Genomic DNA, 143,071 nt, shown 5'->3' on the forward strand with positions numbered 1-143,071 from the left:
CATCCTTCCGTGATCTGTTGTAGTGGCTAATTACCCACAGTGTTAAAAATGTGTGGCTTCTTTGCAGTTCAAACATGTACTGTTTGGCCTTTGTTACCTGCTAGCCATTAGCTGGCTGGAGGTATCAGCCATCTCTGTCTTCGTTGGGAAGCACAGAGCAATTCAACAGCCTCTTAACCTTTGCCGTAACAATCTCCGTAGCCAGGACTTCTTCCATCTCTCGCATTAGCGTGTGCTTTCCCAGCTCCTGAATCATTCTTATAGCTCTTCCCTGCAGCCTTTCCCATTTATTACTCTGCCCTTTTAGAGCCTGCACACGGGAACAGATCCATCATTTCAAAACGACTTTTCGGAGAGCACAGCTACAGCAAACAGCACCTCCCAGCTCCTGCACAACTTTCTCCTCTTAGCACATCCCAGAGCTGGGTCACCCCAAAATACGTTGTCCTCAGCTTCTGGGCTGTTTGTAACAAACATAGTGTGAACCACTACGGCTGTTTGGGAAGTGTGAGAGCAGATTAGTAGAAAACAGAACTGGGAGGCACTGGAAGAGCTCAGCTAGACACTCTCTGTCCCAAAAAGAGGGTTGGTGCCATGAAAACCTTCCTGGTTAAAAACCTGCAGCAACAAAGCCTCCCTTCCTCCACAAGCACTCAGCCCTGAGCTGTACTCTCCTAGTTAGAAAGACTATCTTGGCATGGTTCTGCCTTGCTGTAATTTAGAATATTCCCTTCCCTTCCCTTCCCTTCCCTTCCCTTCCCTTCCCTTCCCTTCCCTTCCCTTCCCTTCCCTTCCCTTCCCTTCCCTTCCCTTCCCTTCCCTCTATAAAGACTGTCTCAGCCTGGTTCTCCCTTGCTGTAATTTAGAATATTCTCTTCTCTTCTCTTCTCTTCTCTTCTCTTCTCTTCTCTTCTCTTCTCTTCTCTTCTCTTCTCTTCTCTTCTCTTCTCTTCTCTTCTCTTCTCTTCTCTTCTCTTCTCTTCCCTTCCCTTCCCTCCCCTTCCCTCCCCTCTGTACAGACTGTCTCAGCCTGGTTCTCTCTTGCTGTAATTTCAGTCCATGACTTCTTGTCCTGTGCCTGGAAGAGCTCTTCATTCTCCCCCTCTTTGCAATGACCTTTTGCATAATTGAAGACTGCTATTGTGTCTCCTCGCAGCCGTCCTTCCTCCAGATTGAATGACACCAACTGCTTCCCAACAGCTCATGTTTTCCCAGCCTCTGATTATTCCTATTACTGTCACACGAACACGCTTCGGCTTGTCCTTGAAACTGGACCCAGCGGTCTAGCTGTGGTCTGTAAGTGGAGAAGAGGCGAAGTGCCACTTCTGCTGTCACCTCCTCACTGTGCCAGCCCCGGAGAGATCACCCAGAGGGCTGTGGATGCCTGAAAAGGGTAAATAAAGCCTGATGGATGCCAGAGGGTGGTATCACTCCTGCACTTCGGGAGCCGGCTTCCAAGAATCATGGAATCACACAATCACAGAATGGTTTAGTTTGGAAGGAACCTTCAAAGGTCATCTAGTCCAACCTCCCCCTGCCATGGGCAGGGACATCTTCAACCAGATCAGATTGCTCAGAGCCCCATCCAACCTGGCCTTGAATGTTTCCAAGGATGAGCATCTACTACCTCTCTGGGCAACCTGTTCCACTCGCTCACCACCCTCAGTGTAAAAAATTTCTTCCTCATCTCTAGTCTGAATCTCCCCTCTTTTAGTTTAAAACCATCACCCCTTGTCCTGTCACTACAGGCCCGATTAACAAGTCTGTCCCCATCTTTTTTATAAGCCCCCTCTAAGTATCGAAAGGCCGAGAGGACACTGCTTCTGGGAATTGCACCGTACAGGTTTCCCAGCAAGGCTTAATGCTGCGAGACCATGGAGATAAATGGGTTGTGGTTCTCCAGAACTAGTTTCACTCGGGGAGCCATGGTGACAGCCCTGAAATTACCGAGGACATTGCTGTCACAGAAAGGAAGACTGAGGATGTATGACAAGAGGAAGGCAATTAAGATGCTCCCCAAGCTATCTGTAAGTGTGATGTGCCATTCATCTGTGCCAGAAGCCCTCGCGTTTGTCAAAGCTTAAAGAGAACCAGACATAACTGACCTGGAGGAGAAAGCCATCAGTGAGAAGCGATTGACAGTTGTACAAACGAAGCGGGTCAGATTCAATTCTCTGTTCACCAAGGAAACCATTAGAGATCACTGAACCCGAGTTTCGTTGGTGATGATAGAAGGAACTAACGAGTCTGGAAGTTTTACGAGCAGCTGCCTGTGCTGCTGGCGCAGGGTAATTATTGAGGAGGGTACACTGTTTGTCATGATAACCATATCATTTATCTGAAGATTTCTAAAGGCAAAAAAAAAGCTATTTACAAACTGCACCAAATTTTATGGTCTTCAGTCTGTTTTCGCTCAAGACAGATTTCTAAGGGTCAAAATTTACATACAAGCTAAGCTCTCTGTGGTGCATTCACAATATATCAAAAGCCCCAGTATTATTCATCGTGAAGCAGCCATCTCAGGATCTCTTGAAGATTTTTGGCTCCAGCTGAAACTGTCTGTGCATTTATTTCTGGAAATCCCCAGTGTAACAGCTGACAAGCTGGCCCCAACATGGACCAGTGCCCAGACACAAAACCCCCTAAAACCTCTTCTGCACCAAGGTTTCTCCTTCTTCTCTCTTTCCACTAATCTATAATGGAAATATTATTTACATTGAGAGAACAGGCTTGCTCAGAGTTGGCTGGAGACATGACAGAGAGAAGCCAGGAAGGTAAGGAAAGCAGGTGGAGATACTGGCTAAGGAAACAGAGAGTATTTTTACTCTTGCAATATCACAAAGCCTCTAAATTCTACCTGGAAGCAACGAGGTTGTTCTTAAGGATTTCATACAAAGACAGGAAGGTCATCTGAGTCAGAAAAATCCGCACAAGATTGAGGATTTAGCTAGACTAGCCTTGACCTTGCAGCCTCTAGCATTATCGCCATTCCTATTCATGCTCATCCAACCGTGAGCACCATAGCCAGGCTCCTACTCTGTGTGATTCACTTGGAAATAGAGAAAACGATGAAAAAGAGGGAAGAAAAGTCTTGGGAGAGTGCATATATCCTGTGGCAACCTGGACACAAAAAATTCCCCCTTTCACATCAGCTGAGACAAACACCGTTCCAAATCATCAGGAAAACGAGCCGTACCTTCTCCCAGGTAACCCAACGCAGTGGAAAGGACATCCCTGTGACTGTAACACCACATGCATGTAGAGCTGGGGGGACCTCAGGAGATTGCCAGGCCCAAAATCTGCACCGAAGAGTGGTGGAAAATGGCTGGAACTCCCTCGCTTCATCCCTTGAGTCAGGAGTAGGAACCTTCATCCCTTGGGTCAGGAGAAGGAACGCTGCTTACTGTAGCATCTCGCGTTGCCCTGCACGCAGAGGCCACTGAGCACCTGCGTATTGGCAAAGAGTATCGTGCTTTGATATAAGTGAATAACATTCCAGGAAGGAAGGACACAGATTTCTTCCATACCCTCCAAAAAGGGAATCTTTCCCCCATTCCCCTTGTTCTTTTTTATTCTCTACGCTCATCATTGCCGTGGGGACCAATGGCTTGGATTTCCCCATGAATCCCTCTCAGATGTTAGGAATGTCCCTGGAAGATATCTTAGGGTAGGAGAAGCAGCTCCTGTCCCAAAAGGGTCTCATTCAGGCCTGGCCACCACCTGTGATGGCACTTGGGTGTCTCCTTGGCCTCGGATGGAGTCCTTCAGGCTGGAGCTGCAGGACCAGGAGACACACGTGGGACTCTCAGCAGGTGCCTTGGGCTGGAGGCTCATGGCTTTTTAGAGCACGAACCTCTTGGCAGTGCATCCTGGTAAGTTCTAATGAAAGGTTTTCCTATTTCTCTGGGGTTTTATTTCAACAACAACAAAAAAGCAATTTCCCAGTCGGTTTTAGTTCTTCTTGATATGCCACCTTCATCTTTGGTACTTTATGGTGTTAAATAGCTGCCATGTTTCACTCCAGGAGAGCACAAATCCCTGTATTTCTGCCCCAAAAGGGCAGAAATAAACATGGATTTGGTCATAAGTGAAACCACTCATTCTTTTTCTGTCTCCCTTATCTCCAGTACTTGAATAAGATTTCTCCTGTGTCTGTCTTCTCCTTGATCTTCTGTTTTTCTGTTCCCATCATCTTCTTATCCTTTTTGCTTCCTTCCCTGTGTTTCTGGAGCCTTTATCTTTTATGCACAAAACCAGCAGCTCTCTTTAACCAAACATAGCAATTAAGAAACTCTCAATTACAAGTGTCACCCATGTCATGATTTATTCCTGGCTTTGGGATTTTGAGTTCCCTTATTATTTCTGTGTCTGAAAAAGTCCGAGGGGAACTAGGATTGGATTGTGGAAAGAAAGCACCCCAAAAAGTAGCATCCCCTTGTCTCCAGCAGCCCCAAAATTGTTCTCTCTGGGGATTCACCAGATGAGAGCTTTATCCTGATGATTTTGCAAGCCGACAGACACCAGGTACTTCACAGCTTGCTGGGAATTCGTCCCTGCCCTCCCCATGGCACATGAGGAGACTCTAAGCAAAAAAGAGGGTGATTCTTTCCTGGGGGTTCTCATATCGGTATTTTAGCATGGAGAAAATAAGATGATTATTGAAGGCATGAAGAGAAGAGGTTGTTTCATACAGGGTTGGAACCCAGTTCAGGCAACTATGCCAAAGTTGTCTTGGCAGAGTCAGACTGTCTTCAGCATCACCTGTTCCCTCTGTGTGCACTCCAGCCCTCCTCTTCCTCCTCCTCCTCCTCTCTTGGCTGCAACGATGGGGCAGAAATAGATATGCCAGGAAACATTCCCTTCTCTGAATTCTTGGATGGCCAATGGATGGGGATATGGGAATGTTGCCCAGAGGGAGAAGGAGCCACGCACATGTCCTATGTGATGGGAAACTCCGTTAGGACAACAGGTCAACTTCTTGGCTGGGTCCTTGTGGTCAAGAGGGACGAGGGCTATCCGGGGTCTGAGCCATCATTTGAGACTCCTGCTTTGGGAGGGTGCTAATCCCAACCTAGAAATGCCCACGTTCTCTCCTGGACTGTAGGTTGGCACATGGATAATGGCTCTGACAGACATTTCCATGCTGTATTTGATCAGATGAATCTCCCTGCCACGCTGCGGCCATGCTGTCCAATCCCACCTGCAGCTGACGATTTTGTTTTGACCAAAAGACCTAATTTTGCTTGATTTGGAGGGAGACCATAGCTTACTTTTGGGAAGGAGGTGATTCCCAGAGGAACAGACACTGCATTCTAGAAGACTAAAAGACACAGAACTTTTTCAGGGCACAACAGAGGCATCTTTTTCCCCGCCCCCCTCAAAAATTAGATAACCTTGGTGTAGCTTCTTCCCTTTGTGGAATGCAAACATGGAAGCGAAATACACTATCTCAAAACTAAAACCCTGTAGCTCTTTCTGCACTAGAAACTAGCCAGGGTTGAGCCACGAGCTCCAAGCTTTGCTCATTATCTCCTAGATTGCTTCATTGTTAGCTGATTCCTGGAACGCTGTTGTGTTTTTTCCGGATCATGCCTGAGCGTGGTTTGGAGGAAAACAGGGGCCAGAGGTCTGATCCACATAAATAGCTTGGAGACAGCCCATCAGTCAGGGAAGGGAGCAAGTTCATCTCTGCGGACACGCGGAGGCTGTGCCTCTCCCTCTCCTCTTATCGACCAACAAATATGCAGCCGTTGCCAGCGAGTGAGTGCAGCTGCTCAGGAGTTTAGCGCAGATTCGGCAGCTTGGTGCACGACTTCGTTCAGACAGCAGTTCCTGAGCAGCCAAGAGGGCTGCAGTGAAAACGAGCTGCAGAAAGATCATAAATCTGTGGGTTGAGAGGCAAAAAGGGCTGTGGAGAATCACAGAATCATCGAATCACAGAACGGTTTGGGTTGGAAGGGACCTTCAAGATCACCTAGTTCCAACCCCCCTGCCAAGGGCAGAGGCACCTTCCACTACACCAGGTTGTTCAAAGCCTCATCCAACCTGGCCTTGAACACTTCCAGGGATGGGGCAGCCACAACTTCTCTGGGCAACCTGTGCCAGTGCCTCAGCACCCTCAGAGGGAAGAATTTCTTCCTTAGATCCCATCAAAATCTCCCCTCTTCTGGTTTAAAGCCATTGCCCCATGTCCTGTCACTACACACCCTTGTCCAAAGCCCCTCTCCAGCTTTCCTGTAGCCCCTTTAGGCACTGGAAGGTGCTGGAAGGTCTCCCCGGAGCCTTCTCTTCTCCAGTCTGAACAGCCCCAACTCTCCCAGCCTGTCTCCAGAGCAGAAGTGCTCCAGCCCTCGCATCATCTTCGTGACCCTCCTCTGGACCTGCTCCAATGGGTCTGAGTCCTTCTTCTGCTGAGGGCTCCAGAGGTGAAGGCAGAAGTTTCTGATGCTGCTGTTTGAGTAGTAACTACTAAACATGTGTTTTTATCCCTCGGGGCCTCAGATTCTCCTGCATAAATGCTCCCAGTCCAGTTGCCTATCAGAGGTGTCCAGAGCAGTTGATGATGCCCTTGGGCATCCCGGCAGGACCCCACCTGCCAGCCACCAAGGGCAGAGGCTTCTTGTAGGTCCCATATCCTGGCTGCTCAACCCGTTCAAGAGAATCCTCTCTTGATCCAAGGTCATCTGTGTTTACATAAAGCTTTTTGTGCCCACTTGTGTCCATGTAAGACTTTTCACGCACAACAGATGCACCAGCCACAGTACCGAGGAGGTCTGGGCAGCCACAGCACTTCAGGGCTTCCCTGTGCTCGGGGTGAGGGCTGGCCATGGCTGAATTTTGGGGAAGGGAGAAAAAAGAAGGCCACTGGACTGGACTACTGACTGTGTTACGTGATGGAAAAGGCTATTTCCACCTTCACAGGAAACGTGCACAAATTTATACTCTCCCTTACAAGTCTGCCCTTTCTTGGGGGCTGGACTCAGCACACTGACACTTTTATTTGTATTTTGTGCCTCTGGACAAGAATAAAATAGCCATTAAGAAATTCCAGCAGAGGAGAGAAAATAATCTCAAGGTAGAATGACATCTCTTTGGGTATGGACTTCCCCCAGCCAAGGTCAAGGATGGACATCTGCATCCCAGTCTATTCGTACCTGTTGCACCAAGGCAGCGATGGGATCTGTGGAGCAGGGAGACTGGGATCTGGGCTCCTTTCCTAGAAGATGAGCCTTGGGCACTTGCACAATTCCTGATAGAGCAGGGCTCCAGATCTTCTTCTCTTGGTGGTGAGTTCACAGGTGCCCAGTGCAGCAGCTGGAGTGATAGGTTAGTCAAGAGCGAGAGGGTCCAATTCCCCACTAGTTAAGCTCAATCAGTCTCATTAAAGTTTCCACAAAATATTTTTGTCCTTAAGGGCTCCTATGGAGTTTGTCATTTGCAAGGCAGCGTATGTGATACCCCTGGGAGATGGGGAAACCACCTGGCAGGTGCCCACCTTCACATCGACCAGGACACAGTGGGAAATAGGCAGGCAGGTGGGCTTGGGATACCCAAACCTGAGGAGATATTTTCACGAGGATGATCTAGTTTTCAAAAAGCCTGGATTGTCTAGCTCACCCAGAAGGTGCCGCAAGACCGAGGAAGAACCACTGTCTCCATCTCTACATAGGAGGCTCTGGAGCCTTATGGTGTGGGTTCAGAGGCACTACAGCAATCAGGCAGCTCAGGATGGCACAGAGGTCATCTGCTGAAGACTCTGAGGAAGTCCTCAAAAGCTTGGCTGAAGATCGTAGAGAAGGCACAGCAGCATCCCTTCTCCTCTTACCATCCTTCTCGGGCTCATGCGGTGCCTTTCTCCAAAGCTGGAGTGGTTCTGAAGACTAATGATGGGGGTCTGGGTGTTAAGGAGGGTGCCTTCAGCATGTTCAGGCACTTACACACAGACACACAACAGAGTTTGTGCTCCTCTGAGTTCTTACACACATCAGCTCCGTGCTCTTTTTTATCCCCCGGCACCTCTGCTGCTCCCTCCATCCACCTCCACTCAACAAAGGGCTCCGTGATACATCGGTGCCATATTGTGCTCCTTCCCAATCTCCTCTTAGTCTCTGCCTGGAACTTCCCTGAAGGTTCTTAGTTCTCCTTGGCTTGATTTATACAGCTGCATTAGATAAATGGCTCTTGCACCATCTATCCTCGTTATGACAGCCCCGCGACGTGCACCGTGCCTTCATTTCTCTCCCCACTGACCTCGGAGTCTTCGCCGGAGCGTGCTCGAATGAAAAGTGAAGGGGGAGAGCTGCAATTACTCTCTGCATTGATCAGGGGAACATCACGAAACAGCGTGGGATCATAAGCTCTGGAGGTGGGTATTCATTCCTGCAGCTAATAAAAAAAAGGTAAACAGTTCTATGCATTCTAAATATAGAAAGTAAATTATTCTATATATATTCTATATTCTACTAAAAGCAAACTATTCTGATTGTCCTTCCACTCCAGAAGTCCGGACTTTCAGAATCATAGAATCATAGAATCATAGAATCATAGAACAGTTTGGGTTGGAAGGGACCTTTAAAGTTCGTCTAGTTCCAAGCCCCGGCCATGGGCAGGGACATCTTCAACCAGATCAGGTTGCTCAGAGCCCCGTCCAACCTGACCTTGAATGTTTCCAGGGATGGAGTATCCACCATCTCTCTGGGCAACCTGTGTCAGTGTTTCACCACCACCATCATAAAAAATTTCTTCATCTGGTGTGAATCTCCCCTCTTTTAGTTTAAAACTATCACCTCTTGTCCTATCACTAAAGGCCCTACTAAAAAGTCTGTCCCATCCTTCTTACAAGTCTCCTTTAAGCATTGAAAGGCCACAGTAAGGTCTCCCTGGAGCCTTCTATTCTCCAGACCAAAGTACTTCAACAAGAAGAAGGAAGTGGAGCAGCGTTTCCTTCCACAACACAGACAAATAGTCACGTGGTTTCCTTTTTTCCCTGTTCTCTCTGGAATTATTGAAAGCAACAGAGAAGCTCCTCTTGCCCAGAAATGCAGCTTTGAATATTTGCATGTGCTTTGCCTCCTGCTCTGACTGATGCCGTGCTGCAGATGTGCTCTGGGTACCTTGTCAGTGGCTTTTCCAGAGTCCTAAGTCCCCCTTCCAAGGAAGTTGGACACGTTGGCTCACGGACATGCAGTCAGGACAATGGTTTCTCTTCCCAGACTTTTCCTTTCCAACCTTTCCCTGCTCCGTGTCCTCCTTCGCTCTGTACAGTACTGATTCCCTGGGTCCCGGGCTCATTTATACCTATAGATTGTCCCTTGATAGGGTTTATCACTCTGCTACCCCTCTAAACCATTGTTTTTAAATGCAGAAAGCGCCAAGCTTGTGGAATCTTGATCTTGAAGGTCTCTTCCTGATCTTGAAGGTCTCTTCCAACCAGACGATTCTATGATTCTATGAATGGGGAGGGATGCTTTGCCCTGTGTTTGCAGTGCATGTTTCAGCCATTCTTGGCCCTTCCCGATGCTTCGGTGCTGATGGAAGTGGATGCTGCGGGTGATGTGGTCATCCCAGGGCTGGTGATACTGCTGGTTCTGAGGTGCAGTGGCTGGTCCCAGGCATGCTGGGGCTCTGATGTCTTAAATTTCTGCGCTGCCGTCTAAGACAGAGAGCTCTGCTTTGCAGGGACGAGCACGCTTTGCTGCCCAGCAGTGTATGGACACTATTAATAGATGAAATTAAAACCACTTGTACACCGTGGAAAACTTCACCCTCATCCTCCATTGGATTTGAAAACCAGATGAGTCTTTCCCAGCTCTTATTCCCCAAGTTTCTCTGGCTCGTGTAAGGAGTCCCCATGGAATAACATGCTCGGTGCTTGCTGCACCTGACCCCAAATTGAACCACTCACTCTCCAGTTCATGACGGAGCTCCAGTAGATGAAGTCAAGAAAGACCTCAAGCGTTCTCTTCCACAGCCGTCTGTGGTGTCCTGGGTCTCTTTCCACTTCACGTTTCATCTGTTCGTTTCACTCGTGCCTTTGCTTTTGCTCAATTCTTTCTCCTTCCCTATTTATTATTAATATATACATTTGCTGCCGAATTTCTCCCTCCTTTTCTATTATTTAACTATATTCAGGGTCCTCTGGCTCAAAAGATGCTTTTAAATTAAAGCTGCAGCTGAGCGTGGACCAGAAGAGATTAGAGGTGTGTTTGAAAGCCTCCATCACCTTCCAGGGCTCGGATCACCAGGGTATGTGCTGTTTTCCAGCATCCCCAACACAATGGGATCTGAGGGCACCCAGGATCTGCCACGTTTTTCAGAACCGTGTCCTTTAAGACTTGGCTGTTGAGTCGGTGTGTGTCAAACTAAACCTTTAACAACTGCAGCGGGGCCGTTATCTTTGGAAGGGTTTAATCCTGCAGCCTGCAGGGATATTGTGTTCCTCTGAATAGTTGACATCCTGCACAATCCGCTGGAAAGAGGAGTGCAGTGGTCGGAGGGGTGGGGTGGGGACCCCGTGGTGGGATGTGCTCCTTATCCCAAAGGGATGTGCTGGGGAACAGCCCTTTCCCATGCATTTCCCAGCACCTGCACAGCCTTCTCTCTCCTCAGTCCAGAAGCAAGCAGAAGGAGCTGTTTCCCTCCGGGAACCTGAAAAACATTTATTATTTTACATTTCTGGAGAAAAATAAACATAAAATTTATTGGTGGAAGGAGGTAGGGCAAGCCCTACATTAACCCTTGTGCCACCTCCTCCCATTGTCTTCTCCCAAAGAGGCTTCGTAGGCTGAAACCATCCTGGTGCTACCTGTCCTTGTCCATCACATCCTCTTCTGTGACCTCTGCTTGGTGGCCTTGCAGCAGTGGCAAGTCATGTCCACCTGTTGTGACGTGCCAGCCCATGGGAGGCTCTTGCTGGGTGGCATGTGGAGGAACGCATTTTAAACATTTAGGACCCCAGCATCTTAAATAACACTCCACAGCTGTGTTTGTATAGCCAAATCCAGGCTGTGATGGGAGCTGAAGTCCTCATCGCTCATGGAAGCATGTGGATGTCTACATTTAGGGGATTTAAATGCAAGCTGAATCCCATCCCAGCATTTATATGCAGGGGGGTGAGGAAAGACTCTTGTGGCTTGAAAATTATCATGGACTTCGTCAATTATTGGCTCATTTCTCTGTTCTGTGCACAGCTTGCACTTCCAATGTCTCCCAGCCTCAGGAAAACGTGTATGTGAGACCAGCACCCTAAGGACAGGCCCAGGGGGGTGGGAATGGGATGGTGGAGACCACACAGGAGATCAGGCATCTCATTGTTGGGAAATGTTATTTCTTTGCAGAGTGCTCCCTGCAGCTGACAGCTTGCTTGAGCTGCTGTAGACTCTGGGCTTTGTTTTTGGATATCCCTCACACCTGCGTCCTCTGTTCCCAGAAGATCTTCTGCAATTGCTCCCTTGAGGTATGAGGAATCCAAGAGAATTTGAGGCTGAAATTTCAGAGAACGATGTTGGCACGCCAGGCTGTCACTTACAGCTTTTTTCCACTTTCCTGGAAGCAGTAAAGTCGTAATTTCCTCTGGGCTTGCCTGTCAATATGCTCTGGGGCCCCCAGCATCAGAAGGACATGGACATGTTGAAGTGGGTAGTGGAGAGGGAGTAGGTGAAATCTGGGAGTGAAAAACAGAAACTCATATAGATTCAAACAAGTATCATCTTCCCTTCCAGAAGGTCTCACACTGAGTCTTGTCACATTGATCTCCTACACCTGGAGCAGAAAGGGCCACAGCCCTTGCGACTGTCCCCTACAGCAGAGATGTGACACAATCGGGTGTCCCAGGTCTGATCCTGGGGCTCACCCTGGACTGAAGATGTTTGGGAACACAAGGCAACATGTTGCTCTTGGACTCTGGTGATAACCACAGAATCACAGAATGGTTTGGGTTGGAAGGGACCTCAAAGATCATCCAGTTCCAACCCCCCTGCCACGGGCAGGGACACCTTCCACTACACCAGGTTGCTCAAAGCCTCATCCAGCCTGGCCCAGGGATGGGGCAGCCACAGCTTCTCTGGGATACTTATCTTTATATACCTCTGTCTACTCCACCTCTGGAGGTGCAGATACTGTCTCTATGCTATCAAGGTCCTTCACGTCGTGTCCTTGCCCACCATGGCAGTCTCTCAGCCCGCAGGTCACTGTTTTATCCACGTTTCTCTGTTTTCTCCAAGATTGCCTAATGGAAAATCTATCTGCAAATATTTGCAGATATCTATCTGTATCTTGCTTGCCTCCCTCACATCCTACCTTGAAGGTCTCCCTTGAGAGCCATCTATGACCAGAGCTGAGACCAAAGCAGTGGGTGATGTCCAAACCCACTGTGTCTCAGCCTGGCCAGACCCGTGTTCTCCTGCTTGCAAAGGTTTCTGAATATCTCTGTATTTGTGCCCAGCGTCTGCTCCAGAGCATTCCTGAAGTCACAAGAAATCAGAAGCTGGGGGAAAAAAAAAAAAAATGACAAACACAGAGTCCCCAAAACTCTATGACCGCAATTTGGATGCATCCAGTCGCCAATGTGTGATTGGATCAGGGCACTGGGAGAAGCAGGAGATGGGGAGGGTGGAAAGGGAGACGTTTTTTAACAGCAGGTATAACAGCAAGAAGGTTTCAACAGCACGTTTAGCTGGGGAATGTTGGTTTTTTTTCACTGAAGTTTGCTCAGAAATTTCTAACAGTGTGCACAGCTTGGGAACCATCTCGGGTTCTGGTTTCTTTAGCAAATGACATTTTAACTAAAAAAGTGAGGTGAGAGGGATTAAAACGTTACGGCAGCTTTTATCAGCGCCGTCTGAAAGCACTTCTGTCCTTCGGCACCCTGAAAGCAACAGATTAGGATGAAGCTGGGAATATGCTCGATGATGCAGCATCAGCTCTTATCAGATCCGGAGGATAAAGGATGTTGTTCCCTCGCCACAATCATTTCAGAGCCTTCAACAACAAGCTCCCGCACAACCTCGTTCTAAGTACCTTAAGCCCCAAAGACGAATTTCATGTTTCATGAGCAATCATTAGTCAACCTGTCTCTAAACACAGAAGTGACTTCCTGATTTATTCTGCTCCGTTTGCCTTGGACCTTCAAGTAAGCACAACTGGAAGAGAGGAAGGGAGGGCACTCGGCAGTAAGTAGGAAAACGCATTCAGTTTAGCAACACGGGGAGATAATGTTATGCCTCAAAGTGGATATTCTCTGCACAGGACAGCAAGTGAATTGTGGCAAACGCCGACTTAATTTAAAGGGATGATAAGAGCTTAAAACTCTATTCCTCTGCTCTGCTCTCCTGAGACCCCCCTGCAGTGCTGCCTTCAGCTCTGGGGTCCCCAGCACAAGAAGGACATGGAGCTGTTGGAGCGGGGCCAGAGGAGGCCATGGATATGTTCTGAGGGCTGGAGCACCTCTGCTCTGGAGACAGGCTGGGAGAGTTGGGGCTGTTCAGCCTGGAGAAGAGAAGGCTCCGGGGAGACCTTCCAGCACCTTCCAGTGCCTAAAGGGGCTACAGGAAAGCTGGAGAGGGGCTTTGGACAAGGGCGTGTAGTGACAGGACATGGGGTGATGGCTTTAAACTGAAAGAGGGGAGATTTCGATGGGATCTAAGGAAGAAATTCTTCCCTCTGAGGGTGGTGAGGCACTGGCACAGGTTGCCCAGAGAAGTTGTGGCTGCCCCATCCCTGGAAGTGTTCCAGGCCAGGTTGGATGAGGCTTTGGGCAACGTGGTGTAGTGGAAGGTGTCCCTGCCCATGGCAGGGGGGTTGGAACTGGATGATCTAGAAGGTCCCTTCCAACCCAAACCATTCTATGAGTCTGTGATTCTATAACGAAGGCCCAACATCTTGGCCAAATCCCAGCAAATTCTGCCCCTTATGCTTTCAGGCAACTGCCGTCACCCCGTGTCCTGCCGTGCTCTTGGCCAAGGGACAGGCAGGTCACCCCAGAGAAGGTTTCATCCCATTGATTGGATGGTCGTTCTTCGATGCGCAGCTCGTTAATTCTTTTTTTTTTCTTTCTGAAATTATTTTGAGATTCAGCTGATCAAAGAAAGGTTTGCAAATGACAGGTCCTCTGTGACCTTCAGTGTCACAGCTTTGTAAAGAAATGTTGACCCAAGTAACTACAACTGCAATGCAAGAACCTCTTTAAAAAGGATAGTCGAATGCCACACAGCACTTCAGAGCAAGAAACGAACAAGGGAGTCACCAGATAAATGGCTAACAGGGATGATTTTCTTGGTCTTGGTCTGATGGTGTAGTTACTGCTTACAAGAAAAGCCCACCCAAGCAATCAGTTGCATTTCATGGGATCTGAGATACTTCTTTCTTGGTTCCTGTTGTCTGAAAAAAGCACTATTTTGGAAAGCACATCTGTATCCTACCTCTCCCTGCCATGCACCAGGCAGACTCCATACAGCGGTGGGTCATTGATCAAACCCAAGAGCAAAGCCAACCATTAGACACCAGCAACTCTCCTGCAGGACTCAGTCTTTTCTCAATGATCTCCTTGTCCATATAGTGGTGCTGCCCCTGCTCCACTTGTGAGCTCTGCCAGAGTCAGTGCATGGCTCCAGATGTTCTTAACACTGCAGTTTGCTTGAGAAACTGAAACTCTAAATTGAAAGTCTCTGTACAAAGTAAAAAATTTGGCGTGATACCTGTTATGTAGTGGAGAAGCATCTGTGCCACTTCTTTAAATGGTGCAAGGAGATACGGTCACAGCATGGAGAAGCAGAGGAGCAGCTCGGATCCCTCCTGAATCCACAAATCTCTGCACTTTCCCGTTCCTCCTTTCATTTGGCAAGATGGAAAAGGCAGGTGACCCCTTCTTTGCAATACTTCTGTTGGGCTGCAGCTGCTTTGGGTGTGAGACCTTCTGGAAAGCAGCATCAGATCTGGCCACTTAGGTGTGATTCAGTGGTTCTTTACTTGCTACAGGACCTACGAGCCCTCATATTGCCTTGTTCACGGATAGTCTCTGCCAATCAAGACACCGCAAGGTCCATGCCACTGCAGTGGCAGATCCCAGAATCTGCTCCCACGTCTCCCCTGGTGCTGGGGTGGGAAGCCTGGCTGAAACTCTGGAGTCCGTGGGCTGGCAGAGCCCCCGGGATCCTGGCTCTGTTCCTATCCCTGAATCCAGATGTGTGGTCAAAACCCACAAAGCAAGGCAGCGAACCGATGGATGGCTGTGCCAGAGGCTAGATGACCTTTGAGGGTCCCTTCCAGCCCTAACCATTCTATGATTCTATGATTCTATGATCTTTGATGTCTCTTCCAACCCAAACCATTCTGTGGTTCTATGATTGATTCTCCTAGAAACAACTGATCTTCCTTCCTCCTTACAGCTACTCTGTATGAGAGCTGGCTGCCACATCCCCTTTCTCGCAGGGCAGATTTGGCACCCAAGCCCTCCTTCCTCACCACCGCCGCTTTGCTCTCGATGTTCAATCCCAGCGTTATCGATTTCAGGCCGCTTCTCCAATCTGTCATGAATGATTTGAATTCTGATCCTGCCATCAGCAACACTCGCCACCCCAGGCAGAAATTTTATTAGCTCCTCTTTCTCTCATCATCCAAGTCATTAATTAAAATATTGATTAGTGCCAGAGACAGGACAGACCCTAGTGAGATTCTTCTACATAAATCCTCTTGGGTAGGCAGTAAACTACCCATAACCCCTGGAAGTGAAGCTTTCCAATTAAGTGCGCTCTTTCCTCTTCTTTTTTTCTCCCCTCTGCATGACAATTTCGTATGGCTGATAATTAGTTTACGAGAATATGGTGGAGTAGAGTCAAACTCCTTGCTTAAGTCACGAGGTAGCACCGCTTCCCCAGATGGGCCAGTTACCTGCACGAAGGAGGAATTAAATGTTTGATGTGATCTCTCTGGGACGATCCATGACATTATTATCCAAGCGATTATACACGGATTAGCAATTGCTTCAGCATCTTTCTGGTGCTCAGGGCTGAGCTGGGTCTGGATCTGCCCGATTTCTCCATTTTCCCTTTCTAAGATCCTCTAGAAACTCCCAAACTCCGCAGATTCTGGGGTTAATTGGTGGCAGTTTGGTCGTTCCTTGGGTCATGTTCCCAGTATCCCAGTGGGACCTTCCCAGACCTTCCTAAACTGAGTATTTCTACCTTTCCTATATACATATATGAATTATTTGCCTTCCTCTTCCCCACCCTGGGGACTGGATTTCTTTGGCAGCTCTGCCTCAGTCCTAAGCTATGGCCAAGCGCTGCCATTCTCTGCGTTTTTCCTACAAACTGGGTCTTTTCAACGAGCACTTTCTGGGAATAGATTTCCGGTCGCCAGAGGTAGTTTGAGCAAATTTTAACAGAAACATTTGGTGGCTTTTGATGCATGTTTCTTGTCGACATTCTCCAAGAATCACCAAGTCCACAGGGGACCATCCCTATCCCCTCTGCTGAAAAACCTGCCGCTTCAACAGCAGCAGACCAGGAGAAACCTTCTGGGCTTTGATTGCAGCAGAATGGTGGCCAAGAGCACCCTGGGGAGAGATCTAGCTGAGATAAATAGACCAAGGGGATGCTAGGTTATTTAAAAGCTTTAGATTTGCTCTTTTCCAGAAGAACGAGCATTGTGCTTAGCTATAAAGTCGCTCTCAGCTCCGTAAATGTCTTGGATCCGTCCCCACTTGGGTTTGCTGAACCTTTGGCAAACTCTCCTGATGTTTTTCTTCTCCAGCCTGCAGAGATTTGAACGAACAGTGAATATTCACAGGTTGAATACTGTTTAGTGGGAAGGGGTTAAAATGCCAGGAATGGCACCAGTGCAGTTGTCTACAGGGTGGAATCTGTGGGAGTTGGAACTAGATGATCTTTAAGGTCCCTTCCAACCCCAACCATTCTGTGATTCTATGATTCTAGAAGGTGCAACGTGTTGAAAACCCTCATGGAGATGGAGGTTTGGAGTCTGGGTTCCTCTGCCTCAACCAAGGACTCTTATCATAGAATCATAGAATCGCAGAATCACAGAATGGTTTGGGTTGGAAGGGACCTCACAGATCATCCCGTTCCAACCCCCCTTTCATGGGCAGGGACACCTTCCACTACACGAGGTTGCCCATCCCCATCTAATCATGGAATGATTAAATGAAAAAAGAGAGGTGCTATGGCTTTCTAGGCAGAGATGTCCCTCAGACCTCCCTGGTATTTATCTCTGCCGGGTTCAAGCAGCTCCCGGTGCTGCACCTCAGCTTTTGTGAACCCCATTTTGAGGTGGTGGTCTCCATCCCTGCCTTGCGTAATAGACTGGGGGGAGGGTTATCCCAGCCATGAGCGGGCCCTCGCCATGTCAAGCACTGGAAAAGCAGCTGTGCCCCTTTTTGAGCCTTCATCTGTGCTTGGTGGGACTGCAAGGCACCCAGCTCTCTTTCTGCTGCCGGATGGATGGAGTCCGGCTGTTGGCCGGGGACACCAGAAGAACTGCTGTGTTTAGCTGTCTCCATTTAATACAGTTGACAAGAGCAATTACTGAATTTGCTGCTCTCACCATTTGCACCACCGTCTGTCACTCCTCAGTAACGAGCTGGGCACCATCCCCAGCTGGGACGTTGGTGTCACATCTGCTGCCGGAGTAGTTGCTGACCTCTGGCAAGGGGCTGTTGGGATGGTCTGGCTTATCTCTCTCTCATCAGGGATGGATGAGGTGGCCGTGGCCATGCTTTAAGGAGATTGGACAGCCCTGGGAAACTTTTCGAATTCCTTCCTATCCTCTTTATTTCGAGTCTCTGTTGAGCTTTGTGCTGATCCCCACACCCTCTCTCATCCCACCGCTGCAGCTGAGCGGTGCCTTGGGCACACAGACCTTGTCCTGGACACAGCCATGCTCCAGTGCTGTGGGTTCTCCCAGTTGATGGGGGTTTTGAGGGGTGAAACTCCTCTAGAAGTCTTAGCACTGAGCATCATCACCTTCCTACTCTGGACAGCCCTGAGGAAGCCCCAGGTGTGCCCAGCTGAGTGCTTGTGATAGTTTGATGTGTGGGGGGGGTGTTCTGGTGGCAGGGGAGGGGATTTGCTCCCTGTGCCACCAGATCTGAGTCCCATCCCCCCCGGGGGAGGTTGAGCCAAGGCGGCGCCTCTGCGAATTGCCCTATTTAAGTTGGGACAAAGGGGCGGGAAAGGGCTTTTTGCTCAGGAGCGAGGAGAGAGCAGGAGGGCGCGGCCCTCGCTCCCGGCTCCCGGCCGAGCGGCCGCTCGGGCCCGGGCCGGCGCCATGTGCTCAAGATGGCGCCGGGGAGCCGCATGGGGGACTCGGTAAGCGCCCCGCTCCCGGGGTGCCCGCCTGGCTGAGCTTCCCCAGAGAGGATTAAGATCTAAGAGAAGACAACCACAACGACCGGGTCAGCAAAGATGGAGCAGGAGGAGGTGTGCTGGAGCTGAGGCTTCCCTTGCAAATCGGTGTGAGATGGCAGGCGGCCCCCCTGCAGCCAGGGTGTACTCGGCGGAGCAGCGACCCACTCGTGGCCTGTGGAGAAACCCACGTCGGGAAGGAGATGCCTGAGCCCAGGAGAGGTCGTGGAGCAGGGGATGCGCGACCAGGTACTGTTGATAATGGGGCATGGAATGCACGACGAGGTCGTGGAGGCATCTGGAGACCGTGGGACGACCCACGCCGACGCGAGTGGCAGCAGCTCCCTAAGAGGCCGAGACTGGTAAAGCCCGAACTGGTGCGATCCATGGGGAGGATTGCAATCCTGCGGGCAGGACTTACTTTGGAAAAGTTTGGGGACTTTTTCTTTGTGAGTAGGGGATCCACCGAAGCAAGGGAAAAAATGGTGTAAAGACTCCTCCTCCTTTAAGAAAGGAGCGGCAGTTAACAACATGGATGAACTGACCTGCACTCCCCCATTCCCTGTCTCCCTGCGCCGCTGGGGGGAAGGCAGAGCCAGGAACGAAAGGAAAATAGGGGGTGGGGAGGTTGTTGTTTTAAGATCGGGCCTTGTTTTCTCTTTTCTCCTCTCAAGTAACCGGTTTTCTTGTTCCCTTGTGTCTCTTGTAACTGTTAATAAATTATTTCGTTTTAAGAAGTAAGCCTGAGTCATGTTTTGCCCGAGACCATGTTTGGTGGGTGCTCCCTTTTCGGTTCTTGTCTCGACCCTCAGTCCAAAAAAAAAAACCTCGACAGTGCTGCACTTCCAGAGACGTATGAAGGAACTAGATAGAGACCAGAGGAGACAGCAATGGATTTATTAGGGATTTAGAAAACACGAGCTAGAGGGAGAGGTTGAATCTGTTGGATTTGTTTACTCCAGAACAGGGAAGGACAAAGGGTAAATGGTTGCTGTCAAAATGATAATAATCAGGTTTTCCCCCATGTCTCCCAAGGGAAGACAAGTGGAAATCTGTTAATTTTGCAAAGGAGAAGATCTGAGCTGGTTATTCTGAAGGGCTTCCCAGTGCTATGACTACTGGGCTGGGCAGCATGGGCAAAAGGAGAAGGCCAGCTCTGAGAGAAGTGGTTCAGCTTTGTTGTGGTGTCTCAACTCTTTCTGGTTTGAAGGTGACATACAGTAACTTGTTGAGGTACTTTGGGGTGGTGCCTCACTTTCCTGGGTACAACTGCTCTACCAACATCGCAATTTTCTGGCTATCAAGGGATGCTGTGCAGCTGTTGGCACAGAAAGCTTTCTAGGACTGGGCAGAAAATGCATGAGGCTGGGTGTTAGATCTTCCAAGAAAATGGGTTCAGGGCTGGTAACAGAGGAGGAGGAACTGAATCTATCAGGGGAAGGCTCTGGGCTGGAAACCTCAGGTGGTAGGAGGCACCAACCTGCTGACTAGAGCTGTCATTCAGGGAGGTTTGCTGCTTACCTGGAGCCCAGATCCATGATGTTATGGAAAAAGTTGCTAAGGCTCATACAAATTTCTCATCCAGGTTGCCCAGAGAAGCTGTGGCTGCCCCATCCCTGGAAGTGTTCAAGGTCAGGCTGGATGAGGCTTTGGGCAACCTGGTGTAGTGGAGGGTGTCCCTGCCCATGGCAGGGGGTTGAAACTGGATGATCTTGAAGGTCGCTTCCAACCCAAACCATTCTGTGATTCTGTGAAAATTCCAGCTTCCCATGGCTGTCATCCATGTGGGCATCAGTGTCTCAGCGAGGGGACACCATTAGCAGACCTAGGTGAATACAGCATTCAGGGCGTGAGGGAGTGGGGACCCACATAGTCATCTCCATCCTTCCAGCCAAGGGGAAAAGCCCAGACAGGTAATAATTTCCTGGTGCAGAGGATACAGGGTGTGAAAAATGTTCATTTGATTCGTGTCAATATGGGACAATGGATGTGCAAATAGGTGTTGAGGAGCAGGGTGTGCCTATTCAAGATAAGTGATGATCTTAGTTTAAGATCTCTGTAAAATGCAAAAACGTGAACCTGCAAAATGCCTCATGATGCTGCCAACCACCAGAGTGATACACAGAATGCTCTGTCACTGCAGAGCAGAGAGCTCTGGTGACAGTTCATCATGATGCAAAACGAAATAAAAGGAAATGGTGAAAAGCAGAAAAAGATGGAGAGCATAAATGCCGGGAACCACTCTTCAGATGGTCACCTTCACCTTCACCACCTTTCAGTCATTTAAAACATCCTGTTATAATACTGTTAGTAGCTACAACTGCTTTAATATTGTCACTGACACTGCTGTACATATGGGTTTGGTGCATGTTTAAGAGGGAATCTTCAATGCACAAAATGTTATATCGCAAGTAAAAGAATTTACTTGATTTAATAAAAAGGGGGAACTGATAAAGGAAATACAAGAAATCACATAAGAGGGTATATATTAGTTATTGTTTAAATATTGAATACTAACAAGTTATTGTTTAAATATTAAATACTAACTGCTACATTAACTGCTGTATGAATTATTGCTTGCCTTTATTATGTCGTGAAGTCCCAGTCCCTGCTGGCTGCCCAGGAAGGAAGCTGGTGAGAGAGATAAGACAAATGCCAGCAAAGTTGTAACTCATGACCCACACATCTGTAAGAAGGAAGGGAGACAAAAACTAGCCCATGTGGGCAAGATAAGGACTAACAAGAACTAACACTTGTCTTCAGACAGCGACAGGAAGGAGACCACCAGATGTCCACTCAAGGACAGGCCAGGCTGGGACCAGTTTGGCTCTGCAAACGCAGCCAAATCAGGAATTTTAGGAAAGAGGTGAAAAGCGCACAGTGAGGAAGACCTCTGGCCTTCATCCTGAAGACCCCTGCCCATGTGAGGAAGACCTCTGGCCTTCATCCTGAAGATCCCTGCCCACGACCACCAGAAAGCGTGTCAAGGCAGACCCTGAGGCGGGGACTATGGAAATGATCTCCTGGGAGAGACTGACTTTTTTGGGGGGGTTATGAGTGTGTTTGTATAAATACAAGAAAACTCCCACGGCGGGTGTGCGTCTTGGAGCGGAGACTCCCGGCGCACCCAGCGCTGTTTGCTTGCTTTTATTCGCCTAATAAATTGCAAACTTTAATTGGAGTTCTGTTTGGGACTCACTCATGTATCACAAGGGGATGAGGAAGGTGATGCTTCATCCCAGAGAAAAACTGACAGCAAATCTGTCCACAGAGGCAGCCAGGGCTGCGGCTTCTATGAGATGGGTGAGCTCAGGATCTGGAGGAAGGGTAGGAAGATGAGCGGCAGTTATGTCTCAGGGCTTCAGGAGAGCAGATTTTTTTTTTTTTTGGCTTGTTTGGAGATTTACTACGTAGAATCCCCCAGGAGCAGTCATGGAGGGTTGGGGTTCCCAGCAGAGTAGGGTTGTTTGTAAGAAAACTTTAAGAACCCAGGACAAGTCATCATCCTGGGCAGGAAGAACAGTAGTTTCAGGGGAAGGATGTTGATGAGGAGCTTATTGATGAGCTAAAACTCAAGAAGAGAACAGGAATGAGGCCAGGCAACAGAGGAGGAGTGCAAATGCGTCACCTGGGACACAATCCAGAGCATCAAAGCCCAGCTGGAGACCAAAGCCAAGGAGGAACAATGTGGTAAGAAAAAAGGGATCCTATGAGTATTCTACTTGTCAAAAAAAGATCAGCGAAAATGTGACTTCATTGATGGATGGGGAAAACAGCTGCTGTCGGGTGTTGTGGAAAAGACACTTCCAGGGATGGGGCAGCCACAGCTTCTCTGTGCTGGGTCACACAAAGGTCTAGGAGTTGGCTTCATCTGTAGAGACAGAGGCTAAAAGAATGTGTTGAGAACTTCAGTTCTTTGGGCACGTTAAAAACATGTGTATAAAGGGCCTCAGCACATGCTGAAAAGATGCTGTAGGCAGCATATGAATCTGCAAGGGATTGACAGGAGCAGAGTGATTCAAAAGTGATAACTCTACACAAAAACATGTCCCAGCCCTGGAGATGACATCCTGCAGAGCTGTCTGTCTCCGCTAACCAGCTTTCTGCCTTTGCTGGAGCTGGTGCCACCCGCCCAGTTTCCTTGCACCTTGCAAAGCCTCCTCATAGTTGGAGCCCCCTGTTCTAACTCATCCTCTTGACCTTTTGTGATTTTCACCCGCCCTAAAGGCACTGTTTTACCCTCAGATCTGTGATCCCCTGGTACTGCAAAGTGCTGCTCAGAAACATGCAGTGGGTTCAGCACCTGGTCTGGACATCTTTGCTTTATGTGCCCTGCTCTAGGTGATCTTCTTTAGCCCTCCTGGAACACGAAGGAGCAAGACAGGAGAAAGTCAATGGATTTACGACAAAGCTGGGTTGACTCATGTTAACCTTCCCTCTGCAATTTATGGCTGTTGCCTAAGGTATGTCCTTAAGTGCCTTGTAGGATCTATTTTAAACAATCTCCAGGGGATTATCTCCTCTGGGGAAAACCTGGCAAAGCATAACAGCATAGGGTGGATTTTGCTGATGCTACACTTTCTTTTGCTTTCCTTTTTTTTGGGTTTTTTTTTTTTTTTTGCAGTCCTCTACTTGTCTGCTTCTTGCTCTCCATCAAACACTCCTCCTCCTACCTTGGTGCTGACAACTGTTTCATATTTCCAGGTTTTTATCTCCCTCCCTGCTGACAACAGGAGCTCGCCTTTCCAAAATGCCTCTTTTTAACCTTCTCTTCAAGTCAGTCCCTTTCAAGAGTGTTCTGAAAGAGCACAGAGGAGGAGAAGGGGAAAATGAGATTTATTCCTCTTTATAGAAACTCCAGCCCAAATTAATGGAAATTATCACAGCAGATAGGTAATAGCAGGCCTATAGCTGACCACAAAGCTAAGACACACTGTTTCCAGTTGCCTTGGATGCTTAACAGCAGGGAACTCTCCTCTGCTGGAGGGGTAATAAGGAAAAGAAGAGTTTAGGCTGTACCAGCTTGTGCATCGCCTGAGAAAAATCTCTGTGTGCTGTGACAGGAGTTTTCCAAGTGGAAAACGGGTGTAGAGTCCCCAGTAGCTCAGGACTCCTCAGACCTGTGCAGTGGCCACTGGGCAGGCTGTGCTGCCCTGGTGCTCGAGCATGGTCTGGTCCTTGTCTGAAGTTGGTTCTCCTAATGTTAGGGAGGTGCAGCCTTTTTGACTTTATAAAGTCATTCTACAACCCCGTCCGGGCGTATTCCTGGCAAAGAACATTGCAGCTCTTGACTTTTCATGCCATACAAAACAAATTGTGTTGTTATTAGTTTGTTGTGGTTTGGAAAGTACCCTGGAGCGACTTGAGGTTGTGCTGAACGAGGCAGGAAACCGTCTGCGAGCCGAGGACTTGTACTTAGCCAGGAAAGAACCTTCTTCTCCGCCGGATGCAGTGAGGATGCCGCAGATCCATGGGCTGCCAAGAGCTGGAGTGACTGCTGTGAGCATCATGGCCCATCTCTTCCCTACTCCTATCCAAAGAACTTCATTCCTATTCCTGGTCTGTTTTAGAAACAGATGCTACCTACTGACGGCTTGAAAACTGAGAATAGTGCAGAACTCCCCCAGACTTGGCTTTCTGACGCTCATTGTGAGCATGTGCTACTGATCCTTCCTTGAATGGGTTCACCTACATCTCTCCAGCATCTCCTCCTACATCTGTCTTGTAACACCTTCTTTTAAGCCAGAAGTCACTTCTGTGTGTAGGTACCTGTGAACAGGGCTGTAGAGTCTCTTAACCATCTCCTCAATGAACAAAACACACTGCACAAAAATACACCAAAAAACTCCTAAAAATATAATAATTAGTCTGTTACTCTGAGTTGTGTTAATTGGGTCTCTCAAAACGGCTGGGCAGTCTGGTGAAATGTCTAAACCAGCCACTTAACCACTGGCCTTTCCACCCTCCACCACGGTACTTCTCTGCTCACCCCACACCTTACCATAGGACCAGCTGCCAGGGTGTGAGGAGTTAATGAGTTTTCTGCACTTTTTGTGTGGTTTTTGTGGGTTTTCTTTTCTTCTGCATATTTGAGCTGAACTTGGAAGTTTCGGGTTCTCTACTGAATTCCATTCCGGAGCCAAAAATTACGGGTTACCCAATGGCCTGTGGTTGCACGGTGATGGTAGAAGACCAGCAACACAATTTGCACTTGAGTGGAAAGGAGATCCTTGATGGGAAGAATGCAGAAAATAGAGGCAGCTGCACCAAAATAACACCAGGCTCGACTTCCACCCCGTAATTAAAGCTGCCTCTGACAGTAGCCCCTTCAAGGAGCACAGCAAGGGTGTCTGGCTCTGTGGTCAAATGGCTTAGCCATGAGCTCTGCCCAGTTTGCAAGAAGGCTGTGTTCAACCTCCCATTGTGGTCCTGCAGCCCTGGGAAAAGTTCTGCCGTTCTCAAATGGGAAAACGGGAAGGAACCTTAACACTCACATGCTTCCGTAAGCTCCTGTGACAAGTACTGATAATGCAAAAATAATAATAATTATTGTTGTTGCTGCAAAACGTGTCTGTGCTGCCAACGCGCAGCAAGTCTGAGGATACTGGAGTTGCTTTCCTGGGCTGGACCTGCGGTTCCTTTTGGTGTCCTCCCCTCCCCAGCACCCTCATCCCTGTCCCTCACCACCTAAACGGTATTTACGCAGCAGCTGGGTGAAGTGTGTGAGTTGGTCCTTGCAACGGTCCACAGCCTGGGACAAAACACCCATCGATGTCAGCTGAAGCCTTCAAGGAGGAGAGACCTTCTAACACCATGGGAGCAAAAGGAACAAGAATAACTCATGTTTTGGGGGCAAGGACAGACCATCATTCATGGAGACGTACTGGTTCAGTACAAAACCATTTCTTAAGAACGATTTATTAAAAAAAAAAAACAAAAAACAAACAAAAAAAAACCCTTCAGCTATACGGTTAATGCTCAGTGCTGGCATCACCAAGATGGTCAGCAGGAACAAACGCTTTGGAGGACATAAATCCAGAAGACTGCAGTGTCCAAAGGTTAATGTGTGTGGACTAACCCACGTGAAGGAGCAAGCTGCACCACTGAGGTGGAGGAGGCAGGGATAGAACAGCATATGGACAGACTCCCACGGCAGTACAGGAGTAGTACATCCCACCCAGAAGATTAGGAAGCAGCCCCATCGTCCATCGCTCCAAGCATCCATCCTTCACAGTTCAAGTGTGGGTTGATTCACATGGCTTCACCTCCCTGGACACATATGGCAATTCACATTTTTGGCATCACACTTTGGATTCTGGGCTCTTTATGGAGTTTCCAGCCAGTTTCTCCTTCTCTGGGTCTGCCTTTGTCTCTGCTGCATTGCTGGCTTCCCTCTCCTGCCGCCTGAGAATCACATACACGGTCACGAAGCACAGGAAAGCACCCACCTCGAAGAAAAACTGGAGACCAAGATACCTGTGGTGTGGAAACACAATAAATCAAGGTAGCAAGGCAGTTCCTATGTGCATCAAGCACCAACACCCAGTGTCCCCAGGCACCCAGCAGATACTGAGCATGAGGATGGGCTCCTTGGGCACGTTCAGCAGCGGGCAAGCAACAGCTGCGAGCCTAGGTCCCAAGAAGGGTGGCAGAAAGAAGAGGCATAGCTAGAAATAGCTGCTTCTCTTTTGGATCTTTGGATCCTGATACCAGGATCGTATCTCGTGGCAAAAAGAATGGAAATAAAAACATGTCGTGGGGTTGAGAGTAAAGAGGTCTTGCTGCAGCTACTGGGCAGGGAGTCGTTTAACGAAGAATTTGCAACAGGGATGGAAGACCACCTACAGCTCCCTTCCAGCTTCCCCACAGTTCATGGCGTGGATTTGGTGTCCTCTGTGTGTCACAGAATCACAGTATGTTTCGGGTTGGAAGGGACCTTCAAGATCACTCAGTTCCAACCCCCCTGCCATGGGCAGGGACACCTTCCACTACACCAGGTTGCCCAAAAGCCTCATCCAACCTGGCCTTGAACACTTCCAGGGATGGGGCAGCCACAGCTTCTCTGGGCAGCCTGTTCCAGTGCCTCATCACCCTCAGAGGGCTGCTCTGTTGGAAGATGAACCCCAGGGTGCAAGGCACCCTGCATGGATCCTGCACCACCTCACAGGCAGATTTGGGGCTGGGGTCACCCCTGCTGCTGCATTGCCTCCATGGAGAAAGCGTCAGGATAGGCTGCTTGTGCCTATGTCGGTGAAATAAGCATCATAGAATAGCCCAGTTTGGAAGGGACATCAGAAGATCATCTGGTCCAATGTTTGTGGGAAAGGGGTCCTAGATGGGATTATCTAGCACCCTGTCCAATTGCATCTTGAAAGCCTCCAGCGATGGGGGACTCCACCACGCCCCTGGGGAGGTTGTTCCAGCGAACCATTGTTCTCACTATAACACAGAGAGTGCTTCTGGAAGTGGACCTCTGTGGTCTCTAGCAGCAAGTTAGCAAGGTCCTTGGAAGGGTTTGTTTTGCGCCAACGACTTTCCCAACCATTCCTGGGCACTGCTGGAAGTTAAGAGGGGCCTGGGGGTTTCAAGTGTCCCTGTTTGCTCGCCATGGCATATACATCAACTTATCCCAAGTCAGAGATGGCCTGATGCCACGTTCTCCAAGATTTCCCTCTGTTCTCTGAGCCCCCGACTGCCCATCCCTACCTTTGCCTGAAGAGGTCATTGTCGTAGTATCTGCAGGCTGCCTTCCTGTCGCACTTCTTCTCCCAGAGGATGCAGGTCGTGTCGATGGCGCTGCCGTACAGAACTGGCCCCGGCATCCACGCTGGAAGCAGAGGGTCAGAGGAGGGTTTGTTATATTATGTGAGCACCTCTGCTGGGACAGACCCAACCCTGGTTGCTTTCCCGTGTCTTAGGGTGGAAAGTGGCTGGAGATGGTCGTCTTTGCTGTGACCCATGAAGCTACTGGTCCTGCACAGCGCACTAAGGGCTAGTTGGGTGTTTGCAAGCCACCAAGATGCAAAATGGTCCTTCTTTCTTATTGCTCTTTGATAAGGGACCCAGGAATGATGCTCACCTCCATGCACTGTGCATGCGTGCTCCTTCCCTTTCCACCACTAGAAAAATAACTAGTGGGATCCCAGGACATGGTTTGCAGCCACCCTGGTCTTCTGGAGGAAAACATGGCAGTATCTGCACGCAGCCAAGGGTTGTCCTCCACTTACTCCCTGCCTTTTTATTTAGGTGTGTAGATGTGCCTTGTCCCCTCCCCACCACGTGCAGCCCCCCAGATCCTGCAAGGCAGCATCTTTGCCTGGCTCAGGACAGGCTTTGATCAGTCTGAAACTCTGAACTAACAGCACTTCTGCAGCCCTGGGGCTGCTCAGGGATGAAATCCCCACGAATCCCCAAGAGCCGCCACGATTTTTCCAGGACGGCACTTCAACACGCTTTAATTTACCTAAAACTCTCAGCAGCATGAACTGTATCCCAACTGCAAACGATTTGTCTTCAGGCTGGATGCTCCTGAAAAAAAAACAAAACGGAAAGCGTGCCCTCTGGCATTTCCTCCCTGGTATCACAGGAAGCCTTATGGCACCTCATCCAAAGAGTCATCCTTCAACCCAACCACCAAGCACCCCAGGCAGCTCCCGTTAGCGTCAGCACAAACGATGATGTTTCATCCATTAGGGCTAGAAGCTTTGTCTTGACCTGCAAAACCTTCCCAACTCTGTAAGAGACAGGGAGGAGCTCAGCTCAGTATTTTTGCTTTTAATTTAAAAAAATCCAGATGGATAAACCAAACAGAAACCAATAGATCTGCTGGCTCTGCCGAACACAAGCAATACAGGGGATGCTTTTAGCAACTGAAAGAGAAAAGCGATTTATCCATTGAGGAAGTGGAGGGGTTTTGAGGTGGGATGTCCTGGTGTGTATTTTGGTGGCACCTTAGTTTTCTGAAATAAATATTTCAGGCTGTGGTTCCTGCAGCAGGAAATATGTTGTGGGTCACACATGGAAGATGACTGGGTGGCAAAGGGCTCCCCCCAGGGTCATCCCACCTCAGGGAATTCAGCTTCCCTTTCCTCTCTGCATGCCTGTTGTATGTGTAGCTCCCTCATGGCATAAAAGGTGATTTAATAACATCTGGGAGTCAAGGTAAAAACAATATTTAACCACAGTTTTTCCCTAAAAAGCAACTGTTCTGAGTGCTTTGACCACAATATGCTTGGAAATATCATTTATAAACTAATACAGAGATTTCTCCATGGCTTTCCTCTCTCTCCCAGCACAGCCCCAGCCTCAGCCTCTCCTGCCCATCCCAGGCTCCAGCCCCACCAGCCCAGGGCTTGTGTCAAGGCCAACATTTCCAAGGATGCGTGAAACTGGAGTCCTAATTGCTTCTCAGCACTGGGAAGGGAGGCTGTGTTCAAGCCAGATCCATCAGAAGGAAAGAAGGTAATTAAACTTCTTTACTAAACAGGGAGCTGCATTAAAAAGTACTGCCGTGCTAAATTAATTAATGGTGCATCTCATTATTGAGGTGTCAGCCGTGGGTGGGGAGAAGGAAAGGGGTGGCTGCTGCATCTGAAGGTTGTGCTGAGACCACAGATGGGGGGTGCTGAAGGCAATGTGGGGTTCCTGCAAGCCCCAGGGCCTCATGGGTGGGTGGAGGTGCCGTGGGTGCCTGGCTCAGTGTGACATCCACCAACCTACCGGCTGTTCCTTGCCTGAGCCTGTTGGTGGACACCACGTTGCTGGCAAGAGCAATTGGCCATGCAGCACTGGTGGCTCCATGATAAATCCTCCAGCAGCCCGAAATCTCTACTTGCTACTCAACTCCCTAGGGCATTCAGCAGCAACAGCCAAGGAGACCTTGGAAGAGCCTTTGCAGTCTCAGGGCAGCAGGAGCTCTGTTAGCACAGGGTCTCCAAGAGAAGTCCTGAAGGTCTCCCCTGCTTCAACATATGAGACTGGAGACGTTCCATGTTTCTGTCCTGCTCAGACATGCTGGGTGAAGACCCAGCTTTGCTAGCAAAGCACAGCCTGCTCCTGAGACAGACATAGCTTAGAAGATGGACAACCACATGCACTGCCAGATGACAGGAGCAGGGAAACTCTGCTCACCATTCCATGCACCAACACGTGCAAAAACCACGTAAAAGCAATCAGAGGACTGGGCACGAGGTGCAATACAGGGCTGATTTAATCCTCCAGTCCTTCAGCTGGAGAAAACCTTCCGCCACCATCCAAGGACCCTTTGGTTTTCCAAACACAACCTCTGGATGCCTGTTCTGCTGTGCTTAAAGGAGGGGTTGCACCTAGACCATGGCCAACCCAGTCTGCTCACCTGAGGATGAGCATGAAGGACGGCGTGTGGGATGTGCTGGCTAGGATTCCCGCCAGGCAGGACAGGACCACAAAGGGTAGGAAGAGGTGGGAGCAGCCGGTGCCGCAGGTCCCGGGCTTGGCAAATCCCGCGAGCCCGTTTTCGGAGATGCAGCTGCAGCTGGTGTAGTTCTGCAAAGAGGAGAAAAAACCCAGAGGATGGTCATCTGCTCAAGGCTATGGAGATACCAGGGATAGCTGCCAGCTGTCATAGGGAGGGAGGGTGATTAGGTTTTGTCTGTAAACAGTTAGCAGTAATTAGCACTCAACACTTCAAGGAGCAGGAGAGGAAAAAAAGAAACATATGTGATAAAGTTGGCTGGAGATAAACTGAGTGGATGAAGGAATACATTTTCCCATCCTTGTTTCCAGCCTCCAACATGCTGCCATCTCTGAAAGGAGGTTCCTGTCCCACCAGGTCCCATCGGCATAGAATCACAGAACGGTTTGGGTCGGAAGGGACCTCAAAGATCATAGAATCATAGAATCATAGAATGTTTAGGGCTGGAAGGGACCTTCAAAGGTCATCTAGTCCAACGCCCCTGCAAGGAACAGGGATATCTCCAACTAGATCAGGTTGCTCAGGGCCTCGTCCAACCTGGCCTTGAACGTCTCCAGGGATGGAGCATCCACCACCTCTCTGGGCAACCTGTTCCAGTGTTCTACAACTCTCATGGTAAAAAATTTTTTCCTAATATCCCATCTGAATCTACCTCCCTCTATTTTAAAACCATTACCCCTTGTCCTATCACAACTGGCCCTCCCGAATAGCCTCTCCCCATCTTTCCTGTAGGCCCCCTTGAGGTACTGGAGATCATCCAGTTCCAACCTGCTGCCATGGGCAGGGACACTTTCCACTACACCAGGTTGCTCAAAGCCTCATCCAACCTGGCCTTGAACACTGCCAGGGATGGGGCAGCCACAGCTTCTCTGGGCAACCTGTGCCAGTGCCTCACCACTCTCTGAGTGAAAAATTTCTTCCTTGGATCCCATCGGAATCTCCCCTCTTTCAGTTTAAATCCATTGCCTCTTGTCCTATCACTATATGCCCTTGTCAAAAGTCCCTCTCCAGCTTTCCTGTAGCTCCTTTAGGTACTGGAAAGCTGCTATAAGATCACCCCGGAGCATTCTCTTCTCCAGGTTGAACAGCCCCAGCTCTCTCAGGTTGCACAGGTTTATTATTATGCACAGGTTTATTTCAACGCTGTGGTTTGTCGGGTGAGTGTGTTGGCATCCTCCATAAATCTGGACCCTTGGCGTGGAAAAAAACTCATCCACAGCTGATAAAACATTCAAGTCTGATGTGAGCTTACTGGCCTATCTTCAATCTTTTGGAGGAAATCCCCAGAGGAGCAGCCTGGGCTCCATCACCTGTACCCAGCTTGTCTCCTGCTGTGAGACCCTTCATCCAGGAGCTACGTGTTGAGCAGAGCTGCCAATCAAAGTCAAAGCCCAAGCTCAGGGGAGTATTAAATCAGAAAACACTCGCTAGGGGAAAATGCAAAACCTCACCTTTGAGAGAGGGTCATAAATATCCAGCTCAGAGTGAGAAAAAGGAAAGATGCCCTGGGGCAAGCAATATGGATTTTTTATTTTTCTCCAAATTTTAGTCATAATTCTTTTTTTTTTACAAGAAACCTCATTATTTTGGAAAAGACCTTTAAATAAAATGAGCATGATCTCAGAGTTGCTGGAGGGGGACAGATTCCCAGCGAGATGCCAGTTTGCAGAAGGGTGCTCCCAGGGGCAGGAGCACCCCAGGGTCTCCCAAATCCCTGTTCCCACATCAGTGCCTGGGGAAGTGCCCTATCCCTGGAAGTGTCCAAGGCCAGGTTGGATGAGGCTTTGAGCGACCTGGTGTAGTGGAGGGTGTCCCTGCCCAGGGCAGGGGGTTGGAACTGGATGATCTTTGAGGTCCCTTCCAACCCAAACCATTCTGTGATTCTATGAAATTCATCATCTGGGCTCCTTCTGCAGCCATGAGGGAGAGGTGAGTCTTCAGAGGACCCATCACAGATAAGTGCCTATGGTAGCTGAGATGAATTTGGGCCAAAGCAGTTAACAAACATGCAATCAGATAAATGAAAACTTGCTCCATCTCTGCGACTGCCACCTTTTACAGAGAATCAGTCATGATATTCAGGGGACTCGCACAAAGCCAAATGGAGACAAAGGGCTGGAGATGCGAGCGATGGAGGCACAAGACAGGGCTCTGTCCCTTTTATTCAAAACCTCAGAGGATTTTAGAGCAGGGAGCATGACCCCTGGCTGCAAAAACCTCTGAGCAGAGAAGGCAAGCCACAAAGCCACCGGTGGCCCATCTCCATGAGATGCATCGTCACGAGGCTGACACAGCACCAGGGCTGGGAAAAACCACCCGGTGAAGCTGGGAGAGGAGACTGACCAACAGCAGCCCTGAAACCAGGGCTGTGGTTTCTGGGCAGGGACAGTCAGTCGGTTGGCACGTGTCCACCCCCGGGTTTTTCAGGGTCGTGCATCAAACATCCCCAAGAGCACCACTTAGCAACTGTTTTCTTAAGAGAGAAAGCTGCTCCCATCAAACTCTGCCTGATGCTGTCTTATTTTTTCTTTTTTTTTCCCCAGCTGGGACCTTCCTATACCCTAAATTTTGGGGTGTGTACAGACCAGCTCGGATCTGACCCAGACAGCAGCAGAGGGATGTCCCTGCTCCCACCTTGGCCATTGCACGGTGAGAGCAGAGCGGTGCTTGGACACCCAGGACCCCCATGGCACGGAGATTCGTGCCGTCCCCGTGGCCACCTCGCTTCGACGGGGCACGCTGGACCTGAACAAACAGCAAAGAACTAAAATGTTGTCACTGCAGGGTCTTGCTTTCAGGCAAAGTTTGCAGGGTCCTGCTGTTGTGTTTTTGAGCACAAAATTGCAGGTTTTCCTGCACACTGGGAGGGTTTCTAGAATCCCAGGTGTTTGGGACATGGAAAGGGGTAGGCAGCAGGTCCCTGCACTGGCAAAAACAGCGAGAGAAGTGCAATACAGCAGACAAAGCAGGAGCTGGAGGAATGCAATAAAATGCAATCATTTCATTTTTCCTTTCCTGCAACAGGTAATACCCAACAGCAGAGGCTGCTCTGTGGACACCTGAGCTTGGCTCCTAGTCCAGGATGACCCAGGATCAGAAATCAGCATCTGTGCCCACATGACCGTGTGCCATGAGCTCCTCCGACCCAGAGGGAGATGCGACGTCCTCTGGCTGCTGCACGCTGGCATGTGGCTTGGCATTTATAACAACGTGCTGAGGTACAGTCCCTGTGCAGAAGAAGCTCTCAGACAACTCAAATGGGGTCATGATGCATCAATAGATGGAGAGGAGATCCAGCAAATTATCCAAGGATGAGAGGAAGAGCTAATGCTGGCTTTACCAAGCAGCGTTTGCATGGCACCATCAAGGGAGCCCTGATTTTGTTGTAGTGTGTGGCTACACGTAATTATACGTATAACGAACGTAGGAGTGGGTCAGGCTCAGGAGCACAGGATGTCAAAGGGCTGGGGGCATCTTTGAGGAGGAAGAAGCAGTTGAGAAGGATCCGCTGCACAAAAGGCAGGCACAGGGATGCAGAAAAGCACTTTTGGGACTAAGCTCTGACAGAAAACATAATTGCTATTAAAATGAAGTGTTGTTAATTAACAAAATGCTGCTAAATGTCGGTGCCATGCTGCCATTATATCCTGTGCCAAGAACACAACGGAAAACTACTCACCCTGTATGGATTGCTCACATTTTTCAGACAGGTATTTGAATTGGCAAAGATTTCCTTTTTATTTATTTGTTGAACTGTATTGTCTGGAGACCCACGAGAAAATTGGCACTGGGAAAACCCAGCCCTAGCAGGCTTTTGGTGGCAGGCAGGGAGCAGCAGAGGAAAGAGAAGCACACGGCAGCAAAATAACCTGCTCAGGTCTGCAAACAAAGGGAAATCCAAGAGCAAATCCCATTTCTCCAGCCCCCACATTGGGACTCTCCCACTAAATTATCCTCTCATGCAGACACTTAGTTTGGCAACTGGTACTTATGGAGAGGATGCACATGGCAACTAGATGGTGACTTTTTAACCTGAAAATCTGCAGGCTGAAAGGTGGAATAGCATTGCTCTAATGAGGCCCTCCCAGAGCATTCGGTGAAGGTCTGCAAATGTCAGAGCTGTGTGTACTGGGGCGATGGTCCCTCCGGGCTTGGCTTGCCCAGAGCACACAGAGTTGCCCCCTGAGTCCCCAAAAGCAGGATCTGCCTTCTCTCTCTTCATCCCTATACATGATCTATAGATGCAGCACAGCTGAAACCAGCTATATGGTGGAAACACCCAGGCTGCTTCTGCAGTTGGTTCAATATCAGTTGAATATTCACAGCTGGCATTTGCCTCCGCTCTGCAGGAGGCCAGTTTGGACCAGTTACAGTTTTGCATTTTGCTTCAATCAAAAAACAAATACATAGTTTGTTCATTTTAGGCTTTGAGCAGTCAAGCCCAAGCAAATACTATTGGGTGAGCAGCCTGGGTGATACTCGCTGCAAGACATCGAGGTATGTGACAATGCACACCATCTGCAAGGACATTTTGCCTTCACCACCCTACAAAAATGGAAACACTCAGACTCCATCCAGTTTCAGAGAACTTTCAGGCACATGATGCCTAAATTGAAAGCCTGGTGACAATAGGTTCCTATTCAAGGAGCAATTCACAGCAGGAGCCTGGAAGTGGATTGACTCACTCCATGGAGAAAGCAACCCTCGACTACAAGAACCATCCATGGACCTTTTACAAGGGTATATAGTGATAAGACACAGAGCAATGGCTTTAAACTGAAAGAGGGGAGATTTCGATGGGATCTAAGGAAGAAATTCTTCCCTCTGAGGGTGCTGAGGCACTGGCACAGGTTGCCCAGAGAAGCTGTGGCTGCCCCATCCCTGGCAGTGTTCCAGGCCAGGCTGGATGGGGCTTTGGGCAACCTGGTGTAGTGGAGGGTGTCCCTGCCCATGGCAGGGGGTTGGGACTGGATGATCTTGAAGGTCCCTTCCAACTCAAACCATTCTATGATTCTATGATTCTATAATTCTATGATTCTATGACTTAAGGTCATGCTGTGATTAGCCCTTCCCATACTGCACGTCCTCCTGTCCCACCACAGGAAACACAGCTAAGAAAGGTGACCTTGTTGGTCATCGTTTAGGTGGGAAGGGAAAGCAGAAGGTCCTTGCATCATCCACGCAAAAAGTCCACTCAAGCTGCTGGGTAGCAAGGGAGATATTGAAGCTAGGGTTTCCTGGAGCAAAACCTGACCTGGGGTGGAGCAGTGGATGGGGAAGAACACCTTGATATCCTAAAAGGCTGGATACCTAAAAGGTTTCTGCTTGCTGCCTTGGCCAAGGACCTTTACTGGAGAGTTATACTGGAGAGTGCTGAGAGACATCATCTACAAGGAGTTTTCCTGGGACATTCTCAACCTTCCCCTGCTCATCCCACAGGGTCACGGAGAGCTTGTCCAACACTAACGAACATCAGAAAACTCAATTGCCAGATATGAGCCCTGCATCGGTCATCCCTCATCAGCCATCGCCAGCCAGGACTCCGGCACAGCGGGAATGACTCACCAGGACTGAGTTGTCATCTGCGTTGATATTCACGACTCGGCAGCCGGCGGAACAGGGTGAGATGTATTCAACAGCGTTGGAGCCACAGATGGGGTTATAGACTTTCTCGGGGCAGTTACACCGGAGGTGGCACTCCAAGGTGTGGTGTCCAAATTCAGAGCTACAGCAGGAAGGAAATCTTGATTAAACATCATTAATACGCATCTTATCTAGAAAACACACTGCATGTATGTTGAGATTAGTAAAGAAACACTCAATTGCTTAAAAAAACTTCCCTGTGTGTAAGTGAGGACCCACAGAAATTCCGCTATAACCCCTCCAAGCCTTTGCTCTGCCTGGGCAAAGCATCCTGACCACGAATGGTCGAGGGAGTCACCCACTTCCTTCATTTTTGGCCCCAAACATGAGGTCTTGGGGTAGTGCAACACCATGCTGTGGGAGGTGGTGAGCTTCCCATCGAGGGCTCGGGCCACCTTCCGCTGAGACCACGGGAGGCTGAACATGTGAATTTGCAGCAACTTGGATCAAGCCTTGAGAGAAGACAAGAAGGTCCTGCCCGCGTTTAGCTGCGTAGGGAAGCAGCCACGGCTTTGAAGGCATGATCCCAGGGCTGGCCCCTGCCTAAATTATTTGCCTGTGAGTAATGCCCTGCACTTTCCAAGATGAAACTTTAATCTTGCCCTGTCTGTGCCAAAAACACGTTCACTTTGGGTTTCACCACTGGTCAATGAAGTTAGAAGGAGCAATGACACAGCAGATTCAGTGTTTATTCACAAAAGCATTAATTTCTCACCTCATTTTGTCACCATTAACTCTTTTCTCAAGTGGGAATAAACCCATTTCTGGTTATTCTGCTTAACTTCCCTCTCCACTCCAAGGAGTCCAGCTGGAGATGGGGGGTACCCACCGCCCATGCCCAGCCTAGCTGGAGCTGTCAGTACCTCTCGCTGTAGGTAACACCCGCGACCTTCTGCGTGGGGCAGCCGAGGAAGAGGAGGGGAAAAGCCAGGAGCAGGCAGAGGAACATGCCGAGGACACACATGGCGCTGCATTGCCTCAAGGACATCTGGAACCTCTTCAGGATGGCACCACCCACCACAATCCCGACCATCGCCCCAGGGATGTTCACAGCACCTAGGGAAAGGCAGGTCCTTGTTTTCCATCCTCTGAGCCGTACCAGTCCCTTCGTTACAGCGAAAGCCCGGAGGGTTTGTGGTTGGGTTCTTGTTTTCCAGCATCAGTGATCGGGAGGGCACCAAGGTTTTTGCAGGGACTGGTGGAACAATGCTAAGAAAGAGCAGCTTTGATAAAAGAGTAGGATCCCACCGCAAACTGGCTGTCTTATGTATCCATGCATGGAAGGTGCAAGGACCAGTGAAAATCTATGCTTCTCCCAGCAAATGTGGTTTTTCAGTGCAGATCGCTGAGGACAGTGGATATTTAATTTCTGCATAACGCAGTAATGAGGATATTTAATTTCTGCACAACGAGAGAGGAGAGGATATTTGAATTCTGCATAACGCAGTAATTTGCCCACTTCTGTCGCCATCACTGCAAAACCGTGAAGGTTTCCATGACAGACTCAGCTTTTTGCAAAACCCACCTTTGTAACGGGCTACCAAAGTGCAGGTACAGAAGTGCAATCTGTTTAACTCAACAAAGAATCAACAGAGGGGTTGCCTTCGGCTCCCCCACTTTTGGACACCCACTTTCTGGGGTCCCCAGCACAAGAAGGACATGGAGCTGTTGGAGCAGGTCCAGAGGAGGCCATAAAAATGATCCGAGGGCTGGAGCACCTCTGCTCTGGAGACAGGCTGAGAGAGTTGGGGCTGTTCCGCCTGGAGAAGAGAAGGCTCCGGGGAGACCTTCCAGCACCTCCCAGTACCTAAACGGCTACAGGAAAGCTGGAGAGGGGCTTTGGACAAGGGTGTGGAGTGACAGGACACGGAGCAATGGCTTTGAACTGGAAGAGGGGAGATTTTGATGGGATCTAAGGAAGAAATTCTTCCCTCTGAGGGTGGTGAGGCACTGGCACAGGTTGCCCAGAGAAGCTGTGGCTGCCCCATCCCTGGAAGTGTTCAAGGCCAGGTTGGATGAGGCTTTGAGCAAGTAGTGGAAGGTGTCCCTGCCCATGGCAGGGGGGTTGGAACTGGATGATCTTGAGCCCTTCCAACCCAAACCATTCTGTGATTCTATGAATACCCACACAAGGAAGGGATTTCCACCTACAGGAAGCTTTTTGATCTAACAGAAAAAGGCAAAGCAAGATTCAGTAGCTGGGAACAAAAGCTGGATAAAAATTTGGGCAAGAAATACGGTGCACGTCTCTAACAGAGCGGGTAAATCAAGCCTGGGAACAACTCAGCAGAGCACATCAGTGGAGGACACCACTGCTTCAGCATTTAACCTTTCTGCCTGTGTTCAGCCTGGGTTGCTGGGCTGTGCCAGTCTGCTCTGCTCGCTCTCTTCTGGTTTATTTGCCGCAGGCTTCAGAAGACTCTTTCTCTGAGGACGCACGCTGTTTGTTCAAAAATACATTTAAAGCACTTCTGCGCCTGGATGTCTGAACTCTCCAACTGATCATAGGAGAAGGTGTCTATTCTTCATATTTTTACTGCCATGAGAAGATCGCACAGGGAGACCTTAGCCCCGAGCAGAACGTTCTGGATATTACAACACAAGCGAAAGCAGTCTCATCTCATGAGCACATATCCTGCTCAACACTTACTCCTTTCCTTCCCAACAATACCCACAGCAAGCAATTAGCCCAACTGTTACAAGCAATTAGCCCAACTGTTACAAGCAATTAGCCCACCCTTTACAAGCAATTAGTCTAACTACAGTAAACATTTTGAAGAGTTCAGACACGTTTATGACACCAGCCTGGTCTCTTGCTGCAAAGTATCTTCAAAATGCATGCATGTATTTCTGCAGTTTTTAATATTATTTACTATCTACTTCGTTAAAGGCACTTAAACTGATGATCGATGTAAAGTAATTCCTACCACGGAAACATGCTCAATTCATATCTGATGTTTCTTTGCTCCTTTGATGCAATGAGTTGGTCTCCTCTCCAGCTCCAGAGGAAGAGATGCTTGTTAACAGTCTCTAGATTATTTTCTAAGAGGTGCTCAAAGCTGGCAAGCCTTGACAGCCACACTTACCGATGATCATGTTGGCCAAGGACGCTGTGAGGGAGAACTGTCTCTCCAGAAACTTCCCCATGAACGTTGCTAAACCAGCAACCATGGCAGAGAGGTTGACCTGAGCCAAGACCACCAGCAGGTAGACGGGATGACGCAGGTTCCTCAACAGGACCAGAGGAAAATCTGAAAGGACAAGGGGAAAGCTGTTGCATGGAGAGGAGGTGTGCAGCACAATATTAATCCACAGAAAGTGGCAAAACCTTGAGCTTTCCTACATTTTTGTGCAGAATTAACTCTTTAGGAGTAGTGAGCTCTTCCAAACATTTCCTTTACAAAAGGGCACAGTGTGTGCTTTCAGGGTTTATCGTTTCAGGGCTTGACTGCGTGACCATTTGGATATTAAAAAGTCAGGATGAATCATCAGGACATTGCAGAAATTGAACACCTGAAAATTGCAATATAAGGTGAGAGAGGGAAGCCGATGATCCCTCATCCCACCTTCCTCAGGAATCAGCCGTGGGACGGCTGAATCAATGACAGAACTTAGTTGTTGCAAAAGATGAAGCAGAAATGTTTTTAGTTCAAAGAATGTCCAGCCTCAAAGTGAGCATCAGAAGAGCGCAGCTCCTCTCTGCACACGTGCCATTCCTGCCCAGCTCACCTCCGTATCTGTTAATCCTTCTGATTTGTTCCTAAGGTGGGCCACACTTGATTTCTGCAGAAGCCCATACAGTTGAGACTGGGAACTGCTCTAGACACATATGTTCCCACAGGCAGCTTGTAAAGGGCCTGTGCCAGCCCAGTGGGAAACTCTTGGAGGCGAGAGGAGAGGAGAGGAGAGGAGAGGAGAGGAGAGGAGAGGAGAGGAGAGGAGAGGGAGAGGAGAGGAGAGGAGAAGGAGAGAGAGGAGAGGAGAGGAGAGGAGAGGAGAGGAAGGAAGAGGAGAGGAGAGGAGAGGAGAGGAGGAGGAAGAGGAGAGGAGAGGAGAGGAGGAGGAGAGGAGAGGAGAGGAGAGGAGAGGAGAGGAGAGGGAGGAGAGAGAGGAGAGGAGGAGGAGAGGAGAGGAGAGAGAGGAGAGGGAGAGTAAGGAGAGGAGAGGAGAGGAGAGGAGAGGAAGAGGAGAAGGAGAGGGAGAGGAGAGGAGGGAGGAGGAGGAGGAGAGGAGGAGAGGAGAGAAGGAAGAGAGAGAAGAGAAAGAGAAGAGAAGAAAGAGAAGAGAAGAGAAGAAAAGAGAAGAGAAGAGAAGAGAAGAGAAGAGAAGAGAAGAGAAGAGAAGAGAAGAGAAGAGAGGAAGAGAAGAGGAAGAGAAAGAAGAAGAGAGAAGAGAAGAGAAGAGAAGAGAAAGAGAAGAGAAGAGAAGAGGGGAAGGGGAAGGGAAGAGAAGGGGAAGAGAAGAGAAGGGAAGGGAAGGGAAGGGGAGAAAAGAGAAGAGAAGATAGAGAAGAAGGAAGAGAAGAGAAGAGAAGAGAAGAGAAAGAAGAGAAGAGAAGAGAAGAGAAGGAAGAGAAGAGAAGAGAAGAGAAGAGGGAAGAGAAGAGAAGGAAGAGAAGAAGAGAAGAGAAGAGAAGAGAAGAGAGAGAAGAGAAGAGAAGAGAAGAGAAGAGAAGAGAAGAGAAGAGAAGAGAAGAAGAGAGAAGAGAAGAGAAGAGAGGAGAGGAGAGGTTTTCCAGTTGGAAGTGACCTACAATGGTCTAGTCCAACTGCCTGACCACTTCAGGGCTGACCAAAAGCTAAAGTAAACTCTAAACGAAGTATCTTCACCCAAGAAAACTGATATCTCACATCAACACTTGGGTGATGTACTGAAGCGATCCTGACATCTGCTAATGCAGAGGACAAATCTGCCATCTTCTGCAGTGGTACCTCCTGCCAGGTTCCTCTTCAGAGCCACCAGGGTCTTATGATGCCTTAAGAGAAATGCAAGTGGCTCTGCGACAGTTTTTCAGCTTCAGCTGAACCTCTGCAAATATTGTCTGCATCTCCTGCCTTCAACGGGTGGACTGAATCAGGATGGCTGAGAGCAACACGGAAACCTGCATGTCCTTCCCCCACTGCCCATGGGCTGAGGGCTGCAGCCTTGGGTTATTACAGGAGCCCCTACAAACACACACGGCCCGAGTAAACATGGCTTCTGTTCCTTTCCCTGAAGCTTTCTGGCAAGGCTTCTGCAAAAACAAGTAAGAAAGTAGCTAGGAAATCATTAAAAGTTAATTTATTTCTTTGCTGCGGTTGCAATTTCAATGTCCTTTTTGTTTCAATCATAAAAATGTGGGTTTTGATTAGAGGCAAGAAACACTCCAGCAAATTCCCCTGTGGCTGAACCCGTACTGCTTGAGACAAAGCCATCTTCAGCTCGCTCAGCAATGACAGCTGCCCCCGCTCCCCGCGCCAAGGGAATCGGGATGCCCGGTGCTGACATCCACCAGCTGGGAGGCTGTGGTTCTCCAGCCTGGACTGACTTCTCCTTCGTGCACATCCCAAACCCACTTTCTGCTCATGCCTTTGGCTCCCCCTCAACCATCGCCTTCCCCCCCCCCCGCGCTCTTCGCAAGCAAAGGGCGTGTATGAGGGCGACTTCCACACAAACAGATGATGAGTTTCCCAGATGAGGGCTCTGAAAGCCAATATGCTGAAGCAGAGATAAGGAATTAGCAGGGAGGATTAATGCAAGGGCCTGCCGTAATTTAGCGGCGTTAATTCTTAGCAGCTCGCAAACAATTGGGACAATCTTTACATCTGCTCCAGCACGGAGGCGCTGGGAGCCTGCGGCAGGGAGAACTATCTGGTGCTTGTTTGGAGCTGCACCAAGCTGTGTGTTTGTTTTAGCTGTCACAAAAAGTTATGTGAAGAGCAAAGGTTCCACCGTGGTTGGGAAAGGGTCCGCCATAGACGAAGGCAAAGCTCTCATCCGTGGGAGGATTGCATCTCCAGCTCAGTGCTCTGCTCTCAGGGTTAGGCAAGCAGCTAAAGACATTGGGGAGCAGCAAACTCAGGACACTAGAGAGGGTTCAAGCGTGCAAGGCAAGTTCAAGGACCCTGAAATGCTGACACGCTGGAGAGCTGGGAGGTCAGCAGTCAACTGGAGAGGGAACGAGCTGCGATGGTATGTCTGCGCTAGACCAAGGTGAACCTCAGCGAAGGGAGGTGGTTTTGCTCTTAAGCATCAATAGAGGTCTTGCTTTTTGAAGCACATTCCTGCCTAGTTTACATACCAGAATATCTTGGACATATTGTAAACCTCATATGAACGTATAACGTATGAAACCTCAACTTGCTTGCTGAAAGATCTCCCGAGAGCTAATCCAGCCTTTTCTGGGAGGTAGTGGGCATCTTCCAGCGAAAAGATTTATATTCCCTGGAATATTTCGGTCTTTTCAATCAAACTACACCCCCTCTGCCACTGCAGATCAGAGCTATAAAGCTACAACAGTGAGCAGGTCTCCTCCTCCATGGTGGGAGGCAGCAAGGTTGCTGTCCTCTGCAATCACCGTATCATTACTAATTCCATCTTCCCTACAGCTGCAGAGAGAAAGCTGGGCAGATACTAAAAGCAAGTGGAAACTTTAAAATAATAATTAAAAAACATCCTTGAAACCATCTTTAGGCACCGTAGAGAAACAAACAAGTCACAAGCCCCGTGTTTTAATTGCTCTGACGATCACCTTTAATGAATTAATTCTCAGTATGTGCAACAGAAGCTGCACATCCTCCCAGGTGTTTTCAACAGAAGCCTAGAAATTAGCAATGGAAATGACTTCAGGCTCGCCAAATCCTACTTTTTTGATTACCGTGAGCGGGTCCAACGCCAGCAGAAGGAGCACTCTGTGAGTACGAGGAGCAGGGCGCGACCCAATGTCACGCAGAGCATTTGTGCAAGAGCCAAGATCGCTCCCCACAGTGCTTTGACTTCCCTACTTTTGAATAACTCCAGCGAGCGAGCGGAGCCTGCTCCCTTCTTGGGTAATTGACCTCATTGTTTGGAAGCCTCCCCAGTGCTTTGCCTGGGTATTTATCCTGTACGCAGCTCCATCCTGTTATTGCCGACGGTGGATGGAAAAGCTCTTCCTGTCCTTGAGGCAGAGCTCCCAGGGCTTTGCAGGCTGCTCTCTGCTCATCACACCTTGCCCCAGAAAGATTCAAAAGTAAGGTGGCTTTCAGAGAAACCGAGGACACAGAGCACCTCATGGGACAGGCTCTAACCCATCCTCTTTTTGTTCCCGACAAAGCAAAACGGCAAAAATTCCCGCACGCCTTGTTTTGCTCTCGGTTATCTGCGTGTGCACTGAAGCAACGGAACAAATGACAAAATGCATTTCCTTCTCCACCATCACGCTTTGGTTTTGCATCATTTAAGCTGAAACAAGTGACTAAACAGCATTTCTGAACATCTTTCTCCTTCGGGTCGGCTCAGTAACTTAAGGCTTGCCTCTGCCAAGCCCTTAGGAAAATGATGAGCCCTTAAAGGTACTCCTCGGTCTCATTCTGCACAAGGAGCAGCCTCAAGCCCTTTGCTGAATCACAGCCTGAACCAATAGTGTCTTTCTCACCTGGAGTTTCCCCAGGTTTGGGCCAGGTTTGGAGCAGGAGCTGCATTTTCCCCATCCACCAGGGAAAGCTGTCCCTGTTCCCTCCAGCTGACAAGCAAAGGGACACTTCCCAGCGGGAGATGCTGCCTTCCTCCCGGTCAAAGCGTTCCTGGTCCCAGGTTGAGTTTGCAGCCGTCCCGCATGGGTGGCCCATGTGAAAGTATGAGGCCAGTTGGCAAAATGCTTTAATGCCAGCGATGAGCCAACTCCAAGTGTTGACTCAATTGACTCCAAGCGTGTTGTCTGGGCAGACCCGAGGCCGATGGTACAAAGTACTTTCTAACTGAAAGTGGGTGAAGATCTGCAGATGGGCCAAATGGCAAAGCATGGCCCTAATTTCCAGGGACATTTGTAGATCTGGCCTTTAGGGACATGGTTTAGTGGTGGACTTGGCAGTGTTAAGTTTGTGGTAGGACTTGATGATCTTAAAGGCCTTTTCCAACCTGAATGATTTTGTGATTCTGTGATTCTGTGATTTTGCAACCTACTTGGGGTATTCAAACACCTCAAGTGTGTTCAGACACCTCATCCAGAGGGAGAGCTCTGTCTTATGAGGGATGCAGGAGGAACAGGACTGAAATACACGGAATCTGAGATCTTGTGCGGTCCTTGTTTGATCCAGTCCTTGCCAGCATCCTAATTCTTTCCTTCATCCCACTCCAAAGAAGGGACCAATAGCCATTTGTGGCCTCCATCCCACCCCAAAGATGAGACCCATAGCCATCAGCGACCTTCATCCCACCCTAAACATGGGACCCACAGCTTTCAGCAAACAGGAAACCCATAGCTATCAACGTTGGGCAGGTCTGGGGCTGCTTGTCCCAAGGACAGCACCAAAGTACCAGGCAGCTCTGGGAAGGTGACCATCTGTAAAAACTCCCCTTGGGATACAGATGGACCAGCAAGCAGATGATTTCCAATCCACTTCTTGCCAATAGCCATCAGAGAAGTTGTGGCTGCCCCATCCCTGGAAGTGTCCAAGGCCAGGTTGGACGAGGCTTAGAGCAACCTGGTCTAGTGGAGGATTGCTATTTCTCTTGTAAGATATTGTAGGAATCTGCTTTGTGTCGTTTCTGCTGGTGGATTGGCACCGCCCATCTCCCAAATGCCCATCTCCTGCCTTTCTGCAGAGTGGGCTCCTTCTCCCCAAGCTGCCTGCAGATCGGAAAAACCACGGAGGTACGTCTCCAAGATCTCACAGCACAACTCCATCAGTTCCAGCACGCTGAGACCAGCAAAGCAGGACCAGTAAAGCTCTGCTTCGGGAGCCAGGTCATCGTTTTATACTGGAACGTGGTGTAAAGAAAAAGGGCTCACTCTGAACACGATACAGCGACCAGACTGTCCTACGGCACTTCTCCATCACGTGCATTTCACTCTGTCTCTCTTTTTAAACGACAGAAGGTATAAAATTGCAAAGTGATTCAGGCTGGAAGATCTGCAAACGCTCTTTCGTAAACTGTCGTGTAGAAAAGAATAGTAAAAATAGAGAGGGAAGAACCCTTGGTGACAGAAAGAGGAAACTAAACAAGCAGGAGAATCACAAAACAGGAGGTAAAATTGTCTTCCTAGTGACCCATAGATGAGCCAGCACTGAAGTCTTGAGGCTTCGCCCAAATTGTCCCCATCTGCACCATCTCACGTTAGCTACCACCCAGATTTTTGCTCGAAAGAGAGTTTTGCGTTAGAAATCCTGGGGATTTCAGCAAGATTGCTCTCCTGAGAAAAATTGCAGATGCTGCATTTTTTTTTTTTTTTTTTCAGGACTGGGCTTTAGGGGATAAATTCCCAGAAATAATGAATTTATTAGCACAGCTCCCACGGCCCTGACAACGCCAACGCTGATGCAGACGCCGAGCCAACCTGCAGCTCGAGCATAGTTGAGATATTTCCTTCTCTCTTCACTCAGGAGCAGGGAGCTCATTTTTATTCATTTTTCAGAGGCAAAGAGCAGAGCATCGGTGTGAAAATCCCATCCCAGCGCCACAAATCTGTTCCCAGGCGATGACTTCCATCACATGGGTTTCCTAAATGACAGTGCAAGGAGGTCAGCGGGGGAACAGACCCCCGACTCGCTCCTCTAATTTAGCACCAGGCGAGCGAGCGAATGTGTGCAACCAGCAGGAGGAAAAACCTGCCCACGCTCGTCTGGCTGCGCCTGCCCTGCGCTGACCTTCGTAAAGAGAGACTTTCCAATAAATTAAAGGGATAATATTCAAGAAATATGGAGGAAGCTGACATAGATTGACTTCGGAGGGTCACTTTTCTTAAGTAATTGCCAGAAAAAAATAAACCACCTCAGCAGTAGCCTCCACAGACTGAAGCCCAGCTGATTTCCTTCAGCACAAAGAGCCTTCCTGAGCCCCCTCGGTTCCAAACAAGCTACTTGCACTGGATTAAGGTCACCTTCACAAACATGCATCTCATTTTTGATTGCTCAGACCCTGGCTCCAGGCAGCCGCTGGCCATCCTCGGTGGGACAGGGAGGGCAGCCTGGCTCAGATATTGCCACCTGCCTTGAAAGAGGGGGTCTGAGGAGGCTTTTGGGGATGAAGAGCTGCCAGTGCTGCCTGGGGTCTGGTCCCTGCCATGACCTGGAAGCTGAGCAATAGCAGCGGGATGCACCCAAGCTGCCAACCCTGCTCTAACTGGGAGGGCTCTTCCCCTTCCCATGGTTCTTCTCCGGGCTCACAGCTTGGACCCCTCTTTCCTGCCTGGCTTTGGGCTCTGATGAGGTTTTGTCCCCTGTTTCCCACTGCCCAAATGAGACATAAAGCCACGCAATGCTGAGACCCACCGACCCCAGATGTTTCAATCAGCACGAGGTGGAGTGGGGTAGACTAGACATGATGGCAAGCATCTGCTGCGAGCAGAGCAAGACATCTGCAGATCTAATTAAACCCAACAGTACGCCTAAGTCGAATCTTGAGGGCTTATCTAGGAGGTAGGCTGAGTGTAGGGAGGAACAGCCCTTTTTTGACATGGGGCTGTTGGAGTGAGACCAGAGATGATCCGAGGACTGGAGCACCTCTGCTATGGAGACAGGCTGAGAGAGTTGGGGCTGTTCAGCCTGGAGAAGAGAAGGCTCCAGGGAGACCTTCCAGCACCTTCCAGTACCTAAAGGGGCTACAGGAAAGCTGGAGAGGGGCTTTGGACAAGGGTGTGTAGTGACAGGACATGGGGCAATGGCTTTAAACTGGAAGAGGGGAGATTTCGATGGGATCTAGGAAGAAATTCTTCCCTCTGAGGGTGGTGAGGCACTGGCACAGGTTGCCCAGAGAAGCTGTGGCTGCCCCATCCCTGGAAGTGTTCAAGGCCAGGTTGGATGAGGCTTTGGGCAACCTGGTGTAGTGGAAGGAGTCCCTGCCCACGGCAGGGAGGTTGGAAGCAGATGATCTTTGAGGTCCCTTCCAACCCAAACCATTCTATGATTCTACGATTTTTCTTAACAGCGTTGCAACCTGCCCATTGCCAGGACGCATGTTTGCACAAGCAGAGAAACTCCATCCAAGCGGGAGACAGGGGGGATGCACACACTTACGTTTGATGAACTTGGTTAGCGAGAGGTTTTGCACGTGTTCGGACCTCGACCTGAGCTGACTGAGCATGCTTTCGCTCTTCTTGCCGTCGCTCTCCTTCCCACTCACCACCTGAGGACAGACGAGAGGGCGTCACTGCACCAACCGTGCCAAAGTTTCCGCTGAACTTGTTTTTTCCACAGCTGCGTTGCTGAAAAAAAGGAAAAATCCCCCTCCCCAGTCATGACAGACAGCAGCCCATGCTTCTTTCAGACAGAGTTTGCCATGGTTCTGGGCTTGGCCAGCACCATCCATGTCCAGTGTGGGATATGCAGCATCCTCCTGACCGTGACATGCAGCTGCTGCTCTGTGCCCACACCATCGGGTCTCTGACGGGGCTGAAAGCATCCACAGAATCATAGAATCATAGAATGGTTAGGGTTGGAAGGGACCTAAAAGATCATCTAGTCTGAGTTACAGGGGTAAGAGCCAACTTCTTCCCCACTCCCTTTCCCTAACAGTAGTGAATCACACTTCATTAATACCAAGCTGACCCATCACCCAGGTACATCATCTCATGCAGATGTGGAAATTCAGGTGTAAGCCTTTGCAGGAAAGATGGATACACTTAGGGAGATGCTTTTCTTCCCCAGAGGATCTGTTTTGCCCATTTGTGTGAGGAAAACAGGCACAGGAACCCACAGAGTGACACACCTAGACCTGCACCCAAAGCAGGTTTGAACACTGGTTTTGGGTGGAGAATCATAAAATCACAGAATCATAGAAAGGTTTGAGTTGGAAGGGACCTTCAAGATCATCTACTTCCAACCCCCCTGCCATGGGCAGGGACACCCTCCACTACACCAGGTTGCCCAAAGCCTCATCCACCCTGGCCTGGAACACTTCCAGGGATGGGGCAGCCACAACTTCTCCAGGCAACCTGTTCCATTTCCCCTGTGTCTCCATGTGTACCATAACAAGGTGTCCCGGGTACCAGCAAGGAGAGCGGGCAGCAATTGTAGGAGGAAAAGATCCAGGCAAAGAGGGGGTTTGAGATGGAGACGGAATATTTTTTACCTCCTAAGCTGAGAGAGGCTGACCCAGAGCCAGCCAGAGCAGGGACATAGCAGGTTGGGCAAAGCAAGCAGCCACAGACCCCTCACCTCTCCCAGCCCCTTTCCATTCTTCTCCTGCTCTTGGAAACATCAGCTGAATTCTAGCAACTCCTACTCTCTTTAATACTTCTAATTTTTTTTATTTTTTTTTTTCCCACATCTTTCCCTCTGAACAGCAGCAGTATGGAAGGGACATCCTCTCCCATCCTGGTCCATGGAATGGGGGACCGATCCTTCAGCTGCCTCCTCTTCTTCCTTCTCTATTCAGGGCAATAACACTTTGCAGCTGGATCTCAGATGGGTCCAAGTGTCTCTGTTAAATTGAGTCTCCAGTTCTGCAGGACAATAACCCAGGTGCTCACAAGACCTGCACCCTGGGTGTCACGATGCCGCCGCCCAAAAGCAAAGAGATGCTGGCAGAAAAGGCGAGGTGGAAGATGGAGGGCTTGGATCATCTAAGATCCATCCCAACCTCGTTAGATGACCACAAGTCCGAGGCGAGTGTCCAACATTTCATCAGCCAGTGGGAGGGCAAGGGAGGGGAGGATTTCTTGGATGTGCATCCCGTCCCCTGTTCTGCATGATTTTAGGGGAACCACTGGAATGGAGGGCGTTCATTAGATTAGATGTGCTATGACACACGTGTAACAGCAGAAAGTGTTCAGCAGGAGTGTGGTTTTCAGGGAAAACCACAGCGTATTTTTAGCCAGAAGGACAGAGCCAGCAGCCTCATCTCCAACATCTCACACCAGCTCGGTAATGGTGCTGTTGCAACTCTCGACACAAATTTAACATGAGTCAGACAAATGAGTTCATCCAACAGAAATTACGACGTTCTTAACTCACAGAAAGAACTGGACGGCTCTTTGCCTCAAATGATCTCTTTTCCTTTGAAACTGAGACTGGTTATTAAATATCGGAGAGGTCCAAAGGGCCACGTTCCCTTTTGAAGAGCCTCTCCAAGGCAAAAGCCATAAAACCCATTTCATGGTTTTTATTGGCAGAGCTGGGGGCTTTAATACATTTTGCAAACGCAAAGATAAAATCCAACTTCCTTTCACTTTTCAACTAGGTTATAAGACCTCTCTAAAACGGCAGTGTTTTCCAAAAATACATCCAAGCTGTTATTGACTGTGGCTTTCTCAGCTCCCAGCTGCTTGTACTTCGGAGAGCGAACAGTCAGCTGGGCACTGTTTGCACATAAAGACACTAAAAAATAAAAAATGAAAAGCCCCAAATTCCCCCAAATTCCCCAATCCAGGATGCCTCTGTGTGAGTGTGACCCGTGCAAGTGGGACATTTCTGCACATATCTGCTGGCTTAGCACCCGTCCGAGGAGCAGCTGCTGTCTGCACCCGGAGCAAAACTCTGGAGGAGGAGGAGGAGGAAAACTCTTTCCCAGCTGCTGGCTTGGCCCTGCGATAGGATTTTTTTTTCTGCCTGAAAGGATCAGGAAATGCATTCCTTCAGGATGAAGCAGGCATGTTCACATACCAGGGAAGAAACTGCGGAGGGACCGGCACTAATCCTGCCTGCTCCAGGCAGGCAGGGAGGCCAATGGTGCTGGCTCTGCTGGCAGAGATGCTTGAGCCATGCCGACCATGCCGCGCTCCTGCCGCGGGGATTTGAGCATTATTCAGAGCAGACGAGTTGGTAAGACGGAGCTGGTAGGTGCAATATGAAATTTTCTACAATGAGGGTGATGAAGCACTGGCACAGGTTGCCCAGAGAAGCTGTGGCTGCCCCATCCCTGGAAGTGTTCAAGGCCAGGTTGGATGGGGCTTTGAGCAACCTGGTGTAGTGGAAGGTGTCCCTGCCCATGGCAGGGGGGTTGGAACTGGATGATCTTTGAGGTCCCTTCCAACCCAAACCCTTCTATGATTCCATGATAACACAGGCTGGTTGCTCCGTGCTACCCTGGCCATCTGCCACAGCACCACGCCAAGGAAAAACAAACAAAGGTGGGAAACATCCTGCAAAATGCCCCCACACCTGGATTTTCCTTAGAGGACTCAGTTTCCTGGTGCACATCCACCAGCGAACAGGCTCTTGTTGCACCTCATGTTTTTGCAATGGGATTTTATCCATCGCTTCTCACGCTTTGCATTAGGAAGAGCATCCCTAACCTGACCTTGACCTGCGGAAAGACCCTGTTTCCTTGCATGGGACTAATGAGCAGGGTTGAGACCTGGTTGAGACCAGGAAAGGCAAAGGAAGGCACCTTGCCTGCGAGCCAGGATCCTGCCAAGGGCAGGAGTCCTTGCTTTCACCTGCCTGCGATTGCACCTGCGAGAAGGGCAGCCAGAGGTGCTAGAAGTCTGGCTTTATCCAAATACACCACTGGAAAAGGGATAAACCACCTGCTCTTTTGGCATAGAGATTTTCCTTGCTAAATTCGAGGCTTTTGCAGAGTTTCCCTCCAGCTGTGCAGAACCCAGCGCTTCCAGCTCAGTGAAAAATAAGGTCAGAGAAGATATTTTCACGTTACACAAACAAAACGTAAAACCTCGCAGCTGGAAAAAGAGTTATTTCCCTCCTGACAAGGTCGTGCTCCCTACAAACACTTCATTGTGCCTCTTGCAGAAAGCGTGGGTCCCACTAGGGACCCTATTTCCTAGAGGGTTAAAATAACCATCCGACGGGCACCTCGCTGGCGCAAAATGGGGTGATCATTTTTAGCCACTGTTTGCGCCTGTCCTCAAAACTCCCCGGGGAGAATCCAAACACAGAGATGAGCCCATTCCCGTAATATGCCTGCGGCACCACCACATCCTGCCACTTGGCCCCTAAGTGCTCCCCAAATAATGCCCTGTATTTCTAGGACGGCTTTGCCGGTGCTTTAGGAGCTTTAACGCAGCAGCCTCAGAGCTCCGCAGCCCCCGGAGCGAAAGTTTCCAGGCAAAGGCAGATTTCCCTGTCCCTGCTCGTTCATCTTTCCCCAACCAATAAAGCAAACTGGAGCCGGCGTTTCGGAGAGTTCCCTGTCCGTTATTTTCATTTCAGCTTTTCGCGTGCACCGGGAAGCGCACCAGGTCACCGCTGGATGAACGTGGGAGGATTCGTACAAATGTGAGCAATCTGTCCCGAGACAGGAACTGGAGAAGTCATTTTTCACTTCCCCAGTGCCGTTTCACAACGTCCCTCTGCCTGCACACAAGGGCCGAGCCGCTGCGCCAGCACCATCCCACCACGCTGGACCTGGGATGTCTACGAGGACCTGGAATGTCTGCTGGGACCCTTGGGGACAACCTCAGACAGAGCCATCAGCTGTTTGTGCCCTGCAAATACCCTCTGCGGGTTGGGAAGTCCCCAAGAACCCCGACACAGAGCAGGAGGCTTCTTGCAGGCTCGGGCATGCTGGTGCAATCACGTGATGTAGCCGAGAGCAGCACCAGCATCCATGGGGCATCCTCAGGGCAGGGCAGGAGGGGTCCTGGCTGCATTTTACCCACAGGAGCTTCTCCTCATCACAAACCTTCTTCTTCAGGACTGGAGGGACAGGAGTTGCCCGGACCTTGCCAAGTGATGCCACCTCCAGCAGGAACGGCGATGCCCAAACATGTGAGATGGACCCATGAAGCCAGGACACAAACACATCACGTTCAAGATATCACCATGCTTGCAGCCCCCTCCTGCCACCATGCACCAGGTGCGTCTTGGGATGAAACATGTTGTGCCCCTGCCCGTGGCAGGGAGGGTGGAACTAAATTGAAGGTCCCTTCCAGCCCAAACCAGTCTATGATTCTATGATCCAGTCTGAAGGTTGTGGTCCTAAACTTGCCATCTCTCCGTGCCCCACGGCTTGAGGTGTTGCCCAGACAGGTGGGTTTTGCCCTGGGCAATGGAGGGTGACTTCTTAACCCTCTGCTCTGCCATGTATATCTGCTCCAAGATGGAGCTGCACGTCCAGCTTGGCGTTCCCCTCTTCCCTCTAGTGTCTGCTCCAACTAGCTGTCAGGGCAATCGAAAGTAAATCTGGAGATATTGTACAGATGACGGGGGACACGTCCCCCCCCATCCCAGTGGAAAATCCCATCAGATGCACTTTGCTAGGTCACCACAGAGCCCTCGCATTGCTGCACACCTTGAGCACTCCCACAGTTCACGTCCCTCCAGCTCCATCGTGAAACACCCTCAGAAATCCACCTCTTCTGTTCTGCAATGGATCTCATCTCCCACTCTCTCCCAGCCTCTCCGTCCCATCCCACAGGAGATGATCGTGCTCCTTCCACCTCCCCCATTAGCAGTGCCAAGGAAGGAGCATGGTTTCTTTCCATCCCATTTCTGCACTTCTCCCAACTGAAGTGCCACACGTGAAGCTTGGAGATGAAGAAGGACCCAACACGAAAGAGGCACCATCCTGCTCATCTCTTCTGGTTGGCATTCATGACCGTTAAGGTCTCTTTCAACCCAAACCATTCTACGAGTCTATGATCTCCAGCAGTGGTGCAGTGGGGTCTGCACTTCTCCAGCTCTCCTGGAAACACTGTCCTCGGTTCTTCCACACATCATGCTTGCTCGTTCCACAGCTGCACCATATACTGATGCAGAGATAGACCTGGAGCTATTTGTCATACTCCTCTCAATTTCAACCTTTCCAGCTCTGCAGCAGAAATTGTTCTTAAACCTTGAGTGCCTCGCTGTGCTGTTTGCACCAAGTTTGGTTTGTTTTCTGTTATTTCATAGAACCATAGACTGGTTCAGGTTGGTCAGGACCTTAAAGATCACCTACTTCCAAACCCTCGGCCATGGGCAGGGAAACCCTCCACTACACCAGGTTGCCCAAAACCTCATCCAACCCGGCCTTGAACACTGCCAGGGATGGGGCAGCCACAGCTTCTCTGGGCAACCTGTGCCAGTGCCTCACCACCCTCAGAGGGAAGAATTTTTTCCTTAGATCCCATCGAAATCTCCCCTCTTCCAGTATAAAGCCATTGCCTCGTGTCCTGTCACTACACACCCGTGTCCAAAGCCCCTCTCCAGCTTTCCTGTAGCTGCTTTAGGCACTGGAAGGTGCTGGAAGGTCTCCCCGGAGCCTTCTCTTCTCCAGGCTGAACAGCCCCAACTCTCCCAGCCTGTCTCCAGAGCAGAGGTGCTCCAGCCCTCGCATCATCTCCGTGGCCTCCTCTGGCCCCGCTCCAGCAGCTCCATGTCCTTCTTGTGTTGGGGACCCCAGAGCTGAAGGCAGCACTGCAGGGGGGTCTCAGGAGAGCAGAGCAGAGGGGCAGAATCCCCTCCCTCGCCCTGCTGCCCACGCTGCTCTGGGTGCAGCCCAGGACACGGTTTTTAATCAGCGAGAACAAACTAAAGGCTAAACTACAGACTGGAGATTAGACAAGCTTTATAACATGCAGGGAAATAAGTTTCTGAAACCCAGTAACGGTGAGGCTTGGGAGGAAAGCACTGATGCGATGCACTGGTATCCAGAGGGGCTGCGTGACAGCCAACTGGAGCTGCTGGGGCTTGGACACGACCGGGACATATAGACCTGCTTCCCATAAAATCCACCTGAGCTTTCTCACAAGGCATCTGTTTGCAGATGCTGACATTACAGGGGAGGCTTGGTCAGGGCGAGGAGGAAGTGTCACTCACCCCCTTTGTACAGCGTTTGGGAGATGTTTGGCTCTACGTGACTTCACAGCGTCACAAACCGAAACCTGAATCGGGAGATAATGGGGTGTACAAGATGGATCTTGCACGCAAGAAATGCTGAGCAAAGGCAACACTCCTGCTTTTCCTTGAAGTGCTCTTGAGACCACCTTTCCCCTTTCCACACCATTTTCACGTCACCCACGGAGCTGCAGGGACTGAGGAGGTGCTTTTCTGGCTGCTTTGGAACAGATGGACAGACAGACACTACACCTGAGCAAAACCACAAGAAAAGCCTTTGGTAGACAGAACACAACTGCCTGGGTCGGGATGCGATAACGTCACCAGGGATGGATGGTAAAGCACGAGCTAAATGTTGGCTACTCCGCAATTGGAAGATGCTCAAACACTGTCGGTCCCCCCAGTCCAGGACACAATCCCTGAGAAACGGTTCAGGCTTGTGGAGGCAGGATTACACTGGAATTATTGGGGAAAAAAAAAAAATGGTCTTGACTGGAAGCGGTTTGTCCCATAACAGCCTTGTCCTCTCGTCTTCTGCCTGAGAGCGTGACAACTTCATAGCTTTGCTGTGATTGCCCCTCAAATAGGATTATCCAGGATACTTCAGTGCTAGGAACTTACTGACAAGTTTCAAAGCAGAGGAATAAAAATGTTCTGGGTCTGGAGTGATTGATTTATGGAAAAAAAGATCAAAAGAGCAAACTCTCATTACCATTGATGTTAACATTAAGTGTACGAGTCGTTCCAGGAACCTCAAAGAAAGAAGCTATCAAATAAAGGTAAAGCTGGAATGTGGTTGTAGAATAAATAATCTAGGTCTGTATCTGCTGATGGGAGGAGGCAAATGAATCTCCACATAGGCAGAGGGCTGTGCTGTTATTCAGTGCTCAGTGTTGTGGAGACCTTCTAGCAGCATTCCAGTGCCTAAAGGGGCTACAGGAAAGCTGGAGAGGGGCTTTGGACAAGGGTGTGGAGTGACAGGACACGGGGCAATGGCTTTAAACTGAAAGAGGGGAGATTTCGATGGGATCCAAGGAAGAAATTCTTCCCTCTGAGGGTGGTGAGGCACTGGAAGATGTTGCCCCGAGCAGCTGTGACTGCCCCATCCCTGGAAGTGTTCAAGGCCAGGTTGGATGAGGCTTTGAGCAACCTGATCTAGTTGAGGGTGTCCCTGCCCATGGTAGAGGGATTGGAACTGGATGATCTTGAAGGTCCCTTCCAATTCAAACCCTTCTAGGATTCTGTGTTTGCTGAATGATGCCTATTGAGGAGGATGGTCCTTGGTCTAAAGAAACCACCAAGGCCTCAGATGAGTTGTATAGAGTAAGGCAGGAGAAAGAAAGGAAAATGAAATTAGGATGGAACTCAGATAGGAGAAATATTGCTTTGGGCAGCAAGAAAGGCTGAGCCATGGGCCAGTCTTTGCTGCTGTGATCTCATTTGGTGGACTCTGCAGCAGGGAGACATACCCACAGCTTGTGGGTACCCAGGCAGCCTCGCCATCTACTGAGACACGCATGGTCCCAAGGCTCTTCAGACAGCCTGGTCTGGGGCACCCAAAATTCCTTTTTGACCTCCAGAAATGAAACTCACAGCTGGTGGTGCAGAAATATCGCAGCTTCTTCTGTGGACAGAGCAGATCTGTGCGTTTTCCATGTGTTATTATGGCTGCCGTGCCTGGAGGTATTGGCTGTGGGTAAGACATTGTGCTGGGGATCTACAAACATGGGGAAAAGCCCAGCTGATGCCTTCAAGCGCTTGCAGCCTGTGGTTGCTGTGCTGCTGATTGCCTTTTTCCTGCTTTGGACAGGCAGAAACCTTGAAACCGAAGGCAGCCAAGGAAATGCTGACTTTCTTTGAAGCTACAGCTGTATTTAGACAGAGTTGACCCCAAAGGTTATCGCAATGTCCGTTCTCGCTGCTCTGCTGGCCTGCAAAACCCCGTGCTGACCCCATCCCTTCCTTCCTCTCTGTGGTGTGTCAGGGATGGAGCTTCATGCGTCAGACCCCAGACAGGGAGCTACCATGGGGATCTCAACTTTCCTTGCTGCAATCCCCCATCTCCATCCCAAACCAGAGCCAAACACCAGAAGAAACAACAGCTTTGCTCTGTACGGCGAAAGAAAACCTGGAAGCAACCCTAAAGCCACAGCACGAGCCACCCCTGGTCCCAGCCTACCATGGAAGGGTCGGCTGGGGCAAAGGAAGGCAAAATCGGGGCCAACGCTTTACCAGCACTGAGTTTTGGGCCTGGAGGCAGACATTTCCTTCCTGAATTTCATGTCTTACCAACTCTACCCATCCTTTCTGTAGCGTTTTGCAATATATCCCCAGCTGATGCTCTTTTGGAGGAGAACTACAGCTCTAATGACCTCAACGGCAGGCGCAGTAAGTAATAGAATCATAGAATCATAGAATCACAGAATGGTTTGGGTAGGAAGGGGACCTTAAAGATCATCTAGTTCCAACCCCCCTGCCATGGGCAGGGACACTCTCCACTACACCAGGTTGCCCAAAGCTTCATCCAACCTGGCCTTGAACACCTCCAGGGATGGGACAGCCACAACTTCTCTGGGCAAAAGAATCCGATGGCCTTAGGGATGTTGTTGCCTCCAGCTCACTGGGGAGGAAAAGAGGGTTTGCCCTTCACGATGGAAAAGTGGTCGTGCTCATACCCGTAGCTGAACACTGATTTGCTCCAAGAGCAAGCAAGAGAACATGATTTATATTTTTTTTTCTCCTCTACCTACAGAAAACCACCCATGATAACACAGATTTCCTACAAAGCTTTGAGTGCTCCTACAGCAGACAGATGTTTTTCCCAGCATAGCATCTGACAAAGTTTCCAAAGAGGCTTTTTTAATTTATTTTTTTTAAGCGGGGCCTCTTGTTGCTGCTGCTGGTGGTGCTGGTACCCCCATGGGACAGGCACGAAATGGCTTGGCTGGCCCTGGTGTCTCCCATCCTGCAAGGGAGGCAGAATTTAGCCATCCCATTATTTTCCTATCATTATTTTTTACTGTAAACAGTTTCCAAAAGCTTTCTGGGGAAAATGGTAAAATAGAGAAAAAAATCAGAAAGAGCCGTGCTGCAAAGGGATAAAAGGGCGCTCAGCCATGTGGGAACATTCCCTACAGATACCAGCCAGCAGAGCAGGAGGACATCTTCCTGCTACTTCCTCAAAACAATATCCAGCCAATTCATCCTTAAACTCTTCAAAACCAATCAGCCTGACCAGCAGCACTTGCAAAAAAAAGTACACTTGTTTTAATCCAACGCACATTATTTTCTCTCAAGAGCCATTTATGAAATTAATATTCCCACCAGCCCTAATGAAGAACCTTTCCCCTAAGATCCAGCGTGCTGCCCTTCCACACCGAGCAGGTTCTGCTAATATCCATGATGACTTTAAAGCTTCAGGAGGATAAATCAGGCACGTGGCATCCGGTATCACCCTCATCCTGCCAAGTGCTGAGCAGTTCCCACCCCATTACCTCGCGCGACTGCGGCACCTTTGCAAACCTGACAGCACATATAACCAGGAGTAGGTCCTTATATCATAGAATCATAGAATCATAGAATGGTTAGGGCTGGAAGAGACCTTCAGAGGTCATCTAGTCCAACCCCCCTGCAAGGAACAGGGATAAAGAAGTTGATAAAGATATCCCCAGAAGTGTAAGTGGCACAGCAGGTCGCATTTTCCCCGGCAGGTGAAACGCGATCCTCCCTAAGAATCACTCATTCCCGCGGAAATTCAGGCAGCGGCAGGAGAAATGAAGACTTATTCTGCACCAGGCAGCTCACAGACTCGTTTCGACACGAAAGTTTCGACGCTGCCCCGAGGCAAAACACACCAGAAAGACAATTACGCAGGCGAGGACTACGGCCAAGACACCGAGACGAGCGCGATTTCACCCACTAAGCGCGTCCCTGGCACCTCCATAACATCCAAAACCGTAGCAAGACGCCTTCTCTAAAAGAACAATTTGTTTTGTTTTGTTCCTCACGACACGCCGGCTGCCAGAAAACCAGGACCCGCGGCCGACGATGCGCGCGGGAAGCCTGCGAGCTGTTTCGCGTCTTGACGTGAGCACTGAAGCGCTCAGGAGGGCTCTGGAGAGGTAAAAAAGCTGATAGCAACCACAGAGCAAAGTCCCATCCCACCAGCAGGCTCCAGCAAGAGCCAGGGACCAGCATCCCCCAAACAAACCACAGGAAGACAGATGTGGGTTTGGCTTGCAACAACAGGTCCAGGCTGCCAAAGGTATTTTCCCTGCTAGTTATCTCTGGAGACTTTACAGAACCAGGGTGTTTAGGGGCTGGAAAGTGTCTACAACCCTTCTGGCCAGCAAAAAGGTCTCAGGGAGAAGAGGTGGAGGATGAAGCTGGATGCTGGAGGAGCAGCTAACCCCCAGCCCCATGGACAGTGAGCGGTGAAAAGGGGCTTTTGCAGTGGAAATGAGACAAACCACGCTCCAGCCTCAGTACCTCAAACACCTCACCGAGCTACAACCCACTTCTAAAGAAAAAGCTCCTGATGCATTGTTCATATTTCCTAAGAACTGGGACCGATTTCCTCATCGGGCACACGTGGCTTCTCCTGAAAGGAAGCAAGGGCTGTTGTCACAGCAAGTCCCACAGCATCGCCCACCCAGAGATGCAGCAGAAGGAGCAGGACCATTGCTTCCCTAGGGAAGGCAGGGAGGGTGGCTGTGAGAAGGACATGGAGCAACAGCTCCATGGAGCAACAGCTGGAGTGGGTCCAGAGGAGGCCATGAAGATGATCTGAGGGCTGGAGCACCTCTGCTCTGGAGACAGGCTGAGAGAGTTGGGGCTGTTCAGCCTGGAGAAGAGAAGGCTCCGGGGAGACCTTCCAGCACCTTCCAGTGCCTAAAGGGGACCTACAGGAAAGCTGGAGAGGGGCTTTGGACAAGGGTGTGGAGTGACAGGACACGAGGCAATGGCTTTAAACTGGAAGAGGGGAGATTTCGATGGGATCTAAGGAAGAAATTCTTCCCTCTGAGGGTGGTGAGGCACTGGCACAGGTTGCCCAGAGAAGCTGTGGCTGCCCCATCCCTGGAAGTGTTCAAGGCCAGGTTGGATGGGGCTTTGAGCAACCTGGTGTAGTGGAGGGTGTCCCTGCCCATGGCAGGGGGGTTGGAACTGGATGATCGTTGAAGGTCCCTTCCAACCCAAACCATCCTATGATTCTATGACCTTCATCCACACAGGGCTTGCCCCGTGCTATGTGTTCCTGTGCAGATGAATCAACTGTTTCAGTGCTCCACCAAGGAGACTATCCCACCCTGCTTGCACCACCTGCCTGGAATACAAGAGCCTCTGACACGGGAGACGAGAGCAAACCACAGCTCACGTCTGACTTTGGGATGCAGCTATAAACTACACAACCACTTCCACAGGCGTGTTTCCCACAGATGCAGCAGCTAATGCTGGCAGCGAGGGAGGAACGTGCATATGAATACACGAGGTGTTCTTGTGCAACCCCAAAAGGGCAGCCCGCAGCACCTCTCCTACCTCTTTCGGCATTTCCCGTGGGAAGAAGAAATAAGGCACCGCAGACAAGGCCACGAGACTCGCTGCGACCAGGAAACCAAGCCACCAGGCGCCGACCCACCGCGGGTCTTTGTTCGTCAGCTGGACTTCGTCTGCAACACAAATGGAGAAGTTGGCGTTAAATCAAAGGTGAGCGAACGGAGGGACGATCCCAGTGCACCAAAGGGATGGTGATGGGTGGCCCCGGTCATCCCAGACATCAGCGTGCTCCAAGGTGGTGGCTCCCAACCTGGTGACCATCAGTTCTGGGGTCTGAGCAGTATTTGCACTTGACTCATCCCATGGTGCTAAAGCACATTTCATTCTTCGTGACCACCAGAGTGTCTAAAATCCCACTCAGCCCTTTGGATGGAGACAACTGGGACAGGGATGTCCTAGAGCTGGAAAGGTGAAGGAAAGCATTCCCATCACATCCTCATCTTCAGAGAAGAGATACCCAAGCTGTGAAAAGCTTGGAAATAGTAACTCAAGGGAATTAAGCCACGATGTCTGTCCATACAGAAGGAAAAATTCCTTTCTTAAGGTTAAAATGGAGTTAATTAACTTTCGGCATCCAAGAGCACTGGTTGAGTATTTTACAGTCTGGTTCACACAAGGACCCTACTGTTCACATCAGGACTTGCACCCTGGAGCTCTGCCCACCAGCCTGGTCCATCTGCCAGTGCCCGGTTGCAGCTCAGCCGACGGAAGCTGATCATTAAAAATGCTTTAATGAGGATTGTATCACTTTCTCCTGACCGCCTTCCTTCAGCTCGCCCAGCCTCTTCTCCTGTGGTCCTCAGGGCTCTCTGCCAAAGACAACATCTTCTGCGGGGAGGGTACTTGGCATAAATATAACGGCTTATGCAGAATCCAGAACGTCCATCCACAACAGGGTGAGTCTGAACCAAGAAATATTTCTACAGAAAACAAGGATACCTGTGGTTGGATTGCAACCACGAGCAATCCCAGGGAACGAGTCCTCCCAGAATGCTGCCATATCTAATCTCCCACCTCGGGAAGTAACGAGCGATAGGTCAAAGAAATTTGATAATCTCTTCCTTGCATGATGCATTTAGCAAATTGGAATTTTAAATCCCTTCCTGAATAAACACCAACAAGTGCTTTTCTTCTAAGAAAACGTGAGGTTAAATAGGAGTTAGCATTAAGTGGCCACAGCTCGCTAGTTTTCCCCAGTAGGCTGAAGACATCTTTAGGCTGAAGACATCTCTAAAACTCGGTGTTCTCCAGTTCTGGCTACACAGACATGTTTCTCATTCAACGTCCTTCTGCAGGAGAGGGCTTAGAAGAACGGAGCATCCGGGAGTGCAGGTAGACTGCAGACCCTAAACCCGTTTCTTCGTCCTTCAGAGACAGGTAAGCCAGGGCTCCAGACACCTCGCCAAGGTCCGCCCACTGAGGAGGATGGATAGCTGCAGTGATAAGCTCGGAGGTCACCTGATAGAAGGAGGCAATGTCGGGACTAGGGCATGCTCCTGGGCTGCAAACATCATTAATGTATAGAGTGACAAAGTCCGTGTGAAAAAAACATCTGAGGAATGAGCCACAGGCACCGAGAAGGAGCCAAAGTTAATGCATCCATAGTGTCAACACCCAGTGCTCATCCAGCTCCAGCCCTGATGCTGTCTGGTCACCACCCGAAGGAGCTTGTCCATCGTCCTTTTCCTCACGTGAGAATATGCTGAGCTGTATAAGGTGTGTCTGCTCTGTTAATAACCAGCAAAGAGCCTCTTGGTTTCCAAGCTGGGTTTCAAGAGCAGCCAAAAAAGGAGATGACTACACACGTTTTGACAGCACAGCTCAGGAAGAGCTTTTAAAGGAAATCACTTCCATGTTTCTCTTTTGCCAGAATTTCTCTTTATTTGTCTTCACCTTCTAGCAGAAGGTGTCCCTGCTCATAGCAGGGGGTTGGAACTAGCTGATCTTTAAGGTCCTTTCCAACCCAACTATGATTCCTCCCATCCTACCCTTCCCTCTGTTTCTTCACATCTCAAGGTCCTGGTACCCATTCTCCCTTACTTGTCCCCTCCGTCTCTCTCTTTCATGTTTCTCTCTGGGGTTTTGCTCATCTTCCACATCCCCACTCTTCTCTGGTGCTGGCTGGCAGCAAAATGGTCCCGCTGCTGTTGCTGGCACGTGGCATAAAATATGTAAAAGAATGAAAATTAGGTCTGTTCTGAAAGAACAGTGTAGATGGGCATCCCTCCAACCAGACCTGGCAGCCATGGGGTGAGGGATCCCCAGATCTGAAGGAAGAGAAACCGCTGATTGAAATATGGGGTTCCAGCAGCCACGGGGTCAGGCTTAACCCCGCAGATGTGTGCGTGACACGAGTCAGGTGGGAAGGACCTACTTATTCGGGCCATCCACCCCAGCACTGATGGGATGGGTCCCAGAGCATCCCCAGGTGATGGAAGCGATTTAACAGGGGAAATAACAGGGAAAGGGAGCCAGGCCCTTTCCCACAGGTTGCACTCTCATCTCTTGGATGTTGGGATGCCAGAGAGGGGGTGGACCGCTGTCGGCTCAGTAAATGGGATGCAGGACAAAGGGTGCCAGCCACCTCTCCGAGGACACGTTCACTCACCTCCAGTGACTTTGTCAACGTCGACGTAGAAACGCAGCATGGCAGAGCCCAGCATGAAGCCCACCCCTGGCCCGATGACCGTCACGGAGAACAAGATCCCTGCAGAGGGGCAAGAGCAGAGAGGGGCTCAGCCCTGCGTGAAGGGACATGGGGGGACAAGAGGTTCCTTGGACAAGGGTCCACCACATCTGTCTCCAGCACAGGCTCTTTCCCTGGCAGCTTTCTTATCTCACACCTTTGGAAGGACAACGACTCCAGGCTCCCTTCCCAGGATAGGTTTTGCAAAACTCAGATCTTTCCTGCCACTTTTCTTCAGCCTCCTAGAAAGACTGAATACACCCAGGAACAAGGTGTGCCCCTTGGCATAAGAAATCCAGGAAATGCAAAGGGGTTTTTGCAAGGTTAAGGAGATAAAAGTTATCAGCAAGCTCTCCTACATGAATTGCTGATTAAAAAATTAAACACATGTGAGATTCAACTCCTGTCTTACAGCTGACCCTTTCAAATATGGTTCAGAGGTTTGGAGCATCTACCAGAGCTAAATTTCGTAGATCATAGAATCATAGAATCATAGAATGGTTTGGGTTGGAAGGGACCTTCAAAGATCATCCAGTTCCAACCCCCCTGCCATGGGCAGGGACACCTTCCACTACACCAGGTTGCCCAAAGCCCCACCCAACCTGGCCTGGAACACTTCCAGGGATGGGGCGTCTACATCTTCTCTGGGCAACCTGTTCCAGTGATGCAGTACTTCGAGTTTTTTTCTCGTAATGACCTCGTTTTGAGCCACCTTTGCTGTCTCGTTCAGTTCAAAAGGCCATCACAGATAACAGCCAGAAAAGGAGTAGAAGGACCTGCAGAAACCATCTTGTCCATCCCACCATCCAGGACATCCCTCGTAGCTGTGTGCCCAAGCGGTTCTCCAGCACCCTCTACACCGAAGGACACTTGCCCACCTCCCAGGTGGTTGATCCTGCTTTTTTGGCATCCTATAATTTTCCCTATACCTAAACAAAATCTTCATTGCTGCATCTTAAGCCCATAGCTGCCCCCTGTGAACACAGAAATCAGAGTATTCCTCTTCTCCTTGTTCAGGCCTTTTTGGAGGAGGACACAGTTGTCGTGTCCCTCTCCAGGTGATTATCATTCTCAGGCCAAAAACCCCAGCATCTCCTCTAAATGATGTTTTCCAGGTCTGTCTGCAGTTTGTCCAAGCTTGAAGCAGATATATATATATTTTTGCAGAACCTTTCCTAGCAGTGGGCAGCGCAGAAGGGCTACAGCAAGCTCTGCCCTCGTTAGTGCAAATTAGCACGGTCTGGCCTCGCTACAGAGGGCTGGTTCTGGTTTCCCCTCTTCCCACAGCAGCCTCAGCCTTACCCAGATAGAGGGGGGAGTTCCTCTCACTGGCAAAGTCGTCGATGTAGGAGATGCCAAAAGGCTGGATGGGGACGCCACCGATGCCCAGCAGCGCCTGGGCAATGAACATGACGAGGAGAACTTCGTGGTTCTCCCTGGCAGCATGAGGGGTGCAGCCGGCATCGCTGAGGTTCCCTTGGGACCCCGGTACTCCGGGCTGGCACAGGTCGGTGGTGTTGCTGAACATGCCTGCAATGACAAGGGGGGCAGGTCTAAGGAGCTTGGTCTGGAGAAAGAGCTTCCATAAGATCATAAATCACAGAATGGTTTCGGTTGGATGGGACCTTCAAGATCACCTAGTTCTGACGCCCCTGCCATGGACACCTTCCACTACACCAGGTTGCTCAACACCTCATCCAACCTGGCCTTGAACACTTCCAGGGGTGGGGCAGCCACAGCTTCTCGGGGCAACCTGTGCCAGTGCCTCACCACCCTCAGAGGGAAGAATTTCTTCCTTAGATCCCATCAAAATCTCCCCTCTTCCAGTTTAAAGCCATTGCCCCATGTCCTGTCACTACACGCCCTGGTCCAAAGCCCCTCTCCAGCTTTCCTGTAGTCCTTTTAGGTACTGGAAGGTGCTGGAATGTCTCCCCGGAGCCTTCTCTTCTCCAGTCTGAACAGCCCCAACTCTCTCAGCCTGAAGATAGCAGCAAGTATGCAGATGTGCACTCAGTAGACGACAGGTGGGAAATGTCGGTGGAAGAAAATGCAAAGAAAATGCAAATATTACTGTGCAGATGTTCACAGCGAGACGCATGCACGTGCCGTGAAAAGCCACCTCCATGGAAAAGGCAGAGCTGAGATCGCTTCCGAGACCTTTGATAGATCTTGCAATAAAGGTAAGTGAGCAAAACTGCAGATTTTGGGAAATGAGAACTCGTTTTACCCAGAAATGGATTACAAAGCTGCCTCAGTGAAAGTGCTGATTCTAGCACCCTCATCTTCCTTAAATACTGGGAGGGGGGGGATGTTTACAGCGGGATTTCCATGGTTATGTCCCAAGTTATGTGCAACTCTGAGCACCCGACACAGGACCACCTGCACCAGCACTGCTGAAAGGCATGGCTAATTGTTTCCGAAGCTTCGTTAGCACCTGACCCGTGTTTGCATCCATGAATTATTCACCTATTTAGTCTTCCTTTGGTGGCTGCAGCTGGGTGAACCAGCTGTGCTCTCTCTGATAATCCAGAGAAAAGTTGCTCAGTGGAGGTTTCTAAAAGATTTGCTGGAGCTTCGGGGCAGGATTTGGGAAGGTAATAAGAGAGTGGTTTTTCTCCTTTCTTTCTTTTCTCATCCCTTCACCTTTTTTCAGGGAGAAAATCCTGAATCCAGCCTGACCTGCTCCTCCATCAGTGACTTCCACCTGCATGTTTCTTTCAGGAGAGGTTGATTTTTTCTGGTGGGATCTGAAACCTCAAAGCATACCCCCAAAGACATTTCAGCTAGACACAGGAACATAGGTGAGGTGCCTCACAAGCAGGAAAAGTTAAGTATGAAACCAACACTCCCAGCATTTCACCCCCAAAGCCGCCCCGTTGGGTTCAGTCAAGCTCCTTCCCATACCTCTTGTTTCCTGCCTGTAGAGGACTTTGGAGTTCATGAGACTTTATCTTACCTATTTTATGAAAATCAGGGAGCAGTTCATGTGCATGAGGACAATTTGCCTCAGCTCACAGAAGATGAGAGCTCTGATGGTTGGAGAAGACCTTCCTGCTACCTGGTCTCTGCTGCATGGGTGTGCCAAAGACAAGGGGAATCAGAGGCGCAGCCTACGTTTTGATGGTTTTCATGCCCTTTCCTGTGGTTCCAGCTGTCCCCTGGCTCTGCTTCCCACCATCAGCTGTTGCCTCTCAGGGCTGAGATGATTTCATTCTCAGAAAATAAAATTCCTTGAGGACAAACCTACAACTTGCAGATCCCAACCCCTCAAGAGGAGCTCATTTCCTTTTTCCCAACGGCATAAAATAAGTTCCTAGAGCACCTACTGGCAACGGACTGGTCATACTCATAGGGTCCGGTTATGAAGTGGGGGAGAGACATGAGGAACCCAGCCAAGGAGACGAGGATGGCACCGCAGCCGATGAAACGAGGTCTGTGCACTCGGCTCCCGAAGTAACTTACAAAGACGATCAACAACGTATTCCCAACCTGCAGCAGGACACATAGACCAAGAGGTCTCACAAGGGAACGACAGGAGCATGGGAAAAACATTGGCCAGGTAGACTAGGAGAATCAAGCTGGTTTTCACCTCATTGAAGGAGGCAAGCAGCCCTGACGTCTGGCTGGAGAGGCCATATCGTCTCTCGATGGTTGAGATGGAGCTCTTCAGATAGCCGGAGACCAGGAGCTGGGAGAGCTGCAGGAGCCCATGGCAGAGAACGAAGAACTGCCAACACAAAAAGAGAGCATCCAGCACGATTACTGCGAGCTGCAACATAACAAACAGCATCTCCTACACAAAGGCACCATTACTGAACATGAACCTTTGACCACGAGCCTTCGAAACATTACCCCCGCTCCTGCCATCAGTGGTCTTCCGAATTAGGTCAAGGCCACTAAATAGTCCTCTGCCAAAAATGACAATAGGGTTAGTATTTGTAAGAAAAGCGTAGTTCCTTCAGCTGGAAGTGGCTTTGGACAAAGAGATCATTTCACTTGGCTTGTGGTGAGTTTGTGCTGGCCTTGACCCCGAGATCCAGCAGCAGAAGTGGGAGGTTGCACAACCATCCGGCTCCCATCCAGCCTGAGGCAGGCAGCCATCGCCAGTGTTTGCAGGAGCTCTTCTGGGACAGGAACGCGCCCTTCCAAACACAGCAACAAACAGCTTCTTTAGAGAAAGTCAGGAGAAGGTCAAGGAGAATAACTCAGACTTTCTGTTTTCCTTTCCTTCTTGCGAAGCCCTGGCTGTTAAAGGACACGTCTCCTTGGGAAAATGTGATGGTTCTTCTCCACTTCCAGAAGGAAACTTTGTCAAAGACTATCATCTCCCAGAAAACCATCTGACCTTATCTCCTCCAGAGTTTGGGACACACTGGTGCTCGGCTGCCCAGCTGAACACGTGGCTTCCAACCCAAACCCTTCTGTGATTCTGTGGGTACCACCACCAAAAGTGACGCATTGGAATCATGCAAAGCAGGATGAAATCCAGGACCTTTCTCCTTCCAGGCTCATGTCACCACTGAGGGGTGTAACATGTTTGGACCAGGAAAATGTCACCCCGCCAAAGGAAAGCTTTCCCAGAGTCAGCTTTGCTAAAACTCCTACATTCCTGCAAGACACACGGGCTATGTCCAGGCGCTTTTTCCTGAACACATGAGTTCAGATGGAAATGTTGAAGCAGACAGACTCGTTTTTTCCAGGCATCCATAACACACAGCGCAACGGGTATCTAAATCCAGGACCTTCATGGCATGTTGATTTACAGCAACTCAACAGCCACCCCCTGCTGCCCCACATCCTCTTCAGCACAGGAGGTCAAAATGGGTTGGGAATCTGGTGTTTTACGATCCCCTATGTGGGCAGACTAAAGCACAGAAAAGAGAAATGGCCTTGCAAAGGACTTGCAGTGGCTTGGTGTCAGCACTGGGCAAGGACTCCAGTTCTTCTGGCTCCAGGGGCTGCTTGCTGTCAGCCAGCAGATCACAGCACGGCTGGTGATCTGCCAGGAAAAGAAGGAACAGCCTCGTGGACTTTAGATCTGCTGGAGAGATATATGACCCCGTTTGTCTTCGGCTGCACAGACGATGCTGCGTTTTGTCCTGCAGCAAAAACGGCTTGTTTACATTTCTGTATCTGATCAAGACACTTGGCTCTCTAACTTGCATGGTCCAGAGGATGCTCTTCATGCCTGGAAGGAGAGACCATTACTGACACCAGCATGACCCTCATAACAGAGGGAGATATTTCCCTGAGGACTAACTGCTGCAGAGCATAAGCTCAGCTCTGCTCGAGAGGCACAGGACATAAATGCCTACAGCATCTCCAAGGTGCCAGAGGTCGTATGGACATGCAAACCAGCATGCACTTCTCCTGGGAGATGCCAGCAGGGCTGACCCTGCAGACAAAGCCTGCTTTCCTCTAAACCCTTCCCTGCCAGCAGAACCTGCTTCTTGGTACTCCCCACAAAAGGAGGGAGGAGCAGCCGACAGCAGTGCTGTTAGGAATGAGGGCAAGACACCCAAATTGAATTACATCTGCTTATCAGCTCCCAGGAAACAAACCTCCCAACCAGAGCATCCCTTTCCACCCTCCCAAAGTACAGGCTGTATCTAACAAGCCTAATGTGAGCTCGAAAGAGGGGTGTGATGCCAAGAACCACGTTTCAAGTTTTCTCCATCCGAATTCGTGGCTGCAAGCCTAATTTGGTTGAGTCTCAAAGGTTGAGTCTATACTTGTAAATGACACAGGCTGGGGGCCATCGTCTGATGCCAAGGCCAGTGGGAACATAATAACCTGCACCCATCCTACCAAATTCACTGAGCCTTCAAAATAGGGTGGTTTCACCCAAATTCTCTCCGGGAATGGTCCTCAGTTTCCCTGTTTTTTGGGAAAGTAGTAGCTGGCCCAGGGCCAAGTCATGGAGCAGTTGATAATTTAGAGGTGCAATGAGATGAGCTGCAATGCTGAGGTCTGCTCAGGGGTCTCAATGTACAAAAAGCCCCCCTCCATTCCTGGAGGAGTTGATCCAGGGACCAGCCGTGCTGCCCTGGCCTGTGCCGGGGTGAAGGTGCAGGGCAGGCTCGGTCCTGCCTTCAGGACATGCCCAGGAACGCAGCCACCCCATGATACTCATTGTAAGACGGTTTTGATTTTCTCCCCGCAAGTTGCTGCTTGCAGCTCTGGTCATCCAGACCAAAACCTTACACTGGAAGAAGGATCTCGATCCTTCTGCAGCCCACAGAGCAACCACCATCTGTGTCTCCTTCAGTCTGCTCAGGTTTGGGGGATGTCACCCCGTGTCACAGCCTGGAGGGCAGGACTTCCAGGGGACAAAGATGCAGGACTTGGAGTGAAGAGAGCTCCTTCAATGAAATCTGTGATGCACTTTATAGGCTTCTCTTTCCTTTTTCTGCAAGAAAAGCAAACTTTCTCAGCTCCAGGGAGATCTTATAGCAGTCTTTCAGTACCTAAAAGGCCCTACAAGAAAGCTGGAGAGGGACTTTTTACAAGGGTGTGTAGTGACAGGACACGGGGCAATGGATTTAAACTGAAAGAGGGGAGATTTCTACGAAATTTAAGGGAGAAATTCTTCCCTCTGAGGGTGGTGAGGCACTGGCACAGGTTGCCAGAGAAGCTGTGGCTGCCCCATCCCTGGCAGTGTTCAAGGCCAGGTTGGATGAGGCTTTGAGCAACCTGGTGTAGTGGAGGGTGTCCCTGCCCATGGCAGGGGTTTGGAACTGGATGGTCTTGGAGGTCCCTTCCAACCCAAACTGTCCTGTAATTCTATGAAAATCAATACTGCAGGTCCTGGGGAACACAGAGAAGAGCTAAAGCGGGGTCAACACAAGGGTATGAGGACATTGTTGGTGGCAGGAGGAGATTGCAGTAGTTTAAAGAAACTGGAGGCAGAGAACAGGGGGTCTGGGTAACACTGGGAGCTGGTGGGGCGGTTACAGGCAGCTCAGCAAGAACCCTCAGGTACGGAGCATGTCCCACTGAGGGAGCAGAGATGGTGAAAGAGCTGCGAAGGCATCCGACCGCAGCGCAAACAGCAGGATCAAACACGGGGAAGGAAATCCCCACGGGGTGCCTGGCAGAGCTTCCCGAGATAGAGCTATGGATAGCAGTTTTTAATTAAACATTTCAATCTCTTTTCTTCAGCGTACGCCTTTTTTAAAATGACTGCTAAACCAAACACACCAGAGGGGCCAGCACCTGACATTCTGCACCGTGTGTCTCAAAAGAGCAAAGACCAAGAGATTTATAAGAACCTGGATACCCAGACGGGAACTGCACCAGTTGTGGCACAAAAGTTTTTAGACACGAATCAGAGCCATACCCTGGAGCAAGCAGGGGAACACCTAGAAAGTCAAAATCAAGATGGAAATGGTTGAGAAGGAAGAAATAAACTGGAATGTGAAGACCATTGCCTTCATTTTCTTCAGCTTCTGCAGCAACTGTAAGTCAACTAGTTCTGGGAAGACACCGTGGAAAAACTCAGCTTTTTTGCAGGATCTTCCGGACTTTCTGTGTTTCCCATTGCTCCATGATGCTGAGTTACTTTCCTAAGGTAGCAAAGTGGGAGGTCTTGCAATTAAAGCTCTGCAAAGGCAAGTCTCCTTCGTGCTCCTTGGGGAGTCGTTGTGGGCAACCACCCTAACCATGGGGCAATTTTAGGCTGAGTAATAGTTTAATGAGTGAGAAAGAGAGAGCTCATAATTGCTCACACGGGATTTCCAGTTTGCCCCATTGCAGCTGTAATGATGATGGTGGGTGGTCAAGCCCCACCAGTGTGTCTACACGGGGCTCCTCTGGGACTTGCCATGATATCTGGTGCAGGCTGACCACGTGCAGACCCAGATGCTGCCCTGCATCTCTCTTGGCTAGGTCTGGGAGAGACCCCATGCCACGGGACTGGCAGATCCTCTGCATCATCTTTCTGTGCTATCTAGTTTTTTTCCCAAAGACTTGAGGCTGGGGTCCCTCCACGCCAGGACCTAGGACCGATGGGATCAGCCAGCCTGGGTCTGATGGGCTACCCAGCAGTAGAAGATCAGAAGGTGACCTGGGTCTGCAGACACCAGCCTTTTCCCAAGATCTAGGTCCTGACAGCGGGACGTACCCACGGAAAGACAGGAGCGGCCCCAGAGCTGGATGCTCCAGAAGCAACCCCAAGCCCAGTTGTCTGGCATCTCTTTCCCACCATGGGCCAAGCCACGCTGACATCGTTTCCCCTCTACATCAGTAGAATTAAAACAACTCGGAGAATCCAACGAGCGCTTGAGTAGGCTGAGGAGGAAGGAAGGGAGAGGTTTTTTTAATGGCTTTTTTTTTTTTATATATAAACATCTGTGAAGCGTTATTGTAAGAGCCTGCTCAGGCTCTGTGTGGGATAACACCAAACATTACGCTAGACCAGGACAGAGGGTGCTTGGTACTGACACACCCCTGCCAAAAACCACCCCCTTGCAGTGCCAGGGTGCAGAGCAACCTTCCTCCTCCGGAGCAGTGCCACCACCGCCTCCTACCACCAGTAAGGCATGGCCTAAGACATCTTCCCAGCGCTCCAGAGGGAAAGGCAGCATCCCTGCCAGGTCTCCGGTGAGGATCCTTCACCCACCAGCAATGACACCCCAACCAATATCTAACCCCTCCACAACCAGCGTTGGGATGAGTGCATCTTGCTCTACCACATGTTGACGAGGAGCTTCTTTGCAATTGGGCAATATCTCAGATGAACTCGATGGTTTTCTGCTTTTCTCTGTATTTTTTAAATATATTTTTGCAGGCTTTCCTCTGCTGAGCCTTGCATCACATCGGTGAGGTATTGCTGCTCCCACACCGCAACCTAAGAGAACAGAGAAATGTACTCAATCCTAAAAAAAAACCAATAAATTGCAGAACTGGGATTAACACCAATATCTCCTCTCTCAGTGGTCTGGGGAAAAAAAAAAAACCAAAACTGCTTACAAAGCTTCTCTTGTGTTCCTAGTGCTGTTTGTGCAGTTTGGCAACAAACCCTGCGTGTAAGGGCTCTGAAAGCCGCACACACGCTCTTGCCCGGCTGTCACAGGGAAGTCCCTATCATGCTGTTCTCCGTGTGTTTGGGAGAGTTTTGTCACTATTTTAAGAAAGGGTTTTGTGCCTTAGCACGTGATAAAATCCCGTGCACCGGGCTGTGCTTACAGAGAGGAGAAGAAGGGCCTGGGAGGGATCAGCTTGTTGCAGTTTAATCAAAACCGGTTGCGTGTAATTGGGCACAAGTCCCTGCTGCTGTGCAGAACCACTTGTGATGAAGACGTGGGGCAGCGACAGCTCTAGTGTGTTCTTGAATCATAGAATCATAGAATCATGGAATGGTTTGGGTTGGAAGGGACCTCAAAGATCATCTAGTTCCAACCCCCCTGCCATGGGCAGGGACACCTTCCACTACACCAGGTTGCCCAAAGCCTCATCCAACCTGGCCTTCAACACCTCCAGGGATGGCACATCCACAACTTCTCTGGTCAAACTAAACTAAACACAGAGCAGAAAACATCAGGGGCTGAAGGCCCCACTGAAGGTGAACGTCCTCAGCCATCTCCTCGATAGCTTAAGGAAGTGTGTACGTGTACGCCGTGCCTTGAGGAGGGGTGTTGGATCCACATCGGTGTCTGCCAGTGAACCTGGAAGCCAACTCCAGGCCATGACGGGCTTTGTGCGTGTCCTCAAGGTGCAGAATGGCAACAGGCAAGGTCTGGCAGGGATGGGAAACACATGGCCATGGGACCACAGCATCCCTCTGGGATCGCTCATCTTCCCATGCGTGTCCCTACCAGGAGGGATTTCACCAACCTCATCAACAACACGATGCCTGAAAACATGGGCACTCGAACGACCCAGCAGTGGCTGCGTTAGCAGCCTCAGTCTCCAGATGTCCAACTGGCCTTTCAGATCTTCCAGATCCCAGTTTTATTGGACAAAACCTCTTTATATTGACTGCAATGGACCACACTATGGACTATGCTTAACTGCCCAGCAAGTCATCGCTCTTGGTCTCCTTCCTCTTCACCTGCACATGAACTGTTGCCACAACACACACATAGTCTTCCGAAAAAGCTTCTCCTTCTGTAGCCATCTCCATGAGAGGATCTCAAACTATTTCTCCACGTCTTTGCCTAAGCAGCTCTTCATGAGAACTGCTCTTCCCAAACTCATGTGTCCGGCATGGGGTGCTTAACACCATTGGATATTGGACCCAAGATATTGGACCCAAGATATTGGACTTTCATGGAAGCAGCAGCAGATCTGATTTAATATGCTCTGATGGACCGTAGGAATTCATACCAGGTATCTCTAAAGGCTCAGGGACCATCGGCCCCCGGGAGCGCTCCTCAGAAATACAGCTTTGAGTGTGCCTCTCAGTTGCATTTTGACACGTGGCAATGAGTTTTCGAGGCACACTCCCTCTCTCCGAAAATATATATATATATATATAAAAGTTTGCAGTGCTGTGATTTTTGGTTCTTCAGCCACTTCAAAAGCATAAACCACATTGAGCAATGGTTTTGTGTTTCTGCAAGAACCATTCAAACCTGGGCTCGAAGTTATGTTTTCTGAGGAAGTCATTTAGAAACAGGACAGGATGACCTCACTTCTGGAAAGAAAAAAAAAGAGATCTGGGGAAAACATCCTGTGCTAAGTCTAATTGTGTGCTTGGTGACATGCATGGCCAGGCCAGCTCTGCCTTAGGGGTGAAAACAAGTCCCTCAGCAGTTTAATGTGAAACACAGAACTGGAAGAGACTATTTGGTCTCCTTGGCCGTGGGCTTGCAGCCGGGATAACGCCTGGTGAGGGCTTCGTCGAGGTTGGTCCCAGCCTGCTGCAATTGCAATCATCCCAGCAGCCTCCTGCAATGCTGCTCTGACCTGGAGAGATCGGTCAGGGTCTCTCTGATGGTCTTTCCAAGCAGAAACCAAGCAGTAGGGTGTCCATCAGAAGAAGAACTGGTTCTCCACCAAAATCCCTAACTTCTACCCTTCAGAAAGCAACAGATAGCAGACATGGGCTAGAGCTAGATAGATAGAGCTGCCCGTTGCCCCTGCCCACGTCTGACCTGCAATACTCCCCTCCAAGAGTTTCCTCTACATCTACCTTCACAGATGCCTTCGCTCAGCAAAACAGATGTTGATTCTGCTCGCAGAGCTGAGCTGACTTTGCATCTCAGCGGCTTTCATCTTTGAAGTTCCGAAACCCTTTAAAATATCTCCGCAAGGAAAAAATCAATGGGATTTGATTTTTAAATATAATCTTGCTGGCAAATAAAAAATAAAACAGCTGAGTGGACTGAAAAGAGGATCGAGGGAGAAACTTCAGGACCATACGGCACTGAGCTCTCCCCCCTCCTGTGCCTCCAGCCTCTGCAGCTCTGGTAACCCTCTGCCTCAGTGGCTTCTTCTGAGCTCATTCCTCCCTGCCACAGGGATGAGAGTGATTAAATTCACTGACATTTAAAAAAAAAAAACAACCCAAAAACCCAAAATCTTCCCACAAAAGTGACAGAGAAATCTTAAGCCTTTAACACTGGCTGTCATCTTTTTCTCTACGGTCTGGTGAGACTCTCTAACGAGTCAAGTAATTGGCTTCCATCTACACTGAACGCAGTAATAAATTGACAATGGTATCATTACTAATAAAATGCAATTGTTCAGCCAAAAGACGAACGAACCAGACGCTGCAGGACAGAAGGAGCCACCACCAGGTGCAGCTTGTGGTTCTGCAAAGAGCTCCTCAAATGTTTGGCTGGAGGACCTGAGGTTGCTCTGAGTCCAGCTGGACACTTCCAGCACTGCGTTAAGACTTTGAAAAAGCAAAGTTCATATGACTGGCTCTGGCTTAGGTTAAAATTGAATGAAAAGACAACAGAGAGAATGAGGGACCTGGTCTTCCAGCTTACAGGGTCACTACTGACTCTCCAGAGTAAATGGAACCATCATTTTCCCACACACGTTTGCGGTGGACATGCTAAGAAGAGCTCCTGTTAAATCATGTATGTGCACACTGCACGTCTACAAAGAAAATCCCAGCACCTGTGGCTGGACAGTGACAGAAAAAGCATTTTCCTTCTTCTTCCCCATTTATTCAACCAGAAATTTTTGATCTGCTCCCATGTCACACCTCCTTCAGCTTCTCCACACCTCGGTGTCTCAGGCTCCCACTCCACAGTAGTCTATTCCCATAGCAAAACACTCCGTACCTGTCATCTCCGTTTATTTAAACGAAAGCATCTTGAAACTTTATGTTCATAAGCCAAACGACGTGCTCCGTTGAACAGAGCAGTTGTCATCCAGCTAGACCAACAGCTGGCTGGGTTTTAGCTTCCTGCTTCCATGCGACGTGTGAGAAAAGAGCACAAACTTCCAAAATGTCCTTTTTGTAGAAAAGAAGATGGAAATATGAACTTGTTTCTTATACAAAACTGAGCATCCACTTTTTCCAACATCACCATGGTCAAACTGATTATTCTTTCCACTCTGCAGATGCTTGTCTTATCTAAATGTTGGCACTTTTTTTTTTCTTTTGAGTGTTGCTACGCTTCTCCGATAGCACCTTGCAGCAGACCACCAGTTGCACGAGTGGTGTGATCATCAACGTTACGCTGGATTTTTTAAAAATGCCATTAGCGCTCTACAAAGAGAAAAGGATTCCCCACCACCCTCCATAGCCAAGGATCATGGATCCTCCTCTGCAAACAACTGAGCATGCAAATAACGAGCTGAGAAGCCCCCTGGCATTGACACGGCCATGGGAGGAGGCAAGAGGCCATGCACATCTGCAGGCAAGCTTGAGATCGATGTGCTAATCCCACACGGGCAGCACTGGCTTCATCACCAGAAGATCTGAGCTTCTGCTGCATCCAGCCTCATCCCTCTTCCCAGCTTTGAGCAGGAAAGGGACCTTGACCCATGGCTCAGTGGTTTGGGTGCTCCAGGACAGAGGAAATATGGCTTCATGCCTATGTTGGCAACTCATGCCAGCCCTCTGCCTTCCCTGGGTAGCCCTCTGACAATCAAACTGCTGTGGAGAAATGACCACCACCTCCTGCCATCCCCTCCACAAACTGGCTTTTGGGGCTTCTCCAAAAGGATTAACGAAGTCCACTCATCCGGCTACCTGCGCTGGATCTGGCAGAGCTCTTGGGTGGAGGTGTGAAGGAACCATCTTCCTGCATGACCTCAGACACCCAACAGCAAAACGAGGAGGAGCCAGGTCAACTTACAACAGGGTCAGGCAGCGTTGCAAGGCAGGTGGCCTGAATCATGGCTTAGGACATGAGGTTTTCAGTGAATAAAATCAAGCAAGGGAAGGGTTTCAGCCAACGAGATGCCATTCCTGGCCTAAATGGGTCTAATACCCAAAGCTTTGCAGGCTACTGTGTGCTAAGCTCCAAGAGCGAGCATCAATTCCCCCTTTCTTCCACCTCCACCACCCTCATTACATGCATTTATCATGGATATCATGAAAAAAAACATTTCCATGAAGACTGGGGCTCATAGCTGCTGTAAGATCTAGGATTTGTTTCTCTTGTTGGGCTCTGGGAGTTTCACGGGCAGAAGGTAAATACTGCAGAAGCTGGAAGTTCAACTTGCATTGTGACATCGCCGCCCCACCGCTTGCTTTTGGACGGAGACGGCCGCGCATCCAACGGCACTTTTGACGTAGGGAGCACCCGGAGCATTTTCCAAACACATTTGGTAAACAGAAAACTTATGAACGCCTTCTGCTGAAAGCCAAACTCCTCTTCACCAGGCCGGTGATCAAGGGGGGGTTCTAGGAAACAGGAGGTATTTACCTTAATACTGAGAAACGGGCTCCTGCAGAGGGTTTTCCGGGACCGATCCGGGTAGCTGCCTCTTTGTAGCGGTACTTGTCATGCTGTCAGGTCTCCTCTACCCACCTGCCAAAACAAATCATCCAGCACAACGCTGAGTTGCTCTGCCCAAAGTCGCCTCGCTCAGCACAGCAGAATCCTCTCGTGCTTTGCAAACACCCACGCAGCAGCCCCACGGTCGTCGCCAGCGACTATCCATTATTCCCGGTTCTCATTTTTCTCTCGGCATTTTGCTTCTGCAAAGCAGCAAAGCAGCACGCAGAACACTAACACGTTAATCACCGGGGCACCTGAGAGGTTAAAAATTATCAATCGTTTCACTAGAAAGCAACAAAAGCAGCTCTGGGCCGGGATCTTGGTGTTCCCAGGTCCCACCCGTGCCACAGCATAACCCGGGCCAGTGTTGTTCAACACCAACAAGGACGATGTTGTTTAAACATTGTCTGGGTGAGTACTGTTTGACATCCTTATCAATGACCTGGGTGGCAGGGCAGAGCGCTCTCTCAACCAGTTGGCAGGAGATACCAGACTGGGAGGAGCAACTGACACAGCTGATGGTTGTGCTGCCATCCAGGGGGACCTCAACGGGCTCAAGAAATGGGCATCCACAGGGACCTCAATGGGCTGGAGAAATGGGCATCCAGAGGGACCTCAGCAGGCTGGAGAACCTCATGAAGTTCAACCAGGAGAGGTTCAAAGCCCTGCCCCTGAGAAGGAACACCCCCAGGCACCAGCACAGGCTGGGGACCAACTGGCTCAGCAGAAAAAGACCTGGGGTTGAACGCGAGCCAGCAACACTCCCTCACGGCAAGGAAGCCAGCTGGGCTGCATTAGGAGGAGTGCTGACATGATCTCCAGAGGTCACTTCAAACCTCAGCCATTCTATGATCCTGTAATAATCATTTCAAGGAAGGAAGGATGGCAATCTTCAGTGTCCCAAGCTATGGGACTCTGATTGTTCTGATTGACCCCTTCATATCCTTGAACTACACAGGACATCTTGACTTCTTTTTGTCTGATATCAACCACACACCCAGATTGACCATCTCAATTAGTAAACAGATCTCCAGACCTCCTCTAATCCCCCCCTGAACTCCAGCAATAAAGAGCATCCTAGGGTCTTCATATGGTGCCTGGGGCAGGCTCTGGTCTCTACCATGCTGATGTGAATCTCCTTGAGCTTTATTCTCCCTCCTACGGTAGCACAGCTCCATAAATCCCAGAGTAGCACTTCTCATTTGGTTAGATACTGCTGAGACCACGATCCAGCCTCTGCGTTACATATTCATAGAATCATGGAATGGTTTGGGTTGAGAAGGGACCTTCAAGATCATCTTGTTCCAACCCCCCTGCCATGGGCAGGGACACCTTCCACTAGACCAGGTTGCTCAAAGCCCCATCCAACCTGGCCTTGAACACTGCAAGGGATGGGGCAGCCACAACCTCATATTGCACCATATCAAGCTGTCTTAGCTTTTAGGTGTGTTTGCAACAGGCATTACACAGTGACACTGTAGTTGAAGGTCAATGCTACGGAGTGAGAAAAATACCCACAGCGTTGAAGAGAGAGGAAAGGTTGAGAGGAAAACCCCAGCTGGGCATGAGCTCAACTCAACGGTGCTGGAGCGGTCTTGGGTCAAGTGTAAAGGATCTGTCCGGACATGAAGCTCCCACCAAGTCATGACCAATCTCACCGCCAGCTGCAGCTGAGGTCAAATTTACTGCTAAACATCCTCATGGGATGTAACTGGTTTCAGCTCCGCATCACACAGGGCTGATGGTTGCACCAGGGCAAGGCATGCAGAAGTGTGTGCATGAGACCAAGAAGCTTTGGAGATGCTGGTTGGCCAAACTGCCTTCCCAAGAGCAGGCTACAGGCAACTGTTGCTCTGCCTAAATGAGGGTGGGTTTTGGGGACTCCCCTCTGGGATCAGAGGCAGGGGACACAGACAGCTCCTGGTGCAGGAGGGGGGTTCCGCAAGCCCTTCTCCATCCCTCCATACACTGGGTCTCTGATGCATTAAAGCCCTCCTTTCCTGCTTCTCATTTTCACCCGCGGTGTTTATGCATTTTCCCTGGAAGAATCCTTCCATGTTTGCTTTCTGGGCTCCCACCCACCACCTAAATTCAGCCACATAAAGAAATGTAAATCTGTGGGAAGCCACCACCCCCCTCTGACCTCCTTCCCTTCTCACCGGCTACATCTGGGGAGCGAGCGATGTGCAGGAGGACGATGCCTTTGTTGGGTTTTTCAGACCCGGACTTCCTGCTCAGGAAGCCGCATTGTTTCAGGAGGCACGTTAAACCCATTAGGCTTTAGCTTGTTGTTCAGGACACTCTAATAGATGTTTCCACCCCAGCAGCACCCGCGAGCTCCACAGCAAATGGGGCGAAAGGCTTTGAGTGATTATTTCTATTTCCCCCCGTGATGAGAGGCGAAGGAGCAAGGACCACAGCCTCAAACAAATTAACAAATTCACAGGGTGATGTAAATTCTAGCAGGAGGAGACTCTCTTAACTTATACAACCCTTAAGTGCAGGGCACAGGAGAGGTAAATTCGAGAGGGGGGACCTGCCCGCGGCTGAGTTACCAGCTCCGCGGCGTTTTGCACAAAAAGCAATCGCTGCCCTCAGCCCCCTTTCACGAGACGAGATATTGCTGCAACAAAAATACAGGATGGGATCAATAAAGTAAATTCGATCGTAAATTAAAGCATCCATGAAAAGCTCCCCTGAACCTCTGGAGGGTTAAGCAGTGCCCTGCCTGTCTCCGGACCACGGCATCCAATATTGCCTGTCTCTGGGAGCAGCGCTGTGATGAATTATTTACAGCTGCCCACTTTGCTGCTGGAGCCTCTTGAAAGCCCAGGGGCTACGCAGGGGAAAGAAAAAGGGTGCCAGGGTAGCAAAAGAGGAAACCAAAAGGAGTCCGAGCTGGGATTTGCAGGGATGGGCATGTTCATGGAGCTGGTAACCACTGTAGGCTTAATGCCCTTGTTAACTATATTAATGTCTTTGCTGTCCCTCCTCACCAAAGATTCACTCCAGCAGACCTGAAAACCACAAATCCTGTGGTCTCTAGGAGTATTTTGGTCCCCATGCCCATCCTTTCCAGACCCTACTTTAAATGTCTGCATCCTTTAACCCTTCAGGGTGTCCAGGAAGCTGCTACATCTGAAATCAGTTCAACCTCTTCCCTAACCAGCTTTCATAGTCTTCTTGGTAGAAGAAAGAGGTAGAAAAGTTTCACTGATCCTGCCCAAGCAGGGTGTAAAAGCCCCTCACCCTTGGCCATGCACCATAACCACCCCAAATTTCCCCCACTGCCGCAGAGGAACTTGGTTCCTCTATCTCCAGGGGACTCCCTCACGTGAAGAAGAACTTGCATCACCTGCCAGCAGCTGGTGGCCAAGGACACACAGCCAAATCCGACTCCATCCCACCACGCACACCTTCATCTCACCTTCAGCAAGGTTTCCAACTTCCATCTCAGTATTACCTGCGAGTGATCCACGACGCTTCTTTAAGAAGAAAACGAAAGAGAAAAGTACTTTGATCCAGCACGAAGGACAAGGAGCAGACCAAATAAAAAGGCAGATAAGGCTTAACTGAGGAAAAAAAAAAAAAAATTGCATGAAGATAGCAGGGTGCTAAAGTCAGCCTGGTTCTTGTTTCCTTCAACTGGGTCAAATCCATTTTGCTCAGCCCACTTCTCCCATAAGGCATCGTATCTGCTCTGGGGATGGCACTTGCTTGGTGAGAGCTACATTTTTTCTAGTGGACAGACATCTCCAGACAGAGAGAAAGATTATTTTCAATTAATGCAATTTCTCCTGGGTAAGGTCAAGAGTTCTCCCTGAATTCATTCCTCTGCAGGAAGGAGGCAGAACTGGCGTTGCAGGATTAGTGCTGCAGGCAGGGTACGGAAGGAGGTAGAAAGGAGGGATCATAGATCATGGAATGATTTGGGTTGGAAGGGATCTTCAAGATCATCCAGTTCCAAACCCCCCTGCCATGGGCAGGGACACCTTCTACTAGACCAGGTTGCTCAAAGCCCCATCCAACCTGGCCTTGACATGAGATGACACAGCAAATACCAAAAGATAAACCTGCATCAGAGCTTGGAGAGAGGAAAGCAAAAAGACCAAAACCCAACAGGATCAGTGTGGGAGGGACATGCCGGACTCAGATCTGCAGCCTTCAGCTCCCTGATGGCCCAAGCCCCCTCCAGCATCCCAGGCGGAGGATGCACGGTGGGAACTGATATCCCTGCCTTGCTCCAAGCACCCCTGCACATTCACCTGTGCAGCACACAGGGGCCACGCCAGTGCAACGGGAAAAGGTGAGAAATAGTCAATCCCAGAGTGCCACCCCGGATTTCAGATCTCCTGACCCAAACCCGCTCCCAGACCAGCCCTGCAGGACCAGGACCAACAGCACCCGGCTACCAACCTCAACTCCAGAGCAAGCCGCTTCCCCTCATTATGCCTCAGTTTCCCCAAGAACAAGCCAGGGAACGGACACCAGTTGAGCCTATAAAGCATTTTGACTGCTGTGACAGCGGGGACTGATGGAGCACCGCAGATGGCATTGCCCATCTGCGCCGGGGAGGAAAGGGTGCTGCAAAGAGCCTTGTTTACTCCTCCCTGCAACTTCTGCAGGCTGCACCCAGCTGAGCCCAGGAAGGAACTTTGCCTCCAACAACAAAGCACAAGCTGAGATGCTGCTACAAGAGCTCTTGGACTTCCTAACGACTTCCACCGCATCCCAGCGTCTGCTCCGTGCCAAACCTCCTCCAGCTCCAAACGGCATCAGGAGGGCGTCGGACCGCGGTTACCCCCGGAACCGTGATGCGGGTTTAAGCCCAGCAGCAAAACGTTGTGTTTGGTTTGCCAGGGTGCTGTGCCAGGGGCAGCTCCGGTGCCTCCCGCCGCTGCGGGGGGTGAGTAAGCTCCTTCCCAGAAAAGCGTTTTGCAAGGCCTTTCTCCGCAAGCAGCGGCGCGGGGGGAACTAAGCCGGGGCTGCGAGAGCAGCCCAGTGCAGCCGCCAGCACCATGCGCAAGCACGAGCCCGACCAGTGACCATCCCACCGGTCTTAGAGCAATTAGCTACCAGAGAGCAATTAGGCTGTGTCGGCACAACATACCATGATGATTATGCAACACGCTTAATGAATGTCAGAGGCTGTCATGTGCCAGCCTGGAGAAGAGAAGGCTCTGGGGAGACCTTCCAGCACCTTCCAGTACCTAAAGGGGCTGCAAAAAAGCTGGAGAGGGGCTTTGGACAAGGGTGTGGAGTGACAGGACACGGGGCAATGGCTTTGAACTGAAAGAGGGGAGATTATATTAGATATAAGAAGATTATCTTATATTAGATATAAGAAAGAAATTTTGGAACAGGTTGCCCAGAGAAGCTGTGGCTGCCCCATCCCTGGAAGTGTTCCAGGCCAGGCTGGATGAGGCTTTGAGCAACCTGGTGTAGTGGAGGGTGTCCCTGCCCATGGCAGGGGGGTTGGAACTGGATGATCTTTGAGGTCCCTTCCAACCCAAACCGTTCTGTGATTCTATGCATGGGGCAAACTCATCCCCTTTGGTCAGCAAGAGACCATCAGCTAACCAAGCAGATTTCCAGTGCTTGTGTTGTCCTGATTAGTGTCTCACCAGGAACAGAGGACTGAAGTCAAGCGGTGGCATCTACTCCAACTTTGCAGAAATGTCCCATCACCGCTGCCGATAGACTGACATGCAGAAATGGTGTCTCTGGGGGAACTGGAGGGGTCTTGGGAAGGAGAGGGGATGTTGCTGGGCTGCCCTCGGGTCTGAAAGCAGCTTGGAGCAACCTCTGCCCTCACTTCTGTGGGCAAGGATTTGCCTGTGGCCACTGCCCAGTTCTTCCACCACCCCAACCCTGTAGATAGCATTCACAGAATCACAGAATGGTTTGGGTTGGAAGGGACCTCAAAGATCATCCAGTTCTTAAAGATGAGAAACACAACGGCAGGACAAGGAGTGATGATGGCAAAGGCACGTTTCTCCCTAAACAACTCCCAGTGGAGGTGCCTCAGCAGCGGAGGTCTCCTCCTCCTGGGATGGTCTTCACCACGGATGTCAAGCAGAGACAACACAGCCAGTGTCTGCTCCCCATCACACCTTCACATCTCGCGAGCTCACAGCGCAGCCCAGTGCTGCAGTTCTGCTCCAAGAAACCCCTCTGAGCATCTTCATCCTCCTTTCCCCTCCTCGACCATGAGGAGCAAAGCCCCACGGCGAAGCAGCTGCTCCAGCCGGCCATGACTTTTCTGCGCTGCTCTGTCATCTACAGCTGTCCCCACCAGCTCCAACACAGCCACATTCATTTACACACACCATCAGAGGGGAGAGGTGTTATCTCAGGCCAGCGAGGTATTTGTGACACCAAACCCTGCTCCGTTGGAGCTCTTGATGGTGCATTTCAGCTTTTCTCCCCCTAAACCACAGGAGCGTGAAATTTGTTTGGTAGGGAGACAACAGCCGCCGCGAGGCTGCTGTCGGGTGGGATTCAGGGTGATGGGCAGAGGTGCCAGGATCCGTGACCGCACGCGGTGTCGCTGACCCTGGCACAAAGCCCTTTAAAGCCAGCGCTGCACCCTGATGAAGCAGAAAATTGATCCTTATGCGCCTGCAAGTAAACTCTCGAGCAAAATCACTTCTCCCATAAAGCTCAGAGGGACTTTCCGTGCTCAACAGCAGTGTTTAGGAGTCTAGTTTTGGTGCATGGGGGGCCAGGTTTCCCCGAGGGTGACCTCTGGGAGACAATATAGTACAGGGGCTTGGTGGAGCAGTTTATGCAGCAGGACTCCAACCAGCAACCAGGCACCCATGGGATCAACTCCTATACTTCAGGGAAGGTGATGCATGGATGGTCATTCCGAGAGCGAAGGTGCCTGATGCTGCAGATCCATCAGCTGGTATTGTTCCTTCAACTACGGGTGAAGGATTTGTCCTCAGAGCCTTGTTTTCTCCACACTTCTGTCCCAGGTCACAGCATCCCTCGGGAAGGCAGAGTCTGGCACAACAAGTCCTGAGTGTTATGGGCACAGGGAGCTGAGCTTGGACATGCCAGCAGGTCAGTCCCACACCAACTGATGCCATCAGGCTACCATTCTGCAAGTCCTAGAGCGCAGATTTAGATTAGATCTAAATGAAATTCTTCACCATGAGGGTGGTGAGGCACTGGCACAGGTTGCCCAGAGAAGCTGTGGCTGCCCCATCCCTGGCAGTGTTCCAGGCCAGGTTGGATGGGGCTTTGGGCAACCTGGTGTAGTGGAGGGTGTCCCTGCCCATGGCAGGGGGGTTGGAACTGGATGATCTTGAAGGTCCCTTCCAATCCAAACCATTCTGTGATTCTATGATAAAATATTGCCATTAATTACAGCCTTGCTCGTCTGACATCACCACTCCCAGGAGACAGCGACCTGCAAAGCAGGGTGCTACAATCTGGGGAATAACACCCATATGTGCAGAGCTTAGCCAGATAATCTCATGAACCTTTGCAGCACAGATTAAGATGCTCCACTTGTCTCCAGGCTGTCTTTTCTTTGACATCAGGCCAGCAGAAGTATCCCCAAAACCTCCCATCTTCTCTGGGACTTGCAGAACGGTCCTGGCTGTGATAACAGGGGACCAGGCTCGGTGACACCAGAGTCCCATCCTATTCCCGAGGACATAAATCCATCACAACGCCTTTATTAATAGCAGCGTGGCTCCTGTTAGCTGAGCAGGGAAAAACACGCACTGGGCTCAGCAGAGCTTGAGTAAATACCGGCGAATGTAATACAGCAAATTAAATCCCAGCAGGGGAGACAAAATGCCAGCAAATATCCCGTAATCTGTCTTCCTTCTGCTGAATTTCCACATAATTTACATTCACCGGCGGTAACACTGGAAATAGTGTCAATGTGTGTATTTATGAGCTCGCCTGCGCCGAACGGGAAGCTGGTTTGCAAAATGTGGGTGCAAAGAGGCTTTATGAGAGAAGGAAACACATCATTTTGTTTCAACACATGCGTATACTCATCATTCCCTCCCTGGAAAAAGGCTGAGAAATAAAAGGGATGCGTAGATGTCCCCAAAAGCTGTTTCCATCTGGCACCAACCGGCAAAAAGAAAGTGAAAATGAGATCAGCCCAGCCCGGTGACTCTTTGCAGTGAGAAATGTGTCAGGGATGACACATCACAGAAAGCCCACAAGAAGTTAAACAAGAGGAAACCCGTTACTGAGAAGTTAAAAGATTAGAAGAAAGAGAAAAATTGATGTTGAAACCCATGAAACACAACCATGGGAGATGAGGAAGAGGCACCAGCCCTGATCCTGTGTGGGGCAGGACCAGCTGCTCTCCAGAGGTCCCTGCCAGCCCTGATCCCCTCTGACTTGGGAAGGGTGAAGCCCTCCTCCCCATTTTTGCCATGAGGTCTCACAGACCTCCCTGCCCTCCTCAACAGGCTTTGCCAGATGATGGAGCCCTTCTCGGAGGGGTCCTCACCTGCTCCAGCACTGCAAGATGTGGCGAAGAGGTTGGAGCTCACCTGGTGGTACTGAAATGGAGATGGGAGCTCTCACACCACCCCCGGTGAAGATCAGGCAATGTAAAAGGGTCATGTAGAGGAGCTGGAGCTGGGGATGCTGTCACGTAGCTGTGGGGTTCACCTGACCCTACATCTGCACTGGGGACATCTGCCCCTGAGCCACCACGTTTGCAGCCAACAGAGAGAGATCATCACTTCCATGGCCCAACCCAACCCAACGTGGCCACCAGAAGAAGAAAAACATTTGATCGCATCCTCAAGGTGTATTTGCTGATGGCAAAGCCTGGAGACAGGGTACAAAGTCCAGCAGCCTGATGTAGGGTGAGATCAGCCATGATCACGCTCATTCCCTGGGGGAAAAGGTAGGATGAAAGGGAGAGGGTGTCCCCACTGCAAAAAAAAATGGGTTGCTTTTGGGTGGTCATTTCTGATAGATCAGGCAGCTTTCCTGCAGATCCGCAGATCAAGGCCAGCAGAGCCATCAGCATGGCATGGGGACTGTCCCCGTGTGCTGGATGGGATGACCTTCATGGTGGCAGTTGCCATCATCACGTATCCCTGGTGTCTCTGTTTAGCCCATATCCAGGGCTGAACAACAACCAGCTGTTCTATGACCCAGTGACCCCTCCCCACTCAAAGAAGGGAATTGGGAAAAGGAAGGAAGACCCCTTCTAGCAGCCCTCCAGTACCTAATGGGGCTACAGGAAAGCTGGAGAAGGACTTTGGACAAGGGCATGGAGTGACAGGACACGGGGCAATGGCTTTAAACTGAAAGAGGGGAGATTTTGATGGGATCTAAGGAAGAAATTCTTCCCTCTGAGGGTGCTGAGGCACTGGCACAGGTTGCCCAGAGAAGCTGTGGCTGCCCCATCCCTGGCAGTGTTCCAGGTCAGGTTGGATGAGGCTTTGGGCAACCTGGTGTAGTGGAAGGTGTCCCTGCCCATGGCAGGGGGGTCGGAACTGGATGATCTCGAAGGTACTTTCCAACTCAAACCATTGTATGATTCTGTGATTCTGCTTCTAAAGAGCGTAAGACTCTTTAGACAGTGCCATTTGCAAGGAGCAGCTGGAGGAAACATCTGAAAGTGACAAAAAGCCAGAGGGGCTCCAGTGCCTGATGGACACAGACACGCTCCGATGAGAAAAACTCACTTTTCGAAGGGGAAGCTATTGCAAAATGAAAAGCAGGAGATGCTGCAAAAGCCTCGTGCCTTGTACGCGTGGCCTGAGCGAAAGCCCCAGTGGCTCCCTGGAGCAATCCAGATGTTGTTTGCTATATATTATCTATAACTTCTAAAAAAAAAAAAAACAAAAAAAACAAACGCACACCAGGATTTTCCATCTGCATACATGGTCTGCCGATGACGGTGGACCTGATCCCCCACACTGATGCTGAGTGCATGAGGAGCACCTACACATCCATTCCCTTGTTCCCACCTGTTTATTTCCAAGGGACATTCAAGGGCAGCTCTTCTCTCCCTCCAGACTAATCCATAGATCAGCAACCCAAGCATCCCTAAATTCTGGGGGATGACCAGTAAGATTTTGTTCACCGGGAGCTGGGAACGCTGCCGGCCACCAGCGTTCAAGAGGGATTGATCAGAGGGCAGGTGCAGAGAAATTCTGCTACGACCAACAGGGAACTGAGAGTAGAGCTTAGGAGAAGTGAAAAACTTCCTTAGCCAGCAAAAGAGAGGCGGAGAGGAGCTGGTTACCCCGGAGGAAATGCTGAGGGTAGAAGAGAGTTGGGGACACTACGGGGTGATGCTGGGACGAGGAGCAAGCACTGGAGCAAGCCCCAGCCCAGCACAGTCGTTGGGAGCTGGCATGGGAAAGGGCAGAAACGCTGGGATTTCAGGCAGCAGCAGAGAGTATCAATTCATGGCACAACTGAAAGTCGTTCTTCCATTATTTAATATTAATGGACTGCAGAAAGTCTTCTTTATTACGTCACTTTTCTTTTTGCTGCCAGGTTTTTTCACAACTTTTGGAAGAATGGTGGATGCTCCATCCCTGGAGACATTCAAGGCCAGGTTGGACGAGGCCCTGAGCAACCTGATCTAGTTGGAGATATCCCTGTTCCTTGCAGGGGGGTTGGACTAGATGACCTTTGAAGGTCCCTTCCAGCCCTAACCATTCTATGATTCTATGAAGCATCTCCTGCTCATCCCAAGAGCAGATACGGCCTGGCACATTCAGATGGATCAAGGAAGCCCAGTGAAAAAGGAGATTATGTTCTGGAAGTCCCCCAGACCTGCAGCTGGAGCCACATCTGGCCTCGACTGAGCTGCCCATCTGCAGCCCAGCATTCCGCTGGTGGCAAACTCTCTCCTGCATCCCTGGGACCAACCTTGTCCTAGGGTTTCTCCAACCGGTCACTCGCTATCCATTTCTCCCACAGGATATTTTGGAGCCTTGCAGCAGTGTTCAAATCTTGTTTCAAGGCAGAAGTTTCCCAGGTAGCTCACGTCTTGAACCACTGTCTCCATTTCTTTTGAAAATTAACATTTTCAAAGCCTGGGGGCTAACAACAGGTCCCCAGATGGGTAACGAGGCTCCCAAGCTATCCCTCAAGTCCACATTTAGTAAGGTAAGGGCTCAGGACACCGAGCATTGAATCCATGGGATGGCTCAAGCCAGGGCACATGCAGCAGGTTCAGAATAAAGCAGACCAGGACCCCAGGGGAGACACTGGGACCAAACTGGGAGCCAGGAACCACAGAGAAGGTGGTTTGGGATCTATTTTCGACCAGACCAAGCTGCCCAAAGACTTCTGGCCTGCAGGCGGAAAACCAAGCAGACCCAGCAAGGCTGAATGGCTGAGTTAGGAGAGCTTGTGTGAGCCAGGGTGAAGCACATGGGTCGGGGCAATCCCAAGCACAAGGACAGGCTGGGCGGAGAATGGATGGAGAGCAGCCCTGAGGAGAAGAACTTGGGGGTGTTGGGTGATGAGAAGCTCACCATGAGCCGGCACCGTGCGCTGGCAGACCAGAAAACCAACCGTGTCCTGGCTGCATCTGGAGCAGCGTGGGCAGCAGGGCGAGGGAGGGGATTCTGCCCCTCTGCTCTGCTCTCCTGAGACCCCCCTGCAGTGCTGCCTTCAGCTCTGGGGTCCCCAACACAAGAAGGACATGGAGCTGCTGGAGCGGGGCCAGAGGAGGCCACGGAGATGATCCAAAGGCTGGAGCACCTCTGCTCTGGAGACAGGCTAGGAGAGTTGGGGCTGTTCAGCCTGGAGAAGAGAAGGCTCCAGGGAGACCTTCCAGCACCTTCCAGTGCCTAAAGGGGCTGCAGGAAAGCTGGAGAGGGGCTTTGGACAAGGGTGTGTAGTGACAGGACACGGGGCAATGGCTTTAAACTGGAAGAGGGGAGATTTCGTTGGGATCTGAGGAAGAAATTCTTCCCTCTGAGGGTGCTGAGGCACTGGCACAGGTTGCCCAGAGAAGCTGTGGCTGCCCCATCCCTGGCAGTGTTCAAGGCCAGGCTGGATGGGGCTTTGGACAACCTGGTGTAGTGGAAGGTGTCCCTCTCCATGGCAGGGGGGTTGGAACTGGATGATCTTGAAGGTCCCTTCCAACCCAAACCACTCTGTGGCTCTATGATTCTATGATTTCAGAACCTGGAAATGTCACCCACGCCCAGCAGCACAGCTGGTAAAGGCAAGAAAACTGAAAGAGCAGGAGGGACAACAGAGATAAATTACAATATATTTGCAAAACAACGAAACAATAAATAACAACCGGTAGGACTGGGAGTCAGGTGGCCTCTCACAGCCAGCTTGATGCCAGTGGTTCCCCCAAAAGCCCTTCAGAAACTTCATGATGAAATAGGCCAAAGCAAAGCACAGCTTTGTACGTGTCTGCACCAACAAGACAAGGGGCAAACCGACGCTCAGGCTGCGCAACTTTTCAACAGCTGCTGCCTCGGTGGGTGGCAAAGCAGACGGATGCCATGACAGATACCACAGCAGGGAGGTGATGCTCCTTTCTAATGCTTTTCCCCTTTTCTGGCATCTTCTGCCTGAGCACAAGACACCATAGACCAGTTCAGGGCAGGGAGAGAGAGAAAAAAAAAAAATCAGTCATGAAATTTCTACGCATAACTGATAAAGGGCCCTTCAGAGAGGATTGATATGGCTTAGAGCAGCGGTGAGAGATCAGATCCCAATGGGAGCTGGGATAAAGGATGCTCCATCACCCACTGGAGCCGTACCAGCAATGCCAGGCGAGCTGCGCTGCCTCGGACGGATGCTTTGTAAGGTTATCATGCACAGCTGGCAGGGGGAAATATAGGCATGAACTTTGAAAAGCTCCTGAAGCAGCTCAGCTCTGGCCAGTTTGCATTACTGGATATCTTTGGTTCTGCCCATAACCAGCCCCATGTGTCTCTTTTTACCCCATTTGCCCTTGTTCTTTGATGGCTTTAAACTGAAAGAGGGGAGATTTCGTTGGGATCTAAGGAAGAAATTCTTCCCTCTGAGGGTGGTGAGGCTCTGGCACAGGCTGCCCAGAGAAGCTGTGGATGCCCCATCCCTGGCAGTGTTCCAGGCCAGGTTGGATGGGGCTTGGGCAACCTGGTGTAGTGGAAGGTGTCTCTGCCCATGGCAGGGGGGTTGGAACTGGATGATCCTGAAGGTCTCTTCCAACCCAAACCATTCTGTGATTCTATGATAAGACAGGAGGGAGGGATGTACCCTTCTGACACAGCGATTGCCCAAAAGCACCAGAGATATGAGAGATCCGAGGTCCATCCCTACACACCTTGCAGAGACACACCGTGCCTCTTAAGCAAAGAGAAACGGGAGCAGAAACAGGTTTTACAGCCTCTGTAGATAGAGTCAAAACATCCTTGAGCAACCCTGAGGTGTCCCCAACAAACCTCTGTTCCCTCTCCCTACAACCTGGATTGCCCCTGGCTAACCAGATCCGCAGGGACTAGAAGCAGAGGGGTGCAACAGCCCCTGCCCGGGGTGGGACATCTCCCTGTCCCCATCCCAGCACCACCAGCCCCGTTGTCCCCATTCCCACGGGGGAAACTATACCTGAAGCCTGGCAGCAGCAGGCCAGCGCATGGTCAGGACCTCAAAGACCATCCAGTTCCAACCCCCCTGCCATGGGCAGGGACACCTTCCACTACACCAGGTTGCCCAAAGCCCCATCCAACCTGGCCTTGATATCCTGGCCATCCAGATAAGGAAATCCCAGCAGGACGTTGGCAGGAGCAGGCAGGGACAGCAGCTCAGCCGTGAGCGCAGGGCTCATCCCACACCCCTCCTGAGCAGCCAACCCACCTCAGAGGGACAAAGCCCATCACCTTGGTCACTGGGCTGTTGGCGTCTTCACCCGCAGCCTGCAGAGCATGAGGAAGGCTTTTCTCCGCCTCCAGTGTTAACCCTTTCCTGCTCCTCACCACCAATTTTCTCAGAGCCAGGAGGTCACATCAGGTTTTTGGTCACCAACGTTGTCGGATCGGCACGGATCCGTTCCTCTCGCAAGCAAGGAGTTGCTGGAGGAGGTTGGGGTTGGCCAGGGTCCCCGTGTGCCAGCCCAGGTCCACGCCTGCCTGGCATCCTACCCCAGAGCCCGCCAAGACCCGGGGTGAGAAAAGACGTTGCCAGAAAAGAAGAAGCAAAACTGTAGGAAAAACCAAACGCAGCAGCTTCAGGAGTTGGGAAAACTCCTGGCAAAGGGAGAAATAAGTGGAGCTGACTTATTGGGGAAAAAAAAACCCAAACACTCAAATAAATAAGCGCAAGCAGAGAGGAAACGACAAAACACATGTGCAGAAAGCCGGCACGGAACAGGCATGTGGAATATTTGTAATCGCTTTTTTTTTTTTTGCTGGAAAAATCCAGCTCCTGAGCCGAACGGCTTCACGGAATCTTGCAAAACAACACGGGGCAAAGCAGCGCGAGAAACCTCACATCCACCAAACCCTAAACCCGTCCTGCAACTCGGCAGCCGACCCCGGGCGACCTCGGTACCGAAGTCATCCTCGGCATCTCCCCGCGGCGGGCAGGTGCTGCCATACTCACAGTTCCAGGACTCTCCCGATCCCAATCCCACCGCGCCGGGAGCAAATGTTTTCCCTCCGCCAGCAGCTGCTGGGGCCATTCACTACTTTTACTTCCCAGCCCGGAGGTGGGGATGGGTGTGTGGAGGTGGGGCTTAGATTACGATTTCAAAAGCCGGAGCACATTTTAACCAAAACTTTTGCAATCTCTTTCAATAGGATATTTTTTATTATTATTATTTTTTTCCCCCCCTGAAGTGGCAATCAAAACACGACAGTGGTTTGCTGATGTAGGGCTTTGCAAAGTGCTTACGCAGCCCCAGTCCCAACTGGTCTTTGCTTTTGCTCCGTCTCCTGGCTCCCGTCCCCTCTCCCCTCCACACGAGGGTCCCATCCCTCCGGGGCTTTTCTCCTTATGTTCATTTTCTTATTCCATTTGCTTTTTCTGCATGTATTTCTTTAACTTCCCAAGCCGTGGTGTCAGCCTGGGATTTGTGATCAGGGGTGTTTGTTTCTATAACCCCAGATTATTTATTTTTCAATAACTCTCCCCATTGTTGGGGTTTTTTTTGCAGGAATCACTACGATGTTTCCAGATATGAGCCGGAGGAGTTAACAAACAGGCAGATGGAGGTAAATCCATCAAAGGGAAGATGGGATTTCTCCCTTTGGGATTATTCTGGTGCCTTCCAGTGTTTGGGTTGCCTGGGGGGGGAGACGACTGCGGTGGGCATTGAGTATCTCCTCTCCTTGCTTGGACAGGGATGGATGCTCTACCTGGCTGCTGGCACAAGCTCCTTCCCCGCCCCATCATCTTCCTCTTCAGCCCTGGTTGCTGGATTTGCTCCATCTGCCACCGAGCATCACCAGCAAGACAGGGTTTAGCCGGTCACAGCTGAGGAGACACCCGCAATCTTTGGGTGGGGGTAAGGGGGATGTAGTGTGAAGTCCTTAGTCCCCAATGGGAGCTGGCTGGAGGGGCTGTGTTTAACCTGTGGGTTTGGAAATATGTCCGAGCACCCAGGGGAAGACGCTCACCTTACCCACCTAGAGAGCTGGATCCACCCTGGGAGGCTCTTTTTGGTTCCCTCTGCAGAAGATCACCAAACACTGTTCTGGATAACTGCAGGTGCCCCAGAGAGCAGCATAAAATGTCCCTCTCAAAACAGATCCCTGGATGTCCATCCCCTCGACCTTCAGTCCCACTGGCCTTTTGCAGCTTCAAAAAATCAGCATTTCCACAGTTTATTGGGAAATTTGGCTCTCCCCGCCCTCCCTAACCCTGCTCATACATTTCCCTGCTCAGAAACTCCAGGAACCTCTGTGCAACCATCTGCAGATGGACCATCTCAGGTGCAGAGCCCAAGTCACAAAGCTTTTAGGTGGGACTGGGAAGACGGTCCCTCTCCAGCTCCCTCCCTTCTCATCCTTCCACTGCTGCTATGCCATAGTGATGGGAAGCCCAAGGGCTGCTCAGGGACCTGGTATTATGGAAAAAAGTCAAGGAGGGACAGGTTCTAGTAGGGTAACCTCAGTTATGGATCCTCTGAGGCTCAGCCATGCCCTCATTCCAGGGGAACCCGGGTTCAGTAGCATCCCAGGACTGCTGCAGCCATCACTGCCTCCTTTGAGCTTTCGATGGGATGAAGAGGGCAGAGCAAGGCTGGTGTGAGATACTGGGTCTGGACAATTAATGCTGAAGGTGGTCTCTGGAGGTGACATTTTCAGGACCAAGTGCCACGAGACTCCATGAGCTGCTGCTCTCTCAGTGGATCCTGCACCCCAGTCCTCCAAACGCTTTTGTAAGTTCACACTATAGTCTCCATAAAAGTCATTTGTATGCATCTTCTTCCAAAAAAAAACAACCAAAGAGGTTGATTCGAACCTCTTCAAATAGCTGGATTTCAAAAGCTCTGGAGGACTGAATCTATCCCTGCACCTGGTACTGCCACGTGGCCAAAACCTGCCCATATGCTGCTGCCAGTCCCTCCAGCCGCCCTTCCCGGGAATGCCTGGATGTACATGGCCTTGGCTGCCCTGGACATTGGTGTCCAGGGCTGTCTTGGCTGCAAAGGGGTGCACAAACCCCAGCGAGGTTTGCCAGGGCAGATTCACACTTGGATTTCACGACGCTGCAGCCTGGGGACCCAGACAGCTGCAAAGTCACATCCAAGGAGAACATAAGGTACCAGGGAAGATGGAAAGACCTTTGTTGGGTTCCCTGTTCTCTTTTCATCCCAAAAGTCACAACAAGCTCCCGGATGGAAACTCTAGATGGGATATTTTTCCAACCCAGGGTCGTGGTGCAAGCAGCAGCCAAGAAAGGCACAGTCACGTTTTCCTCCTGGCATTTCTTGTTGGGGTCTGAGGGATGGGACAGACCAGCCATGGGAAACAGGGCACGCTGGGCAGAGGGACTTGATGTTTCCGAAGGGAAGATTATCTGCTTTCCCTGCACAAGCTCATTAAACAATAATTAAGCAATTGCTTTATTAGCTCTAGCAGCAGAGATACGTTTTGCTAAGTCGGAGACAGCCAAATCGGTGCGTTCAAAAATATTCTTCGCCCAAGTGACCCTGAGCTGTCCTCCCAAGCAGGGCTGCACCAGACAGATAATGCACTGCAGAGAAAATAAACTTTATCAGCTCTCATCGGCTCTGCAATATCTCAGGAAGGCATTATTATTAGATATAAAAAAAAAAAAAAACATTATTAATATTTTACAGTTGCATAACTCCTTTCCATCCAGAGAGGCTGAGCAATGTACACAGACAGACCCCCAGGACCCACAAAACTTGGTTAATCTGGGGCTTGGGAGGTCAGAGCTCCTCGACAGGAGTAACCCAGTGGGAAGAGGACACTCTCCAGTTGCAAAGCAGCAAGAAGCAGACACCCAAAATGGCCCGGACCGGGGGGCCCTCGCCACCCATGCCTAGAGAGCAGCGGGGGAAGGCGGACACCCCTTTCGGCAGCGGTATCGTGTCGCGATGTTGCATGAAAGAAGAGCACCATCTATTGGCTCCTCTTCCTCATTTCCTTCATTTCCATCTGTTGTGAGCCGGCACCAGTTTTGCAAGTGCACAACGTCTCGGGAATTTGCCAGAGCATCCTCGTTTGCAAACGTGCATCACCTCATCGCTGGGAAACACCCTCTTCCAACTGGTCCAAGCTGGTGGCTCGATGGCACGGCACTGAGTTGCATCTCCACGATTGAACAGGCTCTTCCTGCAGCCCCAAAGGCTGCTCGCCCCATTTTTTTTTCCCTTGTAGGATGCAAACAGCTTTCTGCAAAGCATTAGAGCTGAAGGGGAATTTGGCTCTAAGCTAACGGATGCCACGGGTTGGTGGGTGCTTGCAACCCGGTCGTGGTCACCACACACCCCCCTGTGCAAGGGGCGTGCAACAGCCACCATCCCCTTGGGCTGCAGGTATATGGGAACTCGCAATATGAAGCGGCATTGCATCACGTGGGCAAGGGATGCAGGTGAAACTCTGGCCCAGGCTGTCCAGAGAGGTGGTAGATGCCCCATCCCTGGCAACATTCAAGGCCAGGTTGGATGGGGCTTTGAGCAACCTGGTGTAGTGGAGGGTGATCCTGCCCATGGCAGGGGGGTTGGAACTAGATGATCTTTAAATATCCCTTCCAACCCAAACCATTCCATGATTCTCTGATTCTAAAAAAGCTCATGAACTCCTTGGAAGGAAGGTGTTTCTCCTGGTGCACTAGCCTCGTGGCTCCCAGCTCGGAGCCGTCTCCTGCCTGCTGCTGCCACTCTCTGACCAAGAACTTTCCTGCAGCTCTTTCAGGTCACTGTGAGCCTTTGACCTTCAAACATTTGGACATGCAGACCCTGAGTCCATCTCGTGTAAGAGAAAAGGATAACTCCTACTGAAAATGGAGCATTAAGAATGTCCCAGAGACTAAAACCTGAATGGGCTACATGAAGTGCTTTAACAAAAAGATCTTATACCAATTTCATTACAGCCAGTCCAGAGGTGTTAAATCCTTCGGAGGACGTGGGGGAAGGACTATTTCTTGGAAGAATTAAAACCAGTTTGCAGCAAATGATAGCAGCACTTGTCTTGTGCAAAGAATGATAGAATCATAGAAGGGTTTGGGTTGGAAGGGACCTCAAAGATCATCCAGTTCCAACCCCCCTGCCATGGGCAGGGACACCTTCCACTACACCAGGTTGCCCAAAGCCCCATCCAACCTGGCCTTGAACACTGCCAGGGATGGGGCAGCCACAGCTTCTCTGGGCAACCTGTGCCAGTGCCTCATCACCTTCACAGTGAAGAATTTCTTCCTCAGATCCCATCGAAATCTCCCCTCTTTCAGTTTAAACCCATTGCCCTTGTTCTACCACTACACACCCTTGTCAAAAGTCCCTCTCCAGCTCTCTTGTAGGCCCCTTTTTATAAAATTATAAAATTTAATGTGTCTGAGATTAAAAATGTCCACAGATGAATAAATTGGAGGTTCCAGCCTGGATTAAACCACATTAGGAAGCCCGTATCTGCCCAGGCTCTGCTGCTTACCCCAACCATGCTCGAGGTCCAAGAGCCAAGCTGGGTTTGCAAAGGAGCAGCTCAGTGTCCTGCTTCAAAAACTCCACACATCTCCACTTGTGGGGCTGAGGCTGATCCTTTTTTTTTGCATGTGGGGTTCGGAAAAAACAGCTGGATTAGGGCCAGCGTTTGACATCTGAGCTCTGCTGACGCCTGACCGAGAGCCAACCAAAATCTGAGACAGAAATGGTTTGAGTTCTGCAGAAATTGTTTGCAGAGCTGGGGTGGCTGGAGTCCACTGGTGGCCATTAGCCACCTTGCTTCTATATATTTTGGGGCCACTTTCTGAAGCCCTGCCCTGGCTTTTTAACGCAAGAGCCATCGGCAGCCGTAGCACCGACACCGACGCCGGCTGAGTTCGGAAGAGGAAAGTCAAAAGACAAAAGCAGAGGTTGAACTCATGGTTCCCTTTCCTGTCCCTCAGCCATGGGACCTTCCTTCCTGTCCTGAAGAAAGAGGAATCTCACGGGCTGTGCAAATGCAGTAATTATCCTTATTATTCTGCTGATGAACTTCCTCCCGAAATTCTTCTACAGCAGCAGAGGGGGGAAATTCCATGGCATCTGTTCAACCTGAAATTCCAATTTTTACGAATGGGCAGTGCTATAGGGACATGCAACAGAGCAAATTGTGACAGAGCTGGGTTTCAACATCTGCAGCAACAGCTGGCGAGGAGCAGAGAGAAACCCTGCCCTGGGTAAGGAGCAGGAAAGCAAAAGAAAGGGAAAAAGTGCAACTTTCCCCCACGCTGTTCTTGTGAAACCACCAGCCCACTCCCTTGGGCGTAACTTGGGACAGCATCGCCGGCGACGGGTGAGATGCCTTCAGCCTCGGAAAATCTTTCAAAATGTGAGAATTTTTTTTTTTATGAATAACACAGACGGAGTAACGTTTCCTGAAGGATGTGCTGTGACTTGGAAACCTTCCAGCGGGGGATTAACGCGGCGCTCAGAGGCTGCCTGAGCTCAGAGCACTTATGGTGCTGCATAATTGCACACGGTGCACTTGTAGGAGAGTTTCGAGTCTATTAAACTCATTTCAGTCCTCGGGGACGCGGTGTCAGAGACGGCGATTTATGGACAGAGGCCATAATGCTGAGCGTGTTTGTAATTCAGTTTAAAAAAAAAAAAAAAACAACAAAAAAAAACCAAAAAAAACAGCTTGCAAGTCATGATGCTTCGCAGCCCGGTCCAGATTTCCAGCCTTCACTGCACCTGAGTGCCAGGTGTTAATTAGGAGAACTAATTGCATCATACAAAGGCAAGTAGTGAAAGTGTGAGTACGCACACCGCAAGAATGCACTGAGAAGCGTCTGGTTTTCTATTTTCTCTCCTTTTTTTTTAATGAAGCACGTCATGGAATCATAGAATCATGGAATGGTTTGGGTTGGAAGGGACCTCGCAGATCATCCAGTTCCAACCCCCCTGCCATGGGCAGGGACACCCTCCACTACACCACGTTGCCCAAAGCCCCATCCAACCTGGCCTGGAACACTGCCAGGGATGGGGCAGCCACAGCTTCTCTGGGCAACCTGTGCCAGTGCCTCAGCACCCTCAGGAAGGAGGGAGCATCATGGAAAACAAGGTCTTTCCTCTGTTGAGGGCGTCAGCCGGGTCAGCACCTACACCCACTCTCCTTTCAGCACGGCTTTAAAAGGGACTTTTTACAAGGGTGTGTAGTGATAGGACAAGGGGCAACGGATTTAAACTGAAAGAGGAGAGATTTAGGTTAGATATAAGAAAGAAATTTTTCACTCTGAGAGTGGTGAGGCAGTGGAACAGGTTGCCCAGAGAAGCTGTGGCTGCCCCATCCCTGGCAGTGTTCCAGGCCAGGCTGGATGAGGCTTTGGGCAACCTGGTGTAGTGGAGGGTGTCCCTGCCCATGGCAGGGGGGGTGGAACTGGATGATCTTTGAGGTCCCTTCCAACTCAAACCATTCCATGATTCTATGATTCTAAAACACAGAAGGTACTTTGTGATGCCTTCGTCGTCCACACGGTCTTTCTGCTGAGGCTGCAGATGGATGTTAATTAACGACATTCGTGACAGCAGCAGATTTATTGAAGCTCAACATATGGGAAACAGCTCCCTGACCATGCCCAGTGTGGGCAGATTGATCCACACCTAGTGGGGAGATGCAAGGTCCTGACATCTCCTGCCATTCCCTAAAGCCTTGCTGTCCATGCAGGCTCACAATTAGTCTTAATTGCTTCTAATGACCTGAGCGCCGAGGCCGGGAAGAGTTTCTCCTAAGAAGGATCTTATTGAAAAGTAATTAGTCACTGAGCCAGGCTGCAAAGTGAGCTCAAGACGGGCACCGCCGGGTGCTTAATAATTGAAAGAGTTCCTGCTTCTTGGAAGCATTTGTAATTTGCAGCTGTTACTGAAGTGAAACTTTACAGGAATTTATACCCAGAAATCCTTAGAAGAATCGTGCCTTTATCAGCCCTCAAAGTTATCTAAATTGTAATACATTTTGCCTCGAGTAGAGTAGCTTAAATAAATTACTTTGTAAGTAGATGTTATTACGGCCCTGATAAAGCACCGCGTTCTTCCCCATCCCACCAGTATCCTTTGTCTCTTTTTTTTTGGAGATGTTTACTATCACCCTTCAACTGAAATGCAATCCCACCAAGCCCAGACCTAGTCCAGTCCAAAGGGATGAGAGAGAATAATAGTTGGTTTTCAGCGTGGAAAAGTCCTTGGGAAGGAAAGCCAGGTTGTATGGCCCAGCAAGGAGAGACGTCCTGTTTGGGCTGAAGTTAATTTAAAAAATCATTTTGACATGAGAAAGTCCATCTGGGAGAATTTCTGTTAAAAATCTGTTCAAAGTCCTTCAAGAAATGCAGCCCATGAAATGAATGAGATACGAAAACCCTCGGGGGAAGAAAAGGTCTCCAGGATTTTGCACTTTGTGATGCCACAACTTGGATATTACTGAAACTGGGAGCAATGTTGCAAGGATGCAGAGGACAGGGAAGGACAGATCATCTCCAGCAGACTCCAAACTGGGTTTTCCCCCCCAAAAAAAAAAAAAAGCTAATACCACAGGTTAAAGATGCAGGATTTTCCACCATGACCTCACCAGGACAACTCAGTAACAAGAAAAAAACCCAACATCCTGAAATTGCTCTGCCCCAGCACAGACTTTGTTGGGGAGAAGGAGGCTGGCAGAGATGTGAGAGGGTTGTGTGATGAGCAGCTCTCTGCACAGAGTCTCACTGGCTTTCATCCATAGATCCTGAATGATTACTCTATGGAGCTGTTGGAGCGGGTCCAGAGGAGGCCACGGAGATGATCCGAGGGCTGGAGCACCTCTGCTCTGGAGACAGGCTGGGAGAGTTGGGGCTGTTCAGCCTGGAGAAGAGAAGGCTCCGGGGAGACCTTCCAGCACCTTCCAGTGCCTAAAGGGGCTACAGGAAACCTGGAGAGGGGCTTTGGACAAGGGTGTGGAGTGACAGGACACAGGGCAATGGCTTTAAACTGGAAGAGGGGAGATTTTGATTAGATCTAAGGAAGAAATTCTTCCCTCTGAGGGTGGTGAGGCACTGGCACAGGTTGCCCAGAGAAGCTGTGGCTGCCCCATCCCTGGCAGTGTTCAAGGCCAGGTTGGATGGGGCTTTGGGCAACCTGGTGTAGTGGAGGGTGTCCCTGCCCATGGCAGGGGGGTTGGAACTGGATGAAGGTCCCTTCCAACCCAAACCATTCTGTGATTCTACAAGTCTGCTCCATGGTGGCACTGCCAGCTGATGTTGCTTAAGAGCTTTTTCACAGCAATATTCACCAAAAGGCCAACTGCAGCTGTGAGCAAAGCAGACACCGACAGCGGAGGGGAATGGACAGAGCCTAAAATGGTGAATGAGGAGGTCAGGGAGTGTTTAGATAATCTCAGTATTTTATAATTGCCTGGGCCTTGTTTTGGAGGACTTAAGGACAGGGCAATTTCCAGTGCTGGCTTTGGAACGTCACGTCGAGAGGCTGTAAATCTGGAAAAGGGCAGAGCGAAAGCAGCTGAGAAAACAGGCAGGAGCCGCGCTGAGCCCCGCCGTGCCAGCTGCCCGCAGAGATAAGTCAAGCTTCACACCAGCTACTGCTGATGGCCAAGGAGGAACAGCATGGGCAGGGCCACGGTGACATTCAGCAAGCTCCAAAGTCCTCTCCTCAGAGCCTCTGCCTGAGCAGCAAGTTGCAGAATAGCCCCAAAGTACTCAAATTTAACTCTTTTTCTTCTTGATTTCCAAGTGATGACCAAGTCTCACAGCAAAGCTGATGTGCTCCATCACTGATCCTCACTTTACACCAACAGAGCCTCCCAGGAGCAGGATGCTTGGCCACCTCTTCGAAGGGCTGAGCTCAGCCACAGAGGGAAATACGTCCCAGCACAATTGCACTTTCTCGTTAAGCCAGGCTAATTGGATTTCCTAAATGGGAGAGGAAAATATCCACGGTCGGGCAATTGTCCCACTTGTGAGGAACTCTCAAAGGTTGCAGGAGCAATTAAGAAGAGGAAACCCATGTCTAGGTGGCCAGTAGCCCACCTCATCCATGAGATGGTCCAACAGTGGCCTCAAGAGTATAAGGATGAGGCTTTGGGAAATCTGGTGTAGTGGAAGGTGTCCCTGCCCATGGCAGGGGGGTGAACTAGATGATCTTTGAGGTCCCTTTCAACCAAACCATTCTATGATTCTATGATTCTAACCCTGAGTCAGGAGAGTCTTGAACTATTTAGCAACTGTCCCTGGATTTATCTTCCATGGACGTCTAAAGTCCTTCCTTGAACTTGCATTGGCTTTATCTCACAGTGTCCTGTGGGAGGGAGTTTCACGGCGGGAGGGGACCCCATGTGAAGAGCCACCTCCTCTTGTTTTCTTTGATGCACTTGCTGGTGGCTTCATTGGATGTCCCTGGAGTTACAGTGCAAATTTGGGCATTTAGGTTGCCCGGAGAGGTGGCAGATACCCCCCCATTCCTGGAAACATCCAAGGTCAGGTTGGAGGGGCTCTGAGCAACCTCATCTGGTTGAAGGTGTCCCTGACCATGGCAGGGGGAGTTGGAATAGATGGCCTTTAAAGGACCCTTCCAACCCAAACTACTCTATGATTCTATAATTTTATGATTCTAACATGAGGTTTGTAGGGCCTTGACCAGCCCATGTCTCACAGTGGGACTTCACCTGACCAAGTGGAGATTTCCACCTCCACGCAGCTCCTTTAGGCTCCACATTAAAAATACAGATGCTCTAAGGATGTGGTGCCCTGACTCAGGCTGGTGACTGTCCCATTTGGAGGCGGAGGCTGGACTAGTGGCCATGAAGATGTTTCCAGTCAACTCTTCCAGAGTCTGTACCATGGGTCCGGGGCAAACGTAGCAAAACCTGGTGAGTCTTGCTCCACCAGCACATTTGTCCAAGCCCCTGGGCTAGGCACAGCTGTGCTGATATGATCCCAAATCCTTTCTTGTCTCGTAGCACTGTGCTAGGGAGCACTAAAAGCTGCCCATTGGTCATAAATCCATCCATAGGTGAAAACCTGAATGCCACGGAGAGACAGCAAGTTGTTTGACTTGCACAGACACTGCAAGGAGGTAAGGCATGAGGGTGTCTCACCCAAGTGCCAGTCACTTGGGCCATGCATCCTCCCAAAATAACTATCTGCCTGCAGAAAAGCTGGTGGGGACACGCAGAGCCATCAGCTAGTACCTACCACCACAGCTCGGGATGGATGGATGGATGACGGAGGGGATGGATGGATGGATGGATGGATGGATGGATGGATGACCTCTTCTGCTGCTGGCAGAGAAGAGGAGGGGTCCGGCGGGTCCTGGGGACCCTGGCCCCCCAGGGCCGGGTAGCTGTGTGCGGGTGTGCCAGGGGGTGGCAGTGTTAGAGCAGAGAAGGAGGACGCTGCCTCCATGCAAACAAGGAGCCTTCAAAACCCAGAGTCGGGATGCCCAGAGCGCCCAGCATCCCTCACCCCGCAGCCCAGCAGCTCTCCAGAGAGTCCTGGGCTGTGGATTAATTTTATTTTTGTGCATATCCCTGAGCAAAGGCAGGGAATAGAGAAAAAATGATGAATTTAACTGATGATTTTTAGCTAGGCAAGAGGAAAAAAACAAATTGTCATTCTAGATTCCTGCTGCTGCAGTTTTATATGAGCTGGAATTGTACCCATTTGCATCTCGAGCGGTTCCTAGGGACATCCTGGCTTCCCGTCAGCCTCAGTTTCCCCATCTGCCAAGTCAGGGCTGTTCAGACAAATTTCCCAGCAAACCAAGTCACCCCCACCCACCTGTCAACTCGCTGCACAGAAAACCCCCAGCCCTGCCTGCGAGTTTGGGGCTGCTCACCTGAAGAGCATCCCGGAGGCTTTGGGGTGCACGAGACCAGCTGCGCTTCGGGGAATCGCTGAGTCCTTCACCCCTTTTGAACAGGGTGGCACACGCCTCGTGCGCAGAAAAAGCACAAGCACGACGGGGGAAGGAAGGAACATCCTCACCCTGCCCCGATACCCGTCTCTGTTCTTGGTTTTGCACCTATGAGGGTGATTTGTACAGAATTCACGTGCTGCAGGGAAATGCATTTTCATGGCAGACAAACACCGATCAGATCTAGCCGTGTCATCACCTCATTCATAGCATATCCACTTATTAATCTTCCTTTATTCCGTTATTTTGGTAATGATTGATCATGCACACTTGGTGAAATTGGGTAGCTCAAGAGTGACGTCCAGCGTTTTAGCCACACAAAGAGAAACGAGCATTCCCCTCCCCAGAACTTCTGAAATTTAACATCCATTGTGCAGTCAATAATCTTATAGACTGGGGCAAGCTGGGTTCATTATTCCAAAAGCTTTGGTTTGCTCCTACATAAGATCACTCCCAGCTTGAGTATGGAGCAAGGTGGAGGGGATGGAGATGATCTCTGAGGTCCCTTCCAACCCAACCCATTCTATGAGTTACAGTGAATGCAAGACCTGACGTTTGAACCCCCCTGAACAATAGGACCAGGGGATGCTCACTGAACCCAGAAGATTGGTTTAAAACAAAGAAAGTTCTGGTTTTCTGCAGCAGGCAGTGCACCTTGGGGATTTGCAGCTCATGAGGCTGTAGAGATGCCAAGGACCAGCAGGTCAAAGGAGGATTTACAGCCCACAAGGTTGTAGAGATATAGAGGAGCAGCAGGTTGAGTTGATGGACAACAGGCCCATGAAACGATGACGAAGGGATGGTGGGATGGTTTTAGCTGCTGGGGTAGTGTCAACATGACACAGCCTGGGAAGGGGGTCTCCCCATTGGCATCTCCACTGCGGACAGCAGACGGGGAGATCCGGGCCATGGTCTGACACGGCCAGGCATCAGCTGTGCTCTTCTATTCTCAACCAAACACTGCTAATTTATTTTTATGCAGACATGTTATTTTTGTTTTATTTAAAAAAAAAAAAAAAAGAAAGAAAGAATGAAATTAAGACCGAGAAAGTTATTTCAGATGGCATCAATGTACGAAATTTTTACATAAACGAATTCTTCGCTGGATCTTTTCTCTTTAAATCAAGCATATATGTGAAAATTAATGTATTTTTCCAGCAAGTCACCTGTGCTACTCTGGGACATCCGCAGGGTACAGCAGCGTTCACCAGTTTACTTATGGGGCGACAAAAAGTGGTTCCAGGATGACGCCTCAGATCTGCAGAGCAGCCCAAAGCGTAACCTCTCTCCATGGACCAAGTCACCAGAGCTCCTTAATATGTCAGGTCTGGAAAAAAATAAAACAGTTTAAAGAGTTTAAGACCTCTAAAACTCCTGGCATGTGCTCGCTGGGACTCACACAAGCTGAGGCTCGGGCTCCCCACGGCTTCCGCGCGCTCCAGCGCCGGCCCTGCAAGCCCTGATTACGCCATCCCTGGATATTAATTATTCCGAAAAACATTTCTAAAACCCCAAAGACCCACGAGGCACCGAGAGACCAATTTGCTCTGTTTTCACCGGCGTTGCCACCCGAGTGTAAGAATTAGTGTCTCGAAACAAAGATGTTTGGAAACCACCTTCTCCCGAATGTTTACGGGGAGTGTTTTTACCGTGAGCACCCAGGAGCTCTGCCGTCCGCTCGGATGCAATCAGAAATCCAAGTGGGAAATTAATCTGGAAGGTGTATGTTAGAAAATGCACGGAAACGAGCAGAGTCATGTCCTGTTTGCGCTGAGCGTGACCATGGCTCAGCGTTGACGTTACTTGCTCTCGTGTCCATGGAGCAGGGTGTTGACTTGCAAGTTGGTAATTTTTGAAAATTTGCAAAAAAATTTGGAGATTTGCAGATTGAGGGAGAGGGAGGGTAGGACATGGAGAGGTTGGGCTCCAGGCAGGGAGAGGAAACCATAGGAAGCACCAGTGAGACTCATGCAGTGGCAGATAGTGGAGGAGAAGTGATTCATGAGCAGGAGTAGAGTGTGGCAGTGGGAGAAGGTAGCTCAGACAAGTCTGAGGGCCAAGGGAAGGAGGGAGAAGAAAAGGAAATTAAAAGAAATATCTTACAGGTTGTAAGTCATGAACTGATCTGAACTTAGCATGGGGCTTGGCTCTTCTGCCATCCCAACGGGTGGTCTCAGCTAAGAAGGGTGGGAGCTCCCAGGTGAAAGGACTTGGCCTTCAAGAAGCACCAGGGTCTCATTCATAGATTCATTCATAGATTCATAGATTCATAGATTTCTAGGTTGGAAAAGACCTTAGAGATCATCGAGCCCAACCATCCCTAATCCCCATTAAACCATATCGCTAAGTAGAACATCCACCCTATTCTTAAACACATCCAGGGATGGGGACTCAACCACCTCCCTGGGCAGCCTATTCCAGTGGCTGACAACCCTTTCACAGAAGAAATACTTCCTAACATCCAACCTGAATCTCCCCTGACTAATTCAGGAAGTTCTAGTTGGCTCCTGTCTGACAGCTCTGTTGCCCTGTCTCACACGTGGCCAGATGTGCTCAGGAAGGGGGGATGGCACGGGGAGGCCGCTACTCCGTGCAACCATAGCACAGGGAAGGGCTTTGTCCCCCAACCAAACACTGGCACAGGTTGCTCAGAGAGGTCATGGATTCTCCACCCGTGGAGATATTCAAAACCTGAGTGGGCACAGTCCTGGGCAACCTGCTGTAGATGATGCAGATGATCTCAAGAGGTGCTTTCCAACCTCAACAATTCTGGCGTCTCCTTCCAAATGAGATGAGTTTCCCCAGAAAAGCATCTCACCCACCATGGTCTGGAGCAGGCACAGGCCTGTTTAGATCTGCTGAGGGTGTAAGCGTTTGTGCTGACCTCTCCATCCTCCCTTCACCATGGCCATCCCACCTGGGACAGCTGCAGACATAGTGGTGACAGCACCGGAGTCCTACAGAGCTGCACTCCTGGGAGGACGTATCTCAGGTCCCACCAGACCTGCTCAAGATACCACCAGGTCTGCTCAAGACCATGCAACATTCAAGTCTTGCAGACTGCTGTGAACCAAGTGACACCTTGAGCATCTCTGTCCTGCCCCTGGGAAGCCAGTGATGACATTTTAATCTGGAGCAGCTCTTAGTCCTGAGTATGTGGATGTTTCACAGAATTGGGTAGTTTAATAAAAGGAGGAATTGTTGTCCTGTAACACACTTTTCCACCCGCTAGAAGAATATTAGAACTAAATGTTCAGGTGACTAAAGGTGGAGGAGATTTTTCTCATCCATAGTCTGCCATGGAAGGTGTCCCTGCCCATGGCAGAAGGGTTGGAACTAGATGATCTTTGAGGTCCCATGCAGCCCAAACCCTTCTATGATTCCATTCTATCATTCTATGATAGTCTAAGCTCAGGAAACCATAGTTACATGGGTTTGTCTGCTTGAAAACATAGCTGGTGTCCCCCCATTAGTACCTGGAGCCAGATGTGGACTGCAGGACAACATCCACAGCAGAAACGTGATGGAGAAGGTGTGAACCTCATACCAAAACCTCAGCAAGAGTCATGAGAACTTGGAGGCTATCAAGGACATTAACTCCATTCGGGAGGGACTTCAGACAGCTCCACCACATTATTTTCTCTGAGTCTGATGGCTTTCGGTCAGGACATGACTGGAGAATGGCAGGGGATAAGATAATTATGAAAATGTACTGATCATTCAAAGATACACTCAAACCCCCCACTGCCATAAAAATTTATGTCAAAGATTCTGTTTAAAAACTATCTGACCCAATCTGGCATGAATCCCACCTCACACTTTACACGTCAAACCAAACTGGAGTCCATCTTTCTGTCCTCAAGTTCCCAGAAAGATCTCAACCTCTTGCCAAGCCCTCAGCGATGCTCTGCTGACCTCACCTCTCCCAGTCTGAGGATTCAGCCCCAGGACGTTGGTCCCAAGGAACTGGTGCCCAAACCCCATCTATATTCTGGCTTGACTTCTCCTACCAGGGAGCATCCTGGGCTAAACTGGCAGAGGTCTCCAGCCCATTCATTTGTCAAAGACATGACTGCAATTCGGAGGAATAATTGGGTCAGAGCAGCGTCAATGAGATTGGTTTGAGGTTTTGTTATGCGTCTAGATGCTCCCGAGATGCAGGTGGGTCCGTTATTCACCAATTGCTGATATGGTAATCAGAGCTGTATTTCTGTGTATGATGTCCGAGGACACATCCTGAGTGCATCAGAACCTATTTACACAGAACAGGATTTAACCCTTTCTAATTGCCATCCGACAGCTTTCACTCAAGGATGGTTAGAGGGCAGGAAAGGTCTTTAGGTAGGCATCTGGAGCAAGAGGGCATTGTCTGGGAGGACATTTGGAGGAGTTTAGTTTAGCAGCAATGAATTGCCCCTCAAAGGGAATGTCCCCATCCATTGACTTCAGATCCAGGTGGCAATGTCTTCTCATGCCACATGCCTGGATTTCCCAGTCCACACAGCTCCCAAGAGCTGTTGGTTTTCCCCTTGATGTCAGCCACACTTGACAAAGCCTCCAAAAGAAGAAGCTGTGAGGTTTAGAGGTGATGGTCTCAGGGCAAGGAGATGGGCTGCTCGCAGAAGCAGCCCAGGGATGGCTGAAGTAGTCACCTGGTTGTCCATGTAAAGGGGTTGTATGTTGGCCAACATACCTAAGCATGGTGCATGGAACAGTCCTGGGCTCCTGTCCGAGGTGGGAATTAAGAACCAGAGGCCAACCTGCAGGGATGGTGCCCAAGGAAACTCCTGAGCAGCCAGAGATGTTGCCCAGCCCAGTCCCATGCACATCATCTGTCTGATTGCCCACTCCTCCTGCACCAGCTGAGCCATGTATCAGGCTTGACCTGAAAATCCTGGAGGAAGGAGATGGAGATAGAAGAGATACAGGTTGGGATGCTCCGTGATTGTGTTTGCGTTTGGGCTGTGTCCACATTTGGGAGAGCTGCTGCTGGCCCTACCAAGAGCTGCTGCTTGGCCTTGACGCTACATCTTCAGTGTATGCCTTGGGTGGTGTAGAGAGGGAGATGGAGACTTTCAGGCCCTCCATACCAATGAAACCCAGGCATTGGAAAGGAAATGCCAAAAGAAGAGCCAATATTGAACCACGAGAAGCTCCTCCAGGTGTGGGAAGACTGGTCTTCCTCCAGTGTTCCTCCACCAGCCTCCACCCAACAGCCCATGTCCATCACATGACAAACTTTGGGTAGCGAAAACTCTTCCTTTGCTTCTCTTGACTACGCAAATCCATCGTACGATCTCCATCTGCTGCCGACCACGGTGTGCAACAGGAGGATTCAAAACTGTTGAGATGCTCCGTCGGGAAAATAACACGTGCGTCTCCCAGCTCAAGGCAAGAAAAAACGACGGAGAGCATCTCTGGGGAGCATCTCTGGGTGGGGAGCGGGGCAGCGCGCTCGGATATGTCCAGTATCAGCAGTGGCTTTGCCCGTTGATGCATTGCAGGAGTTTTGCACTTACCACTAAGGATAACATTAAGGAAGGGGAAGATCTTGTTATAACCTCAAAGTGCAAGTGAGTTATTGTTGATACTATTCTGTTAATACGATAATATTTTTCGGGCTAATTAAGTGTTTCATTTCGATTTCCTTTTTTCTGATGGGGTCCAGGATGGAAAAATTTGATTGTGATGCATGTCAACAAGCTGCAAAGGATGAGAATTTGATCTACTGTGTCTGAAAACAACTTCAAATCGATGTTAATTTTAAGGACATTACATGCTGGCAATTTTAATTCAATATGATAAATTATCTTGGGGTTTTTTAATAGCGTGGCATTGTTTATACAAATTACATCCTTGAAGCTTACCAGTTTAAAAAAAAAATAATGAGAAAGAGAAATGGAGAAGGGTAGATTAGACGAGAGGTAGAGAGCAAACAAAATATCAATTGTATTTAAATCTCAGTGGGGCAGAAAATCTATTTATTTGTAATATTAAATGGATCTCTCCTATATGGTTATGGAGATGACTTTCTGGGTGAAAGGTAAAACTATCTGAAAATTATCAGAGATTTAATAACGTTAGGAAATTGCATGAGACCAACCATTACTCTCAACTGCTTGTGGCCAAGCACAAAACGTTTCCAAGAGAGCTTTATTTCCCCTCTCTTAAATTGGGATAAGGAAACCAAGAAAAGGCATAAAAACTTAATTAAGCTTCATTTCTCCTTCTTTTTTTAGCATAAAGTTAATGGAAACAAGGGTGGCTTTTTTTCTGAACATTATCTTAGTTTTGATTTACCCAATGTTAGAGAAAATGGTTAAATTCCAAAGGAAAACGTGTCTATAAAAGGGCAGGAGCACTTTCATGGCTTGACTAGAAGATGCTGGAAGTTTCCGAAACTCTATTTTGCCGCAGCAAACGAGCACATTCTACAGGGTTTGCACAGAGCAGCCCATTCTAATCTGCAGTAAATCGTCACAAATGAAGTGGTTTTATCGAGAGGAAAGAACCGCAGATTGATAGAATCATTTGGGCTGGAAAAGATCTTGAAGATTAAGTCCAACCGTTAACCCAACGCTGCCAAGTCCACCACTAAACCACGGCCCTCAGCACCACAGCTACGTGGCTTTTCAATGCCTCCCAGGATGGTGACTCCACCACTTCCCTGGGCAGCCTGTTCCAATGCTCCACAACCCTTTTGGGGGAGACATTTTTCCTCATATCCAGTCTAAACCTCCCCTGGTGCAACTTGAGGCCATCTCCTCTTGTCCTATTGCTTGTTACTTGGGACAAGAGCCCGACGCCCTCCTGCCCTTTCAGGCAGCTGCAGAGAGCGAGAAGGTCTCCCCTCAGCCTCGTTCTCTCCAGGCTGAACACCCCCAGTGCCCTCAGCCACTCCCCATCACACGCGTGCTCCAGACCCTTCACCAGCTCCGTTGCCCTTCTCTGGACACGCTCCAGCACCTCCATGTCCTTCTTGTAGTGAGGGGCCCAAGACTGAACATGATTCGAGGGGCGGCCCCACCAGTGCCGAGCACAGGGGGATGATCCCTTCCCCAGTCCTGCTGGCCACACTATGGCTGGTACAAGCCCAGATGCTGATGGCCTTCTTGGCCACCTGGGCACACTGCTGGCTCATGTTCAGTCGACTGTCGACCAACCCCTCCAGGTCCTTTTCCGCCAGGCACCTTTCCAGCTGCTCTTCCCCAAGCTGGTAGCGTTGTGTGGGGCTGTGGTGACCCCAGTGCAGGACCCAACACTGAACCTTGTTGAACCTCATACAGTTAGCCATGGTCCATGGATCCAGCCTGTGCAGATCCCTCTGCAGAGCTGTCCTGCCCTCCAGCAGATCCACGCTCCTGCCCAACCTGGTGCCATCTCCAAAACTCCCTGAGGGGGCACTCGATCCCCTTGTCCGGATCGTTGATAAAGATATCAAACAGAGCTGAGCCCTGGGGAACACCACTCATGACCAGCCACCAACTGGATTGAACTCCATTCACCACCACTCTTTGGGCCTGGCCGTGCAGCAAATTTTTTACCCAGTGAAGAGCACAAAGAAAACCTTTGTAACTCAGGAATCTTAAAAACTTATAATGCAAAATAAATGGAAAAGTAGAGCACGCTCCTTCTTACCCTTGCTGGAGAAACACAAGAAGCACCACAGGTCTGTATGAATAATGCAACTGTAGAGCTGCATTATGTAGGAGAAGGACATGTAAGGGCTGTAAGCTGTCACACGCCGTGTCCCCCTCCAACTGAAATGAGGACACTGATGGATGCTTATTCCTAGTCTTTTATTGCAGTGTCTTTGAACTTCATGAATCTCTAAACCTTTTCTTACCATGGTAAAAGACATGATGCTGACCTACATCAGCCAAAAAAAAAAAAATCCCGTGAAAATCCCTTTGCTTTTATGTACCAGGAAACGACCTGGATGTCAAAAGAAATTCTACGTTTCCATCCGAATTTCAGCAACGGCAGCAGAAATCGACTGAGTGCTGCGACGGCCGTGGGAAACGCAGTGAGCTGCAAGTAGCAGAGGTAACGTGGGCATGAAAAACGGTGGTGAGAACAGCTTTGGGTAGCAAAGATCATAACAGCCTAGCAAAAGGGAGATGGATCATTGGCTGCTTCTGAGCTAATTCCCTGAATTCCCTTAGAAAAGAGAAACGGGCATTTCCGTAACGCAGCTCATCTCTTCCTCGGTGCAGAATGGGGCAGAGGAGCTGCATCCCCCAAAATGTCCCTTTTTCCCCATGGAGCAGAAAGGCATCCAGAAGGACCAGTGCAGTTGTGGGGGGCTCTGTATGGAGACAAGACAAATCCTTGCCCTTCATGCCCAAAGCTGAAGAGCGTGTCATCTATAGGCGTAATCCACATCGTCGACAGAAAATCCAAATAATTGCAAGTTAGAGACAAGAGGGGCCGAGCTGTGTTGTGCAACATGCTCAGCTCTGCAAGATTTCATCCAACATGTGTTTTCCTCGCAGAACCTCTGCAAAGGTGGTGAGGCACTGGCACAGGTTGCCAGGAGAAGCTGTGGCTGCCCCATCCCTGGCAGTGTTCAAGGCCAGGTTGGATGAGGCTTTGGGCAACCTGGTGTAGTGGAGGGTGTCCCTGCCCATGGCAGGGGGGTTGGAAATAGATGATCTTTGAGGTCCCTTCCAACCCAAACCCTTCTGTGATTCTATGAAAGCTCCTTAGAGAAATGCTTTCCTGCACCTCAGCCCGTTTCCTTACTCCTGCTTCATCCTTGCAGGTGTTTTGACCAGCCTCACCATGGAAAGCTGCAGCAGCAATGCTTCCACTAAAGTCTTTTTCTTGGTGGGGTTTCCAGCTCTCCAGGGTTTCCAGACCCCCCTCTTCATTGTGTTCTTGCTATTCTACCTGCTGGTCCTGGTCAGTAATGCCGTTATCATCGCCGTGGTTGTGGTTGACCGTACGCTCCACAAACCCATGTACTTTTTCCTGGTTAACCTCTCCGTGTTAGACGTGCTATTCACGACCACCACCATCCCCAAAATGCTGGCAATGTTCCTGGCCAACGCCAAAACCATCTCGTTTCAGGGCTGTTTTCTGCAGATGTACAGTTTTCACGGGTTGACAGTAACCGAGGCGCTTCTCCTGGTGGTCATGGCTTACGACCGCTACGAAGCCATCTGCAACCCCCTCTGTTACCCGGCCAAGATGACAAGAAGAGTGACCATCCAGCTGGCAGCGAGCGCCTGGATCACTGCACTGCTCACACTCGTGCCTGTCGTCGTGCAGACCTCTCAGCTAGCTTACGGGGACACAACCAGGGTTCTCCACTGCTTTTGCGACCACTTGGCAGTGGTACAAGCCGCCTGCTCGGAGTTCAGTGCCCATTTCCAGAACTTCTTGGGGTTCTCCATCGCTATGACAGTGTCGGTCATCCCTCTGCTGCTCGTCACCCTCTCGTACGTCCACATTTTCCTCTCCGTATCAAAGATCAACTCCAAAGAAGGACGCATGAAAGCTTTTTCAACATGTACTTCCCATCTGCTTGTGGTGGGAACTTACTACTCTTCCATCACTGTGGCGTACATGTCCTACAGAGCGGACATCCCTGTTGATGTCCATGTCATGAGCAACGTTGTCTTCTCCATTTTGACTCCCTTGTTAAACCCCATCATTTACACTTTACGGAACAAGGAAGTAAAATCTGCAGTTAAAAAGTCTATTTTTCTGAAAATCTTTCCTCTTTCTAAAAAGTTTTGTTTATTTGGTTAAAATTTACAGCAGTGCGAAGCCTCACGCTCTTTATTATCTCAATCCTCTGGTTAATTAAGACGTCACCTTTGGAGTTCTGCTTGGTTCCTCCGTATCCCATGTCAGGGTATTTCAACCTATTTCTGTGAAGTTTTCGGTGGACTTGCTGTAATATTTATAATTTTCCAGTTTGCCTTCTTCAGTGACCGAATCACAGAGGCCCCAAATAAAGCTGGGAATGCACTGAAGGAAGCTGAACATGCACTCGATAAAGCTGAACCAGAAGAGTAGCACGCTTCTTTACACCTTCCCCTCCAAACTGCACCACGGAGGATGCATCTATTTCAGAGTTTCAGGGGTGGTAGAAGTTATTTTCCCTGCAAATGACAGAGGTGACCCTGGCCTGGTCCTCCTGGGTTTGGAAGCCACAAAATCACTTTACAGGAGTGCAGAACTACGGGAAAAGTTAAAGATAAATGGAAAACGCAGCTTGTACAGTTGGGGCTGTTCAGCCTGGAGAAGAGAAGGTTCCAGGGAGACCTTCCAGTGCCTGAAGGGGCCACAAGAAAGCTGGAGAGGATCTTTGGACAAGGGTGTGCAGTGACAGGACAAAGGGTGATGTTTTTAAACTGAAAGTTTAAAACCGAAGTGGAAAGGTTGCAGGGAGGTGAAGCACAGAGATTCCCCCGATGGAACGGGGACATACCCTGAAAACTCAGTGCTGGTCCCCTGTTTGTCAGGCAGGAGAGCTGCACACAGGCTAAGAAAGAGGTTTCCACCAGGGATCTTGCAGACACACCAACAAGCACACCAAGTTCAGGTGCCTGAAGAGCTTTTGTGGGACCAGGAGGTCTCTAATGAGCTTTGGAGACTTCCAGGAATAGACTGAGTTAGACAGCAGGCACCATGGATGATTAAAAATAATTTTCCCTTTGTCCCAAATTGTCCAAACTGTGGCCTTTGGGTCGAGGAGAGCTGATGAAGCTCCATCACTTCTAGTTGGACTAGTGGAGAGTTTCCAGTTGAAATCCCCTCCTGACAAAGTGTTTAACAGCGAAGAACTGTTCATATCAACCAGTAAAATGTTCTTTTTTATTACTCTCTCTGTTAAACACTTAAGCCTTCTTTCCACTTTGATTTTCCTCATTTCCTGCTGGAAGATCTTGCTTCATTTTTCGTCCGACACCAGATCCCTGTTGCCCACGTAAATTCTTGTACAAGATGATCAAACTCTTCCCTATGAAATGAGTGCCCAGAGGCTTTCACTGTAATACACTTTTTCCAAACTTTTAACCATTCTCATCATTTTTCTCCCAACCCTCTTTATGTTTTAACATCTTTCTCGAAGGATAACCATAAAAACACGATATAATAATCCTGTATTGGCTGCTCCATCATCAAATAAAGATTATCACTACCTAAGGCTTCCAGTATTCCCTTCCTGATACATATAGGATTGTTTTACCCGTCTCAACAAGTCGTTTTGCAGAGACAAGTGTTCCTGATGGGAAAAAAAAAGTCCTAAATACATGAATTTTAGCTACTATTTTGATTGCACGGATTTTTCCAAGTTCCCTGAGGACGAGAAGCAGCCAGCATCCCAAGCAGGGAGCTGTGCAGGGCCTGGCATCATGGAGGTGCTGAGCCCGGAGGGGTATCACCCATCCCATCAAGAGCTTGCATGCTTTTGTCATCCACAGCTTGGAAACTCCTCCCAAAGCCCTGGGATGGGATGCTGGAAAGGGATTAAAAATTCATTGCAATCTGGAGGAAGAGGAAGCATGGTCTGTGAGGAATTGGGGAGTGCTGTGCTCTCAGCTAGTCATTAGGAAAAGAAAAATTAAGCCATGGAGAAAGGATGTATTTGGGTTTCCCCCAGCGCCAGCAGGTAGGATGTTACCAGTTGCCATAAAAATCCCACTATGGTCTCAGATGACGGCTCGTAAGCACGAACCACAGTGGGAAATCAGCCACCACAGCCACAGGGCTGAGATGCTGAGACCCACTGGCAACACCGCTTCTCCCCTTCCAACAGCCATGGGCAAACTGGGGTGAAAAAGCCCATAAAATGAACGAAAAATGACCATCATGTGTCACCTCTTAGAAGTTTCTTTCATTATGAGGGAATAAACCTCTCCCGAGCCACAGATGTCCCCTCTATGTCCTTCTTAAGAGCTGCACCCAGGAGGCATGACTCCAGCACCGTTATTTCTGGAAATTATTAACATAAAGCCATTACTTGGACTTCTGTCCCCCCTTGCACCTTGCAGTACGGCTGGGACTCAGCCTTGAGGAGGAGGAGAAGACCCTTCTAGGACCTCCTGAGAAGAAGAAGAGCCTGCAACAACAGGAAGAGCCCTCGTGCTGCACCCGTCGCCAGCACGACTATGTAACAGAGGGAAACCCACCCAACGGATGTTCAAACAGAGTTTCCCCCTTGTACAACCCGAGCTGTTCATTTACTTGGAGGAACCGGACCCTCTGGCATGGGTGAAGCCTGATGCTGTTGGGTCGCTCAAGAGGGAAGCAAAGACCTCAGCTGGCTCTTCACGCCTGCGTTCAAGGGCAGGGTTAGAGCAGGCAGGGTGGAGAGGCTGGCAACCAGCATCCCAAAGAACATTGTGGAATACAGCTGCCGAGATAGAATCATAGAATCCTAGAATGGTTAGGGCTGGAAGGGACCTTCAAAGGTCATCTAGTGCAATGCTAAAGCCTCCTCCGCTTCCTCATTCATCACATTTGACAATATAATAATTTTGCCCAGCAGCTAGAAACCGTTTCCAGCTGATATTATTTGTTATCTGCAGCAATAGCATCACACTAATATCCAGAGGGTCACGCAGCTGCTTTTGACAAGATATTGTAGCCACACGATGCGTCTTCTGCTCCGAAACTTCCCCTCAGTTTTATACAAACCAAAAAAAAAAAAAGGATTGTGTTGAGCAGAAGAACCTGCACACCCTGAGCACCAGTTTTCCAGAGGTAGCTGGGGACTTCTGAGCCAGGAGATACAGTTTGTTTATGAATATGAACCCCCAAATCCTTCCCATGCCCAATTTGTGTGTGAGCCAGAAGAACACTGCATAATACTTTATCCCCCATCCAAGCAGCAAATTTTCTCACCTAATTCTCATTATTGCCCTTAAATTACTCCAGAGCTCTCCACCTCACCTTTAGGGATGTCAGTTCCCCTTCTCCAGCCCCTCCCCATCCCAGCAGCTCAGACCACTCTCCTTTTTTCTATAGAAATCTTGCAGGAAAACCACAATTTTATTTTTTTTTTCTCATTTCAAAATGAAGGAAAATCAGAAAATACGGTCGAAAGATATCCGGTTCTGCATCCGTATAAAAATATATGCACCCCAAGGAGCTCATCAGTGCCCACATTATCTGCTGGTCTCCCCCCTCCACCAGAAGAGCCCTCTCCTCCTTGGCTTGCTGCTGCTTCTTCATGCCTGAGATGCCCTTCCCAAGTGGGTCACGAGCTTACACGTTGTGCAAATTGCGTGCACATGGATAGAATCATAGAATCATGGAATGGTTTGGGTTGGAAGGGACCTTAAAGATCATCCAGTTCCAACCCCCCTGCCATGGGCAGGGAGACCCCCCACTACATCAGGTTGCCCAAAGCCCCATCCAACCTGGCCTGGAACACTGCCAGGGATGGGGCAGCCACAGCTTCTCTGGGCAACCTGTGCCAGTGCCTCACCACTCTCAATGTAAAGAATTTCTTTCTTATATCTAACCTAAATCTCCCCTCTTTCAGTTTAAATCCATTGCCCCGTGTCCTGTCACTACACACCCTTGTCCAAAGCCCCTCTCCAGCTTTCCTGTAGCCCCTTTAGGCACTGGGAGGTGCTGGAAGGTCTCCCCGGAGCCTTCTCTTCTCCAGGCTGAACAGCCCCAACTCTCCCAGCCTGTCTCCAGAGCAGAGGTGCTCCAGCCCTCGCATCATCTTCGTGGCCTCCTCTGGACTCGTTCCAGTAGCTCCATGTCCTTCTTGTGTTGGGGACAACGAAGGGGATGCGAAGCAAAGACCGGATTGTTCCAAGTGCCATTAGAATAACGGCTTGAAATGACGTCAGAGTTTACATAATCTATTTTGCAACCAGAATTCTTCTGCAGAAAGTTCTTGTAACAGCAGATATTCTTTTTCCACGGTTCCTTTACTCTCACCAGCGAACACGGGAACTTCAAAACACGTTTGTGTGCATCGTTTTTTTGTGTTGTTTTGCTTGTTCTCACACGGCGTGAAGTGAAAAGTGGCCTCGTCTACCGCAGCGCTCCATGGAGAAGGCACCCACGGGTGCCCTCGAGCATCTCCTTCCCTCCCAGAAAAGCACAATGCTCACCGGGGTCACTCGAAATCCTCCAAAGAAACCCCTGAGCCTTCACAAACAACCCCGTCCTCCCACAACTGATGGTCCCCCCTTCTCATCCATGAGGGCCAAGCTCTCCAGCTGGGCTCCTCCATAGGCAACAAAGGGAAAAAAAGAGACATAGAATCATAGAACCATGGAATGGTTAGAGTTGGAAGGGACCTCAAAGATCATCCAGTTCCACCCCCTCTACCATGGGCAGGGACACCCTCCACTACACCAGGTTGCCCAAAGCCCCATCCAACCTGGCCTTGAACACTGCCAGGGATGGGGCAGCCACAGCTTCTCTGGGCAACCTGTGCCAGTGCCTCACCACCCTCAGAGGGAAGAATTTCTTCCTTAGATCCCATCGAAATCTCCCCTCTTCCAGTTTAAAGCCATATTCAGGGCTACGTCGTCTTGCCTCTTGTATTTCTCCATGCGGGATGGTCTGCACCTGGAAATGTTTGCAGTCACCAGGGTGGGCTGGGCTGGACATTTCTTCTCCCCTAAAGGCAGATCAGTTCTGATCAGCTCACAAGGGATCTTGCTGCAGCATCACAGCAGGAGAACACAACACCATGAGGTTTCCAAGGCTGTTTATAGATCTAAGAACCAGGGAAATCTGGGCTGGAAACATCATAACATCTGCAGTAGAGCGATACAGATTTTGATTATTTTTTTTTTTAATAGAATAAAAGTAAAACTGCAGGTTGAGAAGGGGGTGCACCTGCAGGCAGACCCCACAGACATGTAGCTTCTCCACTGCGACATGCCATGGCAGAAGTCCCAGAATCTGAAGAATGAACTCGTCATTCTTCTTGGTGGTTTAACACCATTGTTGATCGCTTGCACCAGCAGTGCAGCACTTGGTGACACGGCCATCTGTTTTTTTCCCCTCTTTTTTTTTTTTTTTTTTGCATAGATTTTTCTCCTTTCGACTGCATCCCTTCACTCCAGGAGAGCTACATGACATTTGCTGTGCATTTGTCATGCTGGGAGAGTCTGAAAATAGTCGAGGTGAGGGGAAAAAAAGGGGGGTTTTGTACACAGAAGAAGAAAAGCCTTATGGTCAGAACCTCAGGGAGCTTGGGAAACAGCTGGGAAGCCATTCCCAAGTCACGCTTTGCTGCAGCTTCCCTGCTTAATGGCTTTCTTCACCATTTTTTCCTCGGAAATTGGCACAGCTGTAAACCTCGCCAGGAGTTGGGCATCTTTCAGGGTATTCCAGTGGTCGTGAAACCTTTGGTCTTCCCTGCACGTCTCTGCTTTGAGATGTCTCCTTTCCCATGTCCTAGGTTGGTGACCTGCCCTTTCAGAGCAGGGATGTTGCTGTGTCTGAGATGACATGGCAAACCTCACAAAGTTCTGTGATTCCACGATTCTGCAGCTTCTGGGGGAGATACTTGGTGTGGTTGCAATCCCACTGCAAGCCAGTGTCCACACCAGGGAATTACTGCTCTGGTGATGCAGATGGAAAAGATCAACTAGCACTAACAAGTCAGAAATCAGGTGTTACTGCTCGGGAAGGGGCACAAAGACAACCCAGGCAGGTCTCTGAAAACAGCTCAGCACCATCGGCTGCCTCCGAACTGGAGCAGAATAATCACGAGCACTGGGAAGCAAACCGAGCAAAAGCAAAAGCATCATTATGCCCTGAATCCTCAGATACTGCACCCAACGGTCTTATCTCCTCCTCCACCCCAAAACGGATTATTTGGTGCTTCTGCTGCTGCACACACACCCGCAGAAGCTCTCCTCCAGCCCGGGCTGGCTCCAACCCTTCGTGTGTTGCTCCGATTTTGCTCCTTGTGGTCTCACGCCGTGCTCATCGTGCTTTGTCTCCCTGCTGAGGATCACTGAGGGCTCCCAGAGTGTTAATCACTCCCCACATTGTCTTCCTTCTACGTTTCAGTACATTACCTCTGCTCCTCATCCATGCCCTCAACAGCATTTCCTTAAGGAGCTGCCATCCCTTATCTGAGGAGTCACAAGAGACCCAGGTAGCTTGGAGCTTCCATCCCAGGAGAAGCCACACCATTCCCTGGGTGGCACGTCCAGGAGAAGAGCCTCATGCCATGGGCAGGAGATGGGCTGAACTTGGCCATGACCCTCTTGCCCAGCACCATGCCCCTCGGGGAAAGGAGAGATGGCAAGCACGTGTCACGCAGAATTTTCCATTTAAATGCTCCGATGGGAAGAATGACAATTTCAGCGTTAACGGATCCCTGATTTCTGGAATTCAGTTATGTGCTGCTGAGAAAGGCATAGGCTGGGGGGCAGGGGGGGTGTTGGGTCCCAGTAGTAGGACAGAGGAGTGGACCCAGGTGGTAGATGGAGGTGGGACGGGGTGGAAAAGGACAGGACGGAATGGGAGAGGATGGGTGGCAGCTGGAGGAGGGATGGTGGCGGTTGGACGTGGGATTGGGGTGCTGGAAGGTGGTGGAACAGGCCCAGGTGGCAGTTGGAGGTGGGATGGGGCCCACTCCATGGGAATGGGATGGGGATGGGATTGGATGGGGATGAGGATCACAGAGTCATAGAACGGTTTGGGTTGGAAGGGACATCCACGGGGGGATGTAAGTGGGGGACATGCATGGGAAGGCATAGGCTGGGGGATGTGGGTATGGGAACAGGTGTGGAGGGCAGGGGGGACAACAGGCAGAGAGATGTGGGAGGGGGGATGTGGGCTGGGGACATGGGCTGGGGGACCTTGGTCAGGGGAAGGGGGCTGGGGGATGCAGCCCGGGGCATCTGGGTGGAGGATGCAGGGAGGGGGATGCAAGGGCAGGGACGCAGGCTGGGAGAAACAGGCAGGGGATGCAGGATGGGGATGAGCATGGAGGGACGTGGGCTGGGGAACAAGGGCTGGGGACACAAACAGGGGGATGCACGCTGGGCTCAGCATCTTGTCATTTCAGAACTCATCTCATTTTTCTCCTTTTAAAAAAAAAAAAAAGTTCTCCAGGGTTTCTTGTATCTCAAGCTTCATCAGAAGCCAGCACTAAGAGCAAAGAGCTGCTCAACCTCCTCCTTTACAGCTCTCATCAAAGACAGACAGACTTGAAAAATTTGAATATACGAAATTTTCAGACTTCCACTTAAAATCCTCCTTCTGCACCGCAGGGATGGGAAACCCTTCGTTGCCTGGTGCACTAATGCCCTTTTTCCCTAAATGCAGAATCTCTTTCAGGTTTCACCGAAGCATCAAGAAATCAAGAATCATCTACTCTGAAGTTACAGTGCCCGGGTGGCCCAAGACAAAGGACAGGACCTTCACAGAGGTCATTTGGGTTTTAGGGAACCTTTTTTAGACCATAGGTCCCCCCCAGCCCAGACCCTGCTCTGCCATGTGCCGCGGGTGGGTGCCAAAGGGAGAGCGGGGTTGAGGAGACTGCCCCAAATCCGCCAAAATCAGCCTGTAAATGGTGTTTCCGCTGCTGGATTAATTTCTGGAATTAATAAATTCCAGGGGGTCACGTCCTATTTAATAACGGCAGAAGGAAACCACCACGCCGCCCATCTGACGCAGGCACAGTGAGGCTCTTCCGCGGTTTTCCTTCCTCTCCTATTTTATTTTTTTTTCCTGCACAGGGCCATTATGGGGAATTAATTAAGCAGCGCCGAGGGTTTCTGCTCTGCTTTTCAGAAATCTGATAGCCAAGGACATCCTGGTTTTCATTGACAGTCCGGAGGGAGACCTGATAACCGAGTTTCCAGATGTTCGGGTAAGTTCAGACGTCTGCCAAGGATGCACCGACGGGCAGAACTAAATGACCCTCCTCTTCCTCGCAGGCTCCTCCGAATACACCAGTGGGGTTAAGCAAGGGATGGCTTTCTGCTTCTAAAAAAAATCTGTTATTTTCACACTGGTTGTTTAAAAAAAAAAAAAAAAAAAAAAAAAGGAAGGAAATTGTACAGAGGCTGATAAAAACTGGAAAAACGATTTCAGATTGATCAGCACACTTGACTTCCCTTTCAAACTCTTAAAGTTTTTAAAATATTTTTATTCCATCAAAAGAAAAATGGAGAAATCACAAAATATCCCCCCCCAATCAAATTCATCACTATTCAATGATGAGCTCTCAGGTTCCTGCTTTTTCCCTGCTTGCCTTCGCTTTTTATTTTGCACAAGAAATGCCCCTTCCAAAGTGGTCAAGGATGGATCTGGGGAGGTTTTATGTGTCTCTTTACTGGTGCAGAGTTTTTTTGACCTGGGCATGGGAGCCTTTCCCGCAGCCTGAAGCCACATTTGCACTTTGCAGGATGACCACTACTACAAGAGGTTTCTAGAAGGCTCCCCAGGATCCATCATCTCCCTCAGCACGTGCTTCGGGATCAGGTGGGGCTCTTCCCAGGGAAGAACGGGGGGTTCCATGTCAAATTAACTGGGATGGGGATTTATCTCCCTTTTTAAAGCAGGTGCCCTCACTTTGTCGTGCTGCGCCTCGCTACTAAAATTCAAATCTTCAAATGCAGCTATTTATTTTTTTTTTAGCGTTACAGATTTTTACAGCATCTCCAGTATTGATCTTAAAGGCAGATATGAACATGAAAATGAAATTTTTGGCCAAACAGTGCGCTGTATTTCTTCTGGCAGCTTCTAAGCAGGTTGCAGGTTTGACATTGACTTCCCTCTGAGGGTGGTGAGGCACTGGCACAGGTTGCCCAGAGAAGCTGTGGCTGCCCCATCCCTGGCAGTGTTCCAGGCCAGGTTGGATGGGGCTTTGGGCAACCTGGTGTAGTGGAAGGTGTCCCTGCCCATGGCAGGGGGGTTGGAACTGGATGATCTTGAAGGTCCCTTCCAACCCAAACCATGCTATGATGATTCCATGATTCTATGACATGCCAAGACAGTTCAAAGATTTACTCTAAAAGACAGTAAAATAGACAAGCACTGCTCAGGAAACTTTCCTCTTCAAGTGTGCTACATATCTGGGATATTTTTATTTCTGATATTACGAGCTCTGAACCTGAGACAGAAAGTGTATCTGTTGGGCATAACAGTCTCCTGCAAATCAGACTTCCCGAAATATGGGTGGTCATCCATATCCATCAGCAAAACTCCTCTTGAAATCCTTCCTGTAGAACTTATTCACTTTATATTAGTCAGATAAAAAGGAATACCAGTTTAAGCTCTCCTCTTATATTAAGAGGATATTTAAACGAATCAAGCTCAGCAGTCCTCTTCTTACATTATTCCTCCACAACATTATCAAACCCAAACTTCTGATCTTCTCCAGAAATATCACTCCTGGGGAGTAGGAGCGTTGTTTGTTTTTTTTTAAATAGATTGTCCTAACTTTGAAAATATTTCATTTTATTTTGTATTATTTCCACTGGCTTTGGTGGAAGGAAGTCACCCAGCCTTCCACACAGCCGTCCACAATTTACAGCACCCAGCAGAAATGCCCACGCTCTGCACCAGTGTCAGACTCCCTGCAGCAAGTCTTGGCTTCCTTCACAGCCTGGATGCAGGGGACTCACAGGGTGGGAAAAAAAAGCCATTATTTTTTGCATTAAACACCTTCTTGATAAATGCACCAGCACAACCACCTTAGCAAAGTCTTCTGGGTTTCCAGGTCAGTGTTTGGTAAAACCAAGACCCATTGAGCCTCTCTGATAAGACCAGACATGAGACTGAGACTTGGTAGACCTACCTGTACCTTCTCTCTCAAGCAAGCACCCCAAAAGGTCTCTGAATTAAGTGGGTGGTTTTTAGGACACGAGCTTATTATGAGATGCAGCCCGTTCAGCTGCAGTGTCTACGTGGAGATAAACGTATCTTTAAGACGGATGCTCCTTGGAAGAGCCGTAGCACAGAGCTTTTGTTGCCTTCTCACTTTCATTTAATACATGGCATTCATTTGTAGCTTCTTTACTTTTTCCCAAAGCTGCATGATTGCTCTCTCAAGGCTGTCTTCTGTATCCTAAACTTTGGGCACGACACTTTTTTTCCATAAAAGATCTTTTAGGTGAGTTCTTTGTGTCTTCTCAGGGGATCCCTGCCCACAGGAGCAGTGGTATGAAAGAGCTAAACCTTTCTATATCCCCCCTTTCAAAAAAAAAAAACAAACAAACATGAAATATGGGCTGATCCCAACAGCCCTGAACCCCAGAGGTGGCTCCTGGAGCTTCTACCTGTTGGCAAGAGGAACAAGGCTGCCCCGTATCTCCAGCCACACTACGACAAGCACCCTGTGCCTTCTCCTTGTTTATTTTTGTATTTACTAAATAATTTAAGAAGTCATTTAGTTCACATCGCTTACTGACTTCTCTGCTTGAAAATCCGCAGTGGAGTTTTGCAAACTGGAGATCTGAGGTACGAAATCAAGCCTGTGGAGGACTCCTCGACGTTTCAACACCGGGAGAGGGGCTTTTTTCAAGGGTATGTAGCCATAGGACAAGGGACAATGGACTTAAACTGAAAGAGGGGAGATTTTGATAGGATCTGGGAAGAAATTCTTCCCTCTGAGGGTGGTGAGGCACTGGCACAGGTTACCCAGAGAAGCTGTGGCTGCCCCATCCCTGGCAGTGTTCAAGGGCAGGTTGGATGAGGCTTTGGGCAACCTGGTGTAGTGGGGGGTGTCCCTGCGCATGGCAGGGGGGTTGGAAATAGATGATCTTGAAGGTCCCTTCCAACCCAAACCATTCTGTGATTCTATGATAAAATATTGCCATTAATTAAAGATCATCTAGTTCCAACCCCGCCGTAACGTGTCTTTACATCTCGGCAATAAAGACCAGCAGCTGCTCTCTCTGTGTTTTTAGTGAGTATTCACCTTATATATTATATTATAATAATATATATATTCCAACCTGATCTAGTTGGAGATATCCCTGTTCCTTGCAGGGGGGTTGGACTAGATGACCTTTGAAGGTCCCTTCCAGCCCTAACCATTCTACGATTCTATGATTATAGTAGGCAAAACTGCTGCCCCAGTTTGCTTAAATTCCGCCAAAAAAAAAGCTTTAGTGATGTCGAAATGCACACATCTGCTGGCTCTTTTCTGTTCAGAGACACAGTTTCCACGTTTTCGGAGGAAATTAGTTTGTTCTGACATCACTCGCCACTGGATACCACCGAGGCGGTTGTTCTCGGAAACGCCTTGGTTAGAAAAACCGTTTATTTGCTTTGATTCGTGAAAGCTTTCAGAGCTCGTGAGGACTTTTGTCACTGCTGTTCCTGCTTTCAAAAGAGCTGAGATAAGGTGGTATTTTCGTACCTGCGAGCGTGGATTATTTATAGCGACAGCCTGGCCTGTGCCACGATGCCGTGATTGCAGGCGGCGAAAGAAATAAAGAGTGACATCCAGAGATGCTGCCTCCTGATAATAACACGAAGCATTTAGATGAAAGAATTACCTATCAGCTCCCACGGCGGAAATACAGTTTTATAAATCGCTGCAATTTCACTGATTTCACTGAGAACCTGCCAGGGAAAGAGGATAATTTATAATGACAATAAAGTGGTATTTGCTCAACAGAGAAGAGAGATGGGCCCCCATGCTTAAAATTACTTAAGCAATAGCATTTTTTTAACCGTGCCTACTTCTGCAACAGCCAAACCATTTAGAAAGTTGTCTTTCTGAGAGGCAGCAGTTCCTCCTCCTTCCTCCTACCACCAAAACGCCTGGGAACTACTCAAGAGAAATGCTCACGTGTCTTCCTCTAACGTGTTTGCTAACGTGCCCAGAGAAGTTGTGGTTGCCCCATCCCTGGAAGGTTGGATGGGGCTTTGGGCAACCTGGTGTAGTGGAGGGTGTCCCTGCCCATGGCAGGGGGGTTGGAACTGGATGATCTTGAAGGTCCCTTCCCACCCAAACCATTCTGTGATTCTATGATTCTATGATTCTGATTCCTTGTTCCCATCTCAGCCAGTGCCAAAGCTACCACCCAGGCTTTTGAAGGGTCAGCTTCGTTTCCTCCTCATTAATTGACCAAATCTGCAGATCTCTAATGCCCTTATGGTCCCACCGTGCGCTCACTCCATCAGACGTGGGACAATGCTGCCACTGAGCAACACCATGCTCGGAGGAGAATAATAACCCCCCAGATTACCCACTAACCAATTGCAATTAACATGCTGGATGGACAAAATGTAGAAGTCAACGAGGTCTACCCAGCCCAAGACTGAGCGTGTCACACTTAGAGCAGATGTTAAGGGTGGAGCTGCCCACACACAGGTAAATGTGGACGAGAAGCTCAATATGAGCCGGCAATGTGCTCTTGCGGCCCAGAAGGCCAACCGCGTCCTGGGCTGCATCAAGAGGAGCGTGGCCAGCAGGTCGAGGGAGGTGATTCTTCCCCTCTACTCTGCCCTCGTGAGACCTCACCTGGAGTACTGCGTCCAGTTCTGGAGCCCCCAACATAAGAAGGACATGGACCAGTTGGAGAGGGTCCAGAGGAGGGCCACGAAGATGATGCGAGGGCTGGAGCACCTTTCCTATGAGGACAGGCTGAAAGAGTTGGGGCTTTTCAGCCTGGAGAAGAGGAGGCTCCGGGGTGACCTGATAGCGGTCTTCCAGTACCTCAAGGGGGCCTACAAGAAAGATGGGGAGAGGCTGTTCAGGAGGGCCTGTTGTGATAGGACAAGGGGTAATGGTTTTAAAATAGAGGGAGGTAGATTCAGGTTGGATATTAGGAAAAAATTTTTTACCATGAGAGTGGTAGAACACTGGAACAGGTTGCCCAGAGAGGTGGTGGATGCTCCATCCCTGGAGACGTTCAAGGCCAGGTTGGACGAGGCCCTGAGCAACCTGATCTAGTTGGAGATATCCCTGTTCCTTGCAGGGGGGTTGGACTAGATGACCTTTGAAGGTCCCTTCCAGCCCTAACGATTCTATGATTCTATGATTCTATGAAATGTGCAGAGGGCACAAGCAAGAAATACTAAAGACCTTATTTCCAGATGCTGCTGGGTCCCAGGAACACTACACGGTGCTGGGTCTGTCGGTGGGCACGCTCCCATTTTGCTGGGCAAAACAAAGAAGAACTAAGAGTTATTTTCACGGTTTTAAAAGGCTTGAAAAATTTCGTTTGAGGACCAGTTTGTATCTGCAATTATCTGTTCACCCTCCCGGTTTCCAGCACTGACCCCGAGCACGCTGACCCCGCTCGGTTCTCCCTTTGACATAGTTTTTGCGGTGCCAAATTTAATGATTTAAAATATGACCTGAGCACGTGCAGAATTCTGCAGCTCATAGTGAGCTGATTAAACGTGAGCAATGCCAGGTAATCCCCCTGCCACCGAGAAAACCCCACCTACAACTGCGTTCCGTCTCCAAACCTCTCTGCTCTCGCCCTGATTACTCGTTACGCTCATTAATCCTTCTCCAACGCATAATTGCTCCGTGTTCTTGCACTTAAGGGAAATTCTGGATTAGCTTAAGCAACACCGCTGAGGTTTTTGCAATGCAGTATAAGCTTTAAAGCTCCTGAACATAATTCAATAACATCATTTGTTTGCTTCCAGGAGGTTCCTGGTCTCCAGATCCTGCCGGTGCCCACCAGGTACTTGGAGCTGGCTCTGATCACAAACAGAGAGCTGGTAAGCATCCGAAATCGTGGCCGTGCTATGGAATCATAGAATCATGGAATGGTTAGGGTTGGAAGGGACCTCAAAGATCATCTAGTTATGTTGGGGACAGCCCTTGGCGTTCAGCGCTGTAACGTAGCCCTTCTCCCTTTTCAGTTTAAGGTTGACAACTGCAACAAAACCCTGATGCTACATCTGTTCATTTCCACAAGCAACCTCCCAAACACGGTGAGTTTTACTGACGTGGTAATTACGATCGGCGTTCTGCTCCGTCGGCTGGCTGCCTAACCCGCTCCCCTGGGAAAGAGAGGAATGATCTGTGCCTGACTGCAGCTGCTCTACCAGGAACCAACGTGTTCCTCAATGCTATAAAGCCTACTTCAACTGTTAAAAAATGCATTATAGAATCATAGAACGGTTTGGGTTGGAAGGGACCTTAAAGATCATCTAGTTCAATCCAGTTCAGTGGATTTAAACTGGCAGAGGGGAGATTTCGATGGGATCCAAGGAAGAAATTCTTCCCTCCGAGGGTGGTGAGGCACTGGCACAGGTTGCCCAGAGAAGCTGTGGCTGCCCCATCCCTGGAACTGTTCCAGGCCAGGCTGGATGGGGCTTTGGGCAACCTGGTGTAGTGGAGGGTGTCCCTGCCCATGGCAGGGGTGTTGGGACTGGATGATCTTTGAGGTCCCTTCCAATCCAAACCATTCCGTGAGTCTATGAATATAGCTCAATAGTTCAAAAATAAGAGAAGTCAGTTTAAAGATAACTTTGAAACGATCCCTATACAAGGGTTGATTGGGAATACGCATTATTGTTACTAAATGCTTTCTGGTAGCTCATTCTGACCTCCCTTTCTTTTCATCCTCTCCTTGCTCTGAATCCTCCAAAACAGGACATGAGTTTTCCTTTTCTGCTGCATCAATACACCGACAAGGAGCCAGTGCATCAGCCACGAGCTCAGCCACGAGGTGCTCAAAAACGAGCTATGCAGAAAGCTCCATCAAATTAAAATAAAGCACAGAAACAAAGGGCACGCTCAGCTCTTTCCACTTCAGCAAGAAACCGTTTTTTTGCACAAATAACGCGGAGGCAAGTGCCGTGCCCGGGGTCGCTGCACGTCCCGTGGGCTGCAGGGGATGCAAGCTCTTGCCATCTCCCAGGTCTACAAGCCCACGAAGCTGCAGATCATCATCAGCGCGGTGGAGGTGTGGACCAGGAGGTGACGAGCGCCCGCAGCCTGGCCCGGGTGCTGCAGAGATGTGCCACGTGGTGTCAGAGGGAAATCAGAGGGAAATCAGAAGGAAACTGTCAGTCACATTAATTATGACCATATCCAGTTGCTGCTGTAAGGAGATAAGCAGGGAGCAAGAACATTTTCTTCTCTTTCTTCTTCTAATTCTTACATCTATATGCTGATAAGTCTTTTGTCCTGGTGATATCTCGTGGGAAAAAAAAAAAAAAAGTAGCAGCTTAACCAGTCCATGTACGAATCAGCCACGTATTTGTCATGTAAATTGATACAAGAATTTGCTTTTCCCTTTTCCATCGTCCTCTTCTGTATTTTTCCACACATGTGCACACACAGAGGGTGTGTGCACACACCAACCAAAACACTTTCAAAGCTGCTTCGTGGTCTTCCCCTTTTCTCATCCAGGCAACTATTCCTGCCTTCCGTGTCTCTATTCACGAAAAAAAGGAGAGAAAAAATGCTTGTTCTCCCTAAAACTGCCCATATTCCTCTTTGCTAGTTAATCTATTAGCTCTTTGAGTCCATCAATTACTTTCTATATATGGTATGGTTATATATAATTAATATTTTTTTCTTACAGATCTTGCTTGGCTTTCAGTAACCGCACTATGGGCGAATATTACGATGAAGTAATAAGAAAAAATCTACATTGTCTACTCAACATACCATCTTTAAAGCCATTTCTTCTTGAATTCTGCAGCAACGGTGCCTTGGAAAAAGAGGAAGAATGTGACTGTGGCAGTGATGAGGTCAGCAACTAAATATTTCACTGCAATTTACATATTAGAGTAATGTCAGTAAAACCGGGGTGGTTTCGCAAGAGTGAAAGCTCCCTGACTCATGGGAAGAAGTCATCTTTGAAGTGTTGCACATTCAAACGAGCCCACTGGCTTCCACTTCGGCGAATTTTAGCCTGGAGAAGAGGAGGCTGAGGGGAGACCTGATTACAGCCTACAAATACTTGAGAAGGGATGGTGGGGAGGTGGGGGAAGGGCTCTTTACATTAGTGATGGGTGATAGAACAAGAGGAAATGGGTATAAGCTTAGTCAGGGGAGATTCAGGTTGGATGTTAGGAAGTATTTCTTCTCTGAAAGGGTTGTCAGCCACTGGAACAGGCTGCCCAGGGAGGTGGCTGAGTCCCCATCCCTGGATGTGTTTAAGAATAGGGTGGATGATCTACTTAGGGATATGGTTTAATGGGGATTAGGGATGGTTGGACTCGATGATCTCTAAGGTCTTTCCCAACCTAGAAATCTATGAATCTATGAATTCCCTTGAAGCGAGGATTTTTCCCAAATATGGCTTCGCTTTTGCAAAACACGCACAATATGTGGAAACACACGCAGGGCACGTCTCGAGATAAATTCAGTTTTTCTTCCGTGGCTACGGAGGGACCCTCCACGGCAGGCTCTGCGCAGAGCTAACGGTGGGCTCTGCCTGACCCGGAGTCACGCTCCCGGGACAGAGATGAGACCTCTCCGTACCTCATCCTTATGGAAACGGCGTTTTCCTTCTGGCTGCACTGATGTTGGTCGGAGTGAGGGGTCTGAAGACAAGTTGTGATAGGACAAGGGGTAATGGTTTTAAAATAGAGGGAGGTAGATTCAGGTTGGATATTAGGAAAAAATTTTTTACCCTGAGAGTTGTAGAACACTGGAACAGGTTGCCCAGAGAGGTGGTGGATGCTCCATCCCTGGAGACGTTCAAGGCCAGGTTGGATGAGGCCCTGAGAAACCTGATCTAGTTGGAGATATCCCTGTTCCTTGCAGGGGGGTTGGACTAGATGACCTTTGAAGGTCCCTTCCAGCCCTAACCATTCTATGATTCTATGATTCTATCTGAGCAGTGCTGCAGTCAAAGTGGGAGACTCGGCAGCAGGGACACTTGCATTTTCTTACTCTCTGTAAAAGGAGAGTTTCTCCATTTCTGCTCTTTCTTCTGCTGTATTTACCCCGAAGTCAGCGAACAAAACGCTTTTCCGAAGCACTTGCGCGCCGGTATCGTCGCAGCTCTGATCCCAGGATCCACGCAGCCGTGACGCTTTGAAAAGTTGCAGTTTTCCAGTGGAAACTCTCGTTTGCGTTTTCTGTGATCGTTATTTGCACAAAGCTTCTGTCGCTTTGTCAAAACTCAGCCCTTGCACTGACGTTTCCCACGCAGAGCGCTTCGCGTGTTTATTGCACCCGGACTCGGGCTGAACATCCTGCACCTCGCTGGTAAACAAGATTCACCTGCTTTAAAAAATTACACTGGGAAAAAACAAACCCTACTGCTTAAAGCCCCCAGACCTCTAGTATCTCCAACCACCGGTCCCAGACCTCTTCTCCTCAATCAGGCACGGGGCTCAGCCGTACGACTGCACTGATCAGGAGACACTTTTTATTATTGCCTCCTTTATCCCTTCTCTTCTCCATTTTCCTACACTTATTCCTCCCCAATCCACCTTATTCTCTCCCTTCCCTCCCATGGCAGGGGGGTTGGAACTAGATGATCTTTGAGGTCCCTTCCAACCCAAACTGTTCTATGATTCTATGATTCCCATGCTTTTGATCCTTCCCACAACCATCCCACACGGAGCTTTGCACATCCTGACATTCACCTGAAAACATTCCATAGTCAGCTTTACACAATCCTACATTCTCTCTCAAACACCACATCATAACTTTGGGTTCTCTTCAGGAGATTCAAGAAAATCTTGTTTTCCATTAGTGACCTGAGAGCTCTGGTCTTTGCTAATGTTCCCATCATCTCCTCCTCATCAACGTTGTATGATCAATTTGTTGCTGCTCCTCTCTCCTCAAAAGCCATTAATCAGCTCTCCTTACAAAGCAGACACCCTTACATCCCAGATATCCTTAAAATATGAGTAAGTAATTGTGTTTATGTGACAAAGTTCAGCGGCCAACAGCTCGAGCACCTCGAATGATTTGGATTGGGAATTTGAACTTCATAGAATCACAGAATGGTTTGGGTTGGAAGGGACCTTCAAGACCATCCAGTTCCAACCCCCCTGCCACGGGCAGGGACACCCTCCACTACACCAGGTTGCTCAAAGCCCCATCCAACCTGGCCTTGAACACTGCCAGGGATGGGGCAGCCACAGCTTCTCTGGGCAACCTGTGCCAGTGCCTCAGCACCCTCAGAGGGAAGAATTTCTTCCTCGGATCTCATCAAAATCTCCCCTCTTTCAGTTTAAAGCCATTGCCCCGTGTCCTGTAACTACACACCCTTGTCCAAAGCCCCTCTCCAGCTTTCCTGTAGCCCCTTTAGGCACTGGGAGGTGCTGGAAGGTCTCCCCGGAGCCTTCTCTTCTCCAGGCTGAACAGCCCCAACTCTCCCAGCCTGTCTCCAGAGCAGAGGTGCTCCAGCCCTCCCATCATCTCCGTGGCCTCCTCTGGACCCGCTCCAGCAGCTCCATGTCCTTCTGGTGTTGAGGACCCCAGAGCTGAAGGCAGCACTGCAGGGGGGTCTCAGGAGAGCAGAGCAGAGGGGCAGAATCCTCTCCCTGACCTGCTGCCCACGCTGCTCTGGGTGCAGCCCAGGACACGTTTGGCTTTCTGGGCTGCCAGCGCACGGTGCCAGCTCATGCTGAGCTTCTCATCACCCAACACCCTCAAGTCCTTCTCCTCAGGGCTGCTCTCCATCCATTCTCTGCCCAGCCTGTCCTTGTGCTTGGGATTGCCCCGACCCATGAGCAGGACCTTAAACTTCTAAGGAAATGGTGAATCTTTGCTGAAAGAGTTGAAAAAGGGAAGGAAGGGAAGTATGAAAGAAGGAAAAAAATGATACAAAAGGAAACTAATGTCTCCCATTGTGCTCATGAGGGTTTCAAAGTAGTTTCAAACCAAACCATTAATGAACTTATTCTTAGAGCACTCCTGGGAAGCAGGTAAGTTGACTGATTAACAGAGGAGATAAGATAGAACCATTATTGTTGGGAGAAAAATGTGAATTGTTTGAAAAGTGTCTACACAAGGCATATTTCCCCTTGAAGCAGAACTCCAGCATGTCCAGAGTTTGAGAAGTAGCAGAAAACAGCACTTTTCCCTTAACTTCAATTCTGTGTCTCTTGAGCTAGAGAAGATGATCTAAGTAGGAAACTCTCACACCGAGACACTACAGAATTGTTTACTTCCAGGCGTGTCTCCAAGAAGGATGCTGCTTCTCCTCCAGCTGCTTGCTTGCACCCGGGGCTTCCTGTGACGAGGTGAATGCTGTCACAAACGTCAGGTGAGTTATAACAGCAACAACTGCTATTGGCTTTGGCATGAAGGGTAAAGTCATAATTTAATTGTTTTTCAAAGCTGTTAGGTGCTACAGTGTTTATTTCCTGCAATATAACTGGTCAGAAGAGATGCATAAGCTGGAAGGGAAACTGCTCATGCTTGTGTAGAAAACAAATCGTTTTTAATCACTGAAATTACATCAGGCAGTAAAAACATCAGCAGGAGCAGCAAAACGAGGGTGTAAGGACAGAGTAACCCAACCCAAGCATTGGTGTCGCGGACCAAACATCCCAACGATCACAAGTCTGGGTGAAAGGAAAGAGATGTTAAAATCTCATTTACATTCCTGCTGATTTTGAGCTTTTAGGGAAAATCCAGCACCACTGTATTTGTAGAAGCATTCTGGATTTAGCCTGAAATGCAGAAATAAAACCACGAGTTTCTCTGCTGGGATATCGTTTGCAATGTCTCTGTTGGACTTCACTTTCTTCACTATGAAGGTGATGAGGGTGGTGAGGCACTGGCACAGGTTGCCCAGAGAAGCTGTGGCTGCCCCATCCCTGGCAGTGTTCCAGGCCAGGTTGGATGGGGCTTTGGGCAACCTGGTGTAGTGGAAGGTGTCCCTGCCCGTGGCAGGGGGGTTGGAACTGGATGATCTTTGAGGTCCCTTCCAACCCAAACCATTCCATGATTCTATGGACAGCAAGGACTTTAGTCCCTTATGCTCCTCCAGTCCTTATTCTGTCTGAGTTTTTGGAAATTCCAGTTTCTGTTCTTCATCTTACACTTCTAGAGCATTCACCAAGATTTTGCCACGAGTTTCAGTAATTCAGGCCAGCCACTCCAGAAAAAAAATCCATTCAAGGCTCATTTTATGGGCTTTTCTTTATAGCTTCAGCCAGCAGGAAAAATCTGCAGAGGATAGAGAAATGTGACCTCCCCGAGCACTGCAACAGCTCTTCAGGGACCTGCCCCATGGATGTATTTAAGCAAGACGGAACCTTGTGCGGTGACAATGACCGTGGGCAATGCCACAGCCACGGGGCACAATGCAAAGCTTTGTTTGGCAGAGGGGAGACATCTCATCTGAGGAACTGATGGATGGGGACCTAGCTCTCACCTGCAGATAACACTTCATCTCTCATCAACTCTCCTCCCTCTGCCCCTGCTTTGAAAAAGTCTGTTTTCTTCTCAATCACTGAAGATTCGCTGTTTGCAAGGCAGGCTTAGGTAGATGGGCCAGTTACTTAAGCACTTGCATAAAAAAAAGTCATGGAATCATGGAATGGTTTGGGTTGGAAGGGACTTCAAAGACCATCTAGTTCCAACCCCCCTGCCATGGGCAGGGGCACCTTCCACTACACCAGGTTGCCCAAAGCCCCATCCAACCTGGCCTGGAACACTGCCAGGGATGGGGCAGCCACAGTTTCTCTGGGCGACCTGTGCCAGTGCCTCACCACCCTCAGAGGGAAGAATTTCTCCCTTAGATCCCATCGAAATCTCCCCTCTTCCAGTTCAAAGCCATTGCCCCGTGTCCTGTCACTACACAAGTTTATAACAATAGCTATATCAATGTATATATCTATAACAACGTGTATATAAAATATAATATTGGACTTGATGATCTTAAGGGTCTTTTCCAACCTAAATGCTTCTACACATTTACGACAGTTCGGGTAACAGAAAAGGGGGTTCCTCGGGCAGCAGTTGTTGCAGTGCTGCTCAGGAACATCCCACGCCCAGTGAGCATGGGATGGCCCAGCAGACCTGGCCACCCTCGTCCATTTGCCAGTAGAGAGTCCCAGAAACAAAGATGTGCTGGAGACAGTCGTTGAGATCAGTTTTACGCCTCCGAAAGCAGCTCCACCCTATGAACCGTGCATCTACATTTGCCCCAGTTTAAATTTTAAGCACGCACGTGATTTTTTTGAGTACCCCCCCCACATCCTCTTCCAGATTATTTCAGATTACTTCCCCAGTGCACGTGTCCCGACGCTGCGGCAGAGCGGACCCGTTCTGCGCTCCCTCGTTAGCGATGGCAGTAGTACCCATCACGAGCTGCGTCCTGGGTATCTTTGTGAACAAAACGAAAGTCTTCTGTAAGTGAAACCACACTTCCTCTGAGATCTACCACATTTATGAGAAGTTTGGAGCCTCTGGGAACCCTTGCACGTGACAACAATAGCATTTACCACGGAAGGCATTGCTGGGAAAGGCAAGGGTATTGATAGGGCAGAATATTTTGATAAAGCAGAAAATTTTTGACATCATTTTGGCATGGGACACCGAAGGAACCACCACATGAACGTTTGTGTGGTGCTAACATGGCCAACAGTGATCTCAGCCTCCTCTGCAGGATAGCTGGGCAGTCTGGCAGTTGGTTTTACTTTGAGAACATTTTGGATGCTTTGAAAACTTACAAAAAACACCTGACAAGACCCCTGCTCTCCACCTTTTCCTTCAGTGCTCTGTTTCTCTTACACAACACGTGGTGAATATAAACATGTTCTGAAAAAAAATGAGAGTCCTCTGGGTTAAAATTGCTTCTGTCTTACTGAAATCCAGATCTGTGAGCAGTTTATAGAATCACAGAATCATGGAATGGTTTGGGTTGGAAGGGACCTCACAGACCATCCAGTTCCAACCCCCCTGCCATGGGCAGGGACACCCTCCACTACACCAGGTTGCCCAAAGCCCCATCCAGCCTGGCCTTGAACACTGCCAGGGATGGGGGGGCAGCCACAGCTTCTCTGGGCAACCTGTGCCAGTGCCTCACCACCCTCAGAGGGAAGAATTTCTTCCTCAGATCCCATCAAAATCTCCCCTCTTTCAGTTTAAAGCCATCGCCCCGTGTCCTGTCACTCCACACCCTTGTCCAAAGCCCCTCTCCAGCTTTCCTGCAGCCCCTTTAGGTACCAGAAGGCTGCTGGAAGGATTTTGTTCCTAAAGCAGATGTTCTTGATCTCTGATATAAAGCCTATAATTCCTTCCGTTAAAGCCTCCTTTAGCAGCTGAAAAATAGCAACATATTGCATTGGGTTTGTGTTGGGCTTTTTTCACCTCAGACTGAGTGGATAACACTACAGCTATTTTTTCCATCAGAAGGGCAAAGCAGCAGATTGCGCTCTTCTTTTGAAGCTACTAGCCAAAGCCAAAGTTTATTTGTTGTACATACAAAAGAATTTGAAGTGTTGTTCCAAGAACAGGACTCACTTCTTCCCTTTGACCCACACAGAAGACCAAATTCTTGTCAAGCTGGTGACACACTAAAGGACGAGTTTCCTGCTATTACAAAACAGAGGTGCTGAGTTCCACAAAAAGGGAAGGAGCTTCTCAGTGTTGGCTTTGGTAGAGTTCTCCTTTCAGGAGACATGGGTTTCACTATGGGTTTCATCAAAAAGAGGGTAGATTTAGATTAGATCTAAGGAAGAAATTCTTCACCGTGAGAGTAGTGAGGCACTGGAACAGGTTGCCCAGAGGAGCTGTGGCTGCCCCATCCCTGGAATTGTTCAAGGCCAGGTTGGATGGGGCTTTGAGCAACCTGATCCAGTGGAAGATGTGTTGGAACTCGACAACCTTGAAGGTCCCTTCCAACACAAAACATTCTATGATTCTATGAATTGCAAATATTAATTCCAAAAATAACTAACAACTAATTTGCAAGGCAAAAAGTTGGAAATACATTTCCTTCATTCTCCTTCTGCACAGAGGAGATGCGTTTGTGTCTCCTAGAGCTCAGAAGAGGCTCTGAGTTATTCACTGTGCAAACGAAACATCTTCTGTAGTTCCAAGGTCTTGTTCATGTCATGGACTGGACAGGACAAGACCGGAGTTCCTGAGCCACAAACTGCCGGGAGGTGGAGAGCATGCTGGGGAAATAACGTTGCATTTATGTACAAAGATCTTGATGGTTGTGCAGGGTCAGTCCAAGAGTTCATCCATCCCAGAATCCTCCACCAGTCTCGGACAGGTACCTAGGGAAGCATATGAACACAGCAGGCACACATGATACTTTCTCCTAATACTGGCACTACCTTCAATTATTTTCAGCTTTTAATTATCCGGTTCCTGAGGTAGAAGTGCATTTTGTAACCCTCCATGGGTTTGTCTTGAACCTGGAACCCAAGATCTTCCTTTTATGCTCCCCCAGTGCTGTTTGGAGAAAGAAAGCCTTGAATGAAATGAAATGCATCACTGACAAGACTTGGTCCACTCCTTCTATCTACTTTTATCCCTATTCACCAGTCAGTGCCCTTTCCTGTATCTGTCATTTCGCAGAATCATAGAATGGTTTGGGCTGGAAGGGACCTTCAAGGTTAAGTAGTTCCAACCCCCCTGCCATGGGCAGGGACACCCTCCACTACACCAGGTTGCCCAAAGTCCCATCCAACCTGGCCTGGAACACTGCCAGGGATGGGGCAGCCACAGCTTCTCTGGGCAACCTGTGCCAGTGCCTCACCACCCTCAGAGTGAAAAATTTCTTCCTTATTTTATTGTTCCACTAATATAAATCTGCCGCTTTCTGCAGATACGTACGAGCAGGACGTGTCAGAGCAGCTTTTCTCAATGATTGTACGGAGAAAAAATGCAACAGCAGAGGGGTAAGCAGAAAACATCTAAGTATCCTTTGAATAGTAGAGTATAAGAAGTGTAAATTTGTCTCTCAGACGTGGTATTAGAAGCCCAGAATCATTCCTGGTTCAGCAGGACAGAGATTATTTTGGTTTTCACCCATGGCTGTCCACCCAGATTCTGCTCTGGCCATCCACAGCTCTTCATAGCAGTGCTTGTTGGTTACTTTTACCATTTTTCTTCTTTGTTCCCTCAAATATTGTGAAAACCAACTTCCACATCAGAACACTTCATCCTTCATCGTGCCTGTCAGCGCTCCTGAATTTAAATCAGGTGGAGCTGGAGAGATCTTCTGAAAAACACATGCTCAGTTCTAGAACTTCGCTTTCCTTACGAATCCCACAGGAATGACACACTTTGTACAACCTTGGCTGCGCGTAGTCTTACGTAAAATGTGCATTTCAGACATTAATACTGACAGAATTATTTCACATGTCCATTCTTATCATGACACCACTTCCAAGGCACCTGCCCCTTTCCAGACAGATATCGTTGTAGATGAGCAGAAGATCTATTTGGGTGTTCATGTGGATGTTTAGGGAGAACATTGGGAAGATTTGCTATCATCTATCTTTTATCTGTAATATTGCTAAGGACCAGTGACTGGCAGTCCGTCAACCTGTAACTGGAAGGGTCTGAGGTCTGGTTTTCTTCTGCTCTATCACCAGCTGTAGGTGGCTGAGTCCATCAGAATATTAAAATAGAGGGAGGTAGATTCAGGTTGGATATTAGGAAAAAATTTTTTACCATGAGAGTTGTAGAACACTGGAACAGGTTGCCCAGAGAGGTGGTGGATGCTCCATCCCTGGAGACGTTCAAGGCTGGGTTGGGGGAGGTCCTGAGCAACCTGATCTAGTTGGAGATATCCCTGTTCCTTGCAGGGGGGTTGGACTAGATGACCTTTGAAGGTCCCTTCCAGCCCTAACGATTCTATGATTCTATGATTCTATGATTCTTGGCAACAATGTTCTCAAAATAGTTGGAGTAACTATGCCTTTTTGCTGTCTCCAGAGAGAAGGGGTATAATCCAAAAAGTCATAGAATCATAGAATGGTTTGGGTTGGAAGGGACCTCAAAGATCATCCAGTTCAACCCCCCTGCCACGGGCAGGGACACCCTCCACTACACCAGGTTGCCCAAAGCCTCATCCAACCTGGCCTTGAACACTGCCAGGGATGGGGCAGCCACAGCTTCTCTGGGCAACCTGTGCCAGTGCCTCAGCACCCTCAGAGGGAAGAATTTCTTCCTTAGATCCCATTGAAATCTCCCCTCTTCCAGTTTAAAGCCATCGCCCCGTGTCCTGTCCCTACACACCCTTGTCCAAAGCCCCTCTCCAGCTTTCCTGTAGCCCCTTTAGGCACTGGAAGGTGCTGGAAGGTCTCCCTGGAGCCTTCTCTTCTCCAGGCTGAACAGCCCTAACTCTCCCAGCCTGTCATGGATGCTTTTTTTCATGGGAAGTAGTTCTCCAAACACAACAGACATCCTTGAAAATTAATAATTATTGCTCTATATGGTTTGGGCTGCACAAACGAGTGAAGAAAGCTAGCCTCAACCCTGTCTCCCCAGAAGAGAGAAAAATGTTACTCGAAGCAGAGCTGCTATGTTTGGGTGGGAAACTGTCATTATCTACACGGGCGTGTAAATCTGACACAATAATAACATACAATAGGAAACCAGCCGACGAGCATCTAAGGGAGTCGTGGTCGTGTCTTGTAGGAAAAGCTGTAATTTTTGAATGACATGAGGGTGAAAATTCCGTTTTGGACATATTTGTGAAATGCGTTGTCGCAACGGAAATGCCAAAGCATTCACGAGTGCGGGGTAGCTCTGCAGTTAATGAAGACTGCAAAAACGCTTTCCAACTTTGAGACCAAAAAGGGCTTGTGAAATGCAAAAAGCACTCCTGCTGAGTTGGAGAAAGGCAAATAAAACCGTCTTTCACCTTCTATACGCTGTCATCTCTTCCCTGCTGTGTCTGTAGCACCTCTTCCAACAGGACCATCACCTCAGTGATGGATCAGGAGGTCCCACTGCCCTCACTTCACCAGTGTAGCAGACACTCCGTGACCGGTACAAGCCACAGAGCCCACCACAGCCTGTGGCCAGGGGCACTGGTCTATCACCTTCGCACAAAACAGGTTGAACATTTCCACAGTGGCAGCTAAAGCAGAGCAACAAATTTGTCTGTGCCCACCAATCAGCAGCCCATTCTGCAGAGAAACCCAGGGCCACCTCACGATTTCTTTATTTTTCATGCCATAAAATACCTGTTTTCTTTTAGGTCTGCAACAATAAGAAAAATTGTCACTGTGATTTTGGATGGGCCCCTCCAGACGGCAAGCTGGCAGGATCCAGAGGCCGTGTCGGCAGTGGTCCACCTCCTTCTTTGCCCAGTAAGTGTGATGGGGTGGGACCTCTCTGCACAGCTTTATTTTTTCTTGCACAAGTTCAGCAGTTCTTCATCTGTACTCTCAGATCACTTCAGACTTCGTTCAGACATCTCTTGGTCCCTTGTGTTTAGCCATGTCAGATTTTTTCTCTTCTCTTCTCGTTCTCTTTCTTCTCTTCTCTTCTCTTCTCTTCATCTTCTCCTTCTCTTCCTCTTCTCTTCTCTTCTCTTCTCTTCTCTTCTCTTTCTCTTCTCTCCTTCTCTTCTCCTTTCTCTTCTCTCTTCTCTCTTCTCCTCTTCTCTCTTCTCCTCTGCTCCTCTTCTCTCGTCTCGATCTTCCTCTTCTCTTCTCTGGCCTCTTCTTCCTCTCCTCTTCTTCGTCTCTTCTCTTCTCCTTCTTCCTCTCTTCTCTTCTCTTTTCTCCCGTCCCTTACCTTCCCTTCTCTTCTTCTTTTCTCCCCTTCCCTTCCCTTCCCGTCCTTCCCTTCCCTTCCTTCCTCCTTCCCTTCCGTCCTTCCCTCCTTCCTTCCCTTCCCTTCCCTTCCTTCCCTTCCTTCCCTTCCCTTCCCTTCCCTTCCCTTCCCTTCCCTTCCCTTCCCTTCTCCTCTCTTCTCTCTCCCTTTTTTCCCCCATTCCAGTCATGCTAGCCTTGCCTGACTATCAGACTATTCTCAGGGCACCCACCCAACCTGCAGATCGATTCCATTATCGCCGAGGCCAAGCAGCCAGCACACAGTTCATTAAGATGGTTTATGAGGGGTGTCTTCTGAGCTCATCAAAACCCTCTTAGGAAAATCTTCCTCTCCTCTTAACAGAGATCTCCAGCAAAGCTGCAATCCTGAGAGGACAGGACATAAATAAATGCGATCCTGGCAGGTACCTCTGAGAGGTATGCTTCTCCATTCTATACATTAAGTGTTCTGACTTGCTGATTAAGAAATCCCACGCAGTCACTCAGCGGTGCTCCACAAACCATCAGCTGCCAGCCTGCGGGCTCTTCTCCACCCTCTTTGCTCATTAGTTCTGCTGCTGACGAAGAACTGTCAGATCTTCCTGCTGTTTGTTTGACCAGGCAAACGGCAGGTTGCTCAAGCAGCAATGGGCCCACTGGCCCTGCAGACATAGAACTCTTTTGAGCAGATAATGGCTTAGACACCAAAATCAGCTGCTCTTCAGGTATCAACCCACTGTGGTATTTCACCTGCTGCACAGAAAGGAAGGTACCCAAGTGGTAACGTCTCTCAATTCATGGAGAAAGGCCAATGACAAGTTTCAGGCTTCTGCTAGGGTCTCCTTAACACTTGCTTGGGGAGGAGTCAACCCTTTTACACCTTCCCTATGAAAAAAACTCTCCCATTTATTTATCCTGCAGCCCCAGCCATGAGCTGAAGTAGGCGTTCAGCTCACATCACTTATCCTTCAGTGCTGTCCTTGGATATTTCTTCATCTGCATGTCCCTGTCAGGAAACCACATCAGAAGCCATCCTGCTCATTCATTGTGTCCTCAAACTCCTTACCACGCAGTCCCACAGACCCCTTGTTTCCAGCACTACGGGAATATATAAAGTATATAGCATTATATAGATATATTTATATATACTTTACATGCCTCCAGGACTTTTTATTGTTTCTCAGAAAGATAAGAATGCTGGTAGGTCCTAGGTAGGGAGTGGTGGAGGTGCCTTGGAGACCCAGCCCAAGAGCAGAAGGGAGGGATCGTGCAAACGAGCATCCGCTCATTTGGGGTTGAGCGTGTGCGCTCACAAATATCCCAACGTACAGACAAACCAACGTCTCTACTAGTGTTTTGTTAGAATCACAGAATCATGGAATGGTTTGGGTTGGAAGGGACCTCAAAGATCATCCAGTTCCAACCCCTGCCATGGGCAGGGACACCTTCCACTACACCAGGTTGCCCAAAGCCCCATCCAACCTGGCCTGAATGCTTCCAGGGACGGGGCATCTACAATTATGCCAGAAATGCCTGGTGGGCACAGGAGCGTGATGTTCTCTCTCTCTTCCATTGCAAGTGTGGAGAGCTGCAAGGAATACGGGAAAAGCTGCTGGAATGCTCCTTTTACTCTTCTTTTTTTTGTCCCTACATCACCTGGGAAAACCACGGCACGTTTAATGTTTCCAACCAAGGTTCTCAGCATCCCTTCCCAAGAAGAGTTTCAGCATGAGTTCACGGCGCGATGCCGGCCACTTCTCTTGCAAATCAAGATCCTCTTGCTTCAAAGACCACCTGCAAGATGACACAACCAACGGAGCTCGGGTCTGCGAATGCAGCTTGGTCACAGCTGCCTCTTCTCTAGAAACGGCAGCGAGAGCTTAAGAGTTTTTAATCCTTCCCGGCACTTGTAAAAAGTTTTCCTTAGATGTTTTGAAACTAAAACTATTGTCTAACTTCAGGATAATTTTTCATAAAATTTGGCTTTTTATAAACGGTTCTTCCTTTTTTTTCTCTTTTGGAATGTTTAATCCCTCTTTTTTTTTTTTTTTTTTTTACCTTTGCCTTTGATTTTCACTTTTTTCATTCACTGAATAATGCAAACAGAAGTTGAAAAAAGAAAGACTTTCAAACAGTGTGCGGAGGATAAATGCTTTCTTATCCTCTTACTGTTTTGTACATTTTTCCCAGGTCAAATGGGTTTAACAGCTTAACTGAAAGAATATGGGAATGTGGCTGCAGACAGGGAGAACGTTCAAAATCCCAAACCAGAAGAGTAACGATGACATTCCCCTCGATGATCTCTGCAGATCCACATGCTTCAGATTTGCTGGGCTAATTTATTCTGCCAAGAAGTGGGAAAAAAACCACATGGAAGTTTGTTCTGCGCTTTGCAGCGAGACTCTCCTAGTACTCAGTTACCTCATGGAGCACCAATTTAGGTGTCTCTACCCTACGTTATAGTCTCCAGAGCAGATATAATAAATTATTTCCCCTTACCACGGGGATCTGGGGCATTCAAGGCCAGGTTGGATGAGGCTTTGAGCAACCTGGTGTAGTGGAAGGTGTCCCTGCCCATGGCAGGGGGGTTGGAACTGGATGGTCTTTGAGGTCCCTTCCAACCCAAACCATTCCATGATTCTATGATTCTATTCTCTTGTCATTTTACATATATACACAATTATACCAAAAAAAAAATATATACACATGATATATATAATTTACATGTTATATATCCATGTCAGAGAACATGATTTCAAAAAAACCACCCAATATTTCTTATAAGGTACTTGTCCATAAACTGAAGCATCTTATTCTGCATGAAACCACTGTCCAAAGTTCACGTCCACGGAGCACTTTACATTATAGGTGGCGACTTAGGAAAAAAAAACACAACACCACTCCTACTCCTCCCCGAGAAGAAGTAAGTGGTGTTCTCCCACCTCTGATGTTTGAAAATGACGTTCTCGGAGGAGTTTGGAAAACTGCAGCTTCTCGGTACTTTCCAGACCCCTTTTCCTTTCTCAGTAATTCTGGCTGCCCCAGTGCAAGCTGAAGGCTGCCAGCGAGGACCCACCGCAGAGTGCGTGCAGCGTACCTGCAGAAAATTGTTTGAATTTACATCAAAAGACAGTTTAGGGTAAAAACACTGAGTTCCTATAAACAAAGTGCATTCAGGGTAATTGCTTCAGGAGCTGGCACTAGCTCGACGACACGGCTGAAGAAAGCACAAACAAAATGCTGGCCCTTGGCAGAAAACAGGAGTTTTGTCTACACTGGGACAAACACGGGATGTCTCCTAAAATGAGCAATACCAGGTGGCACACACCATAGTGCCCAGGCAGGGAGCTGCCAGGCAGGAGGGTCAAGTTCAAGCCTCTGCCCCAGTCCTGGCCGGACTCAATCAGGCTGCTCGATCCTCCAGGAATTTGGCTGATCTATACTACATCAAAGCTGATGCAGTTTTATCAGACCAATTTTTCCAAGGAATAGCTCCCTAGGAAAAAAAAATTTAAAAAAAAAAAAAAAAATCCTGCCTCTTGTAGTCAGAATAGCACAAGAAAACAGAGAAGGAACCAGGAAACAGAAAATAAAGTCAGAAAGAAGAGCAGCTAAGGTCTGACCTCGCACCACGTGCACAGGGATCACCCATCCAAGAGGCCCAGAGAAGAGCCCTGGGGTCAGAAACTCGTGGTCTTCAAGGGAAGACTGGCAGATGTGGGTTCTATAATTAAAAGAGGTGACTTGGGGGCATATTGGATAAAAACCCCCAAATAGATTCAAGGCAACCACAACTGAGACTTTGCTCTTCAGGCTTATTGCGGGCAGAATAAAAAGTGATGAGATTAAACTGCAACACAAGAGATTTGGGCTGGGAAGAAGTTAAAAAATGCTGCGTTTCTTTTTATATTGCACTGAGGAGGTCCACCACATCACGCAGAACGAGTGAACCTAAAGAGGCAGATGGGGAAAATTACTTTTTTCTGTCAACACTTAATTAAAGTATGGCAGTCATTATCACAAGATGTTGACGAAATCAAGCACTGAGCATAATGCAAAGATTAGACATGTGGACAGGTAACAACATTAATCTAAATTTTAACAGAGTATTAACAGAGTATTGACAGGGAAGGGATGCCATCCAGAGGGACCTGGACAGGCTGGAGAGGTGGGCCTGTGAGAACCTCATGGAGTTCAACAAGGCCAAGGGCAAGGTCCTGCTCGTGGGTCGGGGCAATCCCAAGCACAAGGACAGGCTGGGCGGAGAATGGATGGAGAGCAGCCCTGAGGAGAAGGACTTGGGAGTGCTCGATGATGAGAAGCTCAACATGAGCCGGCACCGTGCGCTGGCAGCCCAGAAAGCCAACCGTGTCCTGGGCTGCATCCAGAGCAGCGTGGGCAGCAGGGCGAGGGAGGGGATTCTGCCCCTCTGCTCTGCTCTCCTGAGACCCCCCTGCAGTGCTGCCTTCAGCTCTGGGGTCCCCAGCACAAGAAGGACATGGAGCTGCTGGAGTGGGGCCAGAGGAGGCCATGGAGATGATGCGAGGGCTGGAGCACCTCTGCTCTGGAGACAGGCTGGGAGAGTTGGGGCTGTTCAGCCTGGAGAAGAGAAGGCTCCGGGGAGACCTTCCAGCACCTTCCAGTGCCTAAAGGGGCTACAGGAAAGCTGGAGAGGGGCTTTGGACAAGGGTGTGGAGTGACAGGACACGGGGTGATGGCTTTAAACTGAAAGAGGGGAGATTTCGATGGGATCTAAGGAAGAAATTCTTCCCTCTGAGGGTGCTGAGGCACTGGCACAGGTTGCCCAGAGAAGCTGTGGCTGCCCCATCCCTGGCAGTGTTCAAGGCCAGGTTGGATGGGGCTTTGGGCAACCTGGTGTAGTGGAGGGTGTCCCTGCCCATGGCAGGGGGGTTGGAACTGGCTGATCTTGAAGGTCCCTTCCAACCCAAACCCTTCTGTGATTCTACAATTCTATGATTTAGGGGGTGGTAGTAGGTGTTTGGAAATTATCTCCTGGTGGCCACTGTCCGAGGAGAAGGAGCAGGAGGCAGAACAGTGCGGGGAGTGACTGGACGCTGTGGATCCCAGGCGGGGAGAGCAGGGAGCCCCAAAACGGTTTTCTCTGCACATTTGTGCCTTTTATTTTATCTTTTCTTTATCTTTCCCATGTACTAAGAGCGCCAAGTGGGTAAGCAGTGGGAAAAGAGAAAAGCCCCCCAGTACTACCAGTAAGGCAGAGGCTTTTTGAAGTACCAAGGCCTGAATGAAGACAACTGAAACGACCATTTATGTTGAAACAAAACAAACCGTTTAAGGCTATTTCAAAATCTCTCCAGAAAAGAAATATTTAAAATCAAAATTTCGAAGAGGAAAGAGTCAAAAACGGGAACATTTGTTCCAGAGTTAGAATAAGAGGAACGGGCTGAGCTGTTTCGTTATGCCCCAGTATGTGACTCTGCCATATATA

At 49.5% G+C, this 143,071-nt stretch overlaps 2 protein-coding genes across 2 annotated transcripts; one reads left to right on the plus strand and one right to left on the minus strand.

Annotated features, from left to right (window-relative positions):
- Positions 1-25,657: 25,657 nt before the first annotated feature.
- SLCO2B1 (solute carrier organic anion transporter family member 2B1) lies at positions 25,658-108,319 on the minus strand. The gene is made up of 14 exons (XM_086616437.1): positions 108,119-108,319; positions 65,177-65,314; positions 64,914-65,076; positions 62,890-63,117; positions 61,510-61,608; positions 58,884-59,014; positions 46,647-46,755; positions 38,538-38,702; positions 36,315-36,507; positions 35,374-35,533; positions 29,710-29,879; positions 27,820-27,884; positions 27,063-27,183; positions 25,658-25,832 (listed from the first exon to the last, which is right to left on the minus strand). Exons 1-14 carry the CDS (start codon positions 108,317-108,319, stop codon positions 25,658-25,660), a joined length of 2,118 nt encoding a protein of 705 aa, XP_086472563.1.
- Positions 108,320-109,809: 1,490 nt separating this feature from the next.
- OR2AT4 (olfactory receptor family 2 subfamily AT member 4) lies at positions 109,810-110,781 on the plus strand. The gene has a single exon (XM_009989567.2). It carries the CDS (start codon positions 109,810-109,812, stop codon positions 110,779-110,781), a length of 972 nt encoding a protein of 323 aa, XP_009987869.2.
- The last annotated feature ends 32,290 nt before the right edge of the window (positions 110,782-143,071 follow it).

The sequence above is a fragment of the Tauraco erythrolophus genome, chromosome 1 (assembly GCF_009769465.1).
Source record: "Tauraco erythrolophus isolate bTauEry1 chromosome 1, bTauEry1.pri, whole genome shotgun sequence".
NCBI lineage: Eukaryota > Metazoa > Chordata > Aves > Musophagiformes > Musophagidae > Tauraco > Tauraco erythrolophus.

Coding starts and splice junctions, on each gene's coding strand:
- SLCO2B1 (XM_086616437.1), bottom strand. CDS start 108,319: ATGGCTAACTGTATGAGGTTCAACAAGGTTCAGTGTTGGGTCCTGCAC. Junction 27,885..29,709: donor TCCTTCATGCTCATCCTCAG/GTGAGCAGACTG, acceptor TTTTTTTTTCAG/GAGCATCCAGCCTGAAGACA. Junction 27,184..27,819: donor CATGCTGCTGAGAGTTTTAG/GTAAATTAAAGC, acceptor CTCTGCTTCCAG/CGTGGATGCCGGGGCCAGTT.
- OR2AT4 (XM_009989567.2), top strand. CDS start 109,810: ATGGAAAGCTGCAGCAGCAATGCTTCCACTAAAGTCTTTTTCTTGGTG.